Below are 144,179 nucleotides of genomic sequence, written 5' to 3' on the forward strand. Positions count from 1 at the left end.
TACAAATGGCCAAATTTGCAACGATCTTACAGTTGGTATGTGTGAAAGTTCTGAACATGGCCGATACCTTTCTGTGATGTCACGCTGGTCTTGCAAAGCATCATGGGGCACTTGGAAAAAAAATGTTCTCCTAAGACCTAGTCTTGCTGAAGCCAGATGTGTAATATATATGTCTGGAGACAACCATGAGAGAAATTTGCTTAAAACTGGTACAGAACAGTTTGATGATTCACTGAGTGTCACATTTCTAAACCAATCCAGTACTTCATAAGGTACGGGCGGAAATTTTAAACTGCTGAGGTCAGAGGTGATCTCAGTAACCTGGGGCCTCATGTATAAACAGTGTGTACACACAAAAATGTTGCATAACCCTGTTTCCACGCTCACATCATGATGTATAAAACCTAAACTTGGTATAAAGCCACGCACGCTAGCTCAAACCTTGGCATACGCAAGTTCTCCGCTGGGTTTTGCAAACTGGTGGCACCCAGTGTCAAAGCAGTGATTTTGTTCAAGTATGGTTTCCCTTTCTTTTTTAGATCCACATCCCTGACATGGCTTTATAAATACACTGAAATTAACCGCATATTGTTTATTAGTTTAAGGCATCTGATTGTAATTAACCTGTAACAGTATAATGGTCCACGGAATGGCCAAACTATTCCAAATACCATAGCAGCTTTAGCATTGTTACTCTCACTGCACCTTCTTCTTCTTCTGCTTTCAGCTGCTTCCGTTAGGTGTTGCCACAGCGGATCATCTTTTTCCATATTACTCTCACTGCACCACTTGAGAATATTTATATAACTGTATCTGAGTGTGGAATCACAGCTCAACAGCAGCTAATCGGAAAGAGAATTAACAGTATACAGCATCAAGCACATGCTGCCTCAGCCATGCTATCTATTGAACTGCTCTCATACGGCAAACGCGTCAGAGCCTTTCTTGTACGGACCTCCCGGTTCAGAAACAGTTTCATACCAAGAACTATAAACGCACTCAATCAGTCTATCAAGTGCTCCTTGTAGAACTGTTTGTACTTATAAGTACAATTATCTCACTGTAAACTTGCGATAGTTATAATATTGCACAACCTGAGCCACTTTATAAATAGCGTATTTACATATGACAATATCCTTTTTAAGATGAAATGCAGCAAAATGTTTATTATACAGATAAAACTTTAACTTAATTTAAATAATCTATATTGTTAATAATTAAACATGTGAGGACACGGTGTCGCAGCGCTAGTTAGTTCAGGGATTGTTCCTGCCTCGCACTGTATTCTTGCTGCGGCTGGCGTGACACTGGAAGGATAGATGGATGGAATAATTAAACATGTACTACGAGATATTTCAATGTTCCTTAAAAGTTTTGAAGAATTGGCTTCTAAGCTGACAGATGGCTTAAAATCTATTACAGAACTGATTGTGTGGCAATTGGTTACTTGGAGAAAGAAAAGGATGGACAGGAACTAGAGGTTAAAAAAGAGACAGTACTGCTGCAATAAATTACTTAATCAACCTCCTGTCAGAGGAAGAGAAAGCCCGTTTAAGAAGCACGTAGTGATTCACATGCAGAGCACATATAAGAACACATACAAAACAAAGCATTTAACGTGCTACTATAGTTATGATGGGATTTGAGAAACTAGTAAATTAAACGATTTAAAGATGAAGTTTATGATGTTCTACTTTAATGACAAAATAAACTATGTGATTAAAGTGGAAATTTCGAGATTAAAGTTGACATTTCGAGCTGTTTTCCCCACTGTGTGCCTTTTTTTTTTCTCTGTACCCAAATATGCTTTCATATGACACTCAGGTGGTGGACTACGACTCACCTTTTCAAGGCAACTTTGATATTTGACAAGTTATTTTTTATTTCAGGCACCGTGCAACTTTGTGAACTTCAGCATTCAAGTTTCTCCGACACTCTGTGTCACTCGATCAACTTCCTTTTGTTATTTATATCACTGTTTAAACCAACAAATAGTAAGTTTTTCTTTGCCTCCACTTGGTATTCGCTGAAATTCTTCTATTTTCCCCCGAGCTTTTGCCATTGCCTTTTCACAGTATGCTGAGCTTAAGGGCTATTTATATTGATTTGCATATTCAAACAGGCGTAATTCTGGGAGAAGTTGGGGTGGGGCAGCAGGGGCGTGCACATGAGTTACTTTTCACGCTGACCGGGATTTATGGAGCGGAAGAATGTAGAAGTTGGCAAACGCACAGATTTATGCATCTGGAGTTTTTTGTGCGTATGTACATTTCCGCCTTTGTCCTTACGCCATGTTTTAGTGTGAATTCTATGCATGGCGTTATGCATGAGGCCCCTGGTCTGACAGTCAACTTACGGTGAACCATCTACAGTTGAAAAATCTCCTAAAAAACTCTATTGGGCATATAAATGTGTGTCGTGTGTGCAGACTGCGTACTGCACACTTTAAAAATAAACATAACCTGATCAAAGGGAAGAACTTTTGATTATCTGTGAACACTGCACCTGCCCTAATCACTGAAACCTGCTGAAAAGAAACTGTCCTGCTTCAGGTGCATGTAGACTAAAAAGGCATCTTGGTGTCATTTTTGATTCCTCCCTTTCTTATTCCACCCACATAAACCAAGTAACTTTCTTACTTTCACCTCTGTAACATATCTCATGTTCACTCATTCCTCTCCTTTTCTAATGTTGAGAAACTTATCTATGCTTTTATCACATCCTGCATCGATTATTGTAACTCCCTCCTGGCAGGTGCCCCTTCAAATCTTACATGACTGCTCCAGTTAACTAAAAACTCTGCTGCAAGAGTCCTTACTCAAACCAGCAACAGTGAGCACATCACACCCATCCTGCTGCACCTTCACTGGCTCCGTGCCTTACAGGGTTGAATTTAAAGTTCTATCAATAACCTACAAAGCTTTAAATGGCCTTGCACTGAACTACAATTGAGATCATCACCGTCACTAGGCACCTGTTCATCCACTAAAGTCCTCTGATTTTAGCAACCCTGTTGTGCCCTTCACCAACCTGCACTCTATGGGTGACAGGACCTTCAGCTGTATAGCACCCAGACTTTGTAATGATCTCCCTAAATGAATGAGATCAGCTGACTCCATTCATTCTTTTAAAAACAACTTAAGTCTCATCTGTTCAGGAAGGCTTTTAACTTAACCTGACATTCTGCTCCTTCTTTCAGTTTGCCTCTCTGTCCAGATGCTTAGGATAATCTGTGTGTGTGTGTGTGTGTGATATCATAAATGATGGGATTTGTTCAGGCTTTTCTTCTAGTAACTGAATTTAGTATTTTACTCAGCTTTATTGTTTTATTCTATTTATGCTTTGTATATCCTGTATTTATCTGTTTTAGTGTTCTGTGCTGAAAATATTTGTATCCAATGTCACATATACCCTGCTGTTCTTTCTGAGACTCTGTGAAGAGCTTTGCGCATGGAGAAGGAGCTATATAAATAAAGTATTATTATTATAATTGGGCTCACAAGTCACAATTATCAAATAGATATTTTTCAATTCTGGTTACATTTGGGGATTAATGACTGAATTAATCAATCAGTGCACACAAATATTTACTAAGAGATGCATGCATTAATGAAATTATTTAAACTGAAATATATTTATCTGCATACAGTATATCGGTGTATAAAATACACCATTTAATGTATGTTAATAATGTTTCACAACCAGGACTGTGCTTGCCAACTTAGTTTATTTATACTTTGTTTAAATGCTTTACTAATTTGATTTGCACTTATTATGACTGCTGAAATAAGAGCTGACACATGCAATGCCGCTCCTGGGTGTGATGGGGTGCCAACACTAATGGTATCTCTTTTTACTTCTGCAGTGCCATGAAGCTGCCAAGTGTGGGTGACTGAGAACTATGCAGAAACTCCACCCTATAAATATCTACATCCCTGAAAAGAATAACGTTAGATGAGAAGCAGAATTCCAGCATGTTGGACGTCCGTGTACTAAGACCAACAGAGTCTCTAAAGTAGAAAAGTCGAGTGCCTGCCTGTTTTTTATTCTAGCACCACTGAGAACCTATTATAATTCTTTTAATTGGACTTTGACATTAAACGGGGTGGTTAGTGGCCCATTAAAATGTGCACATTTCTGACTTTCACTTGTCATGAGATAAACACGAACCTCTCGTATTACTAGATCCATCCATTCATTTTCTTTTTCATAACCCAGTTATACAGAGCAGCTGGAGCCTATCCCAGCAAACATCAATCAGAAAGCAGGAACAAATTGTAAAGAGTGCCAATCCAACGTAAGGTGAATACACACATACATGGACTAACATAGCAACACCAATTCACCTAACCTGCATGTCTCTGGACTATGGGAGGCATCCAGAGCACCTGGAGGAAATTAATGCAGACAGGGACAGAACAGGGGACACACACCCCTGTCTCCTTAGCTAGCTCTGTGCCACTGTGTTGCCCCATATAAGTGGATTCTAAAGATAAACACAAAGGAGCAGAAAAGAGAACAATCCAAGACAGTAGGCTAGAAAATTAAATCAGTGACTGTCGCAAAAGAAATAGCACTTGAATGCATTTCAATAACATAAACAACATTAGAGTACCAATCATAAAATCAGACATTTAAAAACAGTACTTATCCTGAATAAACAGCTGCTTGGAAGTTGTTGAAATGATGAAAAATCAGCTTGGCGTACATTTACTAACAAATTGTCTTATCAAGATATCACTGCAGTTTACGAAGGTGAGTCTTTATGTTTTAGAAACCACTGTTCTTCTGAAAGCTGAGAAGCTGGGCAGTTCAATAATCAGATTGAATAACGGCCTGCACTTCACTTTGATAAGAACACAGACAGTGGAATAATGGTGAATGCTTATCTGCAAACTCTCACTGTATAAGGACTCCGACAAGCAATCCCTGGCACATACAGAGACAAATGTATAACCATTTGAAAGCGAAAACTCTACAGGATTTACTAGATAAATGTCTGACATCTGAAAAAAATAGAAAATCTTATTTATAGAGTTGAAAATCTTTAGGCTATGCAGCAGCCATTTTGGCAGAATTGAAAACAATGGAAAAACATAGAAAAAAAATTAAACTACAGCATTTTTAACAGGAAGATTGTGAACTTCCAAGTGTAACAGTATGTAAATTAATAAATTTTTTTTGCTCTTTATTTAGCCTCATACAATTTCGTGTATTAGGAATTTGTCAGTTTTTTAAATACCCCTTGGGGTCAGAGTGCAGGGTCAGCCGTTGTACAGCACCCCTGGTGCAATTGCAGGTTAAGGGCCTTGCTCAAGGGCACAGCAGAGTAGGATCCCTTTTGGCAGTAATAGAAATTTGAACCAGTAACCTTCCGGATACCAGCACAGATCCTTAGCCTCAGAGCTACAACTCCCTTTATGGATTATCTATAAAATTTGCCTCATTGTCAGTCCCAGAGATTATGAATGTGGGCAAAGCGTAGCTATTTTAAAGCATATAGAACTGTTTAGCACATACATTGTTAACACTTAATTTGTTACAGTCATGCAGATCAGTCAAGGGCAGCGGCTTTTCAAACTGAGGCCTTTTATAATAGAGTAATAATCACATACTGTAAATGTGCTTTACTTGAAAGAGTTTTAGCATCATAATATTGGTGCAAGTTCAACCAATACCAGTACATAAGTATAGACTAAATATCAGGCAGATATATTGGTGTGGCCGTGATCAATACCACAGACATCCTAACAGTTTATACATACAGGAAACAGAGAGACATAATTATATTAAAAATAAGTCCCAGAATATAAGCACTGAGTTGACGTTTAAGCTTCCAATTTCAGAAAAAAGTGAAGCAATAAAATATATGGGAAATGCCAATTTATATAAAAATAATGAAGAATATTTTACTTATGCTATAAATTCACTTGATTCATACAAAGTCTTGTAGAAGGTAGACACAAAAGATCCCATTTATTTGTCAAGATTCCCCACAAATCTGCACTACTTCCTGGTGCTAGTGTGCATCCCCTGTTTTCATCCAATACAAGTGATTGGGTTGCCTATGATTATCACCATGAAACAAACATGTTCTGGCAATATGAGTGATGATTATTTTTTTAACAAGCTTTCAGACAAAAATCTTCCAGAACTGCTTAAAATTACTCAAAAATGTCTGTCCGCCTAAGGGATATGCACAGTGCAGACTGACGGACCAATTTAGGACATCACTTTTACTTTGCATATTGTTTTAGAGGCATTTTAACATTATGAAGATTTAGGTGCAAACTGTTCTTCATAATTTGAAGACAAACTTCTTAGACTTTCAAACAATGCTTTGAAAGCAAGAGCTTTTTTTTTCTCCTTATTTAACTTGTACTGGTTTTCTGCTTTTTCCTTGCCTGGAACTGTTCTGTTTTGCTTTTGATAGATTTAATCAGCATTGAGAGGCCTGGCTCAAGTTTTGTCTGAACAGGCACTGTTCCCTTGCTCTTCTCCTCCTCCTCCTCCTCACTCAACTGTCTCTTGTTCCTGACCATCCCTTTCTGGCTTCCTTCCTGGCTCTGATGCTGGTGTTCCCTCCTTCTGAGTTTTTCTTCAATAATTTTCTCCGTGCCTCTTGTCTTTTTATATGCAGGGTCTGCCGGATCCAAGTTATAAAGATGAGAAGTATACATGGCATTGAATCTGGGATCAGACACGTCAACCTGAGAAAAAAGTTAAGAGAAGGCGGCATCAGATTTCAACCAGTCATAAAATTCTTCTAATATTAGGAAATGACAACATATTTGCTCATGACAAAGTGAATAGGATACCAGGACACAGAGGTAGTGCAGGAAAGCATTTATCATAGAGGCCATTTAGAAAATAAATGGGTGTTCTACATCATATAAGGAAAGACAGCAGTGCAGTTGTTGTTCCAGCCAGGCCTGGCAGTTTTACACTATCATCCTCCTACAAAGTGATGTGGACATCCGCACACAGTTTAGAAGTGCGCAGGCAATGTCATCACTTATTTTTGTGCCATGACAGACAGTGGCAAACATCATACATTCTTATTTTGGGATAATAACTTGCAAGATGTAAAATAAAAGGCTGTGTAGCTAGATATCCTCAGTGAAGAAATATAAAAATTGACAGTGTAGCACTAGATTTAATTGGTTCCTTTTATTTTCTAAAGCTTCAAATAGCTTTTGAAATACTTTTTGCCTCATTTGGTATTAATCATAACATGTTGCATTTATTAGAGCAGACATATCTTTAGTTAAAAAAGAAAATGCAGGAAACACAAAGGGAAATCCGACTGGGTTTACTGACTATCTGGAAGTAATTAAGTAGGATTCTAAAAACTGTCTGCAAGAAATCCAAATTAACTTTTAAAGGGAAAAAGCTACTTATATTAACATTTGTAGGTATAAGCGCTGCCACACAAAATGTGCAGAAAACCAGAGGTAATCTCTGCTCACATCATTCCACCTGCCCTCCTGTTCACAATGTCAACTGAAAACACATCTTCTCACTTGTGCTATTTTCACCCCAAGCAGCAATATACTCTTCCAAAATGCACATTTAAATTCACATCTGTCAGTAATTTCCTGGTATGCCTGGCATTTATTCTCTACACTTTCTAATTGCTGCGCATTTCTACAGATACTCAATGTTTTGCTTGTAATGAAAAAAGTTTTTTGAATGGTGTGGTTTGCTATGCTATAATAAACTCTGGTCAGGTTGAGAAAAGGATGTTTTTCTGGACTGTAAAAGGGACAAGGATCTAGTTTAGTGTTTATTTAGGTTATTTTGGGTTAGACTGTGTTATTATTATAAACATGTATCATTAATTACTCCCATGTACTGGATTAGTACCCAATCTGGGATTAGTTCATGTGTTACACCAGTGCAGCCATGACAGACATTGGCGCTATATGACCCTGAATAGAATAAAGTTAGCTGATTGTTTGCTAATTACGTGTGATAAATTACCCTGAAGGAAACCTAAGACTATGGAAGTAGAGAAAAAGGATTTGGAAGACAACTGGCCAAAATGGGTAAACCCAAAAAATGCCACTAAATCAAAATTTAATGACACACTAGCAGTGAGTTACATGAATCATAGCACAAACTGATGATGTTTGTTAGAATAAAAATCCTACATTAAAAATTCAGGCTGGATGATCCTCTGAGCTTTGCATTCCAACGACTCTTCCAGCCATTGGAAATTTGATCATAGCTGGTTGAATAGTTTCTCTTCTGCCTAGGTGTATCTAATTTGTCACTACGTTTCTAAGCTGAAAATGTTGCTCTCTGTCTCTCTGCTTACTTGACAAGTAGTTTACAACCAGGGTCTTTTTAATTAAAAACCTATTATCTTGGCAGAGACAACAAGCCAGCTACCTAACAGGTTGAATAGCTAGCCTTGCAGATTACCTTAACAATGGTTCTTGTGAATTGAACCAAAGCATCAGGTCTTGTGTAACCTGGTCATTTGTTCAAGATCATGACAACCTTTTGTGTGGAGAAGTTCATCTTTATACTGAATATCACCTATTTTAGAAAAGCAAATACAATGCCTCCCCTCCGAACCTACTAAACTATAATATCTGCAAGTTACAGTTTAGTTCAGAACTCAAATAAATAAAATCAAAGCAGATAGACTTATAACCTGAAAAGTGTCTTCTTCTAACAGTTCTTCTTGCTTCATCAATTTTTTCCTCTTCTGCTTGCTTAGATTTTGCTGCTCTACAATCTTGTCATAGTTAAAATGCTTTCTGCTTTCATCTTCATCATCCATCATCAGCAAAGTCATTTCTGCCTATAATTACAGAACATATTAAAAGGCAGGAACATTACTTCAGTATCAATAGCCATGATCGTCATTCAGTATACGTATACAAAACATCAAGAATGACTTAAATCACAAGGAGCAGTGATGAACAGGTTGCAACAACAGGGTTTTAAAAGACAACCTTTTCTACTATTTTGTCTATGTATTATATTATTACTCAGTGAATATTATTACCCTCTGTTTTTCTATCTCAGCAACTTCCTCTGGATCTTTTTCTTCTTTTTTCTTGCTCTTCTTGCTAGCTTTCTGTCCAGTACCTGCCGTGCCACATAAAGTTAGCAGTTAAGTGAAATACAAGGAATGTCAAAACAAAGGTATCAGTAAAGCTGATGATGCATAATTGGTTTAGGGTAGCAAGCTTCTTTTTTCTCTAGTCTGACACTGAGATTTATTCACTACAATGTTTTTTTTATTAATTGGTTCTGTTAACTCTAAGTTCTCTTTTTTCATACTTGATTCAGATGTGTAGCTAACTCCATGGTTTGTATAATCGTACCCGGTGGCCATTTCCCTATTTTACATGGTACTGTTCACCTCTTAATGCTACCCAGAGCATGAAGGTGTGTGAGTGTTTGATATCGGCCTGTGATAAGAATAACAGAATTTGGTCACAAAGTAAGCTGTCAGAACGTCTGCAACTGTGCAGAGACTATATTGTTACTGGTGGATCCTTACTGAGCCACTGTGACTTAGGCTTCCACCCATGCCTTAAATTTAGTCTTATCTCCTCTGTTGAATATGCTGGGAGAAAGACGCTAGGGATGGAGCTCCCATGGAAGAGGAAAAGAGGAAGGCCTATAGATGTAGTGACAGTGGACATACAGGTGGTGGGTATGACAGAGCAAGATGCAGAGGACATCTGTTCTGGTTGTGGTGCTGTTAATTGTAATTGCTTGTATGAGTCAGTCAACATGGAAGGCAGCCTAATTCCAGCTTGCCTAGAGTTGGTTAGGTAAAGCAAGATCACCTATAGGTTGTGTGCTAGGCTGACATTTTTGTAGGAATAAATTGTTATTCACCATTGTTATTTATTTATTTCCTCTTGACTGAGCAGATTCCCGTTGTTGTCCTCAGAACAATCTTGCTGCTCATTGTATGACAAGATTTTTTCTAGGGTGTCAGGGAATGACAAGGAAAACTGGGCATAGTTTAACGGACTCCACAAACTTATCTGCTTCATCTTCGTATGCTCTCTTTTTAATGTTTTGCACAGGTAGTTATAGACTAATAATCTTGTAGCAAATGGAATACTGAAGTAATTCACGTGCTTGGACAGAAGTGACACTGGGTACAGGACGGAGTGGTGGCTCTGAGGCTAAGGATCAGCGCTGGTATCCCGAAGGTTGCCGGTTCAAATCCCCGTCACTGCCAAAAGAGATCCTGCTCTGCTGGGCCCTTGAGCAAGGCCCTTAACCTGTAATTGCTCCAGGGGCGCTGTACAATGGCTGACCCTGCGCTCTGACCCCAAGGGGTATGCGAAAACTACCAAATTCCTAATACAAGAAATTGTATAAGGTGAAACAAAGAACAAAAAAAAAAAAAAATTTTTAAACCTGCCTCTGAGCCACAAGATAACCGAGTACAGAGTCAGGAGGAAGGTGAGGCAAAAGCTTTACTGCCTGGCAGAATAGAGGCTAGGGCCTGTAAAGAGAAAAAAATAGTAAGAAACCAAGAAAGAAAATGGGGATAAATTGAATGGTAGGTGGCACAGGTACAGAGGGACTGCAAACCTTTTTATGCAGACCCAAAAAGGCAGCAGGTCTTTAATTTCCATTCTAGTTATGTTATTTTCAGCTTTCCCCATGATGGTCTGAGTTTATTTTAGTATGATTTGCTACCTTACTGTTACATCAGGATATGGTAAGCTGATACAAGGGCCTCAATCATTTATACTGACATTATTTTTATTATATTATTATTTTGTTATTATAATTTTTATTTTATTATTGTATACAAACATTTTTCTTGCACGTGATTTTTCTTGTAAGTGCATTCTTTATTTGATATGATGGGACCAGTATTTTACACAAAATCCACAAAAAGTAAAATGCTACTATACTAAAGTATTGTATGAGAAGACTTCTTCAAGATAAATATTTTCAGAAATATCTGGTGAATTACTGAAATTATACTATGCAGTAAAGTATTAAGTTAAAATTATTTTTCTTCTGTGTGTACAATGGAAATATAAACAAACCATTGATGCACTGTTTATATTACATTTATTTATATTGTATATAATCAAAGTATATATTATATATATTGTATACTTTTATGATTTTTAATTAGGATAAGTCAATTCTTGCAGTGATGTAAAACTAAGTTTTTATATCTTGATTGTATTTAATAATGCATGAAACATTCTGCCTGCGGTGGGCTGGCGCCCTGCCTGGGGTTTGTTTCCTGCTTTGCGCCCTGTGTTGGCTGGGATTGGCTCCAGCAGACCCCTGTGACCCTGTGGTTAGGATATAGCGGGCTGAATAATGGATGGATGGATGAAACATTCTGAGTAATGCAACTTGAAAAAGCACTGAAATCTTAAATTCATTATTAAAGGTATTTGGGGGGTTTCTTATCCCATAAAAATCCCCAAATCATCCCACAACTATAAGAAAGGCAACAAGGAAGTGGCACTTTGTTAATACTGGGTACTAGCAGTAATAAAAAAAAAAGTGAATTTTTAACTGTCAAATACATTTTGAAAAAGGCTATTGGATTAAAACCTGAAAACAGAAAAATAATTTTGTCCTTATTTAAGATGCTAATGCAAAATTTAACTTTTGTAGTTAAATAGTTTATATAGGGCGGCACGGTGGCGCAGTGGGTAGCGCTGCTGCCTCGCAGTTGTGAGACCTGGGGACCTGGGTTCGCTTCCCGGGTCCTCCCTGCGTGGAGTTTGCATGTTCTCCCCGTGTCTGCGTGGGTTTCCTCCAGGCGCTCTGGTTTCCTCCCACAGTCCAAAGACATGCTGGTTAGGTGGATTGGCGATTCTAAATTGGCCCTAGTGTGTGGATGTGTTTGTGTGTGTCCTGTGGTGGGTTGGCACCCTGCCCGGGATTGGTTCCTGCCTTGTGCCCTGTGTTGGCTGGGATTGGCTCCAGCAGACCCCCGTGACCCTGTGTTCGGATTCAGCGGGTTGGAAAATGGATGGATGGATGGATAGTTTATATAGTTTAACTTTTAGAAATGTTAAAGGTAGTTCAATGGTTGTGATTTCTGAAATAACTGGGTCAATGAGTCATTTTAGAATACCGAGGACGATAAAATAATTTCTACATTCCTGATGACTTTAATTAAAGATATACAGATCTTATACATACCCAGCTTCAAAGATGTATATTAACAACATTGTCTAATACTCTGAATTCTGTTCCTTAAAGATAAATAAAATATTATACTATTGATTTGTTTTGCTATTTAAGAAAGACCTGCTACATGCATTTTTACACTGTAGTGTGGGTGGAGATACTTGCATAACTTTCCCAAAAAAAAAGATCATTAGCAATGTGCACAAATATGACTGATTATTAATTTCACTTTACACATTCTCCCTTCTGTTTATGTATAAAACTGCACAGTTTAACTGTTTTAGCATACACAAGAATTTAGTCTTGCTTAAAGTCTCCCTTTTACTTGGTTCTTATGTTGGTCAGTGTTTCGTATTGTGGTTTCTGAACTCTTTTAGGAACCAAAACAGGACGACATGCCAAAGTATGACTACCGTGTCTGTGGAGGACTGCTTGTCCATTGCTGAAGCAACCACAGTTTCGCAGCACAGCAGCATAATGCTGCGGAAACAATTACATGCCAGTCGATATCGTGCTATATGCGCCTGTTGCCGATAAGTGTTGCAAGGAACATTATAAATGCAGGGAACAGTATAACTTGGCCACTGACCTGGCCCCAACTATGCTTGTTTGCTGTGTCTGTGTATAGGAGAGTGGTAGCTCAAGCTGCAATAAATAACTCTGCTGTTCCTGTTTCAAGCTGAATGAAGCTGGTTTTGCTAAAGTACTGAGACTCAGCCTCACACGTCACAGTATATCCATTGACTAAGCCTTACTAGTTCCCGTCTCGCACAAAAGCTTTATACAGAGGGTTCTAAGCCTAAGAATGAGTTTCCTGGGATTACCACATTCCACATTGCACTGCACTGCATCCCATCTAGTACATACAGGTTATGTTTTTCCTGAATATACCAACAGGCATGGAGACAAAGTCTAATGGGCTCTAGAAACTGCAATGGAAAAGAAGCCCAACTGCAGTGTATGCTTATGCAGAATATGAACAGCTTAGATATTATTCAAATTAAGATTTTTTTTATTATTTATGACTCCAATGTAAAATAATAACTTAAAATTTGGGATTGTAACCTACATATTGTAAAACCTTCATAAATCCTTATAGGAACATAATTTAATTCTAGGCATAATAATAAAAACAAAAAGACTTTAAAAATACATAATTGGGAAGCACAAATGTAATGGTTGACTACATTGTAAGTTTTTCTGTTTACTTGTAAATATATCATCTATATGAATATAAGTTCATGATGTTCTACTTCCATCATTCTCCCCTTCTGTATATAAACAAACATGTACTTACCCAGTTGGCCTATTTCTTCAGCAAAGTATGAATCATTAAGATCAACATCAGGAGGCAGCTCATCATCACTGATCTGTTCTTCAGGCGAAACCTATGAAAACAGTAATTAGGACAAGGATTTATTACTGCCTGAAAGCAGTTTTTTTTCTTTCACTTTAATGCTACAATGGGACCTTATGTTTCATACAAAAATAAAGCATACTTAGAACACAGTCAGTACTGGATGTTTAATTTTATTTGTAGTGTTTCTGGTGTACCTGTGATAAAAACAATATTCTATAATATGTAATTGATGAAACACAGACCTTTAACTTGCAAAAGTACCGCAAAAACACAAATAAATCCATTTTATTTGGTAGACTATTAGTTCTGGGAGGGTTAAAGGTTTAGCTCTTTCCACAGAGATGGCAATCCATCCATGTGATAAAACTCCACTAGGTGGTCCTAGCCACTCTTTAGAATCTTCACTAAACGGATTAACCTTAATCCTTACATCTACAGGTAACCTGTTATTTCTCCCACATTCCCAACAAGTGTGTGTGTGTGGCTAATTATCAACTCTAAGTGGGCCCAGTTTGAGTGAGTGTGATTGACTTGGTTGGTTTCTACCTTGCACTCAATGCTGCTCTGATGGGCTATAACTTTCCTATAACTCTACAACTAAAATATATGGGTTTGGAAAATTTAGAAAATAATAAATTAACAGTTATTAAGTACACAAAGAGCTAAAATGACCAATTAGTTAATTTACTATGAACTAAATGGTTAACTCAGCAGATGAACCAATGAACAAGTTATGCAAACAAAAATAAAGTTACAGAACAAAGTAATTGCCCTCCTTGGCATTAACCCATGCATGACTTGGGCAAAGAATTGTAAATATGGTTAAGCCTAAGATGGATTCAGGGTGATGTGTAATGATCTGCTTTACAATTTTAAGCCCAAATAATTCTCAGGACAATATTCCTCAATCATCTAGTGGATGAAATAACATCATGCTGCAAAAATTTTAATATTTCTATGCAATCTGCCACATCCTGGTAATTCTATGGTAACTTATTAATATTCATGTGTGGGGCAGGGACTGCAATCACACATAAAAGCCGTAACGTCAGTTTTAGAACAAACTGAAACAGAACCACTGCTCAAATCAAGTGATAGAGAGGATGAAGTGAAGCGGTCCTTATATGCTGACACAGACAGTGAAAACAACTGTTCAGTATATTCCAACCGGCCAAGTTTCAGTGATGTCTGTGTTTGGTGTTGGCTTAATACTACTGTTGACAATAATGCACTTTTACCTGCACATCCATTTATAGGTAACCCTGCTGTCTATTCATCGTGATTATCTGGACTATTTAAGATTTGTTGATGATAGTCTGGTGGAGAAAATAGTTGTTCAAATGAATCGCTCTGCTGGGCAGTGTCAGAAAAGTCATGTTAACCATTTGCTTCTCACAGTTACTGGCAGCCTGTCACTGCAGATGCCATGTGGGTGTTTTTCAGTTTCCTGATAATGCAAGTCATAATGGATATACCAGTCCAGAGACGGTACTGGTCCATAAACTAGGTGTTGAAGACACCCATTTTTGGCAAAATTATGAGTGTAATTTTTTTACTCATTATGAAAAACCTAAATTTCACTAATAATGATGACTATGATGAAGGCAATCACCCAGCACTGAAACTGTACAAACTGGGATACTTATCAGGCAATCATCAAAAATATGCAGAAGGTATATGTTCCCGATCATGACGTAAGTACTGACAAACATTTCATGGGACACAAGTGAATGCTGTTGTGGATATAATACATTGAACCTAAACGGAATCAAATTCTATATGCTGTGCAAAGCAAGCTCTGGGTACATCTGGAACTTGGTTCTTTACACCAGTAGAGGGACCAAGTAGGATGGCAGCGTAGCTACATCATTTGTGCTGTCACTAGCGGCCTCTTTGCTTGACCTAAGTTAATGTACAACGATGAACAGTTTTTATACCTTGCCTGAACTACTTGAGATTTTACATCAAAGAAAAACTGATGCACACGACACTGTATGATCAAACCGCCTGGATATGGCTGGTGACTCCAGTTGAGTGTATGTGTCATGCCGTAGCGTAGTACAGTGGCTATGTGGCAAAAAGGCAAAATGATTGCGATCAAGCAGAAGGACAAGGAAGACATCTGCCTCCCAAGCACTGTTAACAATGCAGCAATTGTCACTGTTCAAGTCTGGGGAAATGTGTAAGTCACTAAGCCTTGCATAGTGGAAGCCTACAATAAAACAATAGGTGGCATCCATTGTGAAAATCAGGCATTGACATTTTACCCTGTCATGAGCAAGCAACAGAAAAAATATTACTAGAATCTACTTGAACATTGCATATGTGCATTTGTGACTGTTTCAAAACATATCACATGAAGCACGTATAGTAAATATGCATGAGTACAGAAGTGGACACCAGACATACCTTTTAATACTGTGTTTATGTTGAAGTAATGGTGTTTACCTGTTTCTGTTACACATAATAACATTTTTGTTGTTGAAAGCACTTTAACACCTTTGAACAGTTTTTCCAGGGGTATTATAACAATAAGAAGATTAACAGGCAGTCATGTTGATTGCCAGATATAGGAATATGAAAGCAATTGTATTGTACCATTTGTGATTTTGTGTTGATTTGGTGAAACCATTGAGTAAAATAAATAAAAGTAAATAAATAAATGCCAGAGCAGTCAGCTTTACCGCCAACAAGCAATGTTACTGATCTAGAACAGACAGAAATACACCCTGTGATTTCTACAAGGTACATAATGTTCCACTTTTTTGCAAGAGAAGCAGTTTAGGAATTACAAAAACAGGAAAGGAATAAGATCTGGATTAATAATATATTAAAAAGAGAACATACAGTCTACAAGATTTTTAATTGAAATAGATAAGTCCTACATAATTGGACTAAGTTTCCTAACTTAAATATCTATGACTGTTCCAAATTTACAACTTAACAGTCAACATCGTAAAATGCAGTTGGGAACTGTCCTGAAAAGTTACAATTATACTCATTATGAACTGCTCCAGTTCTATTAATCCATGAAAAATTAAGTTTCTTGGGAAGTGTTTATATTTTTTATTGAAAAGTAGTGCATAAAAAGCCAAGAAGCTAAATGTTCTCTGCCAAATCTGAAGAATCTATTGTGTATCTGGACCAAAACTTTAATTCCCTTAAAAAATATTAATCATATTACTCTAGCCCACACTCTAGGCAACAACAAAAACCTTTAGAAACTAATCCAAGCCGAGCATATTTTGCTGAAGCAAATTACTTCCCAACAGTAAATAACAATCTGACAACACCCTTCATGGAATCGGGCCTGAAGATCAAAGCTTCAGCTCTGGGTGGACCTACAAAAAGTGTATTTTGTTTAATCATTCACAGTTCATAATATTGTTTATCTTGGCTGAAGAGACTCAGTTAAAGTACTGCAAGGCCACCGAGAAAAAGCGGTTATTAACATCATTCAAGAGCAATCTTTCAGATCTATGGTTTGAGAAAAAAAATGTAAATGTAATTGTAAATCACAAGCCAGCTAAAAAGGAAATAAAATATTCTCACCGTATTCTTTCCCTGTTTCTTTTTTTGCAGTTTCTTTTCCTTTTTCTTCTTTAAGAATTCTTCCCATGGTGTCAGTTTTTCTTTTCCTTCTAATTTTTGCTTCACAAGCTTCTCAGTTGTCTCTTTAAGGCCTATAAAACAAATGGTATATTTCACTAGATGATCCATGCAGGAGACAACCAGGAAGAAGACTACTGATGAGCGAAATGTAAAATAAACTGGCTAGATGTGCAACCTTCCAACCTATGTACTATATAAGGATTAAGAACATGAATCAGGTCTGTCTCTGCATGATATACTAAATCAACTTTATATTTTGCAAAGATCACAGATGCCCAAACTTATAAAAGTCCATTATATTTTAGAAAAATGTAAAAATTATATTTTTACTGAAGATAGCTTGACATGAGTTTGCAATGCAGGCCTGAGAATATTTAGCTACAGATAGGTGTTTACAAACTACTGGGCAAATAAAAATCCATGTGCTCAGTTCTTTCTGCTTTCTACTGAATTCTAGTTGACAGGACCTGTGAAATTTTTAGCTATTAACAGCTCCCGGGGCCACCAGTGTGCAGCTGAACCTCCAACATCAGTATGTCATGAACTTTATATCGTATATGAAATATATGGTTTTCTGTCCAGCATTTCCAGTTCCTTATATCTTGTTCATATGATGAGTGTAGGTAGAAAACACTAACCACAGAAAATCCGTCTATAGGGAGCATATGGGGACATATCTGGAAGTGTTAAAATTAAGAAGCTCAGTATGGTATTATGGATTAAAGCTCACATCAGTCAGATTTGGATTATTTGTCAGTTTGGAAGAAAATATGGAAACTAGTATATTGAAATTTACAAAGTTATATCCAGCCCAAGGACAGACTGAATTGGTGAGTGGAAAGCTTTCTTTTACTTGTTCATCTTGTTGGACATTTGTTCAATGATCACCGAGTGCCGACAAAGATTAACTTAACCAAAGATAATATATATAGCTGCATGGGACATTTTTTATTCCTGTTTGATGTAATGTGTTGGTCATGTAATTAGTTTTATTATTTGCTTATTTCTCTTGATTATGTTACGTCTGAAATTTACTTTATTTTCTAGGAAGTTTGCACTACATCAATTGTGAGCTGGCTTGACTTACAAAGGGGAAATAGTTTTGCTTTTATAAGATTTAACCAAAATCCCAGGACACAACTAAAAAGCTTAAGAAATCCCAGCGTAAATGGTAGCAGTGTTTCTCTGTAATTTAGAAACCATCTGTTACAAGTTTGAAACCATTACGCAATTTTTGCAAGGTTTGTGCAAGAGTTTGAATATAATACCTAAGGGTTTCAGTGCCACAAGCATTATTAGTAACGAAATACCACCTGTAAAGTTACTAATGACAAGGTTTTATGGTATGTCTGTCTAACAAAAAAAAAAATCACTACTCTACATATGTAACAGGCAGCCTATCAAAAAATAAATAAATAACTAACTAGCTGCCACAGGAAAAACTAGCTGCTATTATTATTGGTGACAAGCAGCACAACAGATGCACCCATCCATTTTCAGTAGCTGCTTTCTCCTGGCCAGACTGCTGAACATTAGTAAACTCTTCAGCAAATGGGTACAACAGGAGGGAATGTGGAGGCCCCCAGAAAGCTTTTATATCATAATGATGCTTTATACTCAGATTCCCAGCCATTTGGATTTGAAAGATGGGTAAGTTTTTAAAGATTCTACCGAGATCCTGGATGAATTCCGACTTGGATGACAAATTACGTTAGGATCAGTATGAAGTTGCCTGTGCCTATCCATAATGTATGCTCCTACCCTAATCAGAAGCCTTGGATGAAGAGCGCTGTTTGAATGTGCCTGTGGGTGCAGACTGCTTCTAATTCCAGTGACATAGAGTGCTACAAGAGCTACAGGTATGTGCTACAGAGGACTATCAATGCAGTTGGCAGAAAATAATTTCAGCAGCAGCAGTTTGAATCAACTGTGAAAAGGCCTACAGGTGATCACTGACTACAAAACTTAACCAGCTGTGCCCATGGACACACACACATCACGCTCAGAGCCGTTCCAAAGGTGACAAAGGCCAACATGTCAAATCATTCTGCACGTGACAGAGGGTGTCATGCATAAAACCTTCTAAACAGGTTAAACCCTGCAAAGCAACTGGCCCAGATGGCATCCTGTCCTGAGTTCTGAAGGCATGTGACATCCAACTGTCACAGGTGTATAGTGACATCTGACATTATTAACTTGTCAGTGTCTTTGTGTGGGGTGCTGCAGTGTCTCAAGAAATCCACAGTTGTGTTTGTGCCAAACAAATCTGATGTTTCCTGCCTGTATAACTATTGACTATCGCATTAACCTCTGTGGTGATGAATTGTCTGGAGAAACTGGTCATGACCCACATTAACCATAACATCCCTGTTAGTCTGGATTTGCTACTTTGCAAATACCAGCATAATAGATCTGTGGATGATGCCATTTCCCTTGCCCTGCACATTGCTCTGGGATATTTGAAAAAGAAAAACACCTGTGATATTTACTGAATACCGCCCTGCCTTCAAGACCATCGTTCCTCCCAGCCTGTTCTTAAACCTCGGAGACCCTGGTCTGAGCAGCTCCATCTGTGGCTGGGTATGTAGAAAAGCTACAACACCATCAACAACATCATCATCAAGTTCACGGACAACACCACCTTGATTGGCTTCATCAGCGACAATGATGAGGCTGCCCACAGGAGGGAGGTAAAGACCTGGCTATTTGGTACATAACAATAATCTCCCCCTGAATGTCTATAAAACAAAGGAGATCTCTGTTGACTTCAGAAAGAACAAAAACTATCACAATACACTCTACATCAACGGCCCCACTCTCCAGACAGTTAGCAGCTTCCTGGGTGTCTAGACCACACACTGCTTTTTGTGGTCCGTCAACACCACCTGTATTCTCAAAAAGGAGCTAAAAGGCTTTTTCCTGAGGAGGAATTAATTCGAGTTTTTGCTTTAAATCAATATGAAAAATGCTTAAATCGAAAAAGTGGGTCTAATCTAATGCTTTCCCTGTCACAATACCTTCTACACAAGTCTGCACCTGTAATTTTCTTAGTTAATACAAGTGGATGTTGGTGTTGTTTCCCCAGAGACCTCCGGGTCTGCACGTGTACAGAGACCTACGTGTCAGACAAACACCAGTGAAGAGAAATGGTTGCTACTAATGAACGCACATATACGGCTGAAGAAGACGCAATAATACCAAAACAAGGGCATGTTACTTCAGTCATGGTGGAACAGACCACAGTGCGGTGCAAGGTCTGTAAAAAAGCTGTTAAAACATAAAGTAGCAGCACTACAAACCTGTCCCAGCATCTGAAACAAAGGCATCCAGCGGCATGGGAGCAATGTGTTTCTGCCGAAATTCCAATGCTAGCTGTAATCGTATTCCCTGAACAAATGTTCTAAAAAGCCAACTTTAGCTTCCTCGTTTTCCAGTGTCACATCGTATGACAAGACAGGGTAATAATAATAATAATAATACATTTTATTTATATAGCGCCTTTCCCATGCTCAAGGCACTTACAGAATATAATAAAGAACGGCAGAATATACAGTATATAGCATTGTACAAACCAGATAAATAAATAAAGAAGATTAAGACAGTAAATTCTGAAAAAAACAGACAACATAATTGATGGTCTAGCACACACATACAGGTTACATTGGCATCTTGACAGAGATGTAAACTGAGAGAAAGGTAATAAAGTCAAATAGAGCTAAAAGCCTTCCTGAACAGATGAGTTTTGAGTTGTTTTTTAAAGGAATTCATGGAGTCAGCTGACCTGATTAATTTTGGTAGGTCATTCCAGAGTCTGGGCGCTATACAGCTGAAGGCCCTGTCACCCATGGAGTGTAGATTAGTGAGGGGCACAACAAGATTACCAGAATCAGAGGACCTTAGTGGGCGGGCAGGCACATAGTGATGGAGGAGGTCACTGATGTAGTTTGGTGCGAGGTTATTTAAAGCTTTGTAGGTTATTAGTAGGATTTTATATTCGATTCTGTAGGACACAGGGAGCCAGTGAAGACAGAGCAGGATGGGTGTGATGTGCTCGCTGCTGCTGGTTCGAGTAAGGACTCTTGCAGCTGAGTTTTGAATAAGCTGGAGCTGTGATATAAGATTAGAAGGGGCACCTGCCAGTAGGGAATTACAATAATCGATGCGGGATGTGATAAAAGCATGGACAAGTTTCTCAGCATTAGAGAAGGAGAGGAAGGAGCGAACACGGGATATGTTACGGGTAGAGGTGGAAGGACATTACAGATGCAGTGGCATTTCATATCTGTAAAGACATGGTGATCGTTTATACGGTAAAAAAGCCTAGGTTTGTTAGAATGCTAAAAGCAATAAGCCCCAAGTACAGAATACCGAGCTGCAAATATTTTGTGGAGGTGGCATTGCCCCATTTGTACAATGAAACATGGGGGTAAAAATCGGCGTGCAGTTGGAAAAAGTATTGTTTTATTCCACAATGGATCTCTGGATGAGCAGAACCATGCAGCCTTACAAGAGCCTGACAATTCATTTTATTGACGTGGACTGGGCACTGAAAAGTGTCTGCCTCCAGGGGGAAATAATAGCTCAAGGGCTGAAAGAATCCCTGGCTCACAGAAGACCAAATGGTTTGCATAACCACCAATGTTGGGACAAGTATGTTCAAGGCCTTGAATGTCAATCAGTGGAATCACCTTCAGTGCTGCACAACGACATAGGTAAGAGGGTTGTATAGCCTACTGGGCCTATTGCAAATCTCAATTAACACTAGAACCGCTGGTGTTCAGAACACCGGGACCACCTTTAACCGCAAGCAGTACGTACCACACCTTTCGCTTTTGTTAATGAGCCATCGCAATACCATACCGCTCACTCACCCTTCAAGAAAACAATGAGACAGTCAGTAATCCTCACAATAGCAGAGATGCTGTCACACCAAAAAGCCATAAAACACTTAATACAGTCATGTTTGTCACATATTTAGTGCTAATTTATTTAAGTATTGGTTTAGATAATCCCACACCAGTAAGCCTCTCTTTAACATAAATACCAAAAGAACTGATCGCTTTAATTGCTATTACAGTTGGGTATGGGCGGTCTTATTATTTCGAAAAGATATAAAACGTGTCATGTAATGTTTTTCTCATGTTTGTTGTATATTTCTTGGAGTAACAACGCAAATGGAATGACAAGCCACTTCAGTTGAAAACAGTGCATTTTACAGTTCATTTCAAATAAAACAGAGTTGACAACTTTGGTCAGCTGTCGCAGGTGAGAAGTCTGCACACACATTTGCATGTATGTAACAGTTTCATTACCTTGTAAACAGTCAGTAGGGTTTGCAAAATACCCCAACGATTTTGATGTAGCTAATATTATGTTTATAATGGAATAATATAGATCTGCCATAAGATTTCTTGCATTGACATGGGAGTCTGAAAGTCAGAGTGTCATGCCAGATGCGTGACAGCTGGCAGCCCTGAAAACATACGTTTTTTGTTTCACTCAAGTTGATTTATGACGACTTTTCTTATTTGTTATTTATAATTTATGTTGTTATTGCCTGCCCAAGGTGCTTTATTTTATGCAAATGTATTTCAGTTTATTTGTTAAATAATTTTTTGCATTGTATACTTTATTTTATATAAAAATTTAATTTTAAATAATAAATAACACCCCTGAAGTGTTGCTTTTTTGTTATTGTAGTTTCCATATAGTTTCAAAATAAAGGAGACTATTTTTGAGATCTGTTTTGTCTTGAGTTCATGTAAAAAAAAAATCAGTTTAAAATCGAAAATTGTCCATAACAGTGAAAAAAAATCAAGATTTTATTTTTTGCCCATATCGCCCAGCCCTAGTGGGAACAAAAACACTAGTGAACTTCTACTGCTGCACTATTAAAATATCCTGACTGGCTGCATCACAGTGTGGTTTAGTAACCTGACTTGCCAGGATCACAAGCTTTTCTAAAGGACTGTCCACACAGCTTCTAAAATCACTGGGGCTGACCTTCCAAAGACATCTATTCAACCAGATGACCGATAAGAGCTGAATCCATAAACCCTGATGACAACCACCCATCTCATCTTGGTTTTCACTTCTACCTTCTAGAAAACACTACCTGAACCTCACCACTCACTCCAGGGACATCATCTTCCAAAGGTCATTAGGTCACTAAGCTCTCAGTAGCTAAATCCTACCATCTACTTTTTTTTTCTCTCACTGTTATATTTATTCATCTTCTGCTACTTTTATTATTTACTTTATTGATTTATACATCACCTTATTGTCTTATTGTATATTATTTCCTGTACATTCTTCCCTACACCCTCAAACCCCTTCCCCGCAACTGTGGCACAAGAACTTCACTATGGTCTCAAAGTATATATGACAATAAAGATTGCTAATATAATCCAATCTAATCTAACTTTAAACAAATACATTCTTTACCCATTCATTAAATTTCTGTCTTTGCTCATATCAGTTTAAAAACACAGAGCTGCTAAACACTATTCTGGTAGAACTGGGCATATTCTTGCCCATGCCCATTAACAATGGTGGATCAGTACTAAAATACTGACTTTGGCATCGATAACAACTTTCGGACATTACTACTGGTACCAAAACAGTTCTAAACCAAATAAGGGATAACTCGAAAACCCTCCATCCAACTCCAACCTCCCTGATGTGCCGCACAATCTTACCACACTACGCACTGCAACCTACTTGGAGCCATGAAGTTTCGATCCTGTCAGAGCAATAAGGCTTGGTTTGCCTGTGAAATGTGAAGTCCTGATCGTGTTGAAGCAATAAGTGGTTTGGGATGGGTCCCCCATGAAGTTCCAATCATGTGGAATTATGTGCTTTCATTTCATGAAGATTACAAAACAGACGTTTTCACACAACTGCAACAGCAAGTGTGTCAAGTGAAGGGAGCTGGGGGCAGAGGGTTGACAGAAAAGTTGATGGTTACTTCTGGTACAGAAAATCCAGAAATGCTGGTACTATACAGTATTACAATTTGTTTTTTTTGGAACTTCTCAGGTACCAATATATCACACAACCCTAGCCAATAAGCAATAATCAATTTCCAGTTAATACTTAACATAAAAGGCATGTGTGAGAAACAAGTAAGAAAAAACATGAATAACCAGAAAAAAAATAAATGGGACTTGAAACAAAGACTTTTCAGCTAAGAAGCAGCAACACTAAACATTGTGTCAATGTGCCACCATCTCAATAACAAACTTTTGATTTTCTTCTCAAAAAAAAAAATACTCCGAAAGAGCCCCTAAACCATCCCACATACATTTTATCTATGTTTTTAAAGTGTAAATCTAATATATTTTAACAATGTATTGGGATAAAGGTAGCTGACTTTAAATTCATTAAATAAATTGAAAACCTGCAACCTTTAATCCTTCTGAAATGTGACCATCAGACAATTTTCTTGTCAGTTTATAACTGGCAGCACTTCTTCCAATTTCATATTCTATAACTTTGTTAAAAATGGATTCAGGAATAGCTGGTATCAAAACTTTCTTGCCATCTGAAACACTGGCATGTCAGTAATGTGGCACTAAATGAATATTTTTACTGATTACAATTCTGTAAACTCTAGCAAGCTGGCAAACAACCGTAAATCGTGCCTCCCCATAACTAGAATCACGTGTGTACTTGGTAGGGCTTACCTGGCACCCACTTAATCTGCATCTCCATATCAATATCCTTGTGTGTCTTCTCTTTGTTTTGGATGCTTTTTAGCAGGTCTCTGTACTTTGATATCTGTTCTTCATCATCTTTTTTGGCTTTGCCCAGCTTTTTGTTCTGTACCACTTCAGCACCATCCATCTTTTCTACTGAAAACACAAAATGTGCCAGATATTAAAGAAAATGTTTCCAACTTGAATCAACAGTATCCTGATGTGATATCTGCAGAGCTGAACAAATGTGAACTTTTTTTCCAAGGCAAATAAAGTTACTGACTAATAGTGGAATTTATCTTGGACTTTTCATTTGCCGCTGGAAGATTATGTGATACTAAAAACAGTTTTTGCAGAGACAGTCCTGGCAAGAGAACAGGGTTCAGTCATTTGTGAATATGTCAAAAATACAAATAAAGGAATGTAATACTGTAAATAGTCATCTACGACTGCCTTGATTTTATATACTACTGCTTTGATCTTTTTTAAGAGAATGGCTTGGCACGTACCCTTCACAAAGGCAATGCCAAAAGCAAGTAATGTAACATCAAAGTCAAAGAAATGCCAGGCAGGCCCCTAAATTCAATGCAGTCTGTGAAATTACAATTGCTTGTGTCCAAAACAATCACAATAACCAATGCTAAACAACAGCACATGAAAAATATCCTCTGTGGGCCAGAAACTCAGAAGCGATCTGGTAAAGAAGAGTTATAATGTGATAGACAATTTTAATAAAGAATTATTTTCAAGGTTTACAATCCTTTCTACCATTCAGAAGTCTATATACATACATAATGCAATCAAGAAAGACCTAAATATGTTTTTTTTTCCCATTATAAATAAGATATGTTGAAGTTGTTTAATGCTATGATTACATTCTGGCAGCCAGAAGCCATCAGCGCAAGCTGAGACTAAAGAATACACTTTCATTCTGCACTTGTCAAGTTTTCTTTTCATTTCTGTATATTTCCCTTGAGTATTCTGGCTATCTTCTGCCAAATAAAGACATATCATAATACAGCTGGGCTGAAGAATGATGACCAACTTGGTAATGTATCTGTCAAGAATTACAGTCTTGTGAAAACTCAAGTCAACCATGTTTTACATACGTATTGGGACATAACCAGCTACCATCTAGTCCTCTGAACCTGGTTTTATAACTAGATAAATCTAACATTAGGGGACAATCAAAACATTTTTTTTTTTTTTGCAGTCTTAGGTATTAAAAAAGAGCTTCATATCAATCTGCACAAAGCAAAAAGAAAATATTAGAAACCATAAGTAAAAAAAACAAATGTACTGTTATTGTTTCTACACCAGTTAAGAAAGTAATTAGAACCAGGTAGTGCTAATTAGGTATACTGATAACTTGATGATCATAAATGATTTAGACCATCGATATATTGTAAAAAAAAAAAAAGAAAATTTAGTACTTTAGGCTGAGATATTCAGGTTTGAGACAACATAATACCAAGTAAAAAGAAAAGCAACTGTAGATACTCGACAGTCTAACAAGGATTAAAGGCCATTTTCAAGCAATTTGAAGCACATCCTTTAACACTGAGGTTATTTACAAATGTTCAAAAATTAAAAACATTCAAAACAGTTACCATTCTTAACCAACTGTAAGATTCCCTGCAAATTCAATGAACAGATAAAACATGCGTTACTCTGGGAAGCTGTAATGGTAACGAAGGCAAAGCCCCGTTTCTTATATAAAAAAAATAAATAAATAGCAGCACATCTTAGATTTGCAAACTTGGATGTGAAAAAAAATGTAAAACATCTGAAGCACCCTCTAGACAGAAAACACCAAAGTAGAGTTTTTTTTTTTTGTTTTTTTTGTTAAAATAGGTACAACTCCAGGTTTTGGATAAACAAAACAAAGTGTATCACTAGAAGACCCTCATACCATATGTCAAGTATGGTAGTGGTGGGGTGAAGACTTAGACTTGTTTTACATCCAAACAACCTGGATACTTTGCAGTTACTGAGTCCATCATGACACCTCTTTATGATATTAGTAGTATTTTACAGGAAAATGAAAGACCATTTCTCCAGCCAAAAAAAAAAAAGCATGAAATGAAATTGAATTATGAAATAGACAACAATCCTAAGAACATCAACAGATCTACAGCTAAGAACTTTACTTGCACTGGAGTGTACTGGTTATCTTTGCCATGTTGTACTTTATTTGTAGCTCATTCTACATCGTTTTCAGTTTCAGAGGGAAAACTGTCAGCCTTTCTAGTTAAAAAAAAGAAAAGGAAAAGTATTCACATTTTGGAATGGTCAAGTAAAGACCATTCCTTAAACACCACTGGGAGGCTACTGTGGGACTTTAGTAGGGTTGTACATAAATGACCATCTTGAAACATCAACTGGCTGAAGAAGTGTTATAAAAGGGATTTGGCCAAAATTTCTATAATATAATATAAAGGATTATACAAAAAATTATTACTTTGGCTCACTGCTGTTAAAGGTGGTTCAAAAAAGCTACTGAGTCACTGGGTGTAATAATTAATCCATTATTTAATAAAGAGAAATTTAGTGGGTCTGATGGTAAAATACAGTGCATCCGGAAAGTATTCACAGCACATCACTTTTTCCACATTTTGTTATGTTACAGCCTTATTCCAAAATGGATTAAATTCATTTTTTTCCTCAGAATTCTACACACAACACCCCATAATGACAACGTGAAAAAAGTTTACTTGAGATTTTTGCAAATTATTAAAAAATAAAAAAATTGAGAAAGCACATGTACATAAGTATTCACAGCCTTTGCTCAATACTTTGTCAATGCACCTTTGGCAGCAATTACAGCCCCAAGTCTTTTTGAATATGCAGCCTTTTAGTATTCAGTGCCATTTGCCCAGGTGCCTGATTACCTTGCTGTTTGTCTTTACGAGGATACAGTTAAGGAATTTAACTACAAAGAAAAAGCCAAATTAATAGGAAAACAACAAAAGAGAGCCAAGCATTTAAAGCTATGGCAAAAATACAAATATTTTTAAATTTCTCATAAATGTGAATATCACACTGTTCTGCTTTTCTGAACACAAAATATGAAAAAAGAAAAAAGACCAGCTAATTAAATGAGATCAAACAGAGGTAAAATGACAGACTGATTGTGAAACTATTTGGAAAAAATTCGGATATGAGTGTCAGTAGGGTTTGCGCTCTAGGAACCAAGTTACCCAAACTATTCTATAACATTTCTGTAATTATTTACCGCTCTGATGCTGATCTTTCTGATCATAAAATAGGTCATTACGATAGCAATTGATGAGAAGAATACAGAATTAATTGCAGAATTACGCTATTTGAAGGTTCCTCTAAAGTGTCTCTTTCTCTTGCACGATTTGACTTAAAAAACTAATCAGCACATCGTTATCTCATAACAGGCTTAAGTTTTGAGTTTGGTATTTTTCCATCCAGCCGTTGTAGCTCTAGACCGTCCTCAGGAAACTGTGACACAAACACTCATCATTGAGATATCAATCTTTAAGGTATCAGGGGACCCTAAAACTTTGTGATCCGTCGAAAACTGGAGATCGAAATCTTTGACAAATGTAAACTTTCTCTCCTCCCCCATAGATGATAGGTTATGGAGGGAGAGGGCCCAAAGCAAAATAACCTGCAGCCACATGGAGACTTCAGGATTGAAGATGAAGAACGCCAGTCAACATTATCTACGAACAGCCTCTTTTGTGTTACGTTTGCCTGTCTCATCTGTCTTGCATCCTCCCTTTCATATCAAAACATTAGCATTTATTATATTTCTATACTTTGAGTGCTTTTTAATGATTTGTATTATTCTTTATTCTTTCTCTAAAAACAAGAGTTGTACAATTATCTTGATAAATGTCTGAAGCAGAAGAACAGAGAAAGATAAAGAAAAAACTGCCCAAAATGTGTCATTAATTATTGGTATAAAAATATAGGTTGGTATTTTTGACAAAAGTTACCAAAATAATATTGCCACTGCTGAAAGCAAACTTCATAATTTGTTGATTAATCAACATCACTTTATTCTTTCCTCCTCCCCAGAGCAGCTCTCTAGCTGCCTGCTCTCTCTCTCTGAATAATCCCATACATTAACTTTGATGTGTTCTAGTGAGCAAAGAATTGCTGAAACCCCCTGATTTTTCCACCTTGGCTCTCACTCTCTTTTCAAGGATCAGAACACCTTGCTAACAGGTAGCTTGCATGAAAGAGTCTTAATGTTCTTGGGAAATATTTCATGCTTCCACATGGCTTGCAGCTCTCTGAGCTTGAGCTCTCTTCCTCATTTATGCTGCTGCTGCTTCTGACCAAAGACCTAAAGCCAAACAGCATTGATACATGGTGTGCACCCCAAGTCTGCTCCCATGGCCCCTAAGAATCCACGCTGGCACATGCAATACCTCTACTTCTCTTTGACATTCAGGTGCTGTCCTTTTTCTTGCAAATCTTTCGACATTCTGTTATCTCTTTACAACAAAATTCCTTAAATAAGGGGCTTCAACAGACGCAACAGTAAACAGTACCAAATTGTCCATGAAATAAAATTCAAATTACTTGAATCCACAAGAAAACAGAAAATTAAACATGTTTGCTCTGTCATTGCTACAAACAACACAGGTATGTAAGAGTTACAATAATTATCTTCTTGGGGTGGAGTATTCCTTTAAATTATAGTAATGACCTGAAAACAATTTATTATAAGGCAAAATAGCTCCGAGACAGAGATATCAAAGTTTTGTTACTATCTTGAGTGTCTCAGAACTATACATCCAATGAACAGTCCCCAAAAACAGCAAGAAGATTTCATACCCAATAACCCAAACTCCTCTGGCATCTAGAGCATGGTCAGTCACTATATAATGAATTTATGCTGATTATAAGCTGTTTTTTATTTTCCGTTCAGAAGTATTTTTCAAGTGTGTGTAATATAATACAAAGACCATTCATTATACTGCTAACAATAAAGAAATCTTTACTTATCAAAAATGTTTAGCTTACTTGAGCATGGGAAAGGCGCTATATAAATAAAATGTATTATTACTTATTTATTATTATTATTATTATTACTTTATCACAATTGCAGACTTCATTATATGTGGTAAGAAACCACAGAACACCCAAAAGCTGAAGGAAGTAAAGACAGTCAAGTTCACGATAACTGGTTTTCTCCTGTTTACAAATAACAAACATTCAAACACCAGGGGCCTCATGTATAACGCCGTGCGTAGAACTCACACTATAACATGGCGTAAGCACAAAAGCGGGATTGTGCGTACGCACAGAAAAATCCAGATGCAGGAATCTGTGCGCACGCATACTTTCACGTTCTTCCGCTACATAAATCCCGATTTGCGTGAAAAGTAACGCACGTGCACACGCCTTCTGTCCCGCCCCAACTCCTCCCAGAATTACGCCTCTTTGAATATGCAAATCAATATAAATAGCCTTCTGAGAAAAGACAATGTGAAAAGCACAGGGGAAAATATAAGAATTTCAGCGAATACCAAGTGGAGGCAAAGGAAAAACGTACTATTTGTTGGTTTAAACAGTGGTATAATCAACAAAAGAAAGTTGATCGAGTGACAGAGTATCGGAAAAACTCGAAAGATCAAATTCACAAAGTCGCACAGTGCCCGAAATAAAAAAGAAATCACATATCAAAGTCGCTGTGAAAAGGCGAGTTGTAGCCCACCGTCTGAGTGTCATATGAAAGCGTATTAGGGTACAAACAAAAAGCATGGGCACACAGTGGGAAAAAAGCACGAAATGTCAACTTTAATCTCGAAATTTCTTAAAATCGTTTATTTTACTACCGTAGTTTCTCAAGTAGCATGTTAAATGCTTTTTTTCTGTGTTTGATCTTCTATGTGCTCTGTGTGTGTGAATCACTACGTGCTTCCGTTCTTTCTCTTTCTCCGACAGGACACAGAATGCATTACATTCGAGATATTACAGCTCTCTGAATAATTAAAATACTGAGATGTATACGTGATATCATTTTCATGATGATAGGAATGAAAGCATGTTATTAAACATGGGAACACGGTGGCGCAGTGATTGTTCATATCTCACGCAAGAGGCTTGCTGCACCATGTGTGACCTTCGATGAAATAATTTATTACAGAAGTACTGTCTCTTTCAAACGTTCTAACCTCCAATTCCTGTCCATACTTTTCTTTCTCCAATCGCCACACAATCAGCTCTGTAATAGACGTGAAGCCATTTGTAAGCTTAGAACGCCGATTCTTCAAAACTTTTAAGGAACATTGAAATATCTTCGTAGTACATGTTTAATTATTCTATTCGTCTATCCTTCCAGTGTCGCGTCAGCACCAGCAAGAATACAGCGCAAGGCAGGAGCTATCCGTGAACTAGCTAGCGCTGCGGCACCGTGTCCTCACATGTTTAATTATTAGCAATACAGATTATTTAAATGAAGTTAAAGTTTTATCTGTATACTATAAGCAACATATTTTGCTGCATTTCATCTTAAAAATGATATTGTCATCATACGCGCTTTATAAAGTAGCGCAGGTTGTGCAATATTATAACTGTAGTGCAAGTTTACAGTGAGGTGATTGAGTGCGTTTATAGTTCTTGGGATGAAACTGTTTCTGAAACGCGAGGTCTGTACAGGAAAGGGTTTGACGCTTTTTGCCGTGGTTGAGGTAGTGTGTACTTGAAACTGTATACCGATAATTCTCTTTCCGATCATCTGCTGCTGTGATTCACACTCAGATACAGTGATATAAATACTCCGAGTGGTGCAGTGAGAGTAATATGGAAAAGAATGATCCGCAGTGGCAACCCTTAACGGGAACAGCAAAAAGAAGAACAAGATGCAGTGAGCGTAACAACGCTAAAGCAGTTCTGGTATTTGGAATACTATGGCTATTCCCTGGCCCATTATATTGCAGCAGGTTAATTACAATCAGATGTATTACACTAATAAACAATATGCAGTTAATTTCAGTGTATTTATAAAGCCGCGTCAGGAATGTGGAGCTAAGAAAGAAAGGATGAGCACACAGGAACAGTAGTTTGACCATTCTGTGGACCATTATATTGTTACAGGTTAATTACAATCAGATGCATTAAATTTATGAACGATATGCAGTTAATTTCAGTGTATTTGATAAAGCCGCCGCCGTGGATGTGGATCTAAGAAAGGGTAACCACACAGGAACAGTAGCACTGCTTTGACACTGGGTGCCGCCAGTCTGCAAAACCGGGCGGATAAATTGCGTACGCCAAGGAATGAGTTACCGTGGAAATGTGCGTGGCTTTACGCCAAGTTTAGGTTTTATACATCGCGATTTGAGCGTGGAAAGGTTCGTATGCAACATTTCTGTGCGTACGCACCGTTTATACATGAGGCCCCAGAAGTTTAGCTTTTCCGAGAATGTTCTTAAATGTAGTTGTTGTAATCATCAGGCCACATCTTGAAATATGTTTGCTGGAAATTAACATGAATTTGATTGTGTTTTATTCAAAATTTTCACACCAATTTTTGTGATTATAAACCTTACTGTTGCTGTAGTATATTTATAAATGTGTGCCCTGAGTGCTCTGACCCTGTACTCAATAAACAGTGATAGATAAAAAATAAATGGAATAAAAAAATAAATATGTTGCGTAACTTGCTTTGTTATCAAGCCTGAAATGCCACAGTTTCCACACTGTTATATACTACTGCCTAATCATTTCATTTTCCAAGACAATAATTAGTCAACTATTTTACTTGTTTTACATATTTCAAGTGCATTCACAGGAATGATGAAATAAACCATGAGAGGATAAAGCACCAGTTGATAAATTTGTAGTCTTTGCTCATATATGGTAAATAGTTCTTTATATCTAATTCACATGTTACAAAATATTTCACCTTGTGTCTCTTTGTCATCCACTGAATCATCATCTACACCTTCATCTTCACTGGATGAAGCCAGATATGCATTAAAATCCATGGAGAGAATTTCATCTTTCTTGAATTTCCTGTTAAGCAAGGTGACACGATCGTGGTCCGTTTCATCCCATGTGAGTTCCACCTGTTTATCAGAAAATATGAAGCAATCAAAATGAAAATCAATCCAAGTCTAATTGCCTGCAAAGTGGGTGTGGAGCCCAATAAACTATGATTGGTACCGAACTTGAGGTTCACAAAGTCTTAATAGCTCACGGCCCATAAGTGCTACAAGGGAGCTCCTTAAACACAGTTCCAGGGCATTTAAATGGCAGCGAGAAGAACACAAAAGCAGTTCACAGAATTGTATGTGTTTGGCTTAAAACGCACAATTAGAGTGCATCTTGCCAAATCTAGAGTTGGGAAAACTGATGAACAAGGACTTAACTGGTGGGAGAAAGGGGACGCTAGAAAGACCATGAAGGAGTGTCACTGAATGTGAAAAGGGAGAACTTTTGGTTATCTGAGTGGGTAATGCAAACAATGACCACATATGGAAGTGTGGAGTTACAATTATTCAGGTAGAACCAAAAATGACATAATCTTTTTGTCATATTACTTTTCATTTGCTATACTTTTCTTCTTCCCTGTGTATACAATTATTCCTTAAAAACCTCACCCTTATATGTTAATGATTTTTGGCCTTCACTTCTTTTTTTCTGGCCAGGGATGGCTTGTGAGCACCCTCTACAGTCCACACTATCTTTTAAAATTACAAAAACCATTGGAATGGCTTGAGACTGTTATTTAGCAAAGTCTTGCAATAAACCATACTTAGATTACCATGGCACCCTAACTAATGCAATTGTTTAGTAAACCTAGACAAAATAAACACACACACACAGTATATATATATTACTGTGCAAAAGTTTTAGGCAGGTGTGAAAAAATGCTGTAAACAAAGAATGCTTTCAGAAATATAAATAATGATTGTTTATTGTTATCAAGTTACAAAATGCAAAGTGAGCAAACAAAAGAAAAATCTAAATCAAATCAATATTTGGTGTTACTAACTTTTGCCTTCAAACCAGCATCAATTCTTATAGGTACACTTGCACAAAGTCAGGGATTTTGTAGGATTATAGTCAGGTGTATGATCAACCAATTATACCAAACAGGTGCTAATGATCATCAATGTCACATGTAGGTTGAAACACAGTCATTAGCTGAAACAGAAACAGCTGTGTAGGAGGCTTAAAACTGGGTGAGGAACATCCAAATTCTGCTACCAAGGTGAGGTTGTGGAAGACAGTTTCATATCATGGCAAGATTGAGCACAGCAACAACATCAGCAAGGTCTCTCCCAGACAAAGATTTCAAAGAAGACTGTGGTTTCAAGATGTGCAGTTCAAGCTCTTTTGAAGAAGCACAAAGAAATGAGCAACGTTGAGGATTGTAGACGCAGTGGTCGGCCAAGGAAACTTAGTGCAGCAGATGAAAGACATCAAGCTTATTACCCTTCGAAATCGGAAGATGTCCAGCAGTGCCATCAGCTAAGATCTGGCAGAAACCAGTGGGACCCAGGTACACCCATCTACTGTCCGGAGAAGTCTGGTCAGAAGTGGTCTTCATGGAAGAGTTGCAGCCAAAAAGCCATACTTCCGATGTGGAAACAAGGCCAAGCGATTCAAGTATGCACAAAAACATAGGAACTGGGGTGCAGAAAAATGGCAGCAGGTGCTCTGGACTAATGAGTCAAAATCTGAAATATTTGGCTGTAGCAGAAGACAGTTTGTTCGTCGAAGGGCTGGAGAGCGGTACAATAATGAGTGTCTGCAGGCAACAGTGAAGCATGGTGGAGGTTCCTTGAACGTTTGGGGCTGCATTTCTGCAAATAGAGTTGGAGATTTCGTCAGGATTAATGGCGTTCTCAATGCTGAGAAATACAGGCAGATACTTATCCATCATGCAATACCATCAGGGAGGTGTATGATTGGCCGCAAATTTATTCTGCAGCAGGACAACGACCCCAAACATACAGCCAAAGTCATTAAGAACTATATTCAGCGTAAAGAAGAACAAGAAGTCCTGGAAGTGATGGTATGGCCCCCACAGAGCCCTGATCTCAACATCATCGAGTGTGTCTGGGATTACATGAAGAGACAGAAGGATGTGAGGAAGCCTACATCCACAGAAGATCTGTGGTTAGTTCTCCAAGATGTTTGGAACAACCGACCAGCTGACTTCCTTCAAAAACTGTGTGCAAGTGTACCTAGAAGAATTGATGCTGTTTTGAAGGCAAAGGGTGGTCACACCAAATATTGATTTGATTTAGATTTCTCTTTTGTTCATTCACTGCATTTTGTTGATTGATGAAAATAAATGATTAACACTTCAATTTTTGAAAGCAATCTTTGTTTACAGCATTTTTTCACACCTGCCTAAAATCTTTGCACAGTACTGTATATATAAAGCAGGTTGGCATACTACCACAGCGGTTTGGAGTACTACCTCACAGCTCCAAAGTTCTCAGCTCAAATCTTAGCTCAAGCACTACTTGTGTGCATCCCCCCAATTTGTCATTTTTTTCTTTTCCATTACTCTAGTTTTTCTTCTCTATTACCAAGATCAATATTGCAGGTTTCACTAGCAGTTCTCAACTGTCCCAGGGTGCGTGAGTGTGGGTCTACATATAAACACCATGTCCAGGACAGAGTGCTAACTTGCATTAAACTGCATTGGACCCTCTGCATTCCTTGAACTGGATAAGTACAGTAAAAAATGGATATAAGGATGGACATACAAAGTATACATTTTCAAATATACTGCACCGTTAATACATTTATGATGAAACACTGAGACTTCCTATTAAATCCATTTGGCCATATACTGCTAGCCTCCTCAAAGCAGAGCAAAGTTAGGCTAGGAAAATTAACTTGGATTTACCCAATATTTATATCTTATATGGTACAACAGTAATGTGCTAATAGACAGACAGGTAATTTGAAGGCATTATATAGCAGACAGACAGATAATATGCAGGCACTATATACAGTAATCCCTCGCTATATCGCGCTTCGCGGGCTTCACTCCATCGCGGATTTTATATGTAAGCATATTTAAATATATATCGCGGATTTTTTGCTGGTTCGCGGATTTCTGCGGACAATGGATCTTTTAATTTCTGGTACATGCTTCCTCAGTTGGTTTGCCCAGTTGATTTCATACAAGGGACGCTATTGGCAGATGGCTGAGAAGCTACCCGGCTTACTTTTCTGTCTCTCTTGCGCTGACTTTCTCTGATCCTGACGTAGGGGGATTGAGCAGGGGGGCTGTTCGCACACCTAGACGATACAGACGCTCGTCTAAAAATGCTGGAAGATTATCTTCACGTTGCTATCTTTTGTGCAGCTGCTTCCTGAAATGACATGCTGCACAGTGCTTCGCATACTTAAAAGCTCGAAGGGCACGTATTGATTTTTGACTGAAAAACAAACTCTGTCTCACTTTGTCTGCTCCTGACAGAGGGGGTGTGAGCTGCCGCCTTCAACAGCTTTGTGCCGTGGTGCTTCGCATACTTAAAAGCAAACAGCCCTATTGATTTGTTTGCTTTCCTCTGTCTTTCTGACAGACTCTGCTCCTGACGCGCACTCCTTTGAAGAGGAAAATATGTTTGCATTCTTTTAATTGTGAGACGGAACTGTCATCTCTGTCTTGTCATGGAGCACAGTTTAAACTTTTGAAAAAGAGACAAATGTTTGTTTGCAGTGTTTGAATAACGTTCCTGTCTCTCTACAACCTCCTGTGTTTCTGCGCAAATCTGTGACCCAAGCATGACAATATAAAAATAACCATATAAACATATGGTTTCTACTTCGCGAATTTTCTTATTTCGCGGGTGGCTCTGGAACGCAACCCCCGCGATGGAGGAGGGATTACTGTAATAGACAGACAGACAGATTGAATGAGAATATGAAAGCACTATAAGACAGACAGATAGATATACATTAGATATAAATTGTTTGCATAAACTTTCAAGGCTTAATTGGCTTCAATGTCTGCAAAAAAAAGCTGTAATAACCCATTACATACTCCCTAAAAAGAATTTTTTTTGTATAGCTTTGAAAATTACATTATTTTTCAGTTTTTGGTAACCTAAAACTTTTTAAAACCTCTGGCAATTTATTACTTACCTTTGCACCACTTGAACATGAAATGAACTGCTTAAATTTCAGCAGAAACTGGAAAAAAGACGGTGTTCTAAAACTTTTGACTGGTGATGTACACATATACAGTACATATGGTCATTCAAAACTCGACTTGCTGTTGATTTGGAGAAATTAGGTAAATGGATTGGTGCACTCTACAGGGTTGAATGGCCTGTTCTCATAAAAATGTTTCTAGTGTTCTATATATATTCACACACAAATTTATCTTACTGTGATAAACGTTTGCATAAGGTCCACTGTCCTCACTCATAAACAACCAACCAATTACCACTGCATATTTGTGACTTTAATTTATGATTTTAAGTATAAATTAAACTTCCAACTGTCCCTAAGAAATCCCATTCAAATCAGGAATGAAAATTATTAATGGATTCATCAATTATCTGTCATGTTGAAACTCATCATAAAACTGAAAATGCATTCCTTATCATTTCATTCTTTTTTAGTGTGAGTATAAATGAGGTTTGAAATGTTACTACAGTTTAGTAAATGGCTTACAGTGTGAATGCAATATGTTTGAGCAGGAAAGAAAATAATGAGAACACTGTAAACTCAACAGGGATTGAATCAGGAATGTCATTAAACAGCGAGTTACAGGCTGCCTGTTTACTCTCTCCAGGTACTTGGACATATCACGTGAGGCACATTCATTGGCAACCTAAGTATGTAAAGAGCAAATCTGCTCTGAAATGACTGCTAAAACGGCAGCTTTACTTGGGGTGGGCTAATTCAAATCATATGCATCATCACTCAGCATAGGTTCAGGTATTTATCTATACTACAGGAATTAATTGTCAAACTACCCATGATCCTGCTGTATAGTTAAATGCTTACAAGGGCAGATTCATAAAAAAGCAGGAATATTAAATTCAATTAGATAAAAACTTTACTAAGCCAATGAGGAAATGTTCCTAACTGCAGCTGGTCTGGGACTCCTCCACCCTTATTTTAAAAACAGGAGTTTGACCCAAAACACACAGATATATCTATAGGAGAAAAACTGTGCTAGACACATAGTTTATATTTTTTCACAATATTATATCCACAAAACAATTTATTCCATGAGTGATCCATGAACAATGGCTTCACCACATTCACAACACAACCCATCTTGTGTGGTGGAGATGGAATAAAGAGAGATACAGGAACACAGCATAAATAGTTAAAGGCAAGCTGCATACAGTTAATATCTCCATTTCCCAACTACCCACAACCACCTTCTAAAAAAAAAAGAAATGAAAATGGAAATGAAAGAAAAACACCTCAATTTGACAACATCTAGAGGTGGTACCCTCAATTCAGTATCAAATGACTGACAATTAACTAACCAGACAACAGTAAGAAATGTGTGTCATTTACATCCCTTATACCAATGCTCTACGATTAGAAGCCTTTTCTTTCCTGTGTTGGTTTATCTTCTTGACAAAAAAGGAAGAAAAGGCAATGAAAATAAACACATGCTCTTATTTATAGGCAATTGAACATTATGAAGTTAACAAGTGCTCTGGATTTCCTACTTTTGATGTTGCTGTGGCCGATGAGGAGAAATATTTTGGGGTATATGCAGCCAGATCAACATCTGCAGCAACATCTTTTGGCTCGTCATCAAAAGTAACATCGTCTGGAATAAACCTGTAAAAGGAGACAAACCATAACAGTAATTAGAGTGATTTTAAACAGCAGAAGCACACTTAGTTCTTCAGTAATACTTTTGACTTGGAAAAACTTCATTATTGCTCCCCTAGCAGGCCCATGATTTCAACATGGAAAATGAGCCTGGCTGGTTTTAGTTCTTTTAAGTCAGGCAGTAAGATAAATACAGAAAGATCAAAGACTCCTGGGGTATGCAGAAGAAAAAAGAGCAATGGCAGACAAAAACTGTTAAACAAACCAGTCACAAATTTTAAATTTTTCACAAAAGAAAGTATCTTGTGTCCTAACTTTTGAACTCACACCAAATTTATTGAAAACCACAGTTTCATTACTTTTGACCATGCACACTTCAAATAATGTGTGAATTTTAATAGATAAGTTACAGGCTTAATTTCTAGGCAAAGAAAAACCCCTGTGTCCTAACTGCACTTCATTTATTCACAACCACAAATGTTTTCATTTATGTGATTTAAATAATGCTTATATTTTTAGTAGACAAAAGACTTTCAATTAAGCCATTTTAACCTATGCTAGAAAAGGTTTCAGATTTATTATTTCCATTTATTACTCACTTATACTGTTATCCTCATCCTTTCTTCTTATTCATTTACATAGCTATAGTCATTTTTATTACTGAGACACAATGTGATTTTTGTGAAATAAAAAGAAATACTTCTAACATGAGTCACACAAACAAAGTAACACATATAAGAAACTGATTTATTATATACTGTTCACACCTGTAACCTATTTATATATTTACATAATTTAAAAAAAAAAAAAAAAAAAGGGCATTATTTAGAAGACTGAAACTCTGATTTTTTTTACTTTGCCATTCAGGTGATTAGACAAGCCTACTAGCCTTTTGTCTCATTATTACGCATTTTTCATGCAGAATTGTCTTGGGATCATGTCAGGTTTAGGACAGAGCACTCCTCAAGTCGACATGCACGGTCCTAACCCACAGAGACAAATCAAAAGGCTTCCAAAAGCCAGAGATGAAAAAAAAACAACTTAAAGACTAGTACAAACCTTGAAAGTGAAACCTTACGGTCTTTCTAGTATTTGGGTTTTAAGCTTGGTTGGCTAGAAGAATCAGAACAGAGATAACTGGCCTGAGGTGGTGAAGCATAGCATAGCAATGCTGCTTTTTCATGCTTCTGCATAAGATCCTCAAAGCATACACCTGTCATGATCACACTGTTATTTTTCTTAACTAAAACTCATGTTTGCAAGCAGCATCACTGAATGCCAAGTAAGTCTATCCTTTGTAGAATATCCTAATTCACTAACTGTGTTTGGCCTAGTCCTTATTACAGTTTTTTCTTTTAAACTTATTATGTGTTTTGACTACAACCTGTTTTGTAATATTTACATTTTCATTAGTTGTTTGTCTCTCTCTAATGTGTCCTGCTATATCCCACAAAGCTGTTATTCATTGTCAGACACCAGATTCACTTTAAGCCTAACCACTTAAAATGTCACTGCCATTGAAATGGTCATGTAACACAAAGGGTTCCTCTCAGAAAAAAAATTAAGTTATAGAAATTGCATTTTTTCCTATACCTGAGGTCCATTACAGAACAGCTGCTTTCATACTCATGTCCGTCGCATTCCTCGTATATCTTACTGGCAGTCTCAGGAGAATCACAGTCCACAACTGCATAGTAATACCTCATCCGCTTGAATTGATATTCACGCATCTTTTCTCTGTAAAGTCTACATTAAAAGTTATCAAGAAAAAAAAAACACTTTAGAGCATAGATAAGTGACAAAGTAACTGACAGTAGCGGAGTCTTTTAGAGTATGGTGTTCTTATTTCGTGTAAAACCAGGCATAGTGACATAAGGTCATTTTAAGCAACATTTGACTTTCTAACATCCAACATTACTCAACAGTACAGTTCTGGTGATACAGTGTAGGGCCATTAAGCCGCGGTGACTGGGGTCCAAACTGCTTAACCGCGGCTTAGGTGGTCCGCAGCTTAAATATTTTTTGATAATGGATAAATTACAATAAATAATGAAAAAATAAATTTTTGATCACAATCCTTTCTCACGTGTTGACCCGCGAGTCGCCATTTTGAAAGTAGCGCCGTAGTCTCACGATCGCGATATTGCGTGCTGCATATTAAATCGTGATTAACAGTCTTGAAATTAATAATAAATTATTATTTAAGAATAACAAAACGTATCAAATACATTTAAAACATTTTATTTCACATCTTTTCATAAAAATTACTAAATATTTATTCGTAACATTGCATGGCACAATACAGTATTAAAATAGTAATTATTTGACATATAAACGAAATCACACGCAAGCACTTTTATTACCATCACACATTAATACATTAACAATGTTATAAACATTTTAATAAAATTTTTTTTTTTTTTTATTTCCAATATAAAATTAAACATACAGTAATATAATAGTTGTTATTACACAATAACAAGTTACAGTCTTTATTTTTTAGTAAAATACGAGGTGATGTCAGCTTGCTTCTTGTTCCTAGAAGCTCTCATTTTGGCATCTCTTATGAGAGACTTCAGCTGTAGTGTCTTTACTTTATCCCCCACACGCTCGTAGTACTCTAAGGCCACTTCAAGTCCTTTATCTGCATCATCAGCGGTTCTAGTTGGAGGTACTGGGACAGGATCTTCTTCTTCATCTTCATTGTGGTTTTCTTCAGCTAAAATGGAGGATGCTATTGGAATGTCATCATCTATGGTGGGCCATGCTGCAAGGATTTCTTGTACTGGTACACTTGAGTGGACAGCCGACATCAACTTCTGTTCTGCCTCCTGTACTTCTTCTGGACTGAAACCTAGGAAGTCTTCATCTTCGTCTTCTTCAACAGTAGTGGGGTTCTCTGTGATGGGACCTCCAAGGGCTTTAGTCCAACAATTTTAAATTGTTTTAGGCTTGATTGCTCCCCAGGCTGACTCAGACAAATACAGTGCTTCTTTAATTCTTACAGTCTTCAGGAACATAGGGACACTCTCATCTTCTTCAACCATGGACTTTATCATCTCCCGTCTATAATTGGCCTTGAACACAGAAATGATGCCTTGATCTAGAGGCTGAATCTTGGACGTTGTATTCTTTGGAAGGTAATAAACAAAAATCTTGCCATCTCTGGACTTCAACGTCTCTGCAGGGGGGTGGGCTGGACAGTTGTCTAGAAGTAGGCATGCTTGTGGTTCCATTCCCTTGCTTCTAAGGTGCCTACGGACATCAGGGATGAACGTCTGGTGAAACCACTTCTCAAAAATTGCTGCTGTCATCCAGGCATTCTTGCTGTGATCGTAGTCCAGTGGTAATGATGACATGTTGATGTTGTGGAAACATCTTGGGGATCCAAACTTGCCAATACAAAGAGGTGTTAGCTTGTGATGACCCGTCCAGTTACAGCAAAATAACATTGTCACCCTGTCTTTGATCTGTTTATAACCTTCTTTGCTGGTCTTGTCTTTCTTCATGGCTAAAGTCCTATCAGGCAGTATTTTGTAGTAAAGGCCCGTTTCATCAGCGTTGTAAATCATCTCTTCTGTTAGCTGCTGTTCTTCTATGAATTGTTGAAATTTGGGAATGAACTCTTCTGCTGCTACAGTGTCTGCTGACTTAATCTCGCCATTGATCTTTACTTGTGAAATGCTGTGTCGCTGTTTCCACCTTTTCAACCAGCCACTTGAAACTGTAAACTCAGGATCTGCATCGGGACCATGAATTTCCTTGTATAATTTTTCTGCCTGCGCTTGGATGACTGGACCAGAAATAGGGATACCATTGTTTCTAGCCTCACAAAATGCATTAAAAGTTGCTTTGTCTAATTCTGGATCTTTTGCTGTTCTGGCTCTCTTGCGTCTTAAACCACCTTCATCAAGCTCATCAAGAAATGTTCTTAATTTGTTTTCATCTTTGATCCATCCGCGTAGTGTTGACTCAGGTACCCCTAACTCTCTGCTTACTTTAATGCGAGTTTCGCCGTTTCTTATTCTTTCGATGACATCCAGCTTTTGCTGAACATCATATGAAGCGTGTTTACGTTTATTACTCATGACGTAAAAATTTTTAAAGCAAATATGATGTGCTCGCTATAGATTCAGAAACTGAAGTGATTTACGTTGGGTTTGTGACTCATATTTATACAATTTCAAGTTTTATCAGATTTTCGAATTAAAAATAATACTTTAAATATGAGTCGATTTTTTGCGGATTTACCGCGGATTAACTTTGTAGCATTGTAAGGTGTGAATCGGTTACAATGGCGGCCTCCATAACGCTGACACTCAGCGTGGATAAAACAGATTAATATTTGAATTTCATTGTAAGTTATTTTATTGTTTATTGATAAATAAAAGACTAATCTTCTATAAATACCTCTTTGAAGTTATAAGCCAGCATTTAAATATTTAATCCGTGATAGTGCATAGTATGTCAATCACAGACATTCGAAATGCCAAAATGACAGCTGTCAACACCTGTCTCGAGTGTTTGAGAGGCCATGTTTAGGTCCGTACGATCCATAGTGTCAAAAAATTGGGATCCAAGCTTTTTGCGCGGCTTAAGCGAATTCGCGGATTACTGGCCGGCGGCTTAATGGCCCTACACTGTATTTGGTAGCAGGCATTATAGAAGTCTTACTGGAGTCTGCACTGCCAGAAAAAAGAAAAAGCAGAAAAAAATGCAGCGAAATATGCAATGCTTTACAACATACTGAATGTGTGTTGAACAACTTTGTAAACAAAACAAAGCAAAGAGCAGTGATGTGCTGTTCAGAAAAAGTGAAAAAAAAGGAGTATTTAGAATTACTCAGCATAGGAATGATCAAAATTTGTAAGTGTGGTCCTTTCTTACATGGACCACTTACTCTTGTCGTGTGTTACATGGAAGTTAAGCGAACAAATTATGCATTAACTAATAACTGTCATATTCGTGTAAATGTTGTATCAAGCTGAATAAAGTACGCCTCATCCAATGTTCAAATTCCTCAAATTTGAACTTTTTCCCTTTTTTGCACACATTGAATTGAAATGGCTTAAAACAAAAAAAAAAAATAGAAAGAATCAGCCAGAGCACAGATCAAAAAAGCAAGAATGGAAAAAAGGAATCCTAGTTACAAACAGAGCGCATGCTGCACATCTGAAACCTGTCTCCCAACATCTAAGCACCAGCATTAAACATGAAATTAATTGCCGAGTATTTGTATTACTAGCAGACATTCTACAGTAGTGTTTCTTAAACTTTTTGGGATTGCAGCGCCTCAAGCAAACAAAATGCTGAATGGTTGAAGCCCTTTGCAAATGTAAAACGTTATGTGAAAAATATTCTAGTCAAAAAATTATTTATATACAAAAAATACATATTTATGCAAAAAGATGTAATAAAAAGAACTTTTTCAAGTTTGTGCTGCCATTGTGTGACACAAATTAACAACATCTGGTGTAAGAATTATTGAAGATTGCTTTAATGTACTGTAGGTGTCACATTTAGCCTATTTTGCTTGTTTGTTTTCATTGCAGAAACAGCCGAAAATCTACCTTCACAAAAGCATGTAAATGCAAACTGGATTAGAAACTTAAATGCTTACTCTCTTAAAAATACACATTCACTGTGATTTTTTTTACCAAACATATATCAAGAAGATAAACAAGTCTTAATTTTTTTTTAATATAACGTATGAGGAAAAATAAGTCAACATATCGTCTTTATTCATAGATAGATCATCCTTTATGTGTTCATTAACATTAAATGGATCCAGAACCCTCAAAGAAAACCTTTCCTGAGTTCTTACTTTTATGAAAATAGTCTTCAAATTTAACTAATTACATTTTGAAATGATTATTTACAATAAGATTTATTTGGTTAAAATTGTAATCTTCATTTCCCTTTTCTGCTTCATTTTCATTTTTAAGTTATCAAACACAAGGCATTGCTTTCAATTCCTTGTATCCAAAGTTTAATTTTCTTTGTTGGGCCTTCTACTTTATCATAACTGTCAAATACTGTTTATGTGTTTCCTGAAGTGATAAGTTAAACTTTTTCTAAAGCTGAAGAATATCTGCAGGGTAACTTAACTTCATGTTCGGTATCTTTTAAGAACTGCACATGACTTCACAAAAAACAGCAAACAAAACTATTTTGAGATTTTTACTTGTATTGGTAATAAGAATTAAAAATTACAGGAATATTAATGCATGGTTTATTTGGTTTAGTAAATGTGAAGAACTAAACGCGAAGTGAGGAATGGAACACTGCATGTACAAAGCAACAGAGACATTTAGTACCCATCATGACAAACAGCAGGACATCTGCTTTCTGGTTTGAGTAAGCTCAGAACAGGGTGGCAAGAGATGCAATCAATGTTGAATGAAGTACATGCTCGTCATTGATTGCTGCTAATTTTTCCAGTACCTACAACTGACACAAGGCATTACGATTGGATGCAGAGGGTTGTGCAGTATACCAGTAGAAATGAGACACCCGTAGAAATTTTCATATATCTTTTTTATCACGGTTGATAACACTCTTAAGCTGACTTTGTTACTTATCTAAAAGAAGTGGCACTTTTGGCATGGCTGGGGCATGGTCTATTCTGTTACTTTAAGACACAGCTGGCAATTCTCACAGTGCAAAACCATAACCCTCTAATCCTCAATCCCACCCCAATACTCTGTTTACCACTTTTCAACCATGGCCCTAAATGGTGAAACAGACTCACAATGAGAAGTTCCAACTCCATGGTCCATGCTTAGCTTTAGGAATTAGTCATTTTGTACTCTGACCTGAGTCCATTAAAATAAAAATATAAAGACGTGTAAATATAATTAAAAAACCTCTGTGCTTCATTATCTTCATCAGGATCTTCAGGCAAAGTCACCAGTTCCAGAGGTCCCTGCTGCTCTTCCTTCTTAGTTCTTTCCTTTCCAAAATCTGAAGGGTAGATCTGTGAGATACACACACACCAAGAAAAAGACAACTCAATCAGTGTCAACAGCATAAAGTATGAGCAGTCAAAACAACTTGTAGCAGGTAGGCAAGTACCAGGGACAAAAGGCCATGCACATTTGTGCATTTAAAAAGAGAGGAATGAGCAAGACCATAGATTTACGTGGACTAGACTTCAGCGTGGATGTGGGCACTGTATGTATGCAGCAACTCTGCATGGGGTTTCAAACACAGCAGTGTCACAAGTGCATGGAGGATTGCCTAACATTCAAAACACATCCATCCAAGCCCGGCCCTTTGGTTGGTTAGCAATAGACTGTTGATGAAAGTGACTAACACAACCTGTGCAGAATAACGGACAAGTTTTAGACAGTCAAATAACAACAGATGCATATCAAAATGTACAACTTGTATCTTCTTTTTACCTGTGGTATGCTAGTCAACAGCCCCAACAAATTCTATTTCTGCAAGAGACAACTGTGTGTTATAAATGACCGTTGACACCTGAAAGGTTTTTTTTTTTTTTTTTTTACCACAATTGCTGTTAAGTGGTGTTTAATTGTCCTTTTCTCTGTTATCAACACACCACATCTCAATTCTGACATTAATGGAGATTAGCATGCCATTTATATATTTAATCATATTTATGTAAGAATGTGTATGCAAATATTTCAAGAATATGTACTTTTACAGCATTATAGTTGCAAAAATTATGAAAGTGCACTAATCCTGTACTCTGGGAAGGGTGCTATAAATTAACTTAACTGAATGACAACATTTTGAGTCAAATTTAGGATTTGGCCCACCTTTCTATAAACTGTGGAATATCTCAAATAAATACCTTGACAGAATACACAATGCCTCCTTTAGGTTTGAAAGAATTGAAGACAGCAAGCAGGTCTTTTGCCTTGAGCCTCTCCCAGTCTATGTTACATAATGCTAATCGTCTGGTCACCTATGTAGATAAGAAAAGAAATTCTCAACATAGCACTCAGAATGGTGCCCGATTTAACAGACTAACATTTGGGTTTGATTACATGCTGTCTGGGTTACGTCTAACAAAGTCTGTTAGAATTACATTTTGATTGATTTTGATTTTTGATAACACCCGATATAATGTTAACAAATCCACATCACATTCATATTTTGCTTCAGTTTTCCAGAGAAATAAAGTAACTTAAAATGAACACTTACTGCTAAGTGCCAACTTGTAGAAACCAAACATACAGAACAAAATTTCCTCTGATACTTACATCTTCTCCTCGTGGAGCATCCTTCCAAAGCTCTCCCCAGTCATGTTCAATCTCTTCTTCAGCATGCAGAAGCTCAGTCATGTCATTCTCCTCATCCTCGTCAGAACTTGTCTCAATATTTCCCATCCCTCTGGCCAGATCTGGACCAAAGTCACTTTCTTCTCCAGAATCACTATCTTCCTCTTCATCAATCTCATCCTCAGTGGTTTCAGCCTCAAGGGAGTCATTTTCTTCCACACTACTTCCTTCTTCGTCAGTTGATGATGTACCCACTGTCGATTCATCATCTTCATCAGCTTCTGTTTCTTAAGACAAAAAGAGTGGAGCATTATTAACCAAATGGAGCTGTTCAGGAGCTGCCTGCCTACACTGGTAAACCTGGAAGTACTGCAGTTTTGAAAACTACAAGCTTGCCATTTCCCAATACCTCGTGTCTACATAATAGTATCTATGTCTAAGTATCTATGTCAATGTTTACAGTTCACCTTTCAAATAATTCACTTTGTTTGTACTTGTCTTCTTATACAGTATTAATCCACATAGCAAACTGGCATTACTTTGGCACTTTCAGCCACTAGAACAATCCTTCCAATTCTCATTTACTCTTCCGTTCTCATTACTCTTGGACTCTTGAAAAAGTTACTGAGACCAGTGAAAGCAGGCAAAAAGCAGTAACACCAGATCAGTGACAGCACATAGCCACCAGACTGCTCTTTCAAGGACAAGGTCAAAGAAGATGGACAGCTGGAAAGCCCGCAAACAGAGCACTGCATCTTAAAAAGAGTGGGCAGCAGAAAGGCTGCTCTGGAGATCCACCACTTTTAAAGACAAGAATTACAGGTGCAGGGAGACCTGGGGCCACTAAGGAGAGTTCTAGTCTGTTGATCTTGTAGCAAATACTGGAATATAAAGACAACTCTCATACTCAGTGTTCTGGTGTCTAGAATCAGGTAAAATCTGGGGAAAGAGACTAAAGCCTTCACTGGCATGATGAGGAGAAATAATCAAGAGAGAGAAATGAGAGGTAAGAAAGGGAATGCCTTATTGTACTTCTAAACTGGGCAAGTAACAAGCTATCCTATTGGGTAGACAGATGGCACAACACTTGCACATTTATGCCAAACGAAGAAGTAGATATTTGATAGTTCTCTCTCTGCTTTGCATTTAGCGTTCTACCTGTATTCCACACGCTCGTGTTTATGCTGTAGATAAAGATAACATTGGTGTTTAGCTTTTGCCAAAATGTGATCATTAGGTTTACACAACAGTGACTCAATTCAAAGATTGTCTTATTTTATTCTGCATACTGTCCTGAAGCACTAAGCATGTCACTGAAACCGCACATGACACAGCTAAAGAAATGGATATATCACTACAGTCTCAAATCCCACTTCTATCCATGTAACCCTCTGGTTGAATCCAGGGCTGTGGAGTTGGAGTCGGAGACAATTTTGGGTACCTGGAGTTGGGGTCGGAGTCGGCAAAAATGTACCAACTCCAACTCCAAATAAATTTAAATTTTAATGAAAAAAAAATACAGTTACTTCAAATGTCCCATTTCACAAACAATAGTCATAATTAAGTACTTATCTGATGTAAGAATAAAACCCAGTGCACAGTTGTGTTACTACTAGTGTGAACTTCTGCTGAGCTATTATACAACCTGACATTCACATATTGTAATCTGGATTATGGTACATTACAAAAAGTGTTTTCATTTTATTTCAGATACAATGTGTTTAACAAGTTCTTTTGAGTGTAAACAAGTGTAATGATGTAGATGTTGGTGTGTGCTATGGCCTGATGTGTGTTCAGGGGTTCTGTCTGCACTCTCCACATATGCTCCCACAAAGGGGTGAACTTTAGCATAACTTTGCATACAACCTGTTCTAGAAGATTTTGAAATTAAAAAGGAACAGATTCTATGTATTGTGACAGAAATGCTTCTAATATGTTAAGCACAATTGAGAAAATGAATAAAGTAGATGAAGAAAGTGACAAACAGATATTAGAGGAAGACAGTTCTGCAAGTATTGGAGAAAGCAAAACCGAAGACAATAGTGAAATTTTGGATTACACTGCTGAAGAAGCATCTAAGCTTACTACTATTCAACATATGCATTGTGCTGTTCATACTCTACAACTTGCAATAAGAGATGGATTGAAAGATCATCATGCAGCTACTCTAACTGGCAAATTGAGGCAAGTAACTGTTGCAGCCTGGGCCTCCAAAACAGATCCCACTTTGAAAAGACATGCAGCAAAAGGAGCCATTTTGGATCAAACAACACGCTGGGGAAGCACTTACTTGATGGTAAAGCATTTGCTTGAACTAAATGACTTCCTTGAAGAACTGGACAATGAAAATGTTTTATTAACTGAAAACCAGTGGGCACAAGTAAAAGAACTGGAAAGTCTACTTTCTTACCTCTTTACTCTCACTAAGAGGTTGCAATATGAAGATTTAACACCCAGTAAATTTTTCTTGGAATGGAAGAGCTTGATATATTGCCTGAACAAAAGTGGAGGGTTAATAGCTGATGGCATCGTATCTTCAATGAAGAAAAGAGAGAGTATCTTACTGGATAATCAAATCTTATTAGCTGCTATTTACGTTGATCCAATGAGCTGAATTTTGTTGAACAGGGACCAGATTCCTTACGGAAAAAACGCCCTCTCTGATGTAGCAGTTCGCATGAAGGGATTACTACTACCTGAAACACCACCACTGGATGAAGCTATAAACACTGGTAACTCAGGATCATCCTCTTCAAATGAAGAATTAGACTTTGATTTCTACTTGAACAAAATGGAAGTTTCAAAAGCAAAGCGATATCGCCTATGTGGAAAAGATAAACGACCAATAAATGTCCAAATAAAGAGATTCCAGCAGGAGTTTTTTAAAGAATTAAAAGAAGTTGAAAAGTATGATCATTCATCGAAACTGACTGTACAAGAAGCCATCCATGTTGATCCAGAGATTATTAGTGATGTGGCTAGAACTGTAACAGCAATGCCACCCACCCAAGTCAGTGTTGAAAGACTATTTTCAGCTCTAAAAATAATCAAGTCAGATTTAAGAGCTTCTATGAAAGAAGATCTGGCAGAAGCAATTCTGTTTCTTAGAACACTGCATTGAGTTAATTTTGGATTGTATTTAACAGCTATTCTACTCTACAACTGTATTCCAAGTTTAATATATAAACTGTTTTCCAGCTTTTGTTCTTTTGTTCATGTAGTAAAGCTTTGTTTTTGTTTTAAAACTACCAAAGAATGTGGTTTATATTTTTTAAACTGGTAAAGTTCCTGTTCCTGACTTTTATGCATGCTACTACTTTAAAGCCACTTGATAAAAACAATAAATAAAACCTTATTGTTTTCATTTTTTTCACTTTTGTTTAACTGGCCAATACGGTAGAGTCAGCTTCTTAGCCAGTAGTTCTGTGGTTAAATGACGTATGTTGCCGTCCTTCAATCAACATGGAAAATACATTAGCATATTAAATACAGAGGAGTCGGAGTCAAAGTCAGAAGTACCGGAAACTAAGGAGTCCGAGTCGAAGAATTTATCTACAGACTCCACAGCCCTGGCTGAACCACTCTATAACATATCTATAAAGTTAGCGCTTTCAGCTTGTATTTATCATAAAATGAGCTCTACCAAAACAAAGGATACTACACTCTTTAAGATCTGGAGACAAGCGTATATGGTGCTTATTTACATTATATTTCACTCACTTCACCTGTGAATGCCTGAATTACCTTATTCAATAAAATCCAGAAGGGAATTTGAAATCATACTTTGAGGACCATGTAAGTACTCTGCGAACCACCATGAGATGGTGAAATGATCCCTATCACCTAACTGGGTCCAGTGTTCACAGAATGGAAGTTCTCTGTTGATTTTACATCAAATCTTGAAGTATTCCAGATTTTCATTCTTCTTAATGCTTACTCTCACGAGGTATGAACATTTATTTACTTAAGTTACCCCCCTCTCCTCATTCAATAACATGTTCTATTACAATTTTGGACTCCTTTATAACAAGATCTTCTGCTCTTATAATATTGATGGTAACCCTTCTGTCTTATCAGCTCTAACTATTAATCATTTCAAAAGAGTCACCAAGGGCAAAATTCTCAACTGATGTCTCCAAGCACTGTGACAACACCCAAATGTTTCACATTTCCCTGTTATTTATATTTTGACTCTATCTTTAAATCATGTGTCACTTTGGTCAACAAAGTATTTCTAAATTACAGACCTGATTCTGTATCCTCTTCAGCAGAAGACTTTATATCAATGCCTGCAATTGGGAGGACATCTGCTGGTGCTGCTTTCTTGCCATGCATGGTATCTTCATGCTGATCTTTAGAGAAGACTTTGATCCCTTTATGTGTTTTCTCTGCCTTTGCCTTTTCACCTTTGGCTTGCTTGGTCAATTTTGATGACTTGCGTTCAATCACTGAGAGCTGGTTCTTTTTTGTCACCCTGCACTTCCTTCCATCATCTCCCGATAATGACAAAGCTTTCTCCTCTTTACTTCCTTGTTTTGCTTTTGACCTTACTTTCTTTTTCTTTATCTTTTCACATTGCTCTTTGTCTTCTTGTTCGGAAATGTCAGAATCCGACAAAGCATAAAAGCGCTTCAAATCATCAGTTGAGGTATGATTGATTGGCCGGCCTCTTTTGTCCACGGTGTACTTTAGCTTAAATTTTTTGTCATAAAACATTGACTGAAAGCGCTTGTCTATCTTGACTTTGCGCTCCTTTTCTGGCATCTCCCAGAAACGTGGGTCCTTCATCACACGGCTGAACCGTTCATCTTTTTTCATGTTTTGTTTGGAAGCCATGTTTTACACTTCAAAAAAGGGAAACCTGATGAAATTATAAAAAAAAGTGCCATTAATATTTTGCAACTTATATAATGCAAAAAAAAAAAAAAAAAACACATTTCAGCTACTGTGCTAAAAGCATTCATTTTTAAAGACAAACTTGGAAGCTTTATGATGTCATGACTTTTCAGTGTACAGTAATCCCTCGCTATATCGCGCTTCGCCTTTCGCGGCTTCACTCCATCATGGATTTTATATGTAAGCATATTTAAATATATATCGTGGATTTTTCGATGCTTCGCGGGTTTCTGCGGACAATGGGTCTTTTAATTTCTGGTACATGCTTCCTCAGTTGGTTTGCCCAGTTGATTTCATACAAGGGACGCTATTGGCAGACGGCTGAGAAGCTACCCAGCTTACTTTTCTCTTTCTCTTGCGCTGACTTTCTCTGATCCTGACGTAGGGAGATTGAGCAGGGGGGCTGTTCGCAAACCTAGACGATACGGACGCTCGTCTAAAAATGTCGTCTAAAAATGCTGAAAGATTATCTTCACGTTGCTATCTTTTGTGCAGCTGCTTCCTGAAACGACATGCTGCACGGTGCTTCGCATACTTAAAAGCTCGAAGGGCACGTATAGATTTTTGCTTGAAAAACAAACTCTGTCTGTCTGTCTGTCTCTCTCTCTGCTCCTGACGGAGGGGGTGTGAGCTGCCGCCTTCAACAGCTTTGTGCCGTGGTGCTTCGCATACTTAAAAGCCAAACAGCCCTATTGATTTGTTTACTTTTCTCTATCTCTGTGACATGATCTGCTCCTGACACGCACTCCTTTGAAGAGGAAGATATGTTTGCATTCTTTTAATTGTGAGACGGAACTGTCATCTTTGTCTTGTCATGGAGCACAGTTTAAACTTTTGAAAAAGAGACAAATGTTTGTTTGCAGTGTTTGAATAACGTTCCTGTCTCTCTACAACCTCCTGTGTTTCTGCGCAAATCTGTGACCCAAGCATGACAATATAAAAATAACCATATAAACATATGGTTTCTACTTCGCGGATTTTCTTATTTCGCGGGTGGCTCTGGAACGCAACCCCCGCGATGGAGGAGGGATTACTGTATTCAGGCCTGTTAGATGGACTCCAGCAAGAACCAGACACAACAAGGAGTTCAAGAAGCAAATTTGAAAAGTTCTACTTAGAGGAAAGATTTCTCTCTGATGGCGTGCTGTGCAAAGAGCTTAGGGTAAACATGACAAGTTTTTTGTTGTAGTGACTTTCTTAAAAATTATACAATTACTGCTAACTGAGCTTTCTTTTGTCTTAATTGTAATTTGATATGCTTTTTAACAGCAAGACTTTCAACAGCTTCTTTTTCATTACCAAGATGCAAATTAACAATGAGATACAAAGCAAGCGAATAGCTAAACATTTAACTTGCTCCCCTTTGCACATGCGTCTATTCAACAAATAAAATCTACTTAATAAAATATCTGCAAAGAAAAATTGAAGGACTGAGATATAATGATCTGCTCCAGTCTACAAATTTTGGGATTAATATTCTCAGAAAGCATGGAGTGGTGGCTCTGAAGCTAGGGATCTGCTCAGCAATGAGAAGGTTGCCAGTTCGAACCCTGTAAATACTAGAAGTGATTCCACTCTGTTGGGCCCTTGAGTGAGACCCTTAACCAGCCACTGCTCCGTCCTGGGTAGGACATTAACCTGCATCCAGCCCTTATAGAAAAGTATTATAAGCACATGGGAAAGTAAGCATTGTTTTATACTAAACATTACACATGTGTTAGGATTACAAAGATTCATGTCTACATATTCTTTATTATTTTGTATGAGCTACAAAACACCAGTATTTCATAAGCCAAAGGTCAGATGTGCAAGACAGCTGAAGGATGGGCCCCCTCGCTTAGAGAGGAAATGTGAACTCTTTGGCTACAAATAATGGTAGCAAGCAAGAATAGTCATTATCAAACAGAGAAGATAGACAGAGAAGGGTTTGACATCATCTTAACTAAGAATTATTGGTGGAATTAATAAGAGGAAGGATTATGGAATGTTAGGAATCAGATGAGTTAGAATAATGGCTTAAATGATAAGAATTGTAATAAATGTGAAAGGTGCTTATAGCTGGAGGCTCACTGTTCCATCTGAGTTGAGTCTGTACGTGTGCCATGCAATAAAGCCTGATTCTGCGGCCTGTCCCGAGACTCCGAGCACTTTCTTTGGGGCTGAGGATGCCCCTGCTGTGTCTGCCTGCTTTAACACCCTGCAAACAGGTCCTACAACTTGAGGGTTGGTGGCAGGATTGGCACTCCAACCACTATATAAAAAAAAAAAAAAAAACTCATTAAAATTAGTGTGGTGCTGAGGGGTCACCCATTGCATGTCTATACTCGTGTCCTAATTCGGGATGCCGAGGTGGTTCGTCATGTGGTGGGTGTGGCAATGCGCTGTATCAGTGCACACACCCAACCTCCTCCTCTTCCCATTTTCAGAAAATGAAAATCAACAACATTACAAATACCTGATTTGACAGAAAAGGAACACTCAAAAGCTCACTGAATTAAATAATATATTAACAGTAAGAGCTGGTTTCGAATTAAAAACCTAACTGGAGTCTGTGATATAGCGGGTCCGCAGCTCAGAAGAAAAGGCAAATTTTTAAATAACCCATTTGGCCGTGTCAGTCATTTGAGATTTTTAAATAACCCATTTGGCGCGATTATGCAGCCGCAGGGAGTTGATGAGGTAACTGGGGCGAGTCGGACCTGCACGTGAAAGTGCAACCTTTCTCAATTGCTGCTGTTCAACTCCTCTTTTCTGATCAGTTTCATAAAGATAAGATGCACATATTAAGTTCAAATCCTTGATGCATTCCTACAGAGGAGTCAGTGTGTCAGTACATATATGCAGTGCCCTTCAATAATGTTTGGGACAGACAGATTTTTCCTTGATTTATTTACCCCTCTGTTCCACTGTTTAAGATTACAAATCAAACAATTTAGACGTGGTTAAAGTTCACATTGCAGACTTTTATTTAAAATGATTTGCATACATTTTGGTCACACCATCTAGTAATGCCAACATTTTTTCTACATCGTCCCCCCATTTCTGGGCACCATAATGTTCGGACACCACAATGGCAGGTCTATTAAAGCAGTCATATTTAGAGCTCTGTGCATATCTCTTGCTCGTAATGACTGCTTGAAGTCTGTGAGTCATACACATCACCAGGTGCCAAAGATCTTTTCTGGTATAGCTCTGCCAAGCCTTTAATTCACCCATCTAGTGCAGTCCCAAATACTATGGAGAGTACTGGATATGGAGACACCTGAGGCCTTATGCTACTTCTCGTCCACTCAGGTCAGGTCTGCTACTGAATAGCATTTGGTGATGCAATCTCTGCATTGTATCAAATCTCACGCCAGACATTTTTATGTGTACCTTTTAGTTCTAGAAACAAACTGTCCACCTCCATTTGTAAGTCTGACTCTCTCTAGGTGCTTGTTTGGTGGATTTCCGGCTGTCAGGTTTTTGTAACCTAGGAACTGCAACTCGCTTGTATTTTGTTTTGAGCTCTAAACTTGTGATGATCAGTTTTGTACCAGTGTCCTGTAACACTTGTTCCTAAACAGTGCGCAGACTGAGGTTTACTTAATAATGCTGACCTCTTTTTTTAAGTCGCTTTGCACACAACTGTCTGCTAAGCAAATAACTACAAATGTACATGTAAATTAATTTTTTTGATAATTTCCAAATACACTTGTGGAAATTTTCAACACAGCGGAATGGACGCAAAAAATTAGTCACATAAGTAAATGATGCTTTCATTAATAGCAATGTTTGACTTCTACATAAAACTCTTTATTATAAGAGGGCTTGCACCCACCGCAACCTTTCAGGATCCCTGCTCTAGAGCCCTAACAGTGAGGACCAGTACACCGTAATTCAGGGAGCTGTATTTGCTTTTGTTATGCATCTGTCAGTGCACAGCGATACACTTTGGTCGGAGTTAGTACTACACAGCCTTAAAAACACTCAAGTACGTAATGTTACGTGAACGTGTCTGACTTTATATAATCTAGTTCAATTGTCACGTTTCACTTCATAAAACTGCACATACAGAATACATGTTCGCAAGACAGGCATCGTTCTTAAACACGGTTACAGTATCAGCTTCAACCAATAAGGCTACCAGCCGTAAGGAAAGAAAGCACCTTGCAGAAAAGCATACAAACTAAAAAAAAAAACTTAATTTATCTCCATGCCGATTGGATTCATGCCAACTGTGTTTAATTGTTAACCGAAAAACATAGTTATAACACTATATCAGATGGTGCAATTTTCACATATTTTAATAAAGGAAAAAAGCAAAAGTTAATATCGCGTACAGTAATAAACATTAACTTACCCTGGTATCACCAGCCCTCTACAATCTGACTGTAACCCACGTGCTTCGTCTCCCACAATCCGTCTGTGCAACATAGGCCCGCCCAGGTGCTACGGCGAATCAAAAGGGTCAAACAAGATATGGTTGCCAGCTTTACACAGTACTTGGGAGTGTTCGCTTACTAAATTATGTTTTTTTTATTTATTAGACTTGAAAAGTGATCCGAAACTTGGAATAGGATGGCAATTAAGTGGACTGCAGTGTGTATGAATCGGCCTTGATAAGGACAAAATGTACATCTTTTTCGACATGAGTAAAGTGTGCAGGCTGACTCGCATGCTGTCCTTCGGCGGGTGTTTAAATCTTATTGGACGCCAAAGGACACCTCTTCTAAGGACATCTTCAAGTGTCACAATGGACGCTTTAAGGACAGGCTCATCAAGCGCTTCAATGAACGTTTTTGATAGAAGCATGAAAAGGAAACAAAAGGCTTGGGCATCGGCTCTGGTAGATGCTGATAAATACGATTACTTAAGAAACGAGGTATATGATGAAATGGATCACTTTCGATGGGACTTTTTTCTGTACTTTTCACATAGTGGCAAGCAGAGACTTCTTTACAATCAACATATTTTAATCATATTTTCATCCCGCTAGCTGAAAACGCAGGGTTTCATAGAATGTTTTATACTTGTTAACAATGTTGCAGTTTATGAGCGGCTCAGTGGTAGCATCGTAGTAGGGAGACCGGGATTCATTTATACCTTAATGGAGTTTGCATGTTCTCCCCGTGTTTGCATGGGTTTTCTGGGGGTTCTCACATTTTCTCCCACAGTTCAAAGACATGCACGTTATGTAGACTGACAATGTTAAACTGGCCCGTGTGTTTGCGTTTTCAACCTGCGATGGACTGGCACCCTGTCCACAGACTGTTACTGCATTGCGCACTGTGCTTGCTGGGATAGGCACTACAGTAGCTACCTGCAACCTAAAGCCATCCAGTTTAGGAGATGGATGGATTTTCAGTTTAATTACCAGAAACATTCTGCTTCCGTATTTTTTGAATAGGATGCCAAAGACATTGGAAGGCCAGAACTAACCTGGGAGAGATAGTCAACCTGTTGCAGAACAGGGGATTCACCCCATCACACTCATTAGTTGAAACTAATTTCTAGTCTCCAATCAACTTACTCTAGTCATCTTTAAGACAGGAGGAAGCCAAGTAAATAAGTGTGGTTTTCATTTCAGTATGAATATTGAGAAGACAGCTTATTGTTTCGTTAGAGTGTTAACGTCTGTTACAAGTTGCTGTAGTGTTATTTATTATATTATGGTCAGACATGAAGGTCACAGAGAAAGAACCCCTTTACCTTTGTGCAATACAGCAGTACAACTGACCTTAAATTTATGAATGAGTGTATTTCAACGATCGCATTACAATCTAATTAATTGTCTGAGATGTGCTGGTATTCTGTGAGTGCGCCCAGTAATGGACTGGCATTCCAGCCTGATATTGGGTGCTCCCAACATATTGCTGTGACTTCCCATGTTGCCATTGTGTCATAAAATAGAAGAGATAACTCGTATCTTAAACACAGAATTTTTCATACATAACTTGTGCTACATTGCTTGCTTGTGGTTGTATTCCATCTGAACTCACTATCAAGTAACATTGGTAAGCACTTTTAGCCTTTTTTTTTTTTTTAGGCCTGTGTCTTATTTTCATAATCAGCAGTCCAAAACACTTAATTTTTTACAATGATTTTTAATATTACAAAAAGATTTGCTAGGCTTTATTTTACATTATATTTTTTGCATTATACACTTTGCAAAACATACATTGCATACACATGCAATGCTTGAAGGTGTGCATTAAATTTAATACACAACTGCATTCCCAACTTAATCCAATTCAGGGTCACGGAGGACTAGAATCTGTCCTGTTAGCACTGACACAGTAGGAAAGGTTTGGGAGCATCAGTGAATAACCCTGGAAAATGCACCTGCCCATTACAGGGCACAGACATGGACACACCTACACATTAGACAAAATTAATTTGCCCATCTTTGGGGATGTGGTAGGAAAACCCATGCACAAATACACAACAAGAACATGCAAACTCCACAAAAACAATTACAGTACCAGAGACAGGATTCAAATCCAGGATGTTGGATTCACGAGGCAGCAGTACTAAACACTACCCAACCCTGCTGTCCTTAAAGTTAATGATCAGTCATAACTTAAAACCAACCAATCCATCCTTTCATTCATTCATTCATTTTCATAGCTCAATTTTTCAGTTTCTTTTACAGAGAGCATGAAACTACTTTGAATGGGATAGTAGCCCACAATAGAGCACATTTACTTTGATACTGTTTGTTGTGGCAAAGGAGAGATTAAAGGAGACAGATAAATAATTAAGAGTTTCATTTCTGTAAAGTAACTGGGAAAAGATCCCTATTTAGCTTGGAATAAAGTGTTAATAAATCAAAAAAGAGTTTAATAGTAGTTTTCGAGCACCACTCCAAGGTACATTACAAAGCACGTCATTTGAATGGCAAAGGAGCCAAAGGCATGTGTGAACTGAAGATGGCTCCATAAAACTGAATAGCATTTTGCAGAGAAGAGGGATGTGAAGTTTAATGGCAGGGTGAAGGCAGTTTTCACAAGATCTCAGTAGCCTCAATGTTTAGAAAGAAAAATTTTATGGGTAAAGAATTTTGTGATAGTGATATCCAGGCAAGGAATGCTAGATTCTCAGATGGACCAGGTTCAGTGCTATGAATCAAACCACGGAAAGGTCATTCTGCTTACGGTGCCACTTCACAGCCACAACAATGATAAAATAACCACATGGATAACACAGATGAATCACAGCACAAATAATAATCCTTCAGCATACAAATCTACCAGCAGTCTCTTTTGGGGGGGCCCATAGTATAAGTCTACAGCGATGACTGGAGCACATGAGGTGTTCTGGCTGTCATCTTCTCCACATGTTGTCGGAACATGCAGAAGTTTGGAGCGTGGAAGATTATGGAGTGTTGCAACTGAACAGTCCCAGGGATGAGTTAGTTAACCAAATGTGATTCTCCAGTGTGTCCAGGATCCAGCAGTGCTGGAGTCTCAAAATGCCAAGATGTAGTAAAATGTTTTGTAATGTTAGGATAATATTGTTTTCATACAATAAATCAATTAGTGTCTTACTAGGAATTTGTCCCTCCTTTACAAAAGATGTTTGTATAAAACATTACATTTTCTTGGCCTTTCTCCAGGCAGAACCAAAGAAATACTTTCTTATGGATTTATATACTGTGCAATAAGAATGAAAACAGAGACAAGCAATGCATAATAAAAGTGAGCACTGTAACATATTGATAGTAATAATAATCAGAAATAAAAAATGTATATAAAGGAATCTATTTATATGAGTGCAAAGCTTATTAAATAAACGAACCACAGTGACAACAGAAAATCTTTAATCTTCACTGCTGCCTACAATATTAATTTTCAGTAATCTGTAAATATGAAGGTCCACAAAGCCATAAATCAACAAGGACCCATCGTTAGCAGCAGGCACTATTTCCAAAGATCCATTTTATTTTGTTCTTTTTTTAGGTTGGCAGCAGAATTGCAGACAGAATATTTGATGTTGCGAGGTAGGATATTAAATCTTTTCTTTTCCATTCTAAGTATGTTTTGGAAGTAAAAGATGCATCAGTTTAAGTTATTTCTGTATAGTAACTCTGCTGTGACTTCATTTTTTAAAATGCATACATATATAACAGTGACCGTGATAGATTTTCATGTACAAAAAATTGGAAAATATAATACATGATATTCAAGACTAAATGGTAAAATGACATATTCATAGTGAGTTCTTAATTTCTTTTCAATAGCATCACTGTGTTTAATGATCTTGGGTTCACAATCCAGTCATATTTGGGCTAAAAACCTAGCGTGGTTTAGATGACAGTCTGCTAGAATTATTAAACCAATTTGGGCCTTGTTGCTGGATTCTAAAATACATGTGGAACTTGGTCTCTGAATCTGTCACCCCGTGGACAGTCCTTTGTTTAGGTTTAATGTTGGAACCCTAGCCATGCAGCATAGCTTATTCACATGAAGTAGGTATTTCAGTATACGATATTATCGGACTGCACTATGTTAAATTAAATTAAAACCATCTTTTTTTCTGTCTTCAGGACTTTCCCTCTAGCCTTGGAGATAGGGTGTGGTAGGAGTCACATAGTTCAACATCTGAATAAGGTAAGCAGTTTATATGTTAAATTGGTGTGAATGCTTCAGCAGCACAATGGGTTTATTAATTATTCCAAAGGAGGTACACCAAAAAGAAGCTAAGAGAAAGCAAGTGTAAAGACCACATTCAGGGATACATTTAAACAGGTAGTGTAAAAACAGCAGCATTGGGCTAAAAAGAAAGGTAGTCATTTAGGGAAACAGACAGAAGTAAAGTTTAAGGATAATTTTGTCATTTTTCAGGTCAAAGGTATTTGTTCATAGTCATGGTGTATATTACTGTATATATTCGCATATACGTTGGGTCTTGAAACCCAAAAAATTGATTATAAAATCAGACCCCGACCTATACGCCCATTCAAAAATATAACACTTAAATTTTTTTTTAATTTTATTTATTTATTTATTTATTTTTACATCTTCTTGTCTCTTCCAATCTCACACCAGTTTCTCTGACATCGAATTTTGTTGCAGCAGCACAGTTACCAATTTCTTTCATCACTTCAACGGCTTTTAATTAAAAACCAGCTTCATATTTTCTTCTAATCGAACGCTCCATCGTAGATAAGGGGTGCTTTTATGATAAAGGTGTATGAAGGTGTGAGATACAAAAAACACAAAACAGTGCAAAAGTTGCTTCGCAATAGTTTGGGTATTACTGTATGGTCACGTAGCCACAATACATAGAAAATAAAGGCAGTGTGCTCTGTGGTTACTCTCTCAGGTGGGCCTTAGCATATCATAATCTCTTGGACCAATAGCGTGAGTTTTACACATTCAATTTATACAACCGACATTATAAAATATCAGAAATTATACGGTAAAATTGAGCCCTAACTTATCCGTGGGAGAACTTAAACGCGAGTATACACGGTACTTTGCCCTTGAAATTACCTTCTAAAATTTACCATATTTTTAAAATTTTAGCCTACACTTGCATTTTATAATGGACCTTATGGGCACTGGGGTTCTATTGTGAAAAAAATCTGTACAACTTGCTGAATACATCAATTTTTGAAGCCAAAAGTGTTATCAAGTATTGATATATGTGTTTTGCGATTGCATACATATTGCAAAAAAAGTGTATCAATGTCATTTTAAGAAGGAAGAAAAGCAAAACGTGTTTGTGAAATTCAAAGGTGACCAGCTCCATGCTTCATTTCGCTGATTGTCTTTGTCTGAAGCACACTTTCAGACACAGGGACATGGATTCACTTTGGAAAGTTATCGACAATCACCATTATTGACATTATTCAATAATGTGATTATTCAGACATGAATTACTGTCTCTGTTCTGTGGATAATCAGACAATAATATCTGAAAAAAATCCAACTTATTATCACTTCTTTCACTTTCTGGGGTTTTACTTAGTTATTCTGCAAATATATTGCCTACTAAAGCCTGTATGATAATGCACACATGTGCTTTGGTGCTTAAGCGAGAGGAAAATTGTAATCAAGTGAAAAGATCTGAATAGATATTATAGGCATGCATTTATTTTAAATGAGGTTGAAGTTTAGTACTTTTTGTACAGATGTTTTATCATAAGGCAGAGTTCTATCGCAGAGATGCCATTCCTACCTCACAGTACCTGGGTCTTCATAGAGTTTGCACATTATGGATTGATTAGTTTCAGTGAAATTTCTCTCTTAGAAATACTGTCCTCAGATCTTTTATTACTGTATCTTCAGCAAGAGAGACTCATCATATGGTAACTGGTTTGCGGTGCTTCAGTCTGTTTCATCGTTGTTGAGCTCTATCGCATAATCTGCCTTTTTCATTTTCTTAGTATTTTTTTTATTGCGCAAGCATGTGACACTCCTTAGAAAGTGTGACGTGTAGGTGACTTGGTTTTTTAAAAATCTAGTCCTTTTATTAAAAATGCATTGCAGTATAATCAGATGTATTACATCTATAAAGTTCAATGAAACTCCACTCACCTTCACACTGCCACTTGGCATGAATCTCACTCTATAGTCTATGTAAAATAAGAAAATAATAATAATTCTTTGCATTTATACAGTATAGCGCTTTTCTCACTACTCAAAGCGTTCAGCAATTGCAGGTTAAGGGCCTTGCTCAAGGGCCCAACAGAGCAGAGCCCCTATTGGCATTTACGGGATTCGAACCGGCAACCTTCCGATTGCCAGTGCAGAAACATAGAATGTAATTGGCAAAAACATAGCCACAATTTAAGACAAAATAATCATTTGAGTGTACTTTTGTCTGCAGTTATAAGCCACGACAAAACGTAATCACTGAAGAACCACAATGGCAGAAGCAAAAGTAGGAAAATAAGCAGAATATAGGTAAGCAAAAAGGGTGGGAGTTGTCATAATTCCACCCTCGATGTCCCCTTGCAAACAAACATACGAGCAAGAATATATCCTTCCCTTACGACCAGCAAGCTGTGATAAAATGTATTAGTTCCAGTTTACTTAGATTGTCACAAGCATGTCTCAGAAACACAAAAGCCACATTTTCTTAAATTAAAATCTTTGCTGCTTTAAAGTGGACATGTTTGGTAATTTTTAAGGCTTCACACATTAGGACCACTAGAGTTCCTGGTAACCCTTCATCTACATTATAAAAGGCAAGAGGAGGCTAGATATCTTTTAAAAGTTATAACATGTGCTTCACTTTAGAATGAATGTGGCAAATGAATGTACACCAATGATTGCAAAGAAATAACTTCAAGTTGAAAAATATTAAACTTCAAGTTCAGTTCAGAGAAAGACCTATTTGACAGGCAACTTAAAGTAAATGAAGAGCAATGGAAAGAAGGCATGTATAAATATTTAAGTTTATCTTAAGAAATGTTATTTTAATACATTTGTGCAGAGAGGTTCGGTATTAACTACTATAGTTCCTTTAAACTTGAACCCTAAATTGGCTTATAAGGAAAATCCACACCATATAGGTAGAGATTTATGGATCATTGTTGGACAGAAGTGCAAGGTAATCCCTGCAAACTGTTCAGAGGCATCAACCCCAGAGTTGGATGTGTTCATTCATTTACAGGATCTGACAGAACATTACAGTGACTCTGATAATTTTGAGGTGGTAAGCAGGAATGAGCAGCCACAATGGATCATCATGAAATCAGTCCCCAGAAAGAGGGAATAAATCGCAGTGGGGAATTCATATTATTAGGGGTATTAAGAGTCTTTTTTTTTTCTTAATGGACAAAGTCTTGAATAGTGTGTTATATCCCTGATGCACAGGTCTGAGAACTCCACAGTCCAGTAAATAGGCTCCTGGCCAGAGTGGGAGTAGGTCCAGTGGTTATTCTCCACACTGGAACAAATAATATAATTATGTGTGGGATGCCAGTTCTGTGATCTTCAGTCAAAAAGTTAAGTGCGAAACGAAGGCTTAGAATTGACAAGGTGGTCTTCTCAGAAGCTCTATCTGTGCCATGCAATATCGAGGAGATTAGAAGGTTTAACACGTGGCTTATATGTTAGTGTAGGCTAGGAGAGCATAGGTTTCTGGAACACTTTCTGGAACAGATGGGACCTGTACTGCTATGGTAGGCTACATCTGAACCAAGGGGTCACCAATTTATTGGTGGCACATATTAGTAAGTTAGTTGAACCTAGGGAATTGATGGCAGGGACTTTAGAATAGGCCAGGTTTATAATTTTACATAATGAAAAGGACAATGGTATAAATTTATATATACAAGTGTAGCGTACAGCCGGGACGCCCCTTTGCTATATGTTCAGGGGGAGCAGCCATGGACTGTGCAATACCTCCCCCGGAACACTAGATGGCTGCCACCCTGGGTTGAAGCAGTGCCTCGGTTTCCCGCAGGGCTCCATGGGAATTGGAGTTGGGTGCTGCCCTGCTGGGTCCTGCAGGCGGCGCCAGGGTGTGCTGGAGCTGGGACTCCTGAGCCCGTATGGGCAGCATATTCACCACACCCGGAAGCGCAGCCGGAACTTGGCAATCAACCACCTGGAGCACTTCCGGGTGGACTATAAAAGGGCCCAGCAACCACCACTCGATGGCCAGAGTCGGGAGGAGGAGGATGAAGCATGGAGGAGGAGGAAGAGGAGTGGTGGTGCCAGAGAAGAGTGTGTTTTGAGTGCTTTATTTGTGTACTGGGGACTGTATTGTGCCTGTGGGGATCACGGGGAAGACGTGCCCCACAGGTGAAGAAAATAAAAAGTTCTTTTGTTTTTATACGTGCCTCCTGGTGTGAGTCTGTGTCGGGTCAGGCGCCTATATAGCGTCTTTTACACAAAATAACTGAAATTTCAATAATGCCAATATAAAGTACATTAAAAAATGCTTATCTTAATGCTGAGTGTAGCTAGAATGAAATAACTGAGTCTGGAGTTGTATGTAGTGGCACATAATTATGATGTTACAATAGAAACAGAAACTGGGCTAAATCAGAGGGATGGTAATAAATATAATATAAACAGGGTACACATTATTTAGGAAAGATCACTAAAATTGAAAAGGTGGAGAGTTGTCATTTATGTAAAAGAGGAATTGCATTTCTGCTTCAAATGGATGATAAGCCATGTCTTAGAATATTTGGATTCAACTTGGAAGCATTACGGATAGATTACTTAAATTAGGAAACTGTTATAAACTCACAGTGCAGATAATAGTTTTAATGCACATAATTTTAATTATATTGAAAAAGCATATTTAGAGGGAGATATTGTAACCAGGAAGACCTCACTTATCCAAATATTAAGCGAGATAACTTTACAAATGGTTTAACACAAAAACAGGAGTTTTTAGATGTAATCAGTGACTCTTTTTAAAACAGTATATTAAAACTCTAACTAGTGGAATAACTGTCTAGATTTAATATTTTGTAATAAACAGCATATATATATATGTGTATGCATGTATGTGTGTGTCTATCCATCCATCCATTTTCCAACCCGCTGAATCCAAACACAGGGTCACAGGGGTCTGCTGGAGCCAATCCCAGCCAACACAGGGCACAAGGCAGGGAACCAATCCTGGGCAGGGTGCCAACCCACCGCAGGACACACACAAACACACCCACACACCAAGCACACACTAGGGCCAATTTAGAATCGCCAATCCACCTAACCTGCATGTTTTTGGACTGTGGGAGGAAACCGGAGCGCCCGGAGGAAACCCACGCAGACACGGGGAGAACATGCAAACTCCACGCAGGGAAGACCCGGGAAGCGAACCCGGGTCTCCTAACTGCAAGGCAGCAGCGCTACCACTGCGCCACCGTGCCGCCGTATGTGTGTGTGTATGTATATATATAGTTGAAATAGTTTGCTGTCAAATAATGCAAAGAGTACGCGACACGTGTTTCGCCCCAATTCTGGGCTCAACAGGCATACACACTCTACTGCACTCCCTCTCGGGAATCGAACCTCGGACGTCAGCGCTAGAGGCCAAGCCCCTAATGTTGCGCCACGGCATGTGGTTAATTTATTAGATCGAACCACACGCCGTGGCGCAACGTTAGGGGCTTCGCCTCTAGCACTGACGTCCGAGGTTCGATTCCCGAGAGGGAGTGCAGTAGAGTGTGTATGCCTGATGAGCCCAGAATTAGGGCGAAACACATGTCGAGTACTCTTTGTACTGTTTGGCAGGTACTGTTTAGTATGTCTGTGAGAGGTCATGGCAGATGTTTGCCAGCTGGCCGACCAAATACAAGCGTTACCTGGTATGCAACCACCCAAATAATCAGGTTGCGATCACTCATATGGATGTGTTATAGATATATAAAACATGTAATGAAGTTGTCAGTGCATATGTATTTATCCCCTTTGCCATGAAATCCCTAAATAAAATCTGATCCAACCAATTAACTTCAGAAGCTATATAATTCACATAATTAGTTGTTTAGGATCCACATTTGTGCAATCAAAGTTTCACATGGTGTTTTCATAAATTGACCTGTTATGAAAGCCCCCTTGACTCTGCAACGCCACTAACCAACCAATGTGAAGACCAAGGAGCACTCCAAACAGGTCAGAGACAAAGTTGTGGAGAAGTATAGATCAGGGTCGGGATAAAAAAAAAATCCCAAACTTTGAATATCCCATGGAGCACCATTAAATCAATTATACCAAAATGGAAAGAAGATGGCACCACTACAAACCTAACAAGAGAAGGCCAGCCACCAAAACTTGCAGACCATGCAAGGAGGGCATTAATCAGAGATGCAACAATGACACGAATGATAACACTGGAGGAGCAGCAAAGATCCACAGCGGAGATTAAAGTGTCTGCCCGTAGGACCTCTTTAAGCCAAACACTCCACAGACCAGGGCGTTATGGAAGAGTGGCCAGAAAAAAGCCATTGCTTAAAGAAAAAAATAAGAAAACACATTAGAAGTTTGCCCTGCAGCATGTGTCAGACTCTCCAAACACATGAAAGAAGGTACTCTGGTCATATGAGGCTAAATTTAAACTTTTTGGCCATAATGGGAAACGCCATGTGTGGCGCAAATACAACACTGTACAGCCCGAGAACACCATTCCCACAATGAAGCGTGATTATCTATGCACACTCCTGATTTCTGTGTTTTTTTTTGTGTAAATTATTGTCTGTGTCACCTTTAAAGTGTATAAATCAAATGGTGCCAAACTGTCAAAAATCCATTTTAATTCCATGCAGGACAAACAGGACAAACACAGATGGAGATGAATACTTTCACAAGACACTGTATACTGTATACAGAATTTTCAGTCAAAAGCTTTATCACTTAAGGTAGTTCATTTATGTTTGCCTTTATAACTGTTGTAACAATGTAAACATTGTTTCTTTTTGAAATGACTTTGGTTAGAACTTACATACAATTTAAACTGTTCTGATGAACACTTACACCACATCATTCATTTGTTCTTTCATTATTAAGCAGGTAATATTTAGTTAGAAAGTTAAAAATGTATACTTTTCAGCAGAAGCACTCAACATCTTGACCATCCCTCACAAAAATGAATATGTTTACTAGCATATTTGTTTAGGTGAATGCATTTATATGTATGGTATTTGTAATGGAATAAACTTCTTTTCATTTTAGGAAACCATTGACACGCTTTTCCTTGTGGATGTTAATGAAAAGGCCTTGGTGGGTACCATTTTTTAAGTTATCATTTTTACACAGAGATCTTTTTAGTTTGTTGTATTTATAGAACTAATTAATATGTTCAAGCAGAAATTATAAAAGTTGGGCACCAAGAAAATAATGACAGTTTATCTTAATATTTGCCAAATTGAAATTTCATAGTGAAATTAATTTTATTATATAGTTTATATTTCAAAGCATACAATCTTATTTCATATCAAAATGGGGTAGAACTTATTTTAATTTTAAAGAAAATGTTATTGGTGTAACTGTGTTTATCTGTTTTGCATAAGTTACTTTATTCTTTTATCATTTTTTTTAAACAGAAAGAGATTATTATATGTGTGTGTGTATTGATATTATATAGCTGTTATTTTTTTTTTACCATAGTAGTACCTTCTAAACACAAATTAAAATTTGATAATTCAATGTTATCAATGGTACTGTTTCCATCCATCCATCCATTTTCCAACCCGCTGAATCCGAACACAGGGTCACGGGGGTCTGCTGGAGCCAATCCCAGCCAACACAGGACACAAGGCAGGAACCAATCCTGGGTAGGGTGCCAACCCACCGCAGATGGTACTGTTTCTTCCCTTTAAAATTAAAACTCATTCAAGAATTGCATCAACAACATTCGGAGATTCTTCTGTGGGTACTAGCATTTAAAACTTCTATAAAAAGACCATATACTGTAAAATGGCAAATTTACCAAACTGCAGATTAGAGCAACAAGTACACCTTTGGGATATGAGAGTTAAAATGGAGTACCCAGAGAAAAACTCACACAGGTAAAAAAGGATGAACAATAAAAAAAATGGCTATGGAATTGCAACTCTGTTCCATGGAGTAATGACACAGAATTAATGACCACTACTTCACAATGCTTCGCCACCACTTCGGAAAAAAACACTTGTGAATGTACTGGATTTAGTTTTATAGCAATACTTTCCGATTCTTTTATTTAATCTGTTATAAAATTTACTAGAAGAGCAAATATTTTTCTAAAACTGTTAAGGAAATAACATCATATTATCATGGGGTTTGCTGCCATCTAGTGGATAAAAGCAAACAATATACTCTAGGCAACATATGTCTGCACTTAACAATGGTTTGGGTCTTTCACCCCTTGATATTGACTTTTGTCAAAACCAGCCTTGAAATTATTAATGTAACATTGCGTTTTTAACTTCCCAAATTAATTATTTAATCAAATTAGTAATTGACCAACTAATGTACTATACAGTATTAGCAAAGTATTCATTAGTTAACCCCTAGTGCCAACCCCAGGGTTTATTTTTACTTTGCATCTGATGCTTCTTGGATATAGTCCATCTTCCTATGATTGTGAATTAGGTTCAACAAGTTTAAAAATGGGAGATGGAGATTGCCATTTTTTAGTGTAAAAAGTAATGTTGTCTAAACAAAGAGTGGGTTTCTTGTGCTTTAATTGGGTCTGGCATCCCACTTGCATTTCATTGTAGTTTGCCTAGACCAGAAGTAAACTCTTTAGAAATACAAACTAAAATTAAAATACTCCTCTTCGAAAAGTATTCTGATATTTTGAGATGTCTGGAAATTAATTGAACTCTGTGCATCCAAACTTGATCAGTGGTGAACTGAAAATGTCTGACTGTTGTAATAAAATAAACAGAGACATTCAGAATGTTGTGACATCCGTGGGCAAGTCCTTTATAATTGAAAAAAATTGCACTTCAAAATAAAGCACATGAAAATGCAAGAGCAACTCTTGTCAGACTGCAGTCCTATTGTGACTGCACAAGATAGTGGGTCTTCCGGTCATATGGCAGCCAGCCAGGTGGAGGTGCATCCAGCTGGATGGACACCGGAAGTGACCTTGGTGGAGGAGAGCTGTCAGTCTTCCAGTCTGCAGAGGGAGGAAAAGAGAAAAAGTAATCACTCAGCGTCACCCCCCCCCCCTGGATTGGTGGCCCTTAAACTGCACACGCACATGACACTGTCTAGAAAGGTCAAGCTTTCAGGTACATCTTCAGAGTGGTATGTTAAATCAGAGCAGAGTATCTGCATATTTCATTAACCTGTGAAATTTGGACTGCTCTAGCTTTCAAAGTCTGCCACTTTTAAACAGAAATCTTACTTTGTTGATTTTACAGAGAATGACAGCAGAGATGGATATTCCCACCCATAAAGTTTTAGCAGATGAAGAATTCCTTCCCTTCAAAGAGAATACATTTGATCTTGTTGTCAGCAGCTTGAGGTTCCTCTTTTCATTACTTTCCCTTTTCCCTTAATGTTGGAGCTGTATAGTTGTCTCTATATGGAAGTAAGAAGTTTTTTTTATAGATCAATTTTTTTTTTCAGTAAATTCCAATCACCACATATTTTAGTAATTTATTTTAATAACTAGATCATTGGGATATATTAAAGGCACTTCATTGAATTTTAACATATTAAGAGCAGTGCTGGGAAGAGCACTTGCATTTGAATACCTGTTTAAGTTATCCCCCATTTTGCTTTGTAAAGACCCTTGCTTCATAGTATTGTAATGATCAAGATAATGCTTATGGATGGTGCACTCTCAGAAGGATGCCTGGGTTTGTTTTTTGTTTTTTTGTTTTTCCAGGTGTTAGCGCAGCATGCCTCTTCCTCTTTATTGTTGATTGCCAGCATAATTGTGTGCATTTACCTATCCGCTCTTAACGTGGCTCCGTGAGGCTGAGCAGTAAACAATTTCTAACTCATTGCTGCTGTCATAAATTAATATACAGGAGACCTGCTTAAACAAATTAGTGGGTAGTTGTTTTCATCTCCAGTGTCCACTGAGAACAATAGGAGGATTGTCATGTAAAGGTTTTGTTTTTGTGTTCATTTCTAGGGATTATCCTGTTGTTTTGTTTGCTGGCTGCATTCTCATTCAGAATACATGCAAAACATATTTTGCCTGAAAGTCTGTTGTAATTGCACTATTTACAATAATAGCTATAATCATCCGAAAGGTACAAATCCATTTCTTCTAAATGTGTTTTGTATTTTGTTTCTTCTATTTACAGTTTGCACTGGGTCAATGATCTTCCAGGCTCCTTAAAGCAGGTAAACCACCCTTGTGAAGACAGTTTGTAGCACATTAATATATTACAAAATGTAAGAAAGCTGTCAGTCTTATATAATAAAATAAATATGTGGTGTCACAGAGGTTAGAGCAGTAGCCTCACAACTCTAGAAATCTGGGATTAAATCCAAGCTTGATCATTTACTGTGTGTGATTTGTGCTTTTATCTGGTTTTTGCATTTGCTTTCTTGTTTGTTTTCCCCCCTTCCAAATCCAAAGATATGCACACTTGGTGTAGCCGCAAGGGGGCGTCACTAAGCCCCAAACCACAGACACAATAATGCACAAGAACAATTCTGGGTTCAAATAAAAGATTTTTATTTGGTTCTGACACCTTCTTCATACAATGACCATCCAAAATGCACAAATAGCACTTGTCACATTCCACCTCTTTTAGGGTGCTGCCTGCTGTCGCCCGAGTCTGACTTTATTAAGTGAGTTGGCAGGCTCTCTTCTTAAATTTGACCAAGAAAATGCTTCCAGTGTCATGCAGTGCTCCAAAGACCCTGACAGGGCTGTGTTTCCAGACTCCAACTCTCACGGCACCCTGTGGGTGTCTTAGTCGGGTTCAGCCTTGAGGAACGCTGCCACCTGTCGTTTGAGGAAATGAGCTGTTCCTGGTGTGCCCATTCACCCAGTTCCTCCATTATGGCCTCCTGGCTGTGCAAGAATCCCTCCTTTATCCTGGCCAGGATGCCTGTCCTTCCTTCCTTCCTGGCACATAGATCAGCTAATGGTCAGCTTTAGATTGGCTCAGTATTAGTATGAGTGTGCTGTTATGAAGTATCTTGCACTTTTCAGCTTTTCCAATGCTACCAGAAAGAGCTTTGTCCTCCTGTGACCTTGAATTGGTATGAGGGGTTTCAATAAATCTATATATATAAAATTCTTTTCGCGTTTGAAATGGAAATTATGTGTGACCACGCGATATGGGCAGAGTGGTGGCTCTGAGGCTAAGGATCTGTGCTGGTATCCCGAAGGTTGCCAGTTCGAATCCCCGTCAGTGCCAAAAGAGATCCTACTCTGCTGGGCCCTTGAGCAAGGCCCTTAACCTGTAATTGCTCCAGGGGGCGCTGTACAATGGCTGACCCTGCACTCTGACCCCAAGGGGTATGCGAAAAAAACTAACAAAACACTGTTGTAAGTCGCTCTGGATAAGAGCGTCTGCTAAATGATGTAAATGTAAATGATATGGAAATTACGTATAACCATTCGTCCACATGACTGTCACGGAAACTGCCACATTGTAACTTTTTTTTAGTTGGTAGTACTTGATAGTAGAAGAGATGAGGAAACAGCTTTGCGTCTTTCTACTTTTTAACTGTGCTGAGCTGTAAACAATGTGAAGACGAGGGGTCGTGAGAACAAAGTGGACGCTGGCAGGTGCGGAATGTCGGGCTGCTCCGCCGGGTCGAGAGCTTCGCAGTTTCGGGCAGCGTCCTCTCTTCTCGCATTGTTTATGACACTTCAAGCATCCCTTTGGCTCCTGGTATAGTGGAAAACTTTGTGAATGAGTGAAATCGGTGCCATCGAAGCAGGACTCTGTTTGTAAATTGCCCTGCACAACTATTTACTGTCCCTTAAGGTGAGTTCAGGTCACTAAAACCCCGCAACATTCAAGGTTGCTTTTGTGATGAATTATTTTAAGGCAGAAATTTGGACGATCAAATAGAAAATATAATTTCTATACCACAGCGGTCGTGTAGTGCCCTTCACACGGGATCTGCTACCGAGAAATGATCCAAATACATTTTAGCTGCTGTTAGTACTACTTACATGTTGTGTTATAGCGCCTTTAAAATGTAGTTTACCCGAAACCACTCCAGTGGTGCACAATGTATATTTACTTCTTAAATGTTAATGTTTTACTGTTTAATAAATTATAGATTGCATTTTATTTTTTCCCTTACACTCAGTGAGCGAAGCCACTGGGTAATCAGTTAGTGGATGGATGGAAATCTATGTAATAAAATTCTAACAGTGTGTAATTTCAACACTGGTTTTGCCTGCTTACACTCAGATTCTTAGCTGAAATCATACAGCAAGTACTAGAACTTGAATTGCATTAATATTGCCAACTTAATTAATTGCTGACTTAATTAATACCATTAAAATACACTCCAGTTAGGGCCTTCTTGACCTATGTGTTTCATCTATTACAAGTAGTAGCTGTGAGTATTAGAATGTGCACTATAAATAACCAGACTGCAATGCCTGGACAAATTCAGCAGTAGGCCACTGGATTTTCACTGGAAGGCCTATGCATGATTACAACATAAATAAAGCCCACATTATTTTGATTCACAACAAATATGCCTGAGGGGACAAAATCAACAGATAACATCAAACATAACTTCAGCTTCTTCCTGCACAACACAACACTCCAGGATCGCATTGTAACAAGCCAAAGACATTGCCATTGATCAGACATGCGTAAGGTACTTTTTGGTTTTTATTTGCTTTTTCATTGTTTATTGCAAGTTCATTTGTAATTTTATACACTCTGCTGAATAAGTTCATAAGTGGCATGGCCAGTGCCAAGTACTTTCCTGCTTAGCATTTTCAGTTGACTCTGTTTTTAACATTATTTTGTTCAATACTAGGGGGCTCCGCCCCCTGCTCACTTTGCTCGCCAACCCCTGTCTTTGGTTTACCGGATATACAATACAATTTATTTTTTGTATAGCCCCAAATCACACAAGAAGTGCTGCAATGGGCTTTAACAGGCCCTGCCTCTTGACAGCCCCCCAGCCTTGACCCTCTAAGAAGACCAGAAAAAACTCCCAAAACCCTTGTAGGGAAAAAATGGAAGAAACCTTGGGAAAGGCAGTTCAAAGAGAGACCCCTCTCCAGGTAGGTTGGGCGTGCAGTGGGTGTCAAAAAGAAGGGGGTCAATACAATACAGTACAATACATAGAACAGAATAAATCCTCAATACAGTATAAAAATAAAAATTCTAGAAGTATGGAGTAAAATTTCACATTAGATGATATCATATAATATGATTTGGATTTGTTTTAAGTCCTGGAGACCTCATTCATCAAGCTGCCTCCCCATTTTGCCATTCCACATCTGAAATAGCGCTAATCCGATGAAAGGACCCCTCATTCCCACGTCCCCATTCATCAGGGATGACTTTACCTTAGGCAGGCAATCTACAATTTAAAGAGATTGTTATTTTCTTGTGAATTGTTACATATGCATTATTTTCACTTTTACTTTAAAAACTTTTTTAAAAACAATACTTGTTTCTTTATTTCCTGCCCCGCACTTGTTTACATCTCTTTCTTCCCAGTTGTATAATACTGCTCGTGTTGTGAAGGGTGTTGCGGCTGAACGTACGCTAAGGATATGCCTTTGGATCATTTGCTGTCGTTTTGCTGCTTGCTAGCTGCCTCCTCTGCCTGTTGCATGTCGTTGTTTTAAGAGCTCTGAGCATATGATGCTTGCATGCCAAAAGCAATCCAACAGCTGCTAGTTTAGAGGTCTGTTGACTTGTTTTAAATGATGGCTCACTGCCTGGTCTTGTGTGACGTTGTAAAAGCAATAACTGTCTTTTATTACTGGCCCCAGGCGTGGTTGAATTCTTTCTTGCAGGATGTATAACGCTGCTTGCGTTCGGTTGGGGTAGCTGCCGTCACGCTACCCTTCGATCTTTTTAAAGCCTGTACAGCAGCTGTCCTTTTTGCTACGGCCCTGGGACAATCTCTTAGCACCAAGTCTCATGTTTACGGTCCCTGCGAGACGCACCGTGGCAAGTCTCCTTGGTCTCGCGGGTCTTTAAAATGTCATTCGAGATTATCACGTATCGTAGCCTTGCATTTGCTTTCCATTCCAGGATTTTCTTTTATATAGAGTGAGATGACTGAAGGAGTTGGGTTATTGTCAAAATTGTGGCGGTGAGAAACTCTTCACACTAGTACAGTAAATCCGAATTAACTGTTGCCCTGTTAAAGACTTTTATTTTAAGCAATTAACATTTTAAATCTTGATTCTAGTAAGCTTCAACTACATTTTCTGTGTTGGGAGAATTGTAGTTAGGATGCAAATGGAATTCTGTTAATAAATGATGGGTTATGGTACAGTTATTTATTGCACATTGCTCAGTGTGTTGTGTGTTACTGCTGCTATTTCTGTTTCTTCAGCATGAAGACAGCTTCCTAGCAACTGTGTTGCCTGGCAATAATATTTCATTTTTTCATTTGAATTCAGATCCATTCTGTTGAATAATATATGTTGTTGCTTTCTAGATAAATAATATTCTGAAGCCAGATGGAGTGTTTATTGGTGCCATGGTCGGAGGAGACACTCTGTATGAGCTTCGATGCTCTCTGCAACTTGCAGAATTAGAGAGAGAAGGTGGTTTTGCACCTCACATATCTCCCTACACTGCAGTTACAGACCTTGGAAATCTTCTGGGTCTTGCAGGATTCAAAATGCTCACAGTGGTAAGTTGACATTTTCCTTAACCATAGCTTTTTATCAATTTGAAATATTTTGAACTGCCTGTTAATTCATAAGGTGGTTACTCCCTTTTTCGTTCTACTCCAAAATATGTATATAAGGTTGATTTACAATTCTAAATTTGCACAATGTGAGTGTGCCCCATATTATCTAGCATTTCATCCAGAGTTAGTCCATGGTTTGTGACAATTAATGCCAGAGTAAAAGACATCTCCCAATAACCATTTAATAAGTAAAGCTACTTTAGAAGATGGATCTGTAGATGGATCAGGTGAATAACGCATTTCAATTAAACATTTGTTTTTTGGAAAACAAACCTTTTCTCAGCCTTTCTCAAAACAGTTGTTATTCCATGCAAACATGGGTTTTGTTTTAGCTACTGTTTTAATCAGACCATAATTTAACTCTTTTATTAATTTTTTATTCTTTCTTTACAAATGATATCTTCAGTACCCTTCATAATATTTGGGACAAAACCACATTTCTCCTTGATTTACCCGTCTAATCCACAGCTTAAAGTGCACATTGCGCACTTTCATTTTGGCATATTTGCATACATTTGAGTCTCGCCATCTAGAAATGACAACAGTTTTTCTGCATGGTACCCCCATTTCTGGGCACCAAAATGTTTGGGACACAGCAGTGGCCAGTCTGTTAAAGCTCTCATGTTTAGGACTTTGTCGCATGTCCCTCACATGCCATGACCGCTTGAAGTCTACAATTCATAGACATCACCAGGTGCTGAGGATCTTCTCCGTTGATGCTCTTCCAAGCCTCTAATGCAGCCATCTTCAGCTCCTGCTTGTTTTGGCTGCTTGTCCCCTTAAGTTTTCTCTTCAGCATATGGAAGGCCTGCTCAGTTGCATTTAAATTGACTGACTAGCTTGACCATTCAAGAATTTATCATTTTTTAGCTTTGAAAAACTCCTGTGTTGCTTCAGCTGTATGTTTGTATCATTATCTTGTTGTAGGATGAAGCGTCTCCAATGAGTTTGAAGGAATTTACTGGAACTTGAGCAGATCAGATGGTTTTTATATGGCTCAGAAATCATTGTGCCATTGAGAAGTGTGCCACTACCTGTGGCAGACATACATGCCCTAGCCAGAACATCCTCACCACCATGTTTAACCGATCATGTGGTCTGCTTTGGATCTCGGGGAGTTCCTCCTCATCTCTATACTTTGCTCTTGTCATCACTCTGATCAGGTTCATCTTTGTCTTGTCTGTCCACAATACCTTTTTCCAGAATTCTTTTAAGTACTTTATTGCAAACTACAATCTGGCCTTCCTGTTTTTGTGGCTGACTAGTGGTTTGCCTATTACAGTGTAGCCTCTGTATTTCTGTTCATGAAGTCTTCTGCAGATTCTCTGACACATCCACATCTGCCCTCCTGAAGACTGTTTCTTATCTGTCGGACAGGTGTTTGGGGCTTTTTCTTTACCGTAGTGAGGATTCTTCTGTCATCAGCAGTGGAGGTCTTCCTTGGCCCACCAGTCCCTTTGTGATTATTGAGCTCACCAGTGTGTTCTTTCTTCTTCATGATATTCCAGACAGTTGATTTAAGTTTTACTGATGTGTCTAATGGTTTCAGTCTTGTTTTAAAGCCTCATATTGGATTTTTTGACTTTCATTGGCACAGCTCTTGTCCTCATGTTGAACAATGACAATTACAGACACCAAAGGGTAGAAGTAAGCCGAGTTATCTGATGAAACAATGAAGCTCACCTGAGGAATCTCAAATATCTGTGACGGCAATTGTCCCAAACATTATGGTGCCCTGAAATGGGGGGATCGTGTAGAAAAAGTGTAGTGTGATTGAAATGTATGCAAATCCCCTTAAATGAAAGTCTGCAATGTGCACTTTAATCAGATCTGAACTGTTTGAATTGTAATTTTAAACTGTGGAGCTTAGAAGGGTAAATCAAACAAAAATGTGTTTTTGCTCCAAAAATTATGAAGGGCATTGCCTTTCATTCATTGTTTTTTCAGATAACTAGGGGCTTTGCCCCCTGCTCGCTTTGCTCGCCAACCCCCGTGTTTGGTTTTCCAGATACACACTTTTTTAAGATTTTTTTTTCTTTGAATTGTTGCTGTTTCATTAGTTTCACTTTTATTTCAGAACTTCTGTAAAAACAATATTTGTAATCTTGCGAGTCCCAATATGCTGAATCTTTTTAATGAGGTCAGGACAGGTTTCTCTGTTTGGAATTTCAGCACAGACAAAACGATCTATATCATCAGCAGTTAATAATTTTTTTTTACAAAGTAAAAAAGTAAGTAGAGTTCTGCATTGGACTCCTGTCTGTAAAGTCGTGCTATTGTCCTCTCACAGTTCCAAAAGTACATGGGGTTACCAAGGTGATACCCCAGCTTTTGTCTAGGTTTTTGTACAAGGGCTAGACAGAACGCTTTTGACTCCTGGGGTAAATGTAGCTTTTTAAATAAGCCAGACAGATAAATATATATACATGAACAAAGTAACCAATAAATGCATGTGCGGTAAACTCTGTTTTTGAAATTCTTTCATGTCTGCTGCCCAGTAATAAAACTGAAAGTTAGGTAGAGCCATGCCACCTTCTGCCTTAGGTCTTTGTAGGGTCGCTCTTTGGATACGTGGATGTTTTGAGTTCCAAATAAATGAGGTTATTGTTGAATCTAATTGCTTAAAAAATGATTTATTGATGTATATTGGAATGTTTTGAAATAAAAAATGAAGCTTAGGAAGAATATTCATCTTAACAACGTTAATTCTTCCAGCTAGAGTGAGATGAACGGTTGACCATCTATGCATGTCTTGTTTAATTTTTTCCATACAGATGGCTAAATTTTGTTGCTAAAGAGCTTTGTGTTTACTTGTGATGTTTACCCCTAGATATTTAAACTGATCTGCAATGATAAAAGGTAGGGTGTCTAATCTAATATTATATGCTTGAGAATTCACTGGAAAGAGTACACTTTTATTCAGATTAATTCTGAGACCAGAGATCTTTTGAAATTCTGTAAGTGCTGTTAAGACTGCAGGCACAGAATTTTGTGGGTCTGATATATACAGTACCATATCATCTGCATATAGAGAAATTTTCTGTTCCATTCCATCACTGATAATCCCATTTATCTGATCAGCATTTCGACAGTGAACCGCCAGTGGTTCAATGGCAATTGCAAATAGTAGTGGTGACAAGGGGCATCCTTGTCTGGTGCCACGTTCTAGTTTAAAGTAGTCTGAACAAATGTTGTTGATACAAACTGAAGCTTTTGGATTGGTATACAGTAGTTTGATCCATGCACAAATGTTCGGGCCAAACCCAAATTTCTCTAATGTAGTGAAAAGGTATTTCCATTCAATCATGTCAAATGCTTTTTCTACATCCAATGATAATAATATTTCTGGGGTGTTTGACTTTGTTTGGTGAGTATATTACATTAAACAGGCGTCGAAGATTGGAGGATAAGTGTTGACCCTTGATAAATCCAGTTTGATCTTGTGATATTACCGAAGGCAGCACTTTCTCCATCCTTGTAGCTATAATTTTTTAGAGTATCTTAACATCATTATTCAGAAGTGAAATAGGTCTGTATGATGCATATTGTAATAAGTCCTTATTTTGTTTAGGAAAGACAGTGATTAATGCTTGGCGAAAAGTTTGAGGTAGAATTTGATTGTCTCTAGCTTCTGCAAATGTTGCTAATAGGAGGGGAGTAGAGAATTTCTTATAAAATTCTACAGGGTAGCCATCAGGGCCTGCTGCTTTCCCGCCTTGAAGTGACTTTATAGCATCTAGTAATTCTGATAGCGCCAGAGGTTTATCCAGTTCCTCTGCACTAAAAGTATCTATTTGTGGTATCTGTAATGTATCCAGAAATGCATTAGATTGTGTGCTGTCTTCTTTAAACTCAGTAGAATATAAGGATTTATAGTAGTCTCTAAATGTGTGCATTATATTTTTATGGTCAATGATTTCGTCTCCGTTCGTGTTGGTGATTACTGGGATTGCATTGCGAACTTCTTGCTTGTGGATTTGTTGAGCTAAAAGCTTATTAGCTTTCTCTCCGTGCTTATAGTAATGATGTCTGGATTTATAAATTAGTTGTTCAGTTTCTTTAGTTGTCAAGAGGTTGAGTTCTGAATACAGAGCCTGTCTTTTCCTATGTAGAGCCTCACTTGGAAGCCTGGCATGTTCTTCATCTATTCTTGTAATTTTGCTTTTTAGTTCTGATACTTTCTTGGTTTCTAATTTATTCCTGTGAGAAAGACATGAAATAATCTGTCCTCTTAAGAAGGCCTTTAGAGTTTCCCAGAGTATTCCTGCAGAAACCTCTGAGGATGTATTTGTTTCTAGGAAGAAACTGATTTGTTTGGATATAAATTCTGTACAGTTCTTGTCTGTTAATAGAAGCGGGTTAAGACGCCATCTACGAGGTGAGTGTGTGGAGCATAGTGACTTTAGCTCCAAGATCAGAGCTGCATGGTCGGAAATAACAATAGCATCGTACTTGCAAGATTTAATCGTAGGCAAGAAATTATTATCTATAAAGAAATAATCTATTCTTGAGTAGCAATGATGTACTGGTGAGTAGAAAGAATATGTTCTTGAGTTTTGGTTTAGAAACTTCCAGGGGTCTGATAAGTTGTGGTCAGTTACAAACTGTGTAATTATCTTTGCAATGTTAGATGTCATCTCCCCTGTGACAGGAGTCCTATCTAAGAGTGGATTTAAAGCACAATTGAAGTCCCCAGCCATTATAATTTTATGAGTGTTCACATTGGGGATGGATGCAAATACGTTTTGTATGAATTCCTTATCATCGACATTGGGTGCATAAACATTAATCAAAATCATTTTACAGTTAAATAAGTTGCCCATGACCATCGCATATCTCCCTTCCAGATCAGATACTACATCTGATGCTACAAATGACTGTTCTATGTATGAGAATTCCCACTCCTCTAGTTTTCTTTGTAAAGCTAGAATGGAACATTTGGCTAGCCCAGTCCTTTTGTAGACGGAACTGATCCTTGCTTAGTAAGTGGATCTCCTGTAAAAATACTATTTTTAGCGTTTAAACCTGTTAGGTGAGAGAGTACATTCCTTCTCTTTAATTCGTGATTCAGGCTTTTAACAATCCAGCTCACAAAGTTAACTGTCCCATCATGGATATATTGATTCTGAGTTTTTGATGTTATTTTATAGTCTTAACTGGAAGTGAGACGGCTTTAACCTTAATTTCCAATTCCCCTACTAGTTATTGACATGCAGCCTATTGTTACGTTGGTAGTTATAATTATAAGGATTAAAAGGATAGATTAGATATAGCCTGCTCTCTTTCTCTCCCCCCATTTTGCCTCCCCACCCCCCCCATTTTGCCTCCCCACATGAGGCTGGACCCCACTTCACAAAGTCTCGGTCCTCTGACATACCTAGAGACAGAGCACGTCCAAAGCAAAACAAGCCCCCATGCAGCAGCGTTTTAGGATTAAAAAGTAGAGATATCTTTTGCTAATATAGCCTAAATATTATATGCCTAAAATATAATCATTAACAAACTATGATTATATATAATCATTAACAAACGATAAGCATAAAATATATAATCTTCAGCAATCTTAAAGTAATAAGATAATAAACCCAGGGGATGGTGTTAGAAAGTGGTCCAGGATAAACATAGTAAGTCTTAATGCAATAATAACAATAAACCAAGGGTATGATGTTAAACAGTCAGTTAGTGCTCTTTTTATTCGGTTTAATGCTTTTTAAATTTGGCTGGCTTCTTCCTGTTTAAAAGTAAGCATTTCATTGGTAAGAGATCAAGACAGGTTCAAACACCCATTATTTGTCCTTTATATGTAGAATGTAGAGTGAGCTTCCCCCTCCAGGTACCTGAGAAAGTCTGCAGAGCATTTAACAGTGTGAGCTTATTAACTATGATGACAACAAACTTTCAGTCTGAGTATGTGTAGTGTTTAACATGAGCTGCTTGTTTTTCTTAGTCAAATTAAGAGACTGGAGAAATGCATAGCCCCTCTTTTCTGTTCTACTTGACCTCTTAGCTGTTATTCTCAAATTGGGTCCTGTTGGGTTTTTCAGTAAATGCTGTATCAAATATACATACATACATGCATACATACATACATAGATCTGAGATAAGGGTTTCATTTCTTATTTCCATTGTTTGTTTCATGTTGACATTTGCTCATAGCTGTGTATCCCAAGTCATATTTTAGTCAAACATGACAAGGTACACTTGCGAAATGTCAGTGGACAGCACTATAAGGATGCAGCTTCTTTCTATTTAAGATTTTCACCAAAATTTCACAAGTAAGAATAGGCAAAACAAAACAACATTAATTTATGATATGTTTTTTCAGAAATTAGAAAAACTTTTGTCAAGAGCAGGCCAGTCATCCCAGCAGCACTTGCCAATCCTATCCACCTAATTCCTCCAAAGCAACATCAAGTTGAGTTTTGAATTTCCTAGTGTCCATCACACTACTTTGTAACTTCTTTGATTTGTTTATAGTTCTAGTAGAGAAAAATGTTTGTGAAATTTACCTTTAACAAATTTCCAATTGTGCCACTGTTTTTTGTTGAATTATTTTAAAGTAACAGTCTTGATCAACTGTACTTATTTCATTAATAATTTTAACACTTCAGTTATGTCACTTCTTAATTTGCATTTGCTTAAAGTGAAAACATTTAACTCCTTCAGTCTTTCCTGATAACTTGTACCCTGCAGCCTATACATGCTACTCTGGACTTTTTCTACCATTTTTAAAGTGATTTTGGCATCATGGTTACTGCTGGTGCCTTTTGGCCACTGGGTCTGAATTCAATACCTAGCCTGACCAGTGTTTGTGTGCAGTTTGCACATTCTTCCTGTATTTGCATGGATTTTCTCCAGGAACTCCAATCTCCTTGTCATTCCCAAAGATGTATCTGTCAGATTAATTAGTGTGGGAGTGTATGTGAATATGTCCTTTGACGGCCTGGTGTCCAGTCCAAGGTTGATTCTAGCCGTGTACTTGGTTCTCCAAGAATAGGCTTTGGTTCTAACTCTGTGTGACTCAGTAATGGAATAAATAGAGTAGGCTCCGAAAGTGGATGGATGGTTACAGTAAGGCAAAAATTATGGATTAGTTTTCACTTCACTAGGTTAAGCGATTTAATATGTACAGTGTTTATAAGAAATAATGATCACTTTCTAAAAGGTACTGTACATTATTGAAAGAAGTTTGATCCTCTCTGTTACGGTCTGGTATGGTGGTCTGTCTTCCCTGGACAAGGTGCTGTTATAGGGGGTTTTGTACACCTTTTCTAAAAATCATTTGAATTCACTTAGTGCTAGGTGGTATACCGATTCATACCGAAAACCATTTTTTATTTTTGTTATGATATGGATTTTTCTTATACCAGTTTAAATAGCTTAAACAACGTTCGGAATGTGGTGCAGTGGAAAACTGTTTAAGGGGGGACCTTTTTCACTGCTACACCGCTAAACATGCATGCAATGGAGTACATGTGTCAGTGGAGGTATTGAGTGATGAAAATGGACAGAGAACCTTTATAAACTGAAGCTGTAGCAGATGATAAAGTTGAACGTAATGACACAGAAGAACTTTTGCCGAAAAAAGGAGCCGTGTCTGTTGTCTGGAGATACTTTGGTTATAAAAGGTCGGATGTAGACCAAACAGCTATTTACTGCAAATGCTGTCAAGCTAAAGTTGTCGCTGGAGGTGGCAACACGAACAATTTGATGCACCATCTTAGCCGCAAACATGCTTTGGTGTACCATGAATGTATGGAACTAAGATTGGCACCCTCCATGTCCTCAGGTAAAACTGAAAAAGCTAGAGGACACTTGAGTCAGACGCATTTGCCAAAGGTACTGCCTACAACAAAAAAAAGCAAGCGGTGGACCGAGATAACCAACGCCATTACAATCCATATAGCTAATGTGTCAGTGGACAGAGATTGGTAACATTAACAGAAAGTGTAGTTGGTTTACATATTTACTATTTATTCCTTTTCTAAGACATGTTCAGTGCAATACAACTTTTGACAAGCACCTCTGGATATTTTACTGTCTAAATGCCTCTTTGGATGGTTGAAAATATGTTGTCAAAATTATAGTTTAAGTTGTTTGCAAAATTTGTTCAATAAAAAGGTTCTATATTTTGACTGCAGCTGTCATGCAGTGTCATTCCTTCTCTTCATTAGTGCCACCCCCTTGAAAACTATCACTTTATGGGGTCATGTAAACCTGTATCAATACGTGTATGCGCATTAAAATGTTTTTTTGTACAATGTAGAAATCTCATGACAGTGGAATAGGTTATTCTTAGCCAGTCTACTGCAGAAATTGCAGTGGAAAATGTGGTTAACATCCACTCATGCACGGGAAAAAAATACTGTCGAATACCGTGAAACTGGTATAATTTTGAAAAATACTGTGATATAGAATTTTGGTCATACCGCCCAGCACTAGATTCACTTAGCTTTTGTAAATTGAAATACAAAGATTTTAAAGTCTTTCCTGACCTGTTGCATCCCAACCATCCTCTGTTCATTCTGATTACAATGTCAGGACCACCACATTTCATAAAAGTACCTATTCACAAGCTTTATGACCTTAAGATCTGATGAATGTTGAAGTGTGTTCTTCGGGAGTAATGATTGTCCTTATTTCCTGTGTGTTAATGTTAAATTTTACTGGCTTCACCAAATCATATTTCATTTCAAATATATTATGTGCTAATAATTTAGTTACTGAAAGGTCATATTGCATTAATATTAACAGCTGTTGTATCCAATTGTAATAGATCAAAGACCACAGTTTGAAATATTATTGACATAGTGAGAAGTCAAGCAAAATGACACTTTTTATTGGCTAACTAAAAAGATTACAATATGCCAGCTTTCGAGGCAACTCAGGCCCCTTCTTCAGGCAAGATGTAATACAGAAACTGGAGTCCCTGTGTTTATATAGACACAAGGACGTATACAACATTGGAAAACCTTTAAGTGAGACATCTTAAATGTAAAAAATGAACAGACCTCTACAGTCAGCATCTTTTGGATAAGATAACTGTCCAACAAAGTCTTTTGAAGTTTCTGATGATTTTTTCAATACAATGTGGGTCTTTAGTCAGGTTGTCTGTGTCAGTCCGAGAGATGCAAACAGTCCTCATATCTGGCTATAAAACTCTTGTCTCTGTTTAAACCATGTTGTAATGTGTTAAAGAGTTTAACTTCCCAAGAATGAAAAGAAGTCTGGTGCAGTGATGTTGCCGACCAGCATGGAAGTCTTGATCTGTGCAGCTCTGCTTTGCTTGTTAGCATATAAGAAGTAGCAAGACACCCTAGATGAGTACATTTAGATTTGGTACATATGTTATAAAGCTAAATTATCAATTAAAGTGGTTTTCGCATTAAGAGGTCTTATACAAAGCTGTACTTTTTCTTATAAAGCACACTACCCTCCAGTTCAGCTCCTTTATTTAAGAAAAAAAGTATTGCATAGATGGCTAAAGATACCAAGTCCCCTTAATGTCAGCCTTCTTTTCAGTGCTGGTTATTTTAATGTGTGGTTTTAATTAGTGACATGCATTACTTGGAATGAAAACAGATCGAGATGGATGAATGTGTGATGTAAAAGTGTCCCATACGTATTCTAGAATTTGGAATTGTTGGGCCATAATGCTTAGATGTTTTTAACATATTCCTCAGGATATACTGAATACAAAAAGGTTTCAGCCAAATATTTAAATACATTTTGAAAACTGGTATTTTTTTACTGTTTTGTTTCAGGACATAGATGAAATTGAAGTATATTATCCAGACATGTTTCAAGTAATTAAGGATTTGCAAGGTAGGTTTTGTTGGTTTGCAGTTATTCATGGTGCGTATTGCACACACTCAGCTCATTCTGTTTTCTCCTTCTTAGGAATGGGAGAAAGCAATTGTGCTTGGAACAGAAAACCTATGCTGCACAGAGATACAATGCTGGCTGCTGCAGCTATATACAAAGGTGAGAGCTAGTTATCTCTGTGAAGTACTTGCTCAGTGGCATCTTCAGTGGGCACCAGGACTGACCTTTAGAATCGGTGGCTTACATTGTTAAGTTATTTAAAGTATAAATTTAAATATACTAAGGGGCTCTGCCCCCTGCTCGCTTCGATCGCCAACCCCCATGTGGACCCTACACACTAGTCATTTCAATGATGTGCTGCTTGCGACAATCGTGCTGTGCTTTTGGATAAACACAAATATCAACTCTGTCTTTGATATCTCCGTCTTTCGAAACTATTATCGCTGACAATTCTTCACATGTTGGTTTACTATATATGCAAGCGTGATCTTTCAGATTCATATAGAAATCCAAGAAAACTTCTTTGTCCGTGTTTTTCAGATAAATTTTGTGTTCGTATGGGGAAGCGAATGTACAATTTAAACAGATGCATAATAGACTTAACTATTTTACATTACGGTGAGTAATTAACCATAGTAAAACATAATAAATTGAAAGAAAATTAAGTTTCCATGTTGCGTTAGAGGTATTTGTTGCGTTATACCTTTTCGTTCTGTTTGGCTTTGAAATTAACACGCAAATACTTTTTAAACTTAAATTTTTACTGGAAAACTTCAGTAAAAATAATATTTGGAACTAACTTTTCATCAATGTCGCACTGAATTTTGATTCAGTTCTTGGAGTTACATTGTGACAACGCAACGTATAACTGCCCGTGAGTGAATATCGTTTCTTTCTCTGTAATAAATAAACCAACTTTTTCAAATGTTTGTCCCTGTGATTTGTTCATTGTCATAGCAAAAGCTATTTTAATGGGAAACTGTAAACATTTTAATACGAATGGCATATCAAGATCTTTTTTAGTGTTTAATGTTATCCACAAAAGATGTACAGTAATCCCTCGCTACTTCGCGGTTCACTTTTTGCGGATTCACGACTTTGCGGATTTTATATGTAAGCATATCTAAATATATAACGCAGATTTTTCGCTGCTTCGCGGGTTTCTGCGGACAATGGGTCTTTTTACTTCTGGTATTTGCTTCCTCAGTTGGTTTGCCCAGTTGATTTCATACAAGAGATGCTACTGGCGGATGGCTGAGAAGCTACCCAATCAGAGCACGCAGTTAAGTTCCTGTGTGCTGCTGATTGGCTCAGCGACGGAGTGCTGCATTAACCAGGAAGTCTCATCTCACTCATTCAGCATTAACATGCTCTTGCTACTGCATTCAGGGGATTATCACCTTCATCGTAATCATTTTTACTGTGCAGCATATTCATCACCATCATCACGTCATATATAGCTACGTGTACTTCGCTATACAGTAAGTGTAAACTTATCTACCGATTTCATATTGCTTAGCAGTTGTCCCTGTTATTAATAGAGTAAAGGGTGGGTTGTAAACAATACAGGGAGGGTTTAAAAACGTCCAAATACACGTTAAATAATTAAATAAATATGGTGTCCCTACTTCGCGGAAATTCAATTATCGCGGTCGGCCTTGGAACCTATCTCCCACGATAAGTGAGGGATTACTGTACTACATTACCTTTCTTGTCGCCTGTTAAAATTTTACATGTCAGAATTGTTTGACCAATTTTGAATACAAATAATCTTGTCCTATTGCATAGCCCGTCACTCAGACATAAATTACGCAATAACATTACAATACATCCTTCTTTCTACAGTAATTCGGCCGGTGGAAGACCGGATGGTTTTAACGGTTGTAGATATTCTTCAGGATATTGTAAGTTGATGTTTTCATCTTCCGCACCCTCACCACCCACTGTTTCAGCATAGTCTATTGATACGCATTTAACCAATTTGCCATGTGACCAATCAATAATTTTTTTCGTTAATTTGTTTGACTTCATCGTTTCTCAGTGCTAGGATTGCCCGTGTACTCATTTATTCTGTTGATATCTCTTTGGGATGAAATTATTCAGTAAGATTTGGACATTATAAGTCTTCTTTTATTGGGAATTTAAAGTGAGGAAAACGTAAAAATTTATAAGAGCTGAGAGCTCAGGAACTGTGTCTGTCAAAAGCATTCACACGAATGAGAGGACTGTGAGCGTGGGCTGTTAACTGTAAATGGCTGAGAGGTCGGCAGGACTTGAAAAAATCTCTTGACAGTAGTCTCGTCTCAAGATTTTGTTTTATAATAGAGAGATTTAAAAATTAGACAAAACAGAAATCACCTTGTCCGGATTGCCTGGAGAAGCTAAATAATTCGGAACTTTTTTTCTCTCTACCAGCTCCAGTGTCTTAACTAAAGACTGCGTCACACTACACAACTTTTCCTTCAATTTTTAGTCATAGACTTAAACTGCATAATCTTACAAAGTTGAGAACAGTCACGCATGCTTTCGTAGACCTGCAGTTATGTAGTTTGACATCCCTAGGCTATTGTGATTCTGGCACCCCAAAATAGTGAAACTGGTGAAGCTTTCGAAAAGACACACAAAACTCAGCCAGAATTTCTGGCTTGCCCCATTATAGATCTTACTCAGGCAAGCCCGTCTTTAGGTAAGTGGGAGGCTTCAGACCAGTCCAGGACCCAAAAATGAAGAACAAACATGTAAGGTTCAAAAATAAAAAGAGCATCTCAGATATCTCAGAAATATCTCACAAGAGAGAGAACTGAAAAACTCTGGCTTTCATAAGTCCCACAAGAATATTTAAAAAATCAAATCAGGATCCATCCATCCATTTTCAAACCCACTGAATCTGAACACAGGGTCATGGCGGTCTGCTGGAACCAATCCCAGCCAACACAGGGTGCAAGACAGGGAACAAATCCCGGGCAGGGCACCAATCCACCACAGGACACAAACACACCAAGCACACACTAGGGCCAATTTAGAATTGCCAATCGACTTAACCTGCATGTCTTTGGACTGTGGGAGGAAAGCGGAGTACCCGGAGGAAACCCACGCAGACATGGGGAGAACATGCAAACTCCACGCAGGGAGGACCTGGAAAGTGAACCCAGGTCTCCTAACTGCGAGGCAGCAGCGCTACCACTGCGCCACCGTGCCGCCCTCAAATCAGGATTTATTCACTAAATAGATAAATACAAGAAAATGTTCAAAACAGCAAAAATGAGTTGTCTAAAGGCAATCCTAAGGTGAACAATTCCCAACACACTATCCAGAATTCAAAATTCAAAAATGATACTGAAATTAATCAAAACAGCAGCAAAAGCGAAGAAATGGCAATACTCACAAAACACATTCACAGCCTGTCTTTAAAGGCAGGGGAAGTCCCTTGGGATTCCGCCCACTAAATGCAAGGAATATAGGAGAACACACTTAAGTACATAAATACAAAATTATGACAAAATAGTACAATGAAAGCAAAAAATACATACAATAAATACATAAAAAGTAATATATAACTATGAACAAAGAAGGCATCTGTAAGGAAAATAAATATAAGCTTGCGAACACATCCTGGCTAAAACACGACAAAAGTGAAAAGTCAAACAGGCTTGACTTTGTCTTAAGTCATGGGAAGAGCTCATGTATGTGCAACAGCTGATAACCAATGAGCACTCAGCAAGAAGTGCAATGCATATAATGCAACCTCAAGGGAACAAAGAAAGTGTGAGTTTTTAACCATGCAACCAGAAGAGAGCCTATCTCATTTAATGTTTCCTCATAGCTCATCCTCTGTGGTTCTTCTAGTTCTGCTATGTCTTTTCAGTAGCCTGGAGACCAAAACTGTTCACCGAACTCGAAGCAAGGCCTCCCTAGTGCATTATAAAGCTTGAGCAGAACCCACTTTGACTTGTCCTAACCACTGTATTACCATACAGTATACACAGTGGATGACTCTATTGAGTCCATAAGCAATGGTGCATACAGTTTATAAAAGACCTCTCTACCTGATGACACAGTGGAAGAGTAATTCACTTCTGTTTGTCACTTGCCTCCCAAGGTATGGCGTACATCTGCTTATTGTGCTGAACATCAGATTTTGTTCTTGTGTATCTTTTTAAACACATACTACTAAAAACTTAAAAATCTTCCATTCATCCATCCATCCATCCTCTTCTGCTTATCCGAGGTCGGGTCCCGGGGGCAGCAGCTTGAGCAGAGATGCCCAGACTTCCCTCTCCCCGGCCACTTCTTCTAGCTCGTTCCCAGGCCAGCCGAGAGACATAGTCCCTCCAGCGTGTCCTGGGTCTTCCCCGGGGCCTCCTTCCGGTTGGACGTGCCCGGAACACCTCACCAGGGAGGCGTCCAGGAGGCATCCTGATCAGATGCCCGAGCCACCTAATCTGACTTCTCTCGATGCGGAGGAGCAGCGGCTCTACTCTGAGCCCCTTCCGGATGACTGAGCTTCTCACCCTATCTTTAAGGGTGATTAACCTTTCATTCCTCAGCGAATATTCGTAGCCGCATGGTCTTGAACAGAATTCACTGAATTATTTGAATGGTAAATAGATAATTACCCCCCGTTTACTTTGCTACTCCAGACAATTAAATAAGAAAAATACATTGAGAATAGAAGGTGAATGGGATGGACGACTGAGGAAAACATTTTAAAGGATGTGATAGCGTGAATTTAGATGTAATTAACTGGCCAGTTTAAAGTCTGTAGTTCCAAAGGCTGTGACAGAGTTAGCAATAAAACATAATGGGACAGAAAAAACAAAGCGTAAAATCAGTATTAGTGCCTGCACTTTTAGTACACGTTACATTTAATTTTGTTCGGAATCTCTTTTTTCCTTTTAATTTGTTTTTTCTCATGTTATGTGGGTTTTCTAAATGTTTAAAAATAAATAATAGATGATCTATGCTTAAAATAAAAGGTTCTAGTTTATTGTTGTTTGTCAGACTTCATTTTAGTAAGGGGTTTGAGGATGCTGGTTCTGTTTTCTATGCTGCTTTGTTGCCACAACTTCAAGGTTTGGAGAGAAGCCAACAGAGTGAAATGTGTCTCTTTTTGAATGTTATTTGTAATTTTCATTCAATAGCAGGATGATACTTATAGCTGTCTATAACAGTGCAATTGAGGGCCTGTTCTCATAAAAATTGTTTTGTGTATTTTTATTGTAGCAATGTATGGTAATGAAGATGGGTCAGTGCCTGCAACATTTCAGATCTTGTACATGATTGGATGGAAGCATCATGATTCACAGGTAAGTGAAAACAAACATGAAAGTTGTTTGCTATTAGCAAAATCATTTCAATACACCTATATGAAAAGGCAAATAAACGTTTTACTTGGAAGTTTCTTTATGAGTGGCTTTAAGTTGATCTTTGATTAACCTCTTTGTGGTTGAAATTCTGTGTAAATACAGTGTAGAAGACCAGCCTGGCTACAGACAGACACTGAGACACACGATGTCCAAATGCACATTATAATTATTTTTCTTCTGCACAGCACACAGTGCACCAAATACCCACAAGGCTCAGTCCCTCACTGCCGCCTCCACTCCCCTGTCGCAAGATCCGTCCTCTTCCACCCGACTCTGGCTCCTTGAATGGAGTGAGGTGGCCCCTTGTATAGTGCTCCAGGTGCTTCCCGATTAACCTCTGGCAGCATTTCCTGGTGTGGCGGAAGCGGTGTTCGTGAATTCAGCTCCTCTTCAGGCAGCACTTCCGGGTGTGGCAGAAGTGCTGCAGATCTTGTTTTAGGAGCTGGCCAGGTGCCCCCTGGCAGTGGCCACGGATCCCAAAAGGTTTGAACTTCTAAGCCCCAAACCCCAGGGAGTCTGCCCTCTGATGTCCCTGGGTATAAATTGCCCTCCTCGTGGTTCTCTGCTACTTCAGGTCTCCCAGTAGGGCACAATCCCTGGCCATCCATCACAACAATTAACCCCGAATGTCTCTCGGGATAGACTGTTGTGATATGCTGTACACTGACTTTTCTTCCTCGTACCTGATGCTGCCGGGATAGACTTCATCTCCTTGTGTGCTAGTAATGGAATAAATAAACACAGATCAGCAAACGGGCAAATGGATGACTATGTAATGGGCCACATTTATCCTAGTACATCTGCCAATGCACACTTCGAAACAAGTACAGTTTGATTATAAAAAAATATACAGTAACAAAGTTTTGCTTGCATTCAAATAAAGTCTCAAGATAATATTTTAATTTAAATAATAGAATTGCTAATGTATGTAGTGGGCATGTGACAGGCTGAGGAATGTAATTATGCTACATTTGTTTCTAGGCAGACATCAAATATTTTACTCTGCAGAGGACAGATTTGAATAAAAAAACATTGGTTTGAGGAAGTGCTTAAATCTCCTTTGTGTGTTTGTTTAAGCACACACACTACTCTGAACAAGCTTAGACTCCTGACTGAATTACATACAGTTTCAATAAAAAATATTTACCTGCTTTGGAAGTTTTCACAATTTATTATTATGCACCATTGAATCACAGTGGATTTAGTTTGGTTTACATTGGATAGACATTATTAACCTCAAAGGGAAATGCTGATGCATATACTGTGCATCCGGAAAGTATTCACAGCACATCACTTTTTCCACATTTTGTTATGTTACAGCCTTATTCCAAAATGGATTAAATTCATTTTTTTCCTCAGAATTCTACACACAACACCCCATAATGACAACGTGAAAAAAGTTTACTTGAGATTTTTGCAAATTTATTAAAAATAAATAAAATTGAGAAAGCACATGTACATAAGTATTCACAGCCTTTGCCATGAAGCTCAAAATTGAGCTCAGGTGCATCCTGTTTCCCCTGATCATCCTTGAGATGTTTCTGCAGCTTAATTGGAGTCCATCTGTGGTAAATTCAGTTGACTGGACATGATTTGGAAAGGCACACACCTGTCTATATAAGGTCCCACAGTTGACAGGTCATGTCAGAGCACAAACCAAGCATGAAGTCAAAGGAATTGTCTGTAGACCTCCGAGACAGGATTGTCTCAAGGCACAAATCTGGGAAGGTTACAGAAAAATTTCTGCTGCTTTGAAGGTCCCAATGAGCACAGTGGCCTCCATCATCCGTAAGTGGAAGAAGTTCAAAACCACCAGGACTCTTCCTAGAGCTGGCCAGCCATCTAAACTGAGCGATCGGGGGAGAAGGGCCTTAGTCAGGGAGGTGACCAAGAACCCAATGGTCACTCTGTCAGAGCTCCAGAGGTCCTCTGTGGACAGAGGAGAACCTTCCAGAAGGACAACCATCTCTGCAGCAATCCACCAATCAGGCCTGTATGGTAGAGTGGCCAGACGGAAGCCACTCCTTAGTAAAAGACACATGGCAGCCCGCCTGGAGTTTGCCAAAAGGCACCTGAAGGAATCTCACACCATGAGAAAGAAAATTCTCTGGTCTGATGAGACAAAGATTGAACTCTTTGGTGTGAATGCCAGGCGTCACATTTGGGGGAAACCTGGCACCATCCCTACAGTGAAGCATGGTGGTGGCAGCATCATGCTGTGGGAATGTTTTTCAGCAGCAGGAACTGGGAGACTAGTCAGGATAAAGGGAAAGATGACTGCAGCAATGTACAGAGACATCCTGGATGAAAACCTGCTCCAGAGCGCTCTTGACCTCAGACTGGGGCGACAGTTCATCTTTCAGCAGGACAACAACCCTAAGCACACAGCCAAGATATCAAAGGAGTGGATTCAGGACAACTCTGTGAATGTCCTTGAGTGGCCCAGCCAGAGCCCAGACTTGAATCCGATTGAACATCTCTGGAGAGATCTTAAAATGGCTGTGCACCAACGCTTCCCATCCAACCTGATGGAGCTTGAGAGGTGCTGCAAAGAGGAATGGGCAAAACTGGCCAAGGATGGGTGTGCCAAGCTTGTGGCATCATATTCAAAAAGACTTGAGGCTGTAATTGCTGCCAAAGGTGCATCGACAAAGTATTGAGCAAAGGCTGTGAACACTTATGATAGATAGATAGATAGATAGATAGATAGATAGATAGATAGATAGATAGATAGATAGATAGATAGATAGATAGATAGATAGATAGATAGATAGATAGATAGATACTTTATTAATCCCAGGGGGAAATTCACATATGTGCATGTGATTTCTCAAATTTTTTTATTTTTAATAAATTTGCAAAAACCTCAAGTACACTTTTTTCACATTGTCATTATGGGGTGTTGTGTGTAGAATTCTGAGGTAAAAAATGAATTTAATCCATTTTGGAATAAGGCTGTAACATAACAAAATGTGGAAAAAGTGATGCGCTGTGAATACTTTCTGGATGCACTGTAGTAGCATAAACATAATAAAGTGGTCTAAATTAACTCTAAATGTAAAGCACAAAATAATTGATCATGTAACTGTTCAGAAGCGGAACGGTGGCACAGTGGTAGCACTGCTGCCTCGCAGTAAGGAGACAGGGCTCCATGTTCTTCCCATGCCTGCGTGGGGTTTCCCCAGGATGCTCTGGTTTCCTCCCACAGTCCAAAGACATGTATTTAGGTGGAGACAGGCAGTACTAAATTGGGAATAGTGTATGATTGATATGTGTGTGTTTGCCCTGTTATGGACTGGCACCTTGGCCAGGGTTTGTTCCTGCCTTGCTCCCTACATTTGCTGGAATAGGCTCCAACACCCTCCCTGTTCAGGTCTAAGTGGGTTGGCAAATGACTGACTGACTCTTCACCAACATCAAGTCAGTAAATGCACCTTTGCCAGCCATGATGGTCACATCTGGACACTGCAATTTTTCCCTCTTCTTTTAAGCAAAACTGCACAGTGTTTGTCAGGTTGCATGGTGATTGTGAGTGACCAGCTTTTGTCAATTGGATTGTTATCTGGACACTGACTCACCCATTCCAGAACATGGCATACCTGTGTAGCTTTGCTTTGTGCTTGGGGTTGTTGTCTTGCTGGAAAACAAATCCCTTCATAAGGTGCAGGTTCCCTTTACTGTTAAGTGCTATTATGAATCACAATTCTGTGTGACCCAAATTCAGACATCACATGGCCCAAAATGGGTTGCGACCCATAGTTTAAGAACCTATCATATAGATGTGTCATATTAAAAGGGGTAAATACGAATACAATCAATTATTTTGTTTTTTTTTTTGTTAATATTTGTAGCTCATTTAGACCACTTTGCAGAGATTTCTTTTCACTTTGACATTTTTTTTATGTCATACCTGTGTAGCTTTGCTTTGTAATTGGGGTTGTTGTCTTACTGGAAAACAAATCTATTTTTGGGGGCGTTCCCCTTGAAGAATCGCTGCTGAGTATAATCCCTGAGGAACAGTGTCACCCTTGGAGAAATATCAACTCAGGTCTTAGAGCAAATGGCATACCTTTTTGAACAACACAAGACATTCTGCAAACCATGGGCGACCCTCTAACTTTAAGGGCTAGTGTGAATCACAACTCTTTGTGACCCCAATTCGGACATCACATAGCCCAAGATGGGTTACGACCCATAGTTTAAGAACAACAACAACATTTATTTATATAGCACATTTTCATACAAAAAAGTAGCTCAAAGTGCTTTACATAATGAAGAAAAGAAAAATAAAAGACAAAATAAGAAATTTAAAATAAGACAACATTAGTTAACATAGAAATAGAGTAAGGTCCGATGGCCAGGGGGGAAAGAAAAAACAAAAAAAAAAACTCCAGACGGCTGGAGAAAAAAATAAAATCTGCAGGGGTTCCAGGCCACGAGACCGCCCAGTCTCCTCTGGGCATTCTGCCTAACATAAATGAAACAGTCCTCTTTGTATTTAGGGTTCTCATGGAAGGACTTGATGATGATGGTCATGCAGACTTCTGGCTTTTAATCCATCAATGTAGGAACATCACGGTGCTTTGAGTAGACGCCACCACCAAAAGGACACCGGAAAAGGAAACAGAAGAGAGAATAGGGGTTAGTACAGATTTTAGAGCCACCATGAATAGTTATTATAATGAATTGGATATACAGAGTATCAGGATTAAATTACAGTGAAGTTATGAGAAGGCCATGTTAAAATAATGTGTTTTCAGTAGTTTTTTAAAGTGCTCCACTGTATTACCCTGGCAAATTCCTATTGGCAGGCTATTCCAGATTTCAGGTACATAACAGCAGAAGGCCGCCTCACCACTTTTTTTAAGTTTTGCTCTTGGAATTCTAAGGAGACACTCATTTGAGGATCTGAGCTATAATTTAGGAGTGTCATATTAAAGGAGTAAATATGTTTTTAATCATTTTGTTTTTCGTATATTTGTAGTTCATTTAGACCACTTTGCAGAAATTTCTTTTCACTTTGACATTAAAGAGTCTTTTTCTGTTTATCAGTGTCAAAAACTCTAATTAAATCTATTCAATGTCATATAACAAGAAAACTTTCAAGAGGCGAAGGCTTTTTATAGGCATTGTATGCAAAGGCTCACCGCATGAGTGTGCCCAGTGATAGGGGTGCTTGCTCGTCCAGAGCTTTTGTGCCCAATGCATCCCACATAGGGTTCATCCCCTGCCCCCCAGAACTGAAATAATTGGGTTTAGTAAGAGCTGATTTGTAAAACTAATAATTTTATTCCAGTTGTCTGTGGTATGCATACTCTCTACTGACCTCATTGTTGATATCAATTTTACTTGGAATTATCTGAGGAATTATTGAATGTTAAGTTCGAGTAACACTGTCTCATCATTAATGGTGCTGGCATACCGTTGCTTCTAAATAATTTACATTCATCAGTCATGCTGGCATTGACTAGCTGACTATATTCCTGTTTTTTAGTTATTTTTATAATCTGTGTAGTTCATCTTGGTGCTTCTGGTACAACTCTTACATTAAGGCAGCTTCTACATAAACCTACATGGCATACATAGAGCACATTCTACATCTTTGTGCGCACTCCCCAAAATATCACCATTTCTTACAGGTGCTTTTATGTTCTTTGGGCTCCCAGATCCCACTTGCTGGTGAAAGTAGTTGAATTACATTAAAACAACAAATACAAGGTTGAATGCAGAGTCTGCAGCAGCTTATTAAGCTATAGATACTGTACATGCACTGGGAAATGAATTATCTCTGCAGCCATTGAGCACTGTTTTCCCGTTATTACCCCCAACTAAGATGCTTGCCTAGGTGTAATATTGATTATTATTAATATGTTGTAACCACAAGGGGATACTACTAAGCCAAAGACCGCACACACAATATCACCTAAACAACTCGGTGTTTAAAATAATGGATTTTTATTTCCATAGACCTTTTTTACAGTGCACACAGCCAAAAACACCACATTATTATGTTTATAAAGTCTTCCTCACCTTCCACTACTGTAGCTGAGTGTCACCCGCTGCCTCCCGACTCTAACATGATGAAGTAAGACCTGGGAATGCATCCAGTGTCACTGCATGTCGGGAGGCCTTCTGGGTCAAGTAGAAACAAATCAGTGTTGTCCTCCCCTGACAACGCCCTCTGGGGACAACCAAGGACCCCGCCATGACTGCACTTCCTCACTGCAATTCCCATGCAACCTGGCGGGTGTCATGATTGGAATTAGCCAGGAGGAACACTGACACCTTCTGTGAACTGCTCCTGGTATCCACCCGATCCATTCATTATACAGTGCACCCGGAAAGTATTCACAGCGCATCACTTTTTCCACCTTTTGTTATGTTACAGCCTTATTCCAAAATGGATTAAATTCATTTTTTTCCTCAGAATTCTACACAGAACACCCCATAATGACAACGTGAAAAAAGTTTACTTGAGATTTTTGCAAATTTATTAAAAATAAAAAAAATTGAGAAAGCACATGTACTGTACATAAGTATTCACAGCCTTTGCCATGAAGCTCAAAATTGAGCTCAGGTGCATCCTGTTTCCCTGATCATCCTTGAGATGTTTCTGCAGCTTAATTGGAGTCCACCTGTGGTAAATTCAGTTGATTGGACATGATTTGGAAAGGCACACACCTGTCTATATAAGGTCCCACAGTTGACAGTTCATGTCGGAGCACAAACCAAGCATGAAGTCAAAGGAATTGTCTGTAGACCTCCGAGACAGGATTGCATCAACGCACAAATCTGGGGAAGGTTACAGAGAAATTTCTGCTGCTTTGAAGGTCCCAATGAGCACAGTGGCCTCCATCATCCGTAAGTGGAAGAAGTTCAAAACCACCAGGACTCTTCCTAGAGCTGGCCGGCCATCTAAACTGAGTGATCGGGGGAGAAGGGCCTTAGTCAGGGAGGTGACCAAGAACCCCATGGTCACTCTGTCAGAGCTCTAGAGGTCCTCTGTGGAGAGAGGAGAACCTTCTACAAGGACAACCATCTCTGCAGGAATCCACCAATCAGGTCTGTATGGTAGAGTGGCCAGACGGAAGCCACTCCTTAATAAAAGGCACATGGCAGCCCACCTGGAGTTTGCCAAAAGGCACCTGAAGGACTCTCAGACCATGAGAAAGAAAATTCTTTGGTCTGATGAGACAAAGGTTGAACTCTTCGTTGTGAATGCCAGGTGTCACGTTTGGAGGAAACCAGGCACCATTCATCACCAGGCCAATACCATCCCTACAGTGAAGCATGGTGGTGGCAGCATCATGCTGTGGGGACGTTTTTCAGCAGCAGGGACTGGGAGACTAGTCAGGATAAAGGGAAAGATGACTGCAGCAATGTACAGAGACATCCTGGATGAAAACCTGCTCCAGAGCGCTCTTGACCTCAGACTGGGGCGATGGTTCATCTTTCAGCAGGACAACGACCCTAAGCACACAGCCAAGATATCAAAGGAGTGGCTTCAGGACAACTCTGTGAATGTCCTTGAGTGGCCCAGCCAGAGCCCAGACTTGAATCTGATTGAACATCTCTGGAGAGATCTTAAAATGGCTGTGCACCAACGCTTCCCATCCAGTCTGATTGAGCTTGAGAGGTGCTGCAAAGAGGAATGGGCGAAATTGGCCAAGGATAGGTGTGCCAAGCTTGTGGCATCATATTCAACAAGACTTGAGACTGTAATTGCTGCCAAATGTGCATCGACAAAGTATTGAGCAAAGGCTGTGAATACTTATGTACATGGGATTTCTCAGTTTTTTTATTTTTAATAAATTTGCAAAAACCTCAAGTAAACTTTTTTCACATTGTCATTATGAGGTGTTGTGTGTAGAATTCTGAGGAAAAAAATGAATTTAATCCATTTTGGAATAAGGCTGTAACATAACAAAATGTGGAAAAAGTGATGCGCTGTGAATACTTTCCGGATGCACTGTATCTCAGTCCCAGCCGGGATGAAGATTACAGGGTGTTCCTGCCAGGTTGTGACTCTAGTCCTGCAGTCCTTCCATTGTGGTTTCATGGCCTGGCAAAAGATGAGTCTCTTTCCTGTCACCTATGGCACTTATAGCGCATTTGGCAGACACCTTTACCTTAAACAATTAACAAGATCAAGTTAAAGATGACTTACCTTCACTTTTTTACATTAGGGACACAGAAATGCTAAGTGCTTTGCTCAGTGTCACAAAGTGAGTAAGAAACTGGGGTGTAATACCTTAGAAAATACACTACACTCCCCACCTAAGGGATGGGATGGAAAAAAGGAATATAGTCAGAAAAGATCCAATTAAATACAATCTTTATTTTGCATCATACTATACAGTACAATATAATACAATTTATTTTTGTATAGAGATAGATAGATAGATAGATAGATAGATAGATAGATAGATAGATAGATAGATAGATAGATAGATAGATAGATAGATAGATAGATAGATAGATAGATAGATAGATAGATAGATAGATAGATAGATACTTTATTAATCCCAAGGGGAAATTCACAATGAATCGCACAAAAAATCAAAATCACACAAGAAGTGCCGCAATGGGCTTTAACAGGCCCTGCCTCTTGACAGCCCCCCAGCCTTGACTCTCTAAGAAGACAAGGAAAAACTCCCAAAAAAACCCTTGTAGGGAAAAAAATGGAAGAAACCTTGGGAATGGCAGTTCAAAGAGAGACCCCTTTCCAGGTAGGTTGGGCGGGCAGTGGGTGTCAAAAAGAAGGGGGTCAATACAATACAATACACAGAACAGAACAAATCCTCAATACAGTATAAAAATAAAAATTTTACAAGTACGGAGCAGAATTTAACAGTAGATGATATCACATAATATGATTTGGATTTGTTTAGAGTCCTGGAGACCTCAGCCATCAAGTTGCCTCCGCCATTTGGCCATTCCATCATACCTATTCCTGTGTTTCCTCACAAAATATTTTGCAAACTACATATCAAAGTAGCATAATGTAACAATGGAGATTATGTGGTCATTCCCACACACTGGGGACACTATCCATTTATCTTGCAGATAGCCAGCTAGTACTTGTACCTTTTTTTCCTTTGAGGAGTCTTATAACATTGTAGGGATTTCATTAAGCTGCTGAAAGGCCTCAGGTAAGTTAGCCTTCTCTCCTGCATACAGTGTAACTGTCAGAAATATATCCCTTAAGTCCGAGTTGCTAGGGCACGACGGGGAGTCACAACTAACATTTTTCTTACTAAGATGAAGAAGCACAGGCAAGACATACTGTAGAGTAGCATCACAGCAGAATTGCTCCTTAATAAGCAGGAAAAAATGACTTTGACAAGGCTGCTCTCTCTCTCATTTTGATGGTTTCGTTGATTGAGAGTACAGTGAGCATTTAAGTGTCAGAAACTGTGGGTTAGGCTGCCCATCAACAACAGTTCTGTACTTCATAAATGTCATTCTCTTTTAACACATTTGGTCAATACAGTATTGATTTCTGAATTTATTCTTTTCTCTACAACAGGTGAAACCTGCGAAAAGAGGATCCGCCAATGTGTCTTTTGGTGACATTGGGAAGATGAATGAACTCTCAAGAAATAAACCAAACAGCTAATAAAAAAGGTGTTTTCTTTTTACAATATACAGTAGGTCTGTCAGTTTATTTTATTGATGATCACTACTTACATCTGTAAGTGGCATTTGGTTATGAGATAAAACATTTGTACATTGGGAAATAAGTGTGAAGGAGTATTTACAATATTTTCATTTTCTTTATGTTGTAAGCAGGTTAGTAAATAGGATGGGGTGTAAAATATAAAGCCAGTCATTAATTTGCCTCCATTAAGAGATAGTATAACATTAAGCTTGTCTGCAAAGCCGAATATCACGTTAGTCATTAGTTCTGTTTGTCTGGAGAGAAGAAATCCAGCCAAAAGTAGAGAAGATTTTGCTTATTAAAATGACCTGACTTTAGGAATAAATTGTGGTCAAGCGAGGTGTGACACAAGCCCAAAGAATAAATGTTGTGGTGCCAATCGGGTCGCCCCTTTTAATATTGGTTTCTAGAACGAAAGAAATAGCACTCGTTGGGGCAGTTAAACAAAGAAATGGTAAGGCTGCAGTGCCTCCTCTAAATAAATAGATGCTCGTCTGAGTGGTCAGTCTGTAGTGGATCAACGTCCAAAAGAGATGCCACCTTCTGGCAGTGCCTTGGATTTACAGTGCTCTGACCAGAAGGGGCGGAGTCATTTGCCCTCATTGGGCGTCTTCTCGAAGCTCTGGGCAGAAAAGGAGATAACACCATTAGCAGTTATGCCCCCACATATCCCAGGTTGGTATTGCTTACCTCAAATGATCCTGGAAAGTTACACTCTGACGTTCATGCGTGACAATATCCACTCCATGTTTAAATGTATTTTTGATTTTTAATCTCCATAAATTTAGTTAAAATCCCAGTCAGAAGGAACAAATCGCAAAGTTTTGTGTGATATCTTGCCATAAAATTACTAGGGTTTCATGTGTGCTTGATATTTACTCAGAGTTGTATTTAGCTGTATGTAATATATTAGAGTTCATTAGTCCATTTTTAAATTTGTTAAAGGGAAACAGTTTATGATTTTTGACCTTTTAATAGCGAAAAGTCCTCTTTCATGTAGAAGGCATGAAACCACATAGCCTTTTTTGTATAAATCACCAGAACAGAGCAGCCCAGTGACTTCACTGGTCTAGTATTGCACTAGGGGAAGGACTCGGATCCCAAGAATTAGTGTGACGAGGATGGAGCAGGCTGGCTATGCACGTCTGTGTCCATACCACCATGTTAATTCTGTTAATTCTTGGGATATGAGTTGTTCGCTGGCTTTTTTCTAGACTACAGAAGTCACTTAGCAGTTCTGTTCAAGTGATTTAAATGAAAATGGCGGCACTGGAGACCAGTCAAAGTTTAGGGGAATTTAGTATTGAAGCTTGGAAGCACTTCTTTACACACAGAGTTGTGGGAATCTGGAACAAACTACCAAGACATGGAGTCGAAGCAGAAACTTTGACAACCTTAAAGACGTATCTGGATGAGATATTGGGACAGCTAAGCTATAAGCTAAACAGACAAATTTGATAGACTGAATGGGCTCCTCGCGTTTGTCAAATTTTTTTGTGTTATGTTCTTATGTACACTCACCGGCCAATTTATTAGGTACACTTTGCTAGTACCGGTTTGGACCCGCTTTTGCCTTCAGAACTGCCATAATGGCATAGATTCAACAAGGTGCTGGAAACATTCCTCTAGGATTTTGGTCCATATTGACATGATAACATCACGCACTTGCTGCAGATTTGTTACATGCACATCCATGACGCAAATCTCCTGTTGGATTGAGAGCTGGTGGCTTTGGATTACATTTGAGTACAGTGAGGTCATTGTCATGTTCAAGAAACCAGTTAGAGATGATTTGCGCTTTGTGACATGGTGTGTTATCCTGCTGGAAGAAGCCATCAGAAGATGAGTACACTGCGGTCATAAAGGGATGGACATGGTGAGCAACAACACTCAGGTAGGCTGTGGCATTTAAACAATGCTCAGTTGGTACTAAGAGACCGAATTGTGCCAAGAAAATATCTTACACACCATTACACCACCACCAGCAGCAGCCTGAACCATTGATACAAGGCAGGATGGATCCACGCTTTCATGTTGTTGATGCCAAATTCTGACCCCATGATCCAAATATTGCAGCAGAAATCAAGACTCATCAGACCGGGCAACATTTTTCCAATGTTCTGTTGTACAATTTTAGTGAGCCTGTGTGAATTGTAGCCTCAGTTACCTGGTTGCTGACAGGAGTGGCACCCTCTGTGGTCTCCTGTATCTGTAGCCCATCTGCTTCAAGGTTCATGTGTTGTGCATTCAGAGATGTTCTTCTGTATACCTCAGTTGTAATGAGTGGTTATTTGAGTTAATGTTGCCTTTCTGTCAGTTCAAACCAGTCCAGCCATTGTCCTCTGGCATCACCAAGGCGTTTTCTTCCAGAGAACTGCCACTCAGTGGATGTTTTCCCTTTTTTTCTTTAAACCCTAAAGATGGTTGTGTGTGAAAATACCAGTAGATCAGCAGTTTCTGAAATGCTCAGACCAGCCCGCCTGGCACCAGCAACCACATTCAAAGTCACTTGAATCACCTTTCTTCTCCATTCTGATGCTTCATTTGAACTTCAGCAGATCATCTTGAAAATGTCTACAGGCCGAAATGCATTGAGTTGCTGCCATGTGATTGGATGATTAGATGTTTGTGTTAAGCAGTCGTACAGGTGTGCCTAATAAAGTGGCCTGCAAGAACAATAGTCCAGATGCACTCCATATTCGTTAAAATGCTGTGATTACTCATCCTAAAAACATCATTTAGGTCTAAAATCATAATAATAGTACCATTTCCTACATCAACAAATATCATTTACAACACAAATGAATTCACTTTTTCTGAGACTGCATAGAAACCCAGTATTAAATTTCTCATAAAGATTGTGTTGAGTCAGTAATGGGAGATCAAAAACAGCTCAGCTGGACGGCAGCCCAGGCACATTTCGCCTCCGTAGGATTTTTAACCAACTCTTTACGTCTCAAATACTGGCACAACATTTTCCTACGAAGGAGGAGGAGGTTGGCAGCAGCACCTAAATTGTTCATATGATGTACCAGGAGATGAGTTTGTTTTCAAAAGGCTAGAACTAAAATACTTTATTAAGCACCAAAGATTGGTACATTTGGTACAATACCACCAAGATAGCGCAAATGGTAATCAACTTGTGTAAAAAGAAGAAGGTACAAACTCTCCCTCTAGAAATAAACGATTCTGCGGGCAATATGGTGGAAAATTTTCATTTTTTTTTTGGGTACAACTATCCCAAACATTCTCAGCTGGGACATTAACGCCACTTCCATCACTGAGGAGGCTCAGCAGCAGATGTATTTTCTACACCAGCTAAAGAAATTCAAAATTCCCAGCCCATCCTAGTACAATTCTACAAAGCCATAATGAACGTGTGATTGCATTCTTCTTTGTTGTCTGGTTTGGTTCAGCAATGGTTGACTTCAAATATAAATTACAACGTGTTGTGAGGTCTGCTGAGAAAACAATTGGCTGTGTTTTTCCATCTGTTGCAGACCAGTGTGTGTCTAGTGTCATAAACCATGTCAAAACGGTCACCACTGACTCATCTTACCCAGGTCATCACGTGTTCCAAAAACATCACATTATCTCTTTAATCATTGCAGTTTTCTGCAACTGTTTATAATGTATGTTGTGTAATGTTTGTTGTTTATGCTTTTTGTATGTGATGTTGCTTTCTGTTAGAAGCCACACCAAAGCTACCAAGTTAGATTCCTGTGCCTTAAGTTCTGGCAAATAAAAGTGATTCCAGTTCTGATGGAGCCGTCTTCTGTTTTTGAGGCCCAAAACACCCACGTTTGTTATTCCTTGATGTTACGTTATATACATTGTTCTTCCAGGTGAGGTGGTCAGCACTCACACTCACAGAAACTGTCCCTACAACTGAAGAGCGAATCAAACTTTCATTGGTGTGAGTCGCAGACTAATTGGACTGAATCACTGACTAGAAGATGGGTACTAATGGGAGCGCACTGCGATTGCCTCCGACCCTGTAACATTATGTAAATGACGTCTATGACTGTAAATCACAGGAAAAGTCATGTAATGTAACAAGGTATTAAAACATTGGAAACTTAAGGTAAATTGGATTCTTAAGAAACTCTTAAGAACATTCGTAATGGTTGGGAGCACACGCTGATAACACATTGCTGCACCCACCACACAATTAACCACCTGGATTGGGACCCGGGTGCCGCTGGTGACACCTCAGCACCACACTGAAATAGCGTGAGGTTTTTTACGGTTTATCTAATAGAGGTTGTCACAAGAGTAGTCCAAAGACATCAAAGAAGGTTTGGGGCAGCCACTGGCTGCAAATGGGTAATTCGTATGGAGTCCTTTACAGGTCTGAATTCAAAACAGAACTGAGTTAGGATGAGAAATATGGCAGCTTTAAAGGCCAAGACAGGAAGTGACACTATCAACCGCACAGGAAATGAAAGTGATGTCATCCTAGGCACCTGAAGCAAGTGGGTTTTCCTGTGGATGGTCTGCAGAGGAAATGAGAGAGAAAGTCAGTGCAGCTCGCCACCCCCTGGTCTGGCTTGGTACTACAGTAATCCCTCCTCGATCGCGGGGGTTACGTTCCAGAACCCCCCGCGAAAGGTGAAAATCCGCGAAGTAGAAATCATATGTTTATATGGTTATTTTTATATTGTCACACTTGGGTCACAGATTTGCACAGAAACACAGAAGGTTGTAGAGAGACAGGAACTTTATTCAAACACTGCAAACAAACATTTGTCTCTTTTTCAAAAGTTTAAACTGTGCTCCATGACAAGACAGAGATGATAGTTCCGTCTCACAATTAAAAGAATGCAAACATATCTTCCTCTTCAAAGGAGTGCGCATCAGGAGCAGAGAATGTCAGAGAGAGAGAGAAAAAAAAGCAAATAAGCGAAAGCACCGTGCGGGAAGCATGTCGCTTGACAAAGCCAGAAGGGAACAACGTGAAGGTAATCTTTCAGCATTTTTAGATCAGCGTCCGTATTGTCTAGAGGTGCGAACAGCCCCCCTGCTCACACCCCCTCCGTCAGGAGCAGAGAATGTCAGAGCAAGAGAGAGAGAAAAATAAACAATAAAAAATCAATACGTGCTGTTTGATCTTTTAAGTATGCGAAGCACCATGCGGGAAGCATATCGCTTGACAAAGCAACCATATGTAAGCCCAGCAAGGATGGCAGCAATGTGAAGGTAATCTTTCAGCGTTTTTTGAGGAGCGGTCGTATCCTCTAGTGGTGCGAACAGCCCCCGTGGTCACAATATATTTGAGGAGTTTTATTTAATACATAATACGCGCTCTGGTTGGGTAGCTTCTCAGCCATCTGCCAATAGCGTCCCTTGTATGAAATCAACTAGGCAAACCAACTGAGGAAGCATGTACCAGAAATTAAAAGACCCATTGTCCGCAGAAATCCACGAACCAGCAAAAAATCCGCGATATATATTTAAATATGCTTATATATAAAATCCGCGATAGAGTGAAGCCGCGAAAGTCGAAGCGCATTATAGCGAGGGATTACTGTACTATTATTCAGGCCCTTTAGCAAACTCCCAATTCCATGTGTGTGACAAGGTCTAACAACGACTGCTTTGAAGGTATCAGAGATGATGCTATATAATTTCTATAATTTATTAATTATGTTCACCACTGGTTGAGCAACTATGTACTAACAGCAAGTTTTTGAGCAAACTTGTTGGAATTTGTCTGAAGGATGTGTAGTAGGTTTCATGTTAGAGCTCTCAGTATTAAACTGTATATATTTGCAAAACATTATTTTAAATAGTTGTTGGTGTTCCTGAATTAAGCCAGAATTTTTTTTGTTTCTCCTTTCCCTTAGTTGTTCGGTTACTGCTCCAGGTACCCCAAATCTGAAACTGTGCAACTGTGCCATCGCATGGGGCACCACAAGCGTGTTCTCATTGAGCTGGGGTGAACATTGCTTTAGTTTGATTATCTTTGTTTTGAGAGGAGTAGCTCTAACCGACGCCTATTTTAAACCGAATACTTCGCTTGTGTTTGATATTTTTATAACTGAAAAAAAATCTTCAAATAATCAATTTTACTTAAAAGTCTTACAATTTTGGTTGTAAATTGAGCATTTATTGGCAAGGGAAGAAGTTAAACAAAGGTAATCAAGTGGTAATCTGAAATGGTGTAATTAACAAGAGAGATAATTATATTTGGAATGTTAACAGCACAAATGATGATTAAATCTAAAGCGTAATTATGAGAGTGGGCTGGACCTTTCACAATTTAGAGAGACCCTAAAGAATCAATCAGGGAGAGAAAACCTTTACCAAAGGCGTCCGCATCTACCATATGCCTGTTTGAATATCACAGCCACTCAGGAAGATTACTTAATCAGAATCAGTAGCTAATTTGGATAAAAAAATTTCTTATGTCTGTAGAATAAGTACTGTGAGGTCTCTGTTATTAGTACCGTAAATACTTCACTTTACTTTCATTTTAAATCTAATAGTAGCACATTAAAGGTTGCAATAATACTTAGACTTTTAGGCCACATTCCAAGTACATAATTAAAAAATCCCTCAGTGCCCTCCTCCTCAGGCTCTAATCCATGACTTAACCTTCAGGGGATACCTAAACTAAAGGAGATGTTGGCAGCTTTCCTCAGAATATTTTTATCAGCAAAAAGTCCCAGGGGATATTTTATCTAATAATTTTTGTGTTGATCAGCGAATTTCGCCAAAGCGTTATTCACAGCAAATTTGCTACTTTCATGTTCACCCTTGTTCGTCAAATTATTTACTGATAATTCGACCGATGTAGGAGAACTTTTTTACCTGGCGCCCCATAATGCTTTAAATGGCCAGCTCAACATCTCCTGGAGTTATAACAGCCAACATTGATGGGACCATCTCCCCGGGTATATAATGCTGATCATTTGCATTGCATACTCTGTGGGACTTAGTTAGTGCTAGAACAGATAAGTACATAACGCAGATTCTCAAAGTTTAATTTTTATGAAACATATGCAGCATAAATAACAAGTTATCTCTGCTTGTTGTGAAATATGCAGGTCAATCTTCGAGCTCCACTTCAGTATAAGAGAAAGAAGCTCAGGACCTATGCATGCATAATTAGCCACATGGAGATACTGTAAATAACAAACCCTGAAGGAGCCTGATGCAAGCACAGGAGACTCTGTGAAATAATGATGATAACCAAACATTTATTACTATTTACAAGATGTTTCTGTCTTTTTGATAAAAGAAAAAATGCAAAGCATCAGCACAGACAGTTTGGACAGCCTTCAGCATGCCTTTAAAAAATAGAACAAGCCACTGGCTTCAGTCATGACAGTCCACTTTGAATTTTCTGCCTTAAAAGACCTGCATATTTTTTCTCACTTTTGGCACTGCTGCTGCACAGCTCAGGTCACCTTTTTGGTCATAATAATCATTCCAGTATAGTTGGCAGACATTTCCCTAGCCCTCAGGAACACTTTAAAGACCACTGCACAATTATAATCTTATCAAATCCAGTTCAGTTAGTCCTTCGGTGCATTTCACTGAGTTCAATGATAACCGCAAACATGTGATTTCTCTGACTTTAATGCGAAGCAAACACCATGCAGTTCACTCATCACTACTACTAATCTGACATTTTTGATGATCTCTAATTCTTTTTATGTCCAGTAAATTTGCTTTTGAATTGAAAAAGTTCTCTTTAAACTTCTCCTTTCTTTTTAAATGCTCAACCATTGTTGTCATCGGGATTTGTTTTTTGCATTGTGTAAAAATGCTTTGTGAATGTGGACAAAATGTCAATTTTTTTGCGAAATTTCTTTCTCCTCCTCAGTGTCATCCCGGAAATCGGTTTGTCGATACATTGACAGCTGCTTTTTCACAGATGTGATGGCATTAAGTGGGTCTCTCACTTTAATTTTTGGTGATTGCACGACTACACTGCTGTGGTCAATTGTGCTTAGTGTAGTTTTCCAAATTACCAAAGTCACTACAAAGTCAAATGTCTCAATTGTTTCAACAAAGCTTGTGATTTCAGAATCTTATTTGCTCATTGAGGGCGGCACGGTGGCGCAGTGGGTAGCGCTGCTGCCTCACAGTTGGGCGATCTGGGGACCTGGGTTCGCTTCCCGGGTCCTCCCTGCGTGGAGTTTGCATGTTCTCCCCGTGTCTGTGTGGGTTTCCTCCAGGCGCTCCAGTTTCCTCCCACAGTCCAAAGACATGCTGGTTAGGTGGATTGGCGATTCTAAATTGGCCCTAGTGTATGCTTGGTGTGTGGGTGTGTTTGTGTGTGTCCTGCGGTGGGTTGGCACCCTGCCCGGGATTGGTTCCTGCCCTGTGTTGGCTGGGATTGGCTCCAGCAGACCCCCGTGACCCTGTGTTCGGATTCAGCGGGTTGGAAAATGGATGGATGGATTTGCTCATTGGAAATTTCAAGGTGCAGTAATTGCTCAAGCACCGCTGTCGTGGCATTGACACTTGTTTTTGACAGTGATTTCAACGGTAATTGTAACATATGGCCCTGAAGGATAGTCTGCCATTTTGTTTAGTTTTCAAAGACTTTAAGCAGCTGATCTATATGGCGGAGTGGTGGCTCTGAGGCTAAGGATCTGCGCTGGTATCCCGAAGTTTGCCGGTTCGAATCCCCGTCACTGCCAAAAAGAGATCCTACGCTGCTGGGCCCTTGAGCAAGACCCTTAACCTGTAATTGCTCCAGGGGTGCTGTACAATGGCTGACCCTGCGCTCTGACCCCAAGGGGTATGCGAAAAAACTAACAAACACTGTTGTAAGTCGCTCTGGATAAGAGCGTCTGCTAAATGATGTAAATGTAAATGTAAATCTAGTTTTGACTCCCATGGATGATTCAGCAGCATATTCAACATATAAAATTCCAGTTATGGCTGCAACAAGGTACTGTACCTATAGTGCTCACTCATTCATCAGTTTCACTCTGGCCTGATCTCCTTGGTATATGACCCTCATGTTTTCCCCATTATCATAGTATTGTCCCCTACAGTCTTTGATTCTAATGTCATATTTGTTTAGTTGTTCCAGCAAGAAATTTGTGAGTGCTTTACCAATTGTATCTTCCACTTCAAGGAATTTGAGGAACTTCTCATATAATTTGTCTTCTGTCACATCATAACACTAGTGATATAAGATATGTGGCCTGCAGGGTCATACTGTGCCCCATAACCCCAGACACAACCACTACACAGTCCAGGGTTCAAATCCAGTTCTTTTATTCTTAACAAGCATACCTTTCACAGGTTTCTTCCCCAAACTACCGTAAAGGTTTCCAACATCTGACAGTACAGCACAGCAAACTCTTTAGTCCTTCCTTCCTTTCCACTTAGACAAGCATTGTCCATCTCTTCTCCTGACTCAGACTACCTAGGCTGAGTGGAGGGCTCTCTTTTAACTCCGAGCCCAGGAGTACTTCCCTTGCATAATCTATTGCCTCCAAGAAGCAATTCCGGGTCAGGCAGGTCCTCAACGGTCATTGTGCCCTCAGTATCTGACAGCTCCTCCGGCATCCACCACAGAACCTGACAGGGCAGGCCCAAGGGACCACAACTCTGATGCTGCCCTGCAAGGATCCATACTTAGGATCACCAGATGGGATGTTGCCACTCTGCCCATATCATCCGTTGTCCTTGCCTTCCTTGTGACCAAGCCCAACCAGTGTGGCTCTCCATGTTTGCTGCGGTGCCAGCAGTGTCTCTCTGTGTCCATGTTCTGGCATGGAAGGTGAATATCACCCCTCCCCACTGACCTTCCTTTCCCATGGCCTCCTAGTCAGGCACGGAAGTGGGATCCATTCTAACAGGGACATTGGTTAGTCCCTTACAATGTGAAATGTCTGCCATACAGTCCATCATTATGCTGTAACAGCAAGTTGTCTGTATTTTCTGTCTAATTTGAGATAACTTTGGCTAAGGGTCTGATGAACTCATCCTGACTGTCTTTGCTAGGATTAGGAGTGCTGTTTCCATTATTTAAATGATGAGCCAACACTTGTCATATTCTTTTCCTATTTTTTTCTGCAAACCTGGATACAAACAAACTGGCCATCAAGACAACCTTTTAATGATTCACCAATTGACCCTTCAAAGTTGTGACCCCAAGGCCACACCTGCATCATGACAATGGGATTCACAAAATGTTGTAACAGAACGACTCAAATAAATAATGAGTTCCTCAAAATTGTGTTACACTTCAGTTTTTGATTCAGAATCAGAATCCCAGAGTATAAAAATCCCAGAAATAACACATAAATCCCTAAGGGAATCAGAGAAAGATCAGAGAAAGTATGTTGTACCTGATAAACATGGCAAATGCACTGTGATCATTAGGGTGTGCCACAAAACCCCATATTCCAGACACAACTCCATATTCGCAAGTCCCTGGGTTCAAAACAAGTATTTATTGAGCAGCATACCTTCTTTTCATATAGCACAATCCTCTTTTCTCTTTCTGTCTTACATTCCCCCTAGACAAGTGTTGTCTGTCTCCCTCTCAATTCCAACTCTCCAAGTGATCACCCAAGGTCCTGGCATGATGTCTGCCTCCTCCTGGTTTTCCATTATTTTTTGCTGTTTTCTCACCCATTGCTTTGATAATGTGTTGGGGTGATTCATCTGGGTGTTTAGCCACAATGAATTTATAACACAGGTCTCAACTAAACCCATGGCCATTAAATCCTGCCGACTATGCCATTTGTGGCTGGGTGAAGGAATGACAGGTTGCCAAAAGAAAATTTGGGACACAAACAGGGTCATCCCATGTAACAACGTCTTAGACATCTTTGCCTTTGTGTCTGGGCTACAAAAGAGTTCAGAAATAAATTTTAAGTTTTAGCCATAGGTCAGGGTGAGTCTGCTCCAAAGCTCCGTCCAGTAAGTCGCTCTTGCCAAATTGACGCCTCCTTCCTGGAAGCTGAGGCTTTTATGGACGGTGAACCAGAATGAGCGGAGTCATTTGCCCTCACTGGGCAGTTTCTCTGTGCTGTGGGGAGAGAAGGAGATAAAAATGTTAGCTATAGTGCCCCCTCTTGTCCTGGTGGGTTATTACATACCTTGACACAGAGCTCAGAAGGTGATCCTCCGATGCACATGCGTGACAGCATTTATACTGAGATCCCTTCACCACAATAGAGGACACTGTTCTGCCACAAATACAGCAGGTGTTCATGTTTACCAATTACTAGGCTGACATTGCAGTAAAAAGGGCCCGTTAGAGTGCAGTTAAGCTGCGATTAACAAAAGAAAGGAAATACTCTTTGGAAATTCTTTATCCAGCTAGACTGAAAGGCTCTACTGAAGGTCAGACACATCTACTCCACTCTTAAAATCAAGCTGAGGAAACCCTGAAAATTCATCGCAACTACCAACCAGCTCTGACAGATATATGCAGATGTCACTTTCGTATCAGAGGAATGTCATAGAGGCTATTGGTGCTTATGTTTTACATCAGTGGTGCCCAACCTTTCATAATATGGGGGCCAAACTTGACTTTGCTGTGAATTTCACGGGCCACAACGTATGCGAAAATTAAATATGGATATTTAAAATTATTCTAGTTACCGAAACGTGAGAAAAGAAAAGAAATGAAAAATCGATAATTGGTGGACTCACCATCCGATGCTTATTTTATTAGTGCGATGTCTGCAGTTGTTTTTCAGAAACCAGTTTCGGAATGTTTGGGTCAAGATTTGTCACATTGATCCTTAGCACAGAATGAAGATGATCATCTGTAATGCAAGAACGTGACCCGGTTTTTGCTCTCTTCATCACGGAGAAAGTTTGTTCACAAACGTATGTGCTCGCAAACGCCGTGGTCATTTTCATTCCTTCCTTTCACAAATTTGGAAAGTTCACTGGTAACAATTCAGCATAAAACTCTGGTAGAGATTTTTCTCTAAATTTATCCTTCAGAGACATATTGCATTGTAACTCGATCAGTTCCAGTTGTAAATCAGTTGACGCAGTGGGAACGTCAACTGAAAACGGATTTTCAAACAAATGGATTTCACTCCCGAGGTCATGGAAATCTGCAAACCTCTCCTCAAAATTTTCACTCAGCAGCTTCAGAAGTTGGACCATTCTACTTTTTGGGAAGTGAACGTTCATCTGTGCCTGTCGTAGTGCAGTACACGTCGGAAAATGCACCAATTGCTCCCTTTTAGCGTGTTGCATGAAAAGTCTCAATTTAGCTTGAAATTCACTTATATCCGCATACACATGGCAGATAAGCTCGTTTTTTCCTTGCAGTTTTATATTGAGTTCATTCAAATATTGAGTTAAATCGCACAAAATTGCTAAATCCCATAGCCACAAGGGATCGCTAAGGTCAGGAAGTTGCTTTGATTTTTCAGTCATGAAGATATCTATCTCGTGCCGCAGGTCAAAAAACCGTTTTAACACTTTGCCTCGACTCAACCAACGAACTTCACTGTGATATACGACGTCATTATACTCAGATTCAATTTCGTTGAGAAATTCTCTGAAAGTCCTGTGATTAAGCGCGTGCGATCTTATGAAGTTCACAGTTTTAACAACGACCTTCATAACATGTTTTAAGTTCAATTGCTTTCCACAGAGATTCTGCTGGTGAATTATGCAGTGCAGCTGTAATGGTCGAGAACCATTTGATGCGAGCACTTTTTGACTTATTCTGGAAGCCAACCCATTGTGCTGTCCAACCATGCTTTTTGCACCATCCGTAGTCACTCCTAAAAGTTTACTCCAGTCGAGCCCAAGGTCGTCGATCACTTGTGATACTTCTCTGAACAAGTCTTCCCCAGTAGTTGTTCCACTCATACTTTTCATTGCCGCCAACTCCTCAGTAATTTGAAAAGTAGTGTTTATACCACGAATAAACACCAACAATTGAGCAGTGTCTGTCACATCTGTAGATTCATCAGCAGCAATTGAAAAATTTCAAATTGACCCGCCTTCGTCTTCAGTTGCAGCAGAAGATCGCTTCCCAAATCTTCAACTCGTCTTGTGATTGTCATTCGAGACAAACTAACAGTCTCAATTGCACTCTTTTTCTCTGGGCACAGTTCTTCTACCACTGCAAGAATGCATTTTTTCACACATTCACCTTCGGAAAATGGTTTGGCTTCCTTACTCAATATGTGAGCAACCCGAAAACTCACTCAAACTGCTGCTTCGTTTTCTTTTCTTCTTTTATTAAACAGTTTTGTTAATCCACCAACCTCTTCACGCAATTTGGCAATCTTCTCTTCACGCGGCAAACCAACACATTGATCATACTTTGTTTTGTGTTTAGTTTCATAGTGTCTTTTAATATTGTGCTCCTTGAATACTGCAACCGTCTCCTTGCAGATGAGACACAGTGGTTTCTCATCTTGTTGTACAAAAAAAATACAAATTTGTCCACTTCTCCTGAAAATTTCTGCACTCCGAGTCAACCTTTCGTTTCTTCCTTTCCGGCATTTTCCACGGCTACACCGATAGCACCATCCGCTCAAATCAAATGCCAAAGGCAAACTGTCTGACACGGGAAAATATCGCAATTACGATGACCCGTAGTATTTCTTGTAAGGCGCAGGGGGACGCCACACATTACGAAGCGAGTTTCTGCTCCATTCCTCAACGACGTTGAGTCAATGTGGTTGGTCATTATTCAAAGGTAGGAGGGGTGTGGGGTGGGGGAAGACATACCAGACCCCATTAGCACCACAGATAACAGTTAGGGTTAAGTAAAGAGCGACCCTTCGGCGCCATCAGGGATCGTCTCCGACTGAAAGTTATTCTAATATTAGCGTACAGTCATACATCACTAAATAACTATGTGAATATAGGAATAAAAGAGTGGGCCATATGTAACACCTTCACAGGCCGGATATGGCCCGGGGGCCGTAGGTTGGGCATCACTGTTTTAGATAAACTGCTGAGTTATTAATTTAACAAATATACATTGTGGTGGTCAGCTGGGGGCTGTGCCCAGTCGCGACACCTGGACGGACAGGGAGAGGGACTGTGCCACCCCAGGACCACGAGAGGCAGCCGCCCTGCCTGGTTTGGGGGCCACGGGGTCTGAGCATGGAAGCTCAACCCTGTAAGGGCCTGTGGCCACCGCCAGGGGGCGCCCAGATGATGGTGGAGCCTTGGACGATAGCATTTCCACCACACTTGGGGCTGTTGGCGGAAGGAATACCAAGGACACCCAGAGTGTTTCCGGGTGCTCATGCGGCACTTCCGCCACACCAGGAAGTGCCGCAGGAAGTCCATCAGAAAGCACCTGGAGCACATCCGGGTGGATATAAAAGGGACCACCTCCCTCCAGTCAGGAGCTGCAGTCGGGAGGAAGAGGACAGAGCTCGGTGGAGAGGAGAGGAGTGGAGGCGGTGAAGACTTCAAGAAGTGGGTGATTGGTGCAAGGGCATTGTGTGCTGTGGACTTGATTATTAATAAACGTGTGCTTTGTGTAACCATCGGTGTGTGCCTGTCTGTGTCCGGGGCTGGACTTCCACAACATGTATAACTAATATTAGAAGATATTTTCCCTGCTGTAAACGAATTGGCACAAGAGATTATAAAGGTCTGGAGGCACTCGATCTCCATATAATTGAAGATGTTGCAAAAAGAAAAGCATGCAGTGAATGCAGAGACATTTTCTTAGACGTGAGTCGTGTGTTGACTGACTCCAAGAAGGCGCTGGAGCTGGTTTTCAGGCTTAAGAGGTGTTTCCTTAAGAGGCATTAGCTCTCTGGAAATGTGTTCTTTTCAATTGCGGCATTTTAATTAACCTGAATTTTAAATAATTATAAATTAAAAAGGTATTATCCCCCCCCCAGCATGCAATATGACAGTTACAAGATTACATGAGGAGTATAAGGATAATTTAGCTCACTTTACTGACAGTTTCATGCGGTATTACAGACGGGAAGCTTATGACAGACTATCAAGCATGTGGGGGTCCTGATCTACTCTGTCTGCCATCTTTCGTCGCCACGCTGAAAGGATTTTCCGGACGGAAAAGCCCGTTAGCTTCAAAGTGTGTTGGCCATAGGTCCATTCTTATATACTGGTTGCTCCATGTGCAGGCTCCTTCTCTGGATCCAAACAAGGACAGGAAAGGACTCAAACCCCACCTTCAAAAATACAGGAATAGCACAATGCCTACATGCAGTTCTCATTCTCCCAACAAGGAAACAGGATTTTTGTGCTGACAGAGGACAGAAATATACTAGTCTGTCTTTAGGCTGACTATTCAATTCTCCAGTTGTCTTTGGCTCTCTAGTCCTGTGCTTGGCTCGGCAATTCTAAATGCTGATGCTGAGCCCCTGTGTACCATACTTGGTCTGCCTGAATGAATGAGTCCATAACAGTGTGCACAGAGACAGTGACATTAAACTTAATATCATACCAAACATATTATAACAAGAGGTGGAAGAGGTGAGTTCAGGAGGTCAGAGATCAGAAGTGACATCATCGATGTTCCATCTGTCAATCATTTGTTTTGCAGAGGCAGGAAAAGAGGTGGCCTTAAGTGACAGCGCCAACCCCTGACTTGGAGTGGAATTACCATTTGATGAGCCCAGAAGTTGTCTCCCAAGAGCCTGTGTGTGACACTTCCTCATATTGCATTCCTTTTAGATGGAAAACAACACCAATCCTGTAAATAAAATTGAATTTAACACTGCTACTTTATACTTATTTCACACCATTTCCTATTGCATAACAATCTTTTTATTACATATTTAATTTTAGGCTTTATTCAGTTGGGAAACAATACCATGACTATCAATACCATTTTCATCACAGGTTGCCAGCTTTTGGGTTGCACAGAGTCGTGACTCACTATTCTATTCAATGGGAAAGGATCATGAATGGTTTGCATACAATCTTATGTGGGTTGTTTAAGTAATTGTCATTGTTTAGGTATGAATATCGGCAGCAATTCTCCCAAGAGAGACAAGGGATGACTGTCAGCAGAGAATCCCCAATGGGGAACCGCCCCTTCGCAGTTACAGTCAGCAATAATTTTGGATTCCCTGGACTGCAGGGAAAAAGTTTGTTTGTGTGTGGCTAGAAAAAAATGACCAGGGGCCTCATGTATAAACGGTGCATACGCACAGAAATGTTGCGTAAGAACGTTTCCATGTTCAAATCGCGATGTATAAAACCTAAACTTGGCGTAAAGCCACGCACTTTTCCACGGTACCTCATACCCTGTTGTACGCAAGTTCTCCGCTCGGTTTTGCAGACTGGCGGCACCCAGCGTCAAAGCAGTGCTACTGTTCCTGTGTGATTACCCTTTCTTTTTTTAGATCCACATCCACAACAGCGGCTTTATCAAATACACTGAAGTTAACCGCATATCGTTCATAAATTTCATGCATCGGATTGTAATTAACCTGTAACAATATAATGGTCCACAGAATGGTCAAATTATTCTAAATACCATAACTGCTTTAGCGTTGTTACTCTCATTGCACCTTCTTCTTATTCTCTCAGCTGTTCCCGTTAGGAGTATTTATATCACTGTACCTGAGTGTGAATCACAGATCTACAGCGATTGGAAAGAGAATTATCGGTATACAGCATCAAGCACTCGCTGCCTCAGCCATTTGCTATTTGAACTGCTCTCATCCGACCAACGCTTCACAGCCTTTCCTGTTCGGACCTCGCGGTTCACAAACAGTTTCATCCCAAGAACTATACACACACTCAATCAGTCCATCAAGTGCTCCATGTAGAACTGTTTGTACTTGCAAGTTACCGTGAGGTAATTGTACTTATGATACAGTTATAATATTGCACAACCTCAGCCACTGTATAAAGCGCGTATTTACATATGATGACGATATCATTTTTAAGATGAAATGCAGCAAAATATGTTGATTATATTATACAGATAAAACTTTAACTTAACTACACAGTGCCACAGCGCTAGCGAGCTTGAGCTTCGTTCACGGTTTGTTCCTACCTCACACTGTTTTCATGCTGTGGCTAGTGCGACACTGGAAGGATAGATGAATAGAATAATTAAACATTACGAAGATATTTCGATGTTCCTTAAAAGTTTTGAAGAATCGGCATTCTAAGCTTACAGGTGGCTTAACGTCTATTACAGAGCTGATTGTGTGGCGATTGGGTATTTGGAGAAAGAAAAGGAAGGACAGGAATTGGAGGTTAGTGCATTTGAAAAAGACAGTACTTCTGTAATAAAGCATTTCATTGAAGGTCGCGCATAGCGCAGCAAGCATCTTGCGTGAGACATGAACAATCACTGCGCCACCGTGTTCCCATGTTTAATAACATGCTTTAACTCATATCATCATGAAAATGATATCACGTATACATCTCAGTATTTTATTTAGAGAGCTGTAATATTACGAACGTAATGGATTCTGTGTCCTGTTGGAGGAAGAGCACGTAGTGATTTGGGCACATAGAGCACATATAAGGTCAAATACAAAACAATGCATTTAACGTGCTACTTTAGTTATGATGGGATTTGAGAAACTAGTAAATTAAACGATTTTAAGATGAAGTTTATGATGTTCTGCTTTAATGACAAAATAAACTACGTGATTAAAGTGGAAATTTTGAGATTAAAGTTGACATTTTGTGCTTTTTTCACACTGTGTGCCTATTTTTTTTTCACTGCACCCTAATAAGTTTTCATATGACACTCAGACGGTGGGCTACGACTCGCCTTTTCACGTCGACTTTGATATGTGACAACTTTTTTATTTCGGGCACTGTGCGACTTTGTGAACTTGAGCTTTCGAGTTTCTCCGACATGCTATGTCACTCAATCAACTTCCTTTTGTTGCTTATATAACTGTTTAAACCAACAAATAGTACGTTTTTCTTTGCCTCCATTTGGTATTCGCTGAAATTCTTATATTTTCCCCCGTGCTTTTCCCATTGTCTTTTCACAGAACGCTGGGCTTAAGGGCTATTTATATTGATTTGCATATTCAAAGAGGCGTAATTCTGGGAGGAGTTGGGGCGGGACAGCAAGTGCGTGTGCGTGCACGTGCGTTTATTTCCACGCTGAGCGGGATTTATGTAGCGGAAGAACGCGGAAGTTGGCGAACGCACAGATTCCTGCATCTGGATTTTTCTGTGCGTAAGCACATTTCGGCTTTTGTGCTTACGTCATGTTATAGTGCGAATTCTACGCACAGCGTTATGCATGAGGCCCTAGGAGATGATCACAAAAGATGAGATCCTCCTTAATAATGAAAGTTAGTTTTATTTATAAGTAGGCCCCAGTGTTAGGGTTTTGCTTTTTGTTTGCAGCTCTCTTCTGACATTCAATTTTTGTTTTGTCCTTTGATTCTGGTCATTTGTTCTCGTTTTGTCTTTTCCAGTATTCTGACCCTTGCTTGCCTTTTTGATCATGACGTCTTGTTTCTCAGTCATCTCCTGTTTGCTTTACACTCACAAAAATCCTCAGCACTCTGCGTGTCATAAAAACAAGTACAGTAATCCCTCCTCCATCACGGGGGTTGCGTTCCAGAGCCACCCGCGAAATAAGAAAATCCGCGAAGTAGAAACCATATGTTTATATGGTTATTTTTATATTGTCATGCTTGGGTCACAGATTTGCGCAGAAACACAGGAGGTTGTAGAGAGACAGGAACGTTATTCAAACACTGCAAACAAACATTTGTCTCTTTTTCAAAAGTTTAAACTGTGCTTCATGACAAGACAGAGATGACAGTTCCGTCTCACAATTAAAAGAATGCAAACATATCTTCCTCTTCAAAGGAGTGCGCGTCAGGAGCAGAGACTGTCAGAAAGAGAGAGGAAAGCAAACAAATCAATAGGGCTGTTTGGCTTTTAAGTATGCGAAGCACCGCCGGTACAAAGCTGTTGAAGGCGGCAGCTCACACCCCCTCCGTCAGGAGCAGACAAAGAGAGAGAGAGAGAGAGAGCCAGAGAGCCAGAGAAAAACAAACAGTCAAAAATCAATACGTGCCCTTCGAGCTTTTAAGTATGCGAAGCACCGTGCAGCATATCGCTTCAGGAAACAGCTGCACAGAAGATAGCAACGTGAAGATAATCTTTCAGCATTTTTAGACGAGCGTCCGTATCGTCTAGGTGTGCAAACAGCCCCCCTGCTCACACCCCCTATGTCAGGATCAGAGAAAGTCAGCGCAAGAGAGAGAGAAAAGTACGTTGGGTTTCTTCTCAGCCATCTGCCAATAGCGTCCCTTGTATGAAATCAACTGGACAAACCAACTGAGGAAGCATGTACCAGAAATTAAAAGACCCATTGTCCTCAGAAATCCGCGAACCAGCAAAAAATCCGCGATATATATTTAAATATGCTTACATATAAAATCCGCGATAGAGTGAAGCCGCGAAAGGCGAAGCGCGATATAGCGAGGGATCACTGTATCCCTTTTAGGGCCTATTCACACTTAAGTGTTGTAAAATTTCCAGCATTTGTTTAATGGCGTTTGCAAACATTTTGCAAGTAGTTTTCTGGCATGTCCCAGTGTTTTCTACCTGTTTTCAATGAAGCGTTTTGCAGTGATAATATAATTGATATCATTTCCTGTCATGATTTTGTGGGCGGTGAGGTGTTCTAGAGTTGTGAGATGCTTGTTGTGTCTCACGAATGTCTTTTATGACTTTGGTGTTTTTAATCCTGGAGATCACGGTACTGAAGAGGAGGTGTCGTCAGCATCATGAGCACAGATCTTTGATGCGTATTGGGTTCAGAGTTGCGCAAATAAAACTTAAAATAGTCCTTTAACATACTCTAGAAACAATATTGAAATCTTCAAAAGCAAACAGCAAACTTAATAAACTTCAAGTGAAACTGCACTGCTATCCTCCTGGAATTAAAAGATTTCAAAGATGTCGTCTTCAGAGTGTCGAGCTGCAGAGACACAGCGCCACCATGAGCTCTAGGGGCAGTCTGCAAAACACAAGAGCTCCCACCTGAGGAAGAACAATCAATCGCTTATAAAGGTTTTCATTACCGTGTGATATGAGACTTGTGCATCGCCTCAGTTGATCCAGCATCTTTCTCACTTCTGTCTGAGTGAAAGTATGATTGTTCTGAAACGGACTCGGCTCTGGAAAGCGAGCGTGCAGCCCAATACATCATACCCATCACCCCAAGCTTAGTTCACTTGTTTAATGAAGAGACTCGGCAAATGGAGAAGGGACATCTCTATGATGTTTACTGCGATGGCACTGAGCAAAAAGATTAAAAGGCTGCAATTGAGTAAGCCATCTAGTGAATGAGTCTTGAATTCACGTCTTTCTGTCTGTAAAGCCATTGTAGTGGCACATGATTAGTTACCAGCGTAAATTTGTAACTCCAAAGGTAATAATAACAGCAGGGCCGTCTTAACAGCATCATAGTCCCCCAGGCAAAGTAGTGCGCCGGGGCATCTGCTTTGATGCCAAAACAGAAACATAGGCATCAGAAATATTGTGGGCCCTTATGCTCCTGGGTGCAATGCCCGTTGTGCCCTTACATTAAGTCGGCCCTGAATAACAGAGCGCTTCAACCATCCATTTTATTGCCAGATGTTCCTTTTCTTGTAGTGGAATAATTGTGTTCCCTGGGCATCAATTTATAACTTAAACACATTCCTGATCATTATGTGAATGGCCCCTTATGGTGAAGAGATCTGCATTCATCGCTTCCATATGTGTTAATGAGCTCTACAAGATCTCAAGGTTTCAGAGTATCTTGAACAAACGTATATTATGTCCAATTAATTGGGAACAGTTTCAGCATTTCCACTTGTATCATTTCACATACGCCGGGGTCACGCTTATACATTGTCTTAAAGATATTCTTAAAATGAGCTTTTATAATCATCTTGAATGTGTTAAGTGAGACCTTAGTAGCTGGCCGGGACAATTAACATCACTGAAATAAATTACACTGGTTTGCAAAAAAATATTTTTTGTTTGCTACTGGGAACTTCAGACCAGCTCTCTATTAAGTTTTTTACACTGACTTCATATATGAAATCGGAATTAAGCTAGCACATCAAGTTTTGAGATACGCATCACTTTTGAATATCAATATAATACATCAACACAATATCTGGAGTTTGGACTCTGTCCCACCAAAATTGTTTGAATGTGTTTATTCTGAAAACAAACCAGAAGACGATACCAGAGGCACTTTAAAACATGTTTACGAGGGGGGACCCAAAAATAACCAGAATTTTGTTGTTGTTGTTAGGTTGGTACTTGTAGTACGTGGTTGGGCCGCTAGGGCGATCTAGTTACACTCCTCACAAGTCAGTCTGCCAAGTGCCATCAGTCTGGAAGGTTGTGCTTGTGTTCAGTGAATTTTTTTGTAAAAGTAGTTTTGTGCAAGCGTCGTTTTTTTACAATGGCCGATTATCATGAGCAACGCGCGGCAGTGAAATTTTGTTTTCTTCTTGAAAAAAGTGTTGCAGAAACTATTGTTAGAAACGGTATGACAACCCTGAACCACCCACCCTACTCACCGGATTTAGCTCCGTGTGATTTTTTTTTTGTTCCGTCGGATGAAAAAAGACTTGAAAGGAAGGCGTTTTGCTGACGTCGAAGAGGTAAAACAAGAAACGACCAGAGCATTAATGGGCATTACTTAAGACGAATTTAAAAAATGTTTCGAACAATGGAACAAATGGTTAGATAAGTGTATTTCCGCCAATGGAGAGTACTGTGAAGGAGACTAATTGTAGTTTGTACAGAAAATTAAATTAAACACGTTTTAAAAATATTTCTGGTTATTTTTGGGTCCCACCTCGTATGTCAATTTTCCTCAAAATAAAAGTGAGGTCAGTGTGCTCAAAATTGTCTGAGGCACTCACTTTTTCTAATTCTCTGCTCTGTGACTGTCAAGAACATTCTGGACAACCTGCACGAATGAGGGCGCTGATTCAGTTGGCTTCAGTTTCCTTTTGAACTCATCGTCAAGCATCAGTTCACGGATTTCAGAGCCAACAAAAACACCTTCCTTAATTTTGGCTTCACTTTTCTCGAGACCAAACTTATTTCTTAAATGCTGAAACGCATCTCCTTTACTGTCCAGTCACCCTAGTTGTCCAAGACCTGGAACATCATAACTAAAAAATTGGACGTGCTGGACTAAAGCAGCTTTCAGATTTGGAGTCAGCAGATAAAATTTGTCAAAGTACAGATGAAAGAATCCCAGTTTCAAAATGCTTGTTGACCAGTGTCATTTTACTTGTATTCATGACCCGTGTTTCCAGCATTACAATACAGTATATACAGAGTGATTTGAATGGGTTATGATGAAGCAATCCAAACGAAATAAAGATCACAGTATTCCTGGATAAATGTTTAAACGTTCTGACTTATTTGTGAGTGAATTGGATGACCATGAGATCAGTGAAGGTTATGTCCAGCATGATGGGAAACCTGTCACACGTCGGCTCGCAGCATGACATAAATTGAATAGTTTCTTTAGCAATCGTGTCATTTCAAAGGAACTATGGCCACCTCATTCCCCGGACCTGTCACCTCCAGATTTCTTCCTTTGGGGAGCACTGAAAGGAAAAATGTACAAGAAGAAGCCTCGTACACTGGAACAATTACTGCAAAAACATTGAACAGGAAACTGCTGCCATCACCCCTACAATGCTTGTGGATACCTTTGTCAATATGGAGCGCTGTGTCTGTCTGTGTTTACAAGAAGAAGGCGACCATTTCCAACACTGCATGTGATTGGATCATTTACACATCTATCAAGGTATGTACTGTATTTATTTTGTTTCCTTCACTTCATTATTACATGAGTAACACATCATAACTCGGGCCCTGCCTATTAGAATGTCCCTGTATAAAGAAGTTTATCTTAAAAAACAGGACACAACTGTAACTTCACTTATACATTAAAGAAGAAAAGGCCCTGTCTGAAAGAAGCTGCACATTCTGAGACTAAAAGCAGAACTCACAACTATAAGAATTCAAATTAGTGCACATCTTCACCCAAATAGCACTGAACTCATATATTCATACATGAAGATTCAGTACTACTGCTTTATACGAGTTTCAGATTAAAGATTTTATTTATTTGTCACATGTACACACATACAGTAAGGGCACATAAAGAGTGAAATGCAGCCCAGTGTGCACCCCATACTGTGCAATTAAATTAAGTATACATTGAGAACAAATATTATAAGGTGAAGATTAAAAATGCTCAAATAATTGTATACGTCCTTACAAGCTCTGCCGAGGTGTGTAATCAACCCACCGGGACAAAAGGGGGAATAATTGGTAACATTGTCATCTCCTTTCCCCACAGTGCAGAGTAGCTGCCCAGTTAGGGCAATTGACCTCTCCGCTTCTAGTTCAGTTTCCATAAAAACCCGAGTATCCCAGAAGGAGATGTCATTATTGGCACGAGCAACTCACCGGATGGAGTGTCGCTTCCACAGTGACCTTGGCTATTCAACCCGATTAGCCTCATTTCTTTAAGATGGAAATCTGCATAATGCAAAGAATACACGCCAAAGAGTGTTGCCTTTTGTTTTGCTTTTTGTGCTTTCAGACAATAAGTGGGACAACCCGGTTGGCTGACAAAATTTTCTTACAGCATGAAGCTGCATTTCCTGCACCTGGCCACAACACATATACACATTAAAGGTTGTGGCGGACGGCCGGGACCCATGCCCCTTTGTTACTAGATCCGGGGGAGCAGCCATAGCTAGCCATGCTACGTCCCTTGGAACCTTTGTTGGCAGCTCCCCTGGGTTGTGTCGGGGCCACTTTCATGGAACACTGGAGCTCATCTTGGTTGGGCTCCGGTGGCCTCCACCAGGGGGAGCTGCATAGAGCTGCACAGCTTAATGAGCCTGTCGGGGCGGGAGCGCAACCACACCCGGAAATGCAGCTGGAAGTAGGTCAACGAGCACCTGCAGCACTTCCCGGGTGGGCTATAAGAGGAGCCTGCAGCCACTACTCAGGGTGCCAGAGTCGAGAGGAGGAAGAGGAGACGACGACGACGACGACGACGACGACGACGACGACAAAAAAGACGAAGCTGCCTGGGAGGAGTGGAGGAAGACAGAGTGTGATTTGGGGTGATTTTTCTTAGTATTTTGGAATTGTGTTGTGCCTGTGGGGTTCACAGGGAAGACATGTCCCACAGGTGAAGAAAAAATAAATCTTTTTGTTTGTTTTACACGTGCCTCGGTTGACGGTCTGTGTCAGGTCGGCGCCAACCAAGTATAATAATTGTTAAGTATCCGTTACATAGTAATAGTTGCAAATGTAAATAATAGACGATGGTTTTTATCAGTTTTGAGGAATGCCTGACAAGGCAGCCATTAGGTATTTTTATTGCCTGGGAAATTAAGCTCTTTCTTAGTCTTCTACGCTCACGTAGTTAGGAAGTGAGCTACACACTCCTTCAGCAAACACCCAAGACAGTGGTTGCGTTCAGGTGTTTAATGAAAGTGGTGTGAAACAGCAAGCAATACCTATCTGAACTGGTTAACAAGCATTCTTCTTTAAAAATGCCTCTATATTTAATACAAACTACTTTGTTATTGCTTCCTTATGACATGGTATAAATTAAATCTACTCTCTATATATAAAATCCTAAACCTAAAAGTGTAACGATTTTATGTCATGTTTTTATGTCATGCTTTAAATCAGGCTTATTTTAAAACCTACATATATATGTTTGGTATCATTCTTTTCAGAATTTATCGAACTTTAATGTGATGTTGTTAGATTTTCAGATTCTTATTCAGTTTTTGAATTATAAACTAAAATATCAAGAAAGTTGTAGTTTTTAATAAAAAGAAAGTCATGGTTTTTAATTTCAATAAATCATTATTATTTCACTGCGGTGGGTTGGCACCCTGCCCGGGATTGGTTCCTGCCTTGTGCCCTGTGTTGGCTGGGATTGGCTCCAGCAGACCCCCATGACCCTGTGTTCGGATTCAGCAGGTTGGAAAATGAATGGATGGATGGATGGATGGATGGATTATTATTTCAATAATTTATTTTAATTCAATAAATTACATTATTTTTGATCGAGTAAACTTTCTTTCACAGGAACAAACTATTAAAAAAATGATCTCTTCATAACACCAATGTTTGTATTTAGCTGAAGATCGAGTTACGATGACCAATTGCATACCACTTTAGTTTTCAAGTGATTTTTCCTGTTATTTAAAACAAGTTTTTTTATGTATAAGAATGTCAGTTAAAATGAATGGATTGTTTATTTAGTCTTTCATAAATACTCATTGAGCATAGTGGACCTCAGTTTAATGGGAATACTCCAATTGATTTCATGATTTTTACTCCGTTAAATCCATCCATCCATTTTCCAAACCACTGAATCCAAACACAGGGTCATGGGGGTCTGTTGGAGTCAATCCCAGCCAACACAGGGCGCAAGGCAGGAACAAACCCTGGGCAGGACGCCAGCCCACCGCAGGACACACACACACATACACCAAGCACACACTAGGGACAATTTAGGATCACCAATGCACCTAACCTGCATGTCTTTGGACTGTGGGAGGAAACTGAAGCACCCGGAGGAAACCCACACAGACACAGGGAGAACATGCAAACTCCGGGAAGCGATACCGGGTCTCCTTACTGCAAGGCAGCAGCGCTACCACTGTGCCACTGTGCCGCCCACTCCGTTAAATAATAATTAATTTTTCTTTTTGATATTTATAGAATTTCGTGATTTTGGCCACAAGTGGGGCGGCCTACCAGGCTGCAACTGGGGATTGGGCACCAAAGTCAGAGTATAAAACAGATTGTTTAGCATAATGACGTCCTGCCGTTTCATACTCAAACTTATGAGAATAGGCCTGAACAATCATATATACAATATATTGTGATGGGCGGCTTCGGCCATTACCTGGCCAGGATGCCAGCTGGATGGAAAGACTGGGGGAGAGAGCATCGGCGAGGCACTACTTCCCCTGGGACACTAGAGGGCAGCCCTCCTGGGTGGCTGTGGTACCACGGATTCCCGCAGGGCACGCTGGGAGTCGGAGTTTGACACAGCCCTGCTGGGTTCTGTGGGGTCCACCAAGGGGAGCTGCAGAGCCCTACAATGGACTTCTGCCACCCCTGGGAGTGATTTCAGGTAACGCTGATGAGCCACCTGGAGCACTCCCTGGAGCTGAATGAAAGGAGCCGCTTCACTCCATTCGGAAAGCCAGAGTCGGGAAGCTTGCCGGGAGAGGCGGAGAAAAAAGAAGAAAGGAAATGGACTGTGGACATTGTGCTCTTGTGGGGAGCATAGAAAGCACTTCCCCATCTGGAAATAAAGGTGTGCTTTGTGGAACTTGTGTCCTGCCTGTCTGTGTTGGGTTAGGGTGGCTGTACACGCCCCATTGGTCCACTAAATATTTATATATACAGTATACTGTATATATTTTACATGCACACTAAACATTTGCAAAACTGTAAAATGAACAACTAAAACTCAAACTCAAACAATGTATATACTAATAAAAGAAACAAACGTACAGATTATGCCTTTATAAGGGCAAATGAACAGCGGATGGAAATAGATTCCTGCCACCTACTTCTCCATGTGGTGCTTGCTTCAAAATAGAGCTTTGATAACAATATAAAACAACGCTTAATGTAGCCACTAGAGGTCCCCTCAGAACACATTTTAATGGGGCACAGAGCACTCACTTTGTGTTGTTGATTTGAGGCCTGCCAGAGCTTACCCATTTAAACAGGCTGTAGAAGGTGTGAGAGGAATACTTCATGGTCCTGGTTACCTTGACAGTGCATCTTTTTTACAGTACATGTACTGAAGGTCTTGTAGGCATGGTAGTGATATCTCCATGATGCGATCAGCCGAGTAGCACAACTCTCTGCAGCGCTGCATGGTCCTTTTTTTTGAGCCGTTCCCATACCAGGCAGTGATGCATCCTGACAAGCTTCTTTTAATAGCCATGTGGTAGAAGGACTTGAGGACTCTTTTTGACACTCTGAATTTCTTCAGTTGTCTGAGATGATAAAGGTGCTGTCCTGTCTTTCTCACCAGAAAGTCGATAAAGGTGCTGTCCTGTCTTTCTCACCAGAAAGTCTCTGTGTTTGGACCATGCTAAGTCATTCCTGATTTTGATTCCCAGAGATCTGAAACACTCAACCTTCTCCATCACAGTACAGTTAAAGAACACAGGTGTGCTATCATTTCTTCACTTCTCACTTGAGCATGGGAAAGGCGCTATATAAATATAATGTATTTTTATTATTATTATTATGAGCTGTTTTGTTTCACTATTAGTGAAGTAGACACCATAGTGACAGTCCAGCCACTTCATCAAGGTTGTGCATCTCATTGTTGTTGCTGATGAGGCCTACCACTGCTGTATTGTCTGCAAATGTTACAATGGTGTTTGAGCAACACATGTCTACACAATCACTTGTGTATAGTGAACACAGCAGCGGGACTAAGAACAAATCCCTGGGAAGGGCCGATGTTCAATTTAATGATGCTAGTGGTGTGTTGTCCCACCCTAACTACTTGGGACCTAGCAAACAGAAAGTTCATGTGCATAAGGTGGAGCTGAGATGCAGAATCGATTATTTTGTTTGTCGGGTTGAAAATGCATCTTTTCCCTCAGGCTTTTAGTTAAGTGAGTGCCACTAGAGATGGATGAGCATCTCAGAGGGTGATTCCTTGCCCAGATGGGACGCCATGCTAAAAGAAAGCTGAAAGACAGGCTCTCTGACCAGAATCAAACAAGAATCCTTACCCGGCAGGGAAGCCAGTATGTTTGGAGGACTAGGAGAGACACTAGCATCTGTACTAAGTCTCCCGATACACTGGAGGGCAGTGCCCTGGGATTCGGGTCCAATTTGGATACCCACAGGGCATCATGGGAATTCAAGTTCTAGAATAGAGCCCGGTTGAGTTCTGTGGGTGTCCTTTGGTAGTTGTAATTAGTCTGTGGAGAATTCTGTGTTGCGTTCTGTCTGTGTGTATTAATAAAAAGGGACTATATTTGAATCCGTGACTGGTTTAGGTGTGATTGTGTCTGTGGTTTGGAGCTTACTGGCACCCCATACTAGTGTCAGTAAGAATTGTTTCTTTTAATATTTTACTATGTTTTATGTTTGATGTCTTTTGTTTAACTTTTTCCTGTCTTTGGATGTGGCTCCCTTTACCTCATCTATTTTAATGTACATCATCTGCTTAACATTGGTTGTTTTAAATGTGCTCTATAAATAAACTAAACAAAACTAAACTAAAACTTGAACTAGTCTGGTGGGGACAATTGTGTTCAAGGCTGAGCTAAAGTCAATAAACATTGTGACGACATCTGCAAACACAGCAATAAGCAGATGGTTCGAAATGTGCTTAGAGTTTGGTATCTGAAGGCAGAAGTGCTGTTATCAGTCATAACTTTATAAACTGATGCATTTAAAGTACATGGGATTGAGACCTTTAGAGAATTTTAAATCAATTAATATGCTGTATCTGCATCTTGGGACTCATATTAACATACATATTATTTATAATCAAGGCATTCCTTCTATTGTATGCAGACACTTTACCTAAAAACAGCTTTGCCCACCTTCCTAATCTCTCTCCTTTATTCCCTGCTGGTGGCCTTACTATGCATTACTATTACTGATGTGGTTTGTAGGGAGCATCACTAAGCCACAAACCCCAGACACAACTGCACAGACAAGTCCCAAGTTCTCAATGAACATTTTAATTTAACAAAAGTACCCTTCCACAGGCTTCCTTTCCAACCACTCAGCAAAAACAAATCCCTTCCATTTCCTTTTCTCTTTACTCCTCCAAACGAGTGTTGTTCTGCTCCGCTCCTGACTCCGACGCGCCAAGTGGAGGGCACGCTTTTAACTCCTAACTTGGGAGTACTTTCAGTGCTTAATCTGTTCCATCCGGGAAGCATTCCCTGGTTAGGCAGGACCACAATGATCCACCTCGCCCTGACAGCCCCATGGGACAACAATTCCAATGCTGCCCTGTGGACGTTCAGACTAGGCCTCGGGATGGGAAGGGATGGGGTGCTCTGCTCATAGCAGGTAGTCACTCAATGTCCTATCCTCGCAGTCTCTCAAGCCCAACCAGTGTGTCCCTCCATGGCTACTGGGATGCCAGCCCTGGTGTGGTTGCTGCTGCTGCACCCTTCTGTGTCCACATCCTGGCATTGGAAGGGGAATATCACTGCTCCCTCACTGATCTTCCTTTATCATAGCATCGTGGCCAGACAAGAGAGCAGAGTCCATCGTGGCTGAGTTGCTGATTCGTCTCTCACACTGATGAAGGAAGTATCTCAAATTTATGCAGGCGTTTTTATAATAAAATTTAACTGAAATGGCGCTGCGAACAGGACTTTTTAATGAACTGAAGTTAGCCCTAGCCAGGGTAAATTCTTTCTCAGTTTGAGCAGATAGCACTTTATTCAGTTTCATATTGTACATCAAATGCATGTCCCTGAACCTAAATATCCACTCTGCACTACAGCTTACTTGTCAGGCATAATTATAATGCTAATAATAATTCTTTGCTTTTATATTTTTGTTCTTTATTTCACTTATACAATTTCTTGTATAAGGAATTTATTAGTTTTCGTATACCCCTTGGGGTCAGAGCGCAGGGTTAGCCGTTGTACAATGGAGCAAGTGCAGGTAAAGGGCCTCGTTCAAGGGCCCAGCAGAGTAGGATCTTTTTTGGCACTAACGGGGATTCAAACCAGCAACCTTCAGATCCTTAGCCTTTTGTTACTATTCAAAGCGCTACCACAGAGGAGAACCTGGGATGTGAACCTAACAGACATCTTTGCAGCTACCCAGTTCCATTACCTATTTGTTTTGATATTGTTATCGAATTTAAAAAAAATATTAGACAGTGCTTTACACCTTAGGTTTAGAGAGCCTCAGGATTAGAACAAATTCTCATCCTTTAGCAGAACACAAATTATCTTTCATGATAATATAAACTACTAGCTATCCTCCACGGCTCCGTCCACGTAGTAGTGAAACAGGGCAAACTTTAAAAATCAATAAACAAACTGGTATTGCTAGCTAAGCGGAGGCAAGATACGCTCCAAAACATGGCCAGGGGTAGACTGACTTGAACGAAAGCTGGCACGTGAGTGAGGAAGGCCCCACCCCGCTCTCCACTCCTGACGTTACACTTCCCCTTCCTCTCCTTGGCCCACAGCCTCTGTCTCAGATAAGAGTAAATAAATCACTCCTGCAAGCGAACTATGGTACTTATCGTGATGAGAGAAGTCGCAAAAACAACCAGAATGTTCAAGCAAATTATAGAAAAAACCCGATCTAAATCCGTTAAGTAGTGCTGTCGTGAAAAGTGGACAGACATACAGACAGACAGACAGATGTTGGATTTGATATAAATAGAGAAACTGCTTTCCTGTATTATTTTGCTTAGCTGAAAGAATCCTTAACTGCAAATTATACTTCAATGGTAAAACAATGTCCCATATTACATAAAAACGACAGAAAATTGCACCTGCCTTACAAGGATTAATTTGCATTTTTTCAGTATATATGTGTACCTCTTTATTACCTTTCTCCTTTAGCACAATAGCAATTAATGAAAATGTTAAATGCTGCAAACTGATTCTAATGTTTTTTATTAACCATACTCTTCCATTCTTGTTCTTTCCAGACCATCGGCAGGGGAATAGTTGGAGACATTACCAGAGTTGGTACAGTTTATTATATACTATTCTTCATGTTATTAGGACTAGACCAGAGGTTACAAAATGAAACTTCTATCAAAAACAGATTTTCTTTGTCTAAAGTGCTTTTTATTGTGGGTATTATATGACTGCTTGTCAATTCAATTTACTTCAATTAAATTTATTTTTGTATAGCATCCTTCACTAAGTACAGGCTCAGAGTGAAGTAACAAGTTCACAGGTGTGATGGATGGACTGGCATCCCAGCTGGGATGGTCACCATTGTCTTACCTGGCTAAAAGGCCAGCATAATGGATGGTCAGGAAAGGAAGTGTGACATTCCCGATTGGGAGGTTAGAAGAAATATAGGACAGTAGGAGATTGAGAGGGGATTTTCAGTTTGTTCGACTGAAAAGAAAATTGTGTAAGAACCCATGGAATTAGGGAATATACAGATGCTGGTCATAAAATTAGAATATCATGACAAAGTTGATTTATTTCAGTAATTCCATTCAAAAAGTGAAACTTGTATATTAGATTCATTCATTACACACAGACTGATGTATTTCAAATGTTTATTTCTTTTAATGTTGATGATTATAACTGACAACTAATGAAAGTCCCAAATTCAGTATCTCGGAAAATTAGAATATTGTGAAAAGGTTCAATATTGAAGACACCTGGTGCCACACTCTAATCAGCTAATTAACTCAAAACACCTGCAAAAGCCTTTAAATGGTCTCTCAGTCGAGTTCTGTAGGCTACACAATCAGGGGGAAGACTGCCGACTTGACAGTTGTCCAAAAGACGACCATTGACACCTTGCACATGGAGGGCAAGACACAAAAGGTCATTGCTGAAGAGGCTGGCTGGTCACAGAGCTCTGTGTCCAAGCACATTAATAGAGAGGTGAAGGGAAGGACAAGATGTGGTAGAAAAAAGTGTACAAGCAATAGGGATAACCGCACCCTGGAGAGGATTGTGAAACAAAACCCATTCAAAAATGTGGGGGAGATTCACAAAGAGTGGACTGCAGCTGGAGTCAGTGCTTCAAGAACCACCACGCACAGATGTATGCAAGACATGGGTTTCAGCTGTCGCATTCCTTGTGTCAAGCCACTCTTGAAAAAGAGACAGCTTCAGAAGTGTCTCACCTGGGCTAAAGACAAAAAGGACTGGACTGCTGCTGAGTGGTCCAAAGTTATGTTCTCTGATTAAAGTAAATTTTGCATTTCCTTTGGAAATCAAGGTCCCAGAGTCTGGAGGAAGAGAGGAGAGGCACAGAATCCACGTTGCGTGAGGTCCAGTGTAAAGTTTCCACCATCAGTGATGGTTTGGGGTGCCATGTCATCTCCTGGTGTTGGTCCATTGTGTTTTCTGAGGTCCAAGGTCAACGCAGCCATCTACCAGGATGTTTTAGAGCACTTCATGCTTCCTGCTACTAACGAACTTTATGGAGATGCAGAATTCATTTTCCAACAGGACCTGGCACCTGCACACAGTGCCAAAGCTACCAGTACCTGGTTTAAGGAACATGGTATCCCTGTTCTTGATTGGCCAGCAAATTCGCCTGACCTTAACCCCATAGAAAATCTATGGGGTATTGTGAGGAGGAAGATGCAATACGCCAGACCCAACAATTCAGAAGAGCTGAAGGCCACTATCAGAGCAACATGGGCTCTCATAACACCTGAGCAGTGCCACAGACTGATCGACTCCATGCCACGCCGCATTGCTGCAGTAATCCAGGCCAAAGGAGCCCCAACTAAATATTGAGTGCTGTACATGCTCATACTTTTCATGTTCATACCTTTCAGTTGGCCAACATTTCTAAAAATCCTTTTTTTTCATTGGTCTTAATTGATATTCTAATTTTCCGAGATACTGAATTTGGGACTTTCATTAGTTGTCAGTTATAATCATCAACATTAAAAGAAATAAACATTTGAAATACATCAGTCTGTGTGTAATGAATGAATCTAATATACAAGTTTCACTTTTTGAATGGAATTACTGAAATAAATCAACTTTGTCATGATATTCTAATTTTATGACCAGCACCTGTATGTGTAAACTTTAACAGAAGAACAGAAAAGATTTTTTATTGTAGTGATCTAGGGTATATGGGGTTTCAGTGTCCCAAGCTACAGGGGTGCTAGAATGTCTCCTCCCTCAGTTAAGCAATGGTGGGGTGGGTACTTGTAGTCAAAAAACTTATTTTACGTAATGGTTAAACAATTAAACAGAAAACTCTGGACGTGTCTCACTGATTCAGAGGCTACAGAAAACTTGATTAGTTCAGGCTTAGTAGATAAATTTCGGACTTCACCGACTGCTTTAAAGTTTAAACCTGAGGTCCTGTTTATAAACGTTAAACCTATTGGCTCAGGTGTCTTGGAATTTATTACGGTACTCCTTAATCTTATCATAAGTGCAAACTCCTCACATTTTATTTTTGGTTAATTTTGGGTATTCCTTCGTTGCAACTACTGTACATGATCCAATCATCGGTTGGTCTCAAAAAGAATATTGTTTCCTGGAGTTCATACTGCAAGCAGCAATGTTTAAAAATATTCTGCTTTAGGAACACAGGGAATATGTGGGTGTATTTAGCAAACAAAAGTCACTTGAATTACCACCTTGAAAGTACGATTGTGCCATTGAGATTTTACCTGACGCTACTCTTACTAAAAGGAAAATGTATGTCTTATCTAAACCAGGATGTGAAGATATGGAGCAATATATTAAAGAAAATGTAGAGAACATTTTTATTAAATCGTATAATAGTCCAATAGGAGCTGTGCTCTTTTTATCAACATTTGTGTCCTTGTATTGGTTTTCAAAAATTAAACAAGATAACTATTAAGAGTAATTATCCACTCCCTCTCATCTCTTCTATACTGTGGTGCTCCATGCCCACAGACCCTGGCATTCTTTGCCTTCAGAGTATCTTGCACTTCGTAACTGAAGGATGGACTACAGCAAGTGAAAACACAACAAGTTAAAGGTGCAAAGTGCAAAAATACGTATTTATTAAAAATTAAAAATTAACAATAAGCAGTGTCATATGAGGTGCCTTAAAAAGTCTTCACTAAATAAATCCAATAAATAAAGTCACAACATAATGCATCCATCCATCCATCCAGTATCCAACCTGCTATATCCTAATACAGGGTGACGGGGTCTGCTGGATCCAATCCCAGCCAACACAGGGCACAAGGCAGGAACAAATCCCGGGCAGGGCACCAGCCCACCCAGAACACACACTAGGGACAATTTAGGATCGCCAATGGACCTAACCTGCATGTCTTTGGACTATGGGAGGAAACTAAAGCACCCATAGGAAACCCACGCAGACACAGGGAGAACATCCAAACTCCACGCAGGGAGGACCCGGGAAGCAAACCCAGGTCTCCTAACTGTGAGGCAGCAGCACTACCACTGCTCCACTGTGCCACCCATCAACATAATGCAGAGAGGTAAAAATAACTAGTAAATAACTCACAGTTAAAATCAAAATCAGCCTTCTTTGTCCCCTTGTCATCTCCCCTGCTCTTATCAGTCAAGAGGCATGAGACACAAACGGACTTGTTCTCCTTGGTTTTCTCCTAGCCATCTCTGTTGGTCACTGCTGAGAGTTCAGTAGAACCTGCTCTTCTCACTACCACCTCCATTGGCACTGAGACCTCTAGAGCTCACGATCTCCCTTGCTCCTTATGATATTCAGCAAGCTTGATCTACATCTCCCAGAACAGCATTCCTTGCAAATATCAAATAGCAAAGACCAGTTCATTCTCTCTTTTACATTTGGTTATACTCCACCGATTCTCCTGTCTATCTTTCAGTCCATCCATTGTTTTTTACCCCTTTCTCCCTGGGCTCACAACTTTAACACTGCGAGTGTAGACACTGTGCTAAACTACGCAATGAGCCGCCAATTAGGAATGGCTGTGCTACTCCTTCTCCATAAGTGAATAACTAATCAGCTTGTTCTCCTATTTAGTGCACCCTGGCTGCCTATCTCACCTGCACAAACCTACACTGACAAATCAGACCTGCACTATTTATAAACAAAAACCTGCACCTCATTGATCCTTCATGGACCCATGGCATGCGGTGCTACATATACTCAGTCAGGTTACCGGCTCTTCATTAGTCACTAAGTGAGACCTACAGAAGTCATATAATGTGGACAAATAAAAGAGGGAGATGAATGGAAGACAGCTTTTAATACTGATAGATAGATAGATAGATAGATAGATAGATAGATAGATAGATAGATAGATAGATAGATAGATCTTTATTGTCATTGTCACTTTTACAAAGGAACAACGAAATTGAAGGTGCAATCGACTCAGTGTGAGGAATAAGAGTTAAAAAGACAAAAAGACAAGAAGAGAGAAAATAATAACAAACCGAATAGTAATAAATATACAAATTGCACTTGTTGACTTAAGGTCTATATTGCACATTGGAAGAATAATATGGAGCAGTTTTATTCTGAGTTCAGGGCCATGATTGCTTTCGGATAAAAGCTGTTTTTAAGGCGGTTTGTCCTAGTTTTCATAGCTCTGTATCTCTTGCCCGATGGCAAAAGCTAGAAGAGGCAATGACCAGGATGTGATGAGTCCTGTGAAATGTCTATTGCTTTTTTGCGGCTTCGGGAGGTGTAGATTTGTTCCAGAGTGGGGAGGGTACAACCAATTGTTCTCATCTATCCTGACGACCCTGTGGAGCGCTTTCTTTTCTGAGGAAGTGCAGCTGCCGTACCACACACACAGTCCGTACGTGAGCATACTCTCGATGGAACAGTGATAAAAAGCAAGGAGCAGATTTTTTGGGAGGTGGTTATTTCTGAGAATTCTCAGAAAGTACAGTCTCTGCTGCACCTTCTTTAGCAGCTCCTTGGTGTTGGCGCTCCAGGTCAGGTCATCCTCCAGCTCCATACCCAGAAACCTGAACACCGGGACCCTCTCCACACAGGCCCCGCCAATGATGAGTGGCTGGATGTCAGTTTTGTTTTTCCTAAAGTCAATAACAAGCTCCTTTGTTTTTTTGTTGTTGAGGAGCAGGTTATTGACTGTGCACCACTCTGACAGTCGCTCCACCTCGTCCCTGTATGCTAGCTCACCCTCCTTGCCCGAGATGAGTTCCGACCACCGTCGTGTCATCCGCAAACTTTATAATCTTGTTGCTATGGTGAGTGGGGACACAGTCATATGTGTAGAGGGTGTAGAGGAGCGGGCTGAGCACACAACCCTGCGGCGTCCCAGTGTTGAGGCTGAGAGCAGTGGATGTGTGGAGACCCAGCCTGACCCTCTGGGAGCGTCCTGACAGGAAGTCCAGTATCCAACTGCAGGTGAGTGATGGAAGTCCCAGATCTGCCAGTTTGGACAACAGTCATTGTGGGAGGATGGTGTTAAACGCCGAGCTGAAGTCTACAAAGAGCAGTCTGGCGTAACTCCCCTGCTGCTCCAGGTGGGTCAGGGCAGCATGAAGGGCTGTGGCCACAGCATCCTCTGTGGATCTCTTTGCTTTGTAAGCAAATTGAAATGGGTCCAGGTCTGCTGGCAGGCAGGCGATGATATGACTCCGCACCAGTTTCTCAAAACACTTCATGATGACAGATGTGAGTGCCACTGGGCAGAAATCATTCAGACTGTTCGTGTTGGATTTTTTCGGCAGCGGAACAATGATTGAGGACTTGAGGCAGGATGGGACAGTGGCCTGGGACAGGGACTGGTTGAAAATCCTGGTGAAGATTCCGGCCAGTTGATCTGCACAGTCTTTCAGCACCCGTCCAGCCACACCGTCGGGTCCTGCAGCCTTCCTCGGGTTCACTTTCCTCATCACCCGCCTCACCTCACACTCTTCCACTGTGAGTATATTGCTGTTGTGAACAGGCTGTTGTGATGGAACTGCTGTTGGTGTCGCCTCAAAGCAGGCAAAGAAGATGTTCAGCTCCTCTGCCAGAGAAGCGTCTCCCTCAGCGGCCAAGGAGTTGCTGGATTTGTAGCCGGTGATGTGCTGGACACCCTGCCACACCTGCCTGGTGTTGTTACTCCTCAGATGATCTTCTGTCCTCCTTCTGTATGCTGCCTTGGCCTCTCAGATGCCTCTCTTCAGGTTCACTCTGGCTACACTGTAAAGAGCCCCATCCACAGACCTGAAAGCAGTATTCCTAGCTTTCAGCAGACTCTGGACATCCCTCGTCATCCAGGGCTTCCTGTTAGGATAAATCCTTATGCATCTGTCCCTGGTGACGTTGTCCGTGCAGAACCTGATGTAATCCAGGACTGCCGTAGTGTGGTACTACAAGTCTTGGTGATAGAAAACCTCCCAATCGGTTCTCTGGAAGCAGTCCTGCAACTGTTGGGAGGCCTCCTCGGGCCATATGGTAACAGTCCTGGTCATAATGGGAGCTTGTTTCCTGAGGGGAGTATATGCAGGGATTAGAAGCAGAGATGTATGATCAGACTGGCCAAGGTATGCTAGGGTTTAGCCCTATAGGCCTGTCTGATGTTTGTGTACAACTTGTCCAGTGTTTTTACTCCCCTGGTTGCACACTTTATGTGTTGATGGAATTGAGGGAGAACTGCTTTCAGATCTGCATGATTAAAGTCCCCAGAAATGATGTGAACAGCCTCAGGATACTTGCTCTGTTTACTGCTGATGGTGTCATGCAAAAGCCCCAGAGCCGAGTTAGCATTAGCATCTGGTGCTATGTACACAGCAGTTAGCAGTATAGCATTGAATTCACGGGGGAGGTATATGGGTCTGCATTTAATTGTCATAAACTCCACGTCTGGAGAGCAGTGTCTGGTGACTATGGTGGAATTTGTGCACCAGCTATTGTTCACATAAATGCACAGCCCCCCTCCTCTCTTCTTACCGGAGTGCTCTGTCCTGTCTTGCCTGTGTGCTGTATGGCCTGCTATCTCGATCGCCGTGTCTGGTATGAGTGGATTAAGCCACGTCTCCATGATCAGCAGAATGCAGCAGTCCCTGATGATCTTTTCCGTTGCAATCCGCAGCTGCCACTAGTCCAGTTTGTTTGCCAGCGACCTCTCATTTGAGGAGAAAATGCTTGGAAGCGGTGGTTTGTGTGGCTGCTTCCTTAGCCTCACTAGCACGCCACCTCGGCACCCCCTCTTTTGTTTACGTTCTTTGCGCCGCCACCAGCTCCTTGAAGCTGGGATTGTAATCCACGGAGAGCCCGGTGTACGTGCGATGTCGTCCAGAATGTTGTGGACGCGGAGAAACTCGGAGGTCGAGCAACTTTCGCTCCGTAAACCGATAGATAAAATATCCTGCCGGCTATACGTGTATTTATCCAGGCAGGTTGGAAAAAACACAATCTGAGTCGGAGGGCACACAGCCGCAGCGTCTAAACGCGCCGCCATTGTTGTACTGCAAATGGTCATTACAAATATAAAGTCAGGCCATATTAACTTGTCAATAGACCCTGCATTTGTTAATGATATTTTTTGAGAAAATTAGGGTATCATTGTATTTGTGTATGTCGATGACATTTTAATTTTCTCAAAATCTTGAAATGAACATCTGAAACATGTGAAGACAGTATGACAACAATTGCATGATGTGATAAGTCACACTATGGTGATGGTGTTTACCTGTGTGTATGGTTGTGTGTGTGTAACTATTTATTTTGTTTAGTTTAAATCGTTATGGTGAACATTGTGAGGTGGTGAGAAACGGTGAGGCAACTGCATTGGTGTGCATGTTCAACAGACTCTAGTTGTAGACCTCCAGTGACCCACCCTATTGAGGAGGCTGTCATGTTATACTGTATTTTATCTCTGTGATAACACCTGGTTAAGCTTAGGGTTGGGGGAGTTATCTGACTCAAGTCAAGTAAACTAAGTGACAAAAACCTGTAATCCAATTGAGCAGCTGAATCATGGAGCTGCGCAGGTCTGTAGTTGGACTTATCTCTGCGTTCACTCACCCTCGTTTATCCTTGGAACCACTACTTGATGTCCCAATGTCAAACCGTTGCAAGGTACGCGGTGCTTAAGGGGCATCACATATGAACTTGCCAACACTCTCTCCGTATTTCAATCAATTGTTAATGATATGTTTTGAGATCTTCAGTGTATTGGTGTGTTGGAACATGTGAAACATGTGAAGACAGAGTTACAACAATCACCTTTTTGTTACACTCAAAAAATGCAAATTTCACAAGGATCAAGTACAGTTTCTAGGTTATAAGATTACTTGTTCATGTTTGTCTATGGATTGGTCCAAAGTTATCAGCATTATTAACTAGAAGGCTCCCGTAAGTCTCACACAAGTTCAAAGGTTCATGGGCATTGTTTACTATTATCGTCATTTTTATTAAAAATTTGACTTCCATTTCCTTAGCAGAGCTGGTCAATTCATTAGGCAACATAGGTAGCCACCCATGGTTCCATCATATGAAATTTAAAGGGTTATTCTCTTTGGATGATACCCTCTGGGCGCTGTTTAGGACAGTAAAAGTGAACATGCTGCATGCAACAAGGGGGCGTCAAAGTCTAATAATTAACTACCTGCTATGAACAACAAGGGGCAACATCACCCCCCTCCCACTCTAGGGCTTCAAATGGGCTGTGATGCGCATGCATATAGGGGAGAGTTTAAGGGCTCTGTTGATGGTAATTCTCCATTACTCCAGGGTGGTGTGATAATGCCTTCTCTTTTTCTCCCTCTGCAGACCAGAAGATTGACAGCTTTTTCCACCTGCAATGTCACTTCTAGTGTTCGTCCACCTGGACGCACCTTTTCCAGGCTGGGAAAACACATAACCAGAAGCTCCACCATCTTTGATTCAGTCAGGACCAGATTCACATCTGAAAAGATGTCTCTCTCTAACGTTTTGTTCATTTTGTGAAATTCAGTTATACAGGGTTTACCCATGGGTTCTCCATCCCTTTATTTGCATCCTTTTGCTCTCACTGTTCCTCACCTATCACCTCTGTTACAAAGAAAAAAATCCCATAAAAGGATTTGTTGTTCACAAATTTAAAGTACTTTTTATTACTGCTCCAATTTTCCAGATCTCTCTTTAGTTTACAGCGGAAGTTGATGCCTCAAATGTTGGCATGATTTTCTCACAAAAATTTACAGACACAGGTAACACTCACTGCTGTGCTTTCTATTTTAAGAAATTTGCATCTATACAACAAAATTACAGCATAGGTAATCGAGAATTGTTAGCCATTAAACTTGCCATAAAAGAATGATGCCACTGGTTGGAAGGAGCCAGCTTTCCATTCACTTTTTATTCAGATCGTAAAAAAATTAATGTAAAGAGTGCTAAAAGACTAAATGCATGATAAACTCAATAGGATCATTTCTTCAGTTATTTCAATTTCATAATCACTTATCAAGCTGGAAATAAATATTGTAAGGCAGATACTTTATTTTGGCTTCATGACCCAGACAAAGTCGAAACAGAAGTACCTCCTACGCAGATAAAACTAGATATTTCAAATACTAGATTACTGTTTTACTCAAATATCCATGTATGATTTCTTTGTAAACACTGAAAAGATTTATTTTTTTACTTTATAATGAAAATCAGCACTCCTGTACTGGTGAAGATGGCTGTTTCCCATACTGCAATGACTGATTCACAGAGACTTTCATAAATTGGGGACATGCTGCCTGGAGGTGTTGGGAGGTAGACAATTGTTCATCTGGGTCTTGATATGCTTACTTCAAGACTCCTCCTTTAGAGCCTCAATTTCTGAATTTTATCATCTCGAGCAGATAAAGCTATTTTTGAATTTATTCATGTTGTTACTCATGTCAAGCCCTCTCTCCATCATCCTCTGCTGCACTGTCAGTGACTTGAATGCTTTAGGGGTCAGCAGTCTTCTATCATTTGGCCAGCGAAGCTCAGGGTGGATAATAATAGCCATTGATCAAGAGTGTAGTGATGTTGGAGGAATGTTCTTAAACTTTATTCAACAGACCAGCATTGATGGTGGTTCTCCAGTACATAGGCACACCTCATGGTTTAGGTTTTCCCACATCTAACATAAGGTAGATACTACAAATGTTAGGTGCACCATAAGCTTGGCTTCACTCTTGTTATTATCAAGGTAATCAAAGACTTACTTTGGTTTCTTCAGTCAATATCAGGCTTTAGGGACAGATGGCCTTCTAAACCACACAGAGTAATTCTCTTGAAGTGATTGATATGCACATTGTTTTAATTATTTTTATGCTTATTTTATCTTCTTCTTCTTCCTCTTCTTTCAGCTGCTCCCGTTAGGGGTTGCCACAGTGGATCATCTTCTTCCATATCTTTCTGTCCTCTGCATCTTGTTCTGTAACACCCATCATCTGCATGTCCTCTCTCACCACATCCATAAACCTCCTCTTAGGCCTTCCTCTTTTCTTCTTCTCTGGCAGCTCTATCCTTAGCATCCTTCTCCCAATATACCCAGCATCTCTCCTCTGCCCATATCCAAACCAACACAATCTCACCTTTCTGACTTTTTCTCCCAACCGTCCAACTTGAGTTGACCGTCTAATGTCCTCACTTCTAATTCTATCCATCCTTGTCACACCCACTACAAATCTTAATATCTTTAACTCTGCTACCTCCAGTTCTGTCTCCTGCTTTCTGGTTAGTGCCACTGTCTCTAACCCATATAACATAGCTGGTCTCACTACTATCCTGTAGACCTTCTCTTTCACTATTGCTGATACCCGTCTGTCACAAATTACTCCTGACACTCTTCTCCAACCATTCCATCCTGCCTGCACTGTCTTCTTCACCTCTCTTCCAAAATCCCCATTACTTTGTACTGTTGATCCCAAGTATTTAAACTCATCCACCTTCGTCAGCTCTACTCCTTGCATCCTCACCATTCCACTGACCTCCCTCTCGTTTATATACATGTATTATGTCTTGTTCCTACTGACCTTCATTCCTCTCCTCTCTAGAGCATATCTCCACTTCTCCAGGGTCTCCTCAACCTGCTCCCTACTATCGCTACAGATCACAACATCATCAGCAAACATCATCGTTCACCGGGACTCCTGTCTTATCTTGTCTGTCAACCTGTCCATCACCATTGCAAATAAGAAAGGGCTCACAGCCAATCCCTGATGTAATCCCACCTCCACATTGAATGCATCTGTCACTCCTACCGCAGACCTCACGACTGTCACCCTTCCCTCGTACATATCCTGTACAACTCTTATGTACTTCTCTGCCACTCCCAAATTCTTCATACAATACCACAGCTCCTCTCGAGGCACCCTGTCATATGCTTTCTCCAGGTCCACAAAGACACAATGCAACTCCTTCTGGCCTTCTCTAAACTTCTCCATCAACATCCTCAGAGCAAACATTGCATCTGTGGTGCTCCTTCTTGGCATGAAACCATACTGCTGCTCACTAATCATCACCTCACTTCTTAACCAAGCTTACACTACTCTTTCCCATAACTTCAAGCTGTGGCTCATCAATTTTATCCCCCTGTAGTTATTACAGTCCTAAAAATCCCCCTTATTCTTAAATATCTGTACCAGTACACTTCTTCTCAACTCCTCAGGCATCCTCTCACTTTCCAAGATTCCATTAAACAATCTGGTTAAAAACTGCACTGCAATCTCTCCTAAACACCTCTATGCTTCCACAGGTATGTCATCTGGACCAATGACCTTTCCATTTTTCATCCTCTTCATAGCTGTCCTTACTTCCTCCTTGCTAATCCATTGTACTTCCTGATTTACTATCTTCACATCATCCAACCCCTTCTCTCTCTCGTTCTCTTCATTCAACATGCTTTCAAAGTACTCTTTCCATCTGCTCAACACACCCCTCACTTGTGAGTACGTTTCCATCTTTATTCTTTATCACCCTAACATGCTGCACATCTTACCCAGCTCGGTCCCCCTGTCTAGCCAGTCGGTACAGGTCCTTTTCTCTCTCCTTAGAATCCAAACTCTCATACAACTCATCATACGCCTTTTCTTTAGCCTGCACCACCTCTCTCTTCACCTTGTGCCTTATCTCTTGGAATCTTGTCTACTTTCTGCATCTCTCTGACTATCCCACTTCTTCTTTGACATCCTCTTCCTCTCTATTCTCTCCTGTACTTCCCCATTCCACCACCAGGTTTCCTTTTCCTCCTTCCTCTGTCCAGATGTCACGCCAAGCACCCTTCTTGGTGTCAACCTTACCACATCTGCTGTAGTTTGCCAACTGTCTGGTAACTCTTCACTACCACCCAGTGCCTGTCTCACCTTCTCCCAAAACTCAACCTTGCAGTCTTCCTTTTTCAACTTCCACCATTTGATCCTTGGCTCTGTTCTCACTCTCTTCCTCTTCTTTATCTCCAACATCATCCTACAGACCACCATCCTATGCTGCTTAACTACACTTTCCCCTGCCACCATGTTGCAGTCTTCAATCTCCTTCAGATCAACTCTTCTGCATAGGATGTAATCTACCTATGTGCATCTTCTCCACTCTTGTACGTAACACTATGTTCCTCCCTGTTCTTAAACTACGTATTCACCACAGCAATGTCCATCCTTTTGGCAAAATCCACTATCATCTGACCTTCTTTATTCCTCTCCTTGACACCATACCTACCCATAACCTCCTCGTCTCCTGTGTTCCCTTCACCAACATGTCCACTCCAATCACCACTTTCTGTCCCTTGGGTACACTGTTCATCACTTCATCCAACTCACTCCAAAAATCTTCTTTCTCTTCCATCGCACGCCCAACTTGCGGGGAATATAATAATAATTCTTTACATTTATATAGTGCTTTTCTCACTACTCAAAGCACTCTCCACACAGGGAGGACCTGGGAAGCGAACCCACAATCTCCTTACTGCAAAGCAGCAGAACTACCACTGCGCCGCCTGTGAGGATACAACAACATTCATCATCACACCTCCAATTTCCATCTTCATAATCATCACTCTGTCTGACATTCTTTTCAGCTCCAAAACACTCTTGACATACTGTTCCTTCAGAATAACTCCTACTCCATTTCTCCTCCCATCCACACCATGATAGAACAATTTGAATCCACCTCCGATCCACCTGGCCTTTATTTCCTTCCATTTAGTCTCTTGCACGCACAATATATCAAACTTCCTTCTCTCCGTCATATTGGCTAACACTCTCCCCTTACCAGTCATACTGCCAACATTCAAAGTTCCTACCCTCAGTTCCACTCTTTTTACCTTCCTCCTGTCCTTCTGCCTCTGGACACGTCTCCCCCTCTTCTTCTCCTTCTTCTTCTTCTTCTTCTTCAGCCAACAGTAGCTCAATTTCCGCCATCACCCTGTTGGCTAATAGTACTGGTGCTGGTTGTCGTTAACCCAGTGCTTGACCAATCCGATATGGAAATTTGTATTGTTGTCCGCATATTGATTTGGCAAAATTTTACACTGGATGCCCTTCCTGACATAGCCCTCCCCATTTATCCGGGCTTGGGACCGGCACGAAGAAACACACTGGTTTGTGCATCCCCTGTGGCTGGGTTATTTTTATGCTTATTTTATATGCTCCAATATATGGATTGCATTTCCGCAAGACTTCTGACCATTTGAAAAATAATAGATATAGCATTTGAATAATATTAACAATTACGTCCTAAAACCCCACATTGAGTGAAAGACATCATT

The 144,179-nt window shown here is 39.5% G+C and overlaps 2 protein-coding genes across 7 annotated transcripts; one reads left to right on the plus strand and one right to left on the minus strand.

Annotated features, from left to right (window-relative positions):
• Window positions 1-5,868: 5,868 nt before the first annotated feature.
• Window positions 5,869-56,132, minus strand: esf1 (ESF1, nucleolar pre-rRNA processing protein, homolog (S. cerevisiae)). 4 transcript variants are annotated; one of them, XM_028820144.2, is made up of 14 exons: window positions 56,077-56,132; window positions 51,086-51,699; window positions 46,821-47,125; window positions 46,409-46,522; window positions 45,456-45,565; window positions 40,183-40,335; window positions 38,481-38,595; window positions 32,717-32,879; window positions 24,811-24,975; window positions 17,066-17,196; window positions 13,451-13,541; window positions 9,020-9,102; window positions 8,663-8,812; window positions 5,869-6,710 (listed from the first exon to the last, which is right to left on the minus strand). In XM_028820144.2, exons 2-14 carry the CDS (start codon window positions 51,672-51,674, stop codon window positions 6,372-6,374), a joined length of 2,508 nt encoding a protein of 835 aa, XP_028675977.1. In that variant the 5' UTR covers window positions 51,675-51,699; window positions 56,077-56,132; the 3' UTR covers window positions 5,869-6,371. The 4 variants fall into 4 exon arrangements, with proteins under 4 accessions (XP_028675977.1, XP_051775639.1, XP_028675978.1 ...); XM_051919679.1 differs by having other exon boundaries at window positions 24,811-24,978; window positions 46,821-47,116; window positions 56,077-56,131; XM_028820145.2 differs by having other exon boundaries at window positions 24,811-24,978; window positions 46,821-47,119; window positions 56,077-56,131.
• Window positions 56,133-56,177: 45 nt separating this feature from the next.
• On the plus strand, window positions 56,178-99,840 carry ndufaf5 (NADH:ubiquinone oxidoreductase complex assembly factor 5). Of its 3 annotated transcripts, XM_028820146.2 has the most exons (11): window positions 56,180-56,598; window positions 59,675-59,715; window positions 60,262-60,325; window positions 67,358-67,405; window positions 69,538-69,641; window positions 70,435-70,474; window positions 74,744-74,941; window positions 84,766-84,826; window positions 84,902-84,985; window positions 90,050-90,132; window positions 99,722-99,840. In XM_028820146.2, exons 1-11 carry the CDS (start codon window positions 56,347-56,349, stop codon window positions 99,809-99,811), a joined length of 1,065 nt encoding a protein of 354 aa, XP_028675979.1. In that variant the 5' UTR covers window positions 56,180-56,346; the 3' UTR covers window positions 99,812-99,840. The 3 variants fall into 3 exon arrangements, with proteins under 3 accessions (XP_051775657.1, XP_028675979.1, XP_051775658.1); XM_051919697.1 differs by lacking the exon at window positions 74,744-74,941 and having other exon boundaries at window positions 56,178-56,598; XM_051919698.1 differs by lacking the exons at window positions 56,180-56,598; window positions 59,675-59,715; window positions 60,262-60,325; window positions 67,358-67,405 and adding an exon at window positions 69,336-69,405.
• The last annotated feature ends 44,339 nt before the right edge of the window (window positions 99,841-144,179 follow it).

This window comes from Erpetoichthys calabaricus, chromosome 15 (genome assembly GCF_900747795.2).
Source record: "Erpetoichthys calabaricus chromosome 15, fErpCal1.3, whole genome shotgun sequence".
Lineage (NCBI taxonomy): Eukaryota > Metazoa > Chordata > Cladistia > Polypteriformes > Polypteridae > Erpetoichthys > Erpetoichthys calabaricus.

What these genes read in the sequence shown, in the direction of transcription:
- esf1 (XM_028820143.2), bottom strand. Translation starts at nt 51,674, where the DNA reads ATGGCTTCCAAACAAAACATGAAAAAAGATGAACGGTTCAGCCGTGTG. An exon ending in CGGCCACAGCAACATCAAAA is followed by an intron (nt 32,880 to 38,480) that starts GTAGGAAATCCA and finishes TCTGATAAACAG; the next exon opens with GTGGAACTCACATGGGATGA. An exon ending in TAGAAGAAGACACTTTTCAG is followed by an intron (nt 6,711 to 8,662) that starts GTTATAAGTCTA and finishes CTTTTTTCTCAG; the next exon opens with GTTGACGTGTCTGATCCCAG.
- ndufaf5 (XM_028820146.2), top strand. Translation starts at nt 56,347, where the DNA reads ATGTACATCTTTTTCGACATGAGTAAAGTGTGCAGGCTGACTCGCATG. An exon ending in ACGATTACTTAAGAAACGAG is followed by an intron (nt 56,599 to 59,674) that starts GTATATGATGAA and finishes TTCTTTTTTTAG; the next exon opens with GTTGGCAGCAGAATTGCAGA. An exon ending in CTTGTTGTCAGCAGCTTGAG is followed by an intron (nt 69,642 to 70,434) that starts GTTCCTCTTTTC and finishes TTCTATTTACAG; the next exon opens with TTTGCACTGGGTCAATGATC.